The sequence below is a fragment of the Vanessa cardui genome, chromosome 13 (assembly GCF_905220365.1).
Source record: "Vanessa cardui chromosome 13, ilVanCard2.1, whole genome shotgun sequence".
Classification (NCBI taxonomy): domain Eukaryota; kingdom Metazoa; phylum Arthropoda; class Insecta; order Lepidoptera; family Nymphalidae; genus Vanessa; species Vanessa cardui.
In genome coordinates, this window is record NC_061135.1 from 861,436 (window position 1) to 983,331 (window position 121,896).

General features: G+C 35.1%; 8 protein-coding genes across 9 annotated transcripts; 2 read left to right on the plus strand and 6 right to left on the minus strand.

Moving 5' to 3' along the window:
* Positions 1 to 34,706: 34,706 nt before the first annotated feature.
* On the minus strand, positions 34,707 to 36,524 carry LOC124534651. Its single transcript, XM_047110611.1, has 3 exons — positions 36,354 to 36,524; positions 35,903 to 36,282; positions 34,707 to 35,024 (listed from the first exon to the last, which is right to left on the minus strand). Exons 1-3 carry the CDS (start codon positions 36,382 to 36,384, stop codon positions 34,785 to 34,787), a joined length of 651 nt encoding a protein of 216 aa, XP_046966567.1. The 5' UTR covers positions 36,385 to 36,524; the 3' UTR covers positions 34,707 to 34,784.
* Positions 36,525 to 36,712: 188 nt separating this feature from the next.
* LOC124534848 (cytochrome b-c1 complex subunit 2, mitochondrial-like) lies at positions 36,713 to 41,972 on the minus strand. The gene is made up of 8 exons (XM_047110874.1): positions 41,676 to 41,972; positions 41,342 to 41,571; positions 40,762 to 41,050; positions 40,434 to 40,561; positions 40,050 to 40,222; positions 39,611 to 39,730; positions 37,345 to 37,512; positions 36,713 to 36,820 (listed from the first exon to the last, which is right to left on the minus strand). Exons 1-8 carry the CDS (start codon positions 41,868 to 41,870, stop codon positions 36,747 to 36,749), a joined length of 1,377 nt encoding a protein of 458 aa, XP_046966830.1. The 5' UTR covers positions 41,871 to 41,972; the 3' UTR covers positions 36,713 to 36,746.
* A 33-nt stretch (positions 41,973 to 42,005) lies between these two features.
* Positions 42,006 to 44,170, minus strand: LOC124534847 (leukocyte elastase inhibitor-like). Its single transcript, XM_047110873.1, has 2 exons — positions 43,163 to 44,170; positions 42,006 to 43,128 (listed from the first exon to the last, which is right to left on the minus strand). Exons 1-2 carry the CDS (start codon positions 43,178 to 43,180, stop codon positions 42,547 to 42,549), a joined length of 600 nt encoding a protein of 199 aa, XP_046966829.1. The 5' UTR covers positions 43,181 to 44,170; the 3' UTR covers positions 42,006 to 42,546.
* A 468-nt stretch (positions 44,171 to 44,638) lies between these two features.
* LOC124534845 (serine protease inhibitor 77Ba-like) lies at positions 44,639 to 46,191 on the minus strand. Its single transcript, XM_047110872.1, has one exon. It carries the CDS (start codon positions 46,110 to 46,112, stop codon positions 44,949 to 44,951), a length of 1,164 nt encoding a protein of 387 aa, XP_046966828.1. The 5' UTR covers positions 46,113 to 46,191; the 3' UTR covers positions 44,639 to 44,948.
* A 5,857-nt stretch (positions 46,192 to 52,048) lies between these two features.
* LOC124534685 (kynureninase-like) lies at positions 52,049 to 53,461 on the plus strand. The gene has a single exon (XM_047110665.1). It carries the CDS (start codon positions 52,155 to 52,157, stop codon positions 53,436 to 53,438), a length of 1,284 nt encoding a protein of 427 aa, XP_046966621.1. The 5' UTR covers positions 52,049 to 52,154; the 3' UTR covers positions 53,439 to 53,461.
* Positions 53,462 to 54,503: 1,042 nt separating this feature from the next.
* Positions 54,504 to 103,895, minus strand: LOC124534883 (ATP-dependent Clp protease ATP-binding subunit clpX-like, mitochondrial). Of its 2 annotated transcripts, none has more exons than XM_047110924.1 (12): positions 103,432 to 103,895; positions 80,070 to 80,201; positions 75,723 to 75,930; positions 64,698 to 64,876; positions 62,133 to 62,270; positions 61,807 to 61,951; positions 61,530 to 61,621; positions 61,018 to 61,367; positions 60,509 to 60,601; positions 60,260 to 60,388; positions 59,724 to 59,873; positions 54,504 to 55,537 (listed from the first exon to the last, which is right to left on the minus strand). In XM_047110924.1, the coding sequence occupies exons 1-12, from the start codon at positions 103,502 to 103,504 to the stop codon at positions 55,487 to 55,489; spliced, it is 1,740 nt and encodes a 579-aa protein (XP_046966880.1). In that variant the 5' UTR covers positions 103,505 to 103,895; the 3' UTR covers positions 54,504 to 55,486. The 2 variants fall into 2 exon arrangements, with proteins under 2 accessions (XP_046966880.1, XP_046966881.1); XM_047110925.1 differs by having other exon boundaries at positions 59,708 to 59,873.
* Positions 76,426 to 79,353, minus strand: LOC124534885 (protein ALP1-like). Its single transcript, XM_047110926.1, has 2 exons — positions 78,849 to 79,353; positions 76,426 to 77,926 (listed from the first exon to the last, which is right to left on the minus strand). The coding sequence occupies exons 1-2, from the start codon at positions 79,142 to 79,144 to the stop codon at positions 77,041 to 77,043; spliced, it is 1,182 nt and encodes a 393-aa protein (XP_046966882.1). The 5' UTR covers positions 79,145 to 79,353; the 3' UTR covers positions 76,426 to 77,040.
* Positions 103,896 to 104,196: 301 nt separating the features above from the next.
* LOC124534745 (sorting nexin-27) lies at positions 104,197 to 121,647 on the plus strand. Its single transcript, XM_047110745.1, has 8 exons — positions 104,197 to 104,519; positions 110,532 to 110,634; positions 112,651 to 112,924; positions 113,319 to 113,416; positions 113,621 to 113,867; positions 117,627 to 117,790; positions 118,307 to 118,669; positions 119,673 to 121,647. The coding sequence occupies exons 1-8, from the start codon at positions 104,251 to 104,253 to the stop codon at positions 119,739 to 119,741; spliced, it is 1,587 nt and encodes a 528-aa protein (XP_046966701.1). The 5' UTR covers positions 104,197 to 104,250; the 3' UTR covers positions 119,742 to 121,647.
* Positions 121,648 to 121,896: the final 249 nt, after the last annotated feature.

Here is a 121,896-nt window from a genome sequence, read left to right on the forward strand (position 1 = left end):
TTTCCTTAGCCCAACAATGGGAAATTTATAGACACAGTTACTCACGTTGATATAAAAGAACAATTATTTTCAAATTAGATTTCTTGGTTCCTAAAAAAAAATTACAGGCAAAATTATATTGATGAATTAGTAAAATCTATGTAATTAAAACAACACATAATATCAATCAATAAACAAATTTTTCATTAGCTTTTATACCGCTACTCACAGAAGAAAGAATAAAATTCATTGTTTATATCTTTAAAAAGTATTGTCACCGTATTTCTGGTAGAAGATGTGCCGCATGCTACGAACGAACCGCTTATAATTAAAATGTAAATAGTATTGAGAATGAAATTGGCTGGGACGGTTCGTGTATTGATTTTACTTCATTTTGAAACCTTCGGTAAATTCAATTAAGGACAATTAATACTGCTAAGTCAATTTGTAATTGTATAATTGTTATAATTTCGTTAATTTTGCACGATTCCAAATTATTTAAACAGTCAAGACTCCAATCATTTGAAAAGTATTGATAGTCGAATTACGTGAAACATTAAGAACATAGGTGATGACGATAAGGTAGAAAGTAACTCCCTGACAATGTTAGCCTAAACCCTTTTCTCCCTGTAAGGAGAAGTATTGTATTTAATTTCGCTGCTTTGCTCCTGGATACACGCGTGGGAGAATTTTATTTTTATTTTTTTGAGCCAAGATGACCCATTGGTTATAACGCGTGCAACTTAACCGATGATTGCAAGTTCAAACCGAATCAAGCACCACTGAATATTCATCTCATGTTCGACGGTGAAGGAAAACATCGTGAGAAAACCTGCATGTGTCTAATACGGCGTGGCAGAATATATTCCTAAACTTCTCCTTAAAGAGGAGAAGGCCTTAGCCCAGCAGTGGGAAATTTACAGGGTGTTGTTGTTGTTGTTTACACATTTTTTGAGCCTACACTGCAAATGCTGGCTGATCCCTACTGGATAGATCAAAGTAATGAACTACAGTTAGTACACGTTAAAAAGGTCTACAAATAGTCTGTGATGTCTGTCTCTTAGGGTCAAGCCACAAAAACCATTTTTATCTTTTAGTTTTTACTTAGGAATAATGGGTTATTTACGAAGCAATTTTAAGCAACACACCATTAATCCTTATGTAATCAAGTACGTTAAACACATTTTGCATTTCATGTACGGCGCATTACGGTATGTAATTTAAATTAATAGTTTTGAAGATATTATAGTTTTAAAATGCAGTCATAGCGGCATGTATTGTCTAATGACAAAAATAGTACAGTAAACGACAATTTTTATTAATATGAAATAGTAATACACTAATGTCAATAAAATTTAATAATTAATTGGACCAAATTACTTCAAACATAACTTAGTTTTTTATTAATTTATACTAAAAATAGCTATCATGAGTGTGCCTTAGAAGAAATACAGACATACATATGATAGCGAGGACTTTTTGTGCTGCTCTTAAAAAGGCTTAGTACATTGTATTAATATACATCAGGATACCTTACAGTTTTGACAATATTAGCCATATAGGTATACGAAAACAGTTTTCTGAATAAAACAATATTTTTCTCGAATAAAGAATTATCAGGAATAAGATCTAAAAAATCAGTGGTACCATCTCCTCCTCGAAGAGCGCCATCAGATCGCTTGTTCATAGAACCGTCGTAGTTTAGACATTTGAACACAATGTATTTTTAGTATATATTATTACAAACCTTGCTTGTAGAACGCTTTCTAAGCGACTTCAAATAAAATATTAATTTTAAAAAATAACACCAACTTCAAAGTGATCACTAAAAAGTAATAGAATAATTTGATTTAAACACGTATTATTGAAATCGGCCGATCGTTTTTAAATATTTCTACGTTTTTTTTTTCACTCAATATATTTTATTTTACTCTTTTTAGTGTTTTTTTTTTTCTCAATATAGAAATTAAAAGTTCTTATGTAACAAATGGTTATTTGTTGATTTTTTCAAAAAGCGCTGAACCAATTCAATAAATCTTATATGTGACCACTTCTGTAGCAAAAGAAATGTATAGTGAACCTGTACTTCTCTACATACCTATCTATCATACGATACACACAGAATCAGAAACACTTTACTAATAACGTAAGTAATGTTTTAACAACATGTAAGCAACGTACATTGTTATATATACGAATGTAACATTATACAAGATTCGGCTTTGAATGCCGAAATTAATAATTGAAACCGAACACCGTCTACATCCTCCTGCTATGAAATCGACCTTTCCGAACCGTCGGAGCTGAAACACCGATTGAATTCAGTTCAGCAATACGTCTAAGAATTTAGCCCGAAGGTGGACACCGGAACGTTGCTTGATTTTACATATTAAACATCGAAACTTACATGCATAGAGTTTTAATTATAAATTCAAATGAGGTACGTTTTTGAAATTTCTCATGAGACAGATACAACGATCTTTTCTATACATGTAATAAAAGTGTTTTGTAAAAAAACATACACACTACTTATATCAAAATAACATATCTTACAATTTGTCTGTCTGTTCTAATCTCTGGCGAATCTCTAGAACGGCTGAACCGATTTTGACGGGACTTTCACTGGCACTTGGGTACCTCCTACCAACGACTCAACATCACAAAAGCTGCCTTATATACAATGAAAAAGTTATAGTAAAAATCTACGAAGAGAATAATAACTTTTTTGTTAAATTAACGAAGTCGCAGCACAGCTAGTTTTTTAAAATGATCTTTTATAAAAATACAGATTCTCTTACATAGTATGAGAAAGGGCAAGTATTATGATCGCATGATACGACTTGGTTGACTTTTTCTGTGCCTCTATTAACGAACATCCAAATATTTGATTCCAAATAAGAAACTAAAAAAATATTCTTTATTCGAATACATTCATGAAACCACTTTGATTCTTTTGAATTTTCATGTTTTATTTTTAAATGCAATATCAGCATGAATTATTTTATAATAATAGTGTTACATTAAAAATTATTTACATAATTTTAACTTTTTTTTATAATTATATAAAACGTCAAAAAAGTGTCAATTCGCTAAATTCCGTGCCATTGACCCATTTCCCACTTAATTTATGTCGGTGTTGCTAGTATAACGCTTCAACTTGGCATTTTCTAAAATTTTAATTAATAAAATAAATTACATTTATTTTAAAGGTGCATTAAAACAATTATTAAAATAAGATTTTAATCATCTAATTCGTTTGCTGAATTTGATTAGAGGTCATTTCACATCGTTTCAGATTAATTTAATAGCTGTCTTCCAGTTTAAAGGTTAGTTCTTCGATGTAGGTGTCGGAGTCTAGTTATAATAAATTTACTTTGCCTCATATTTGGCTTTTCTTAATTTTAATAATTATTCCAAAATTATTTCCCTGATTTAATTATGGATATAGTTCCTTTTCCATTAAGGGTGTTTTGGTGGTGATACTGGTCACACTCGCTAACCTTTCAAAGGTTCGTGAACTTTCGATTTCGTTCTTTTTGAATTTTGAAACTATCGGCTTCACACCGAATTCAAACTTCTAATTCGATATACTGAATATATCGAATTTATATTAACAATGAAGTTTTGAAGTTTGACAGAACTATATATCATGTTTACCGACTCGTAACAAATTTGGCCCTTTGAAATGGTTCTCCGGAGTTGAGATCGTCAATTTGTGTAAGCAGGACTTTGAACCTCCAGAAGGAGGTTTTTTTTTTAATCGGATTTACCCACCACGTGGACTTCTTGAATGGAAATATTAAGAGTGAACAGCTCCAGGTTCCTGGTTGAGTGTGCCCAGATAGCGGCTGGTGCAACTCCAAGGACTGCAGGCCTGTTCCCTAAGCCGTTGTCGGTATCCACGTGTAGCTGGAAACTTTGGTGATGTACCCCCTTTCAATTATATTTTAAATTGCGTTTACACCGGCCTGGCGAACGGTGTAATCCTTCAAACCACATCAACTAATTTAATCGTCAGTGGCGCCTAATTTTCAACCTTATATTGAATTGCATTGAATTACATTGAATTTTCAAGCTTGCCTTTTATCCCAAGTGACCCACGCTGAGTCTAGCTGGCATAATTTTATATAATAGTCATTATAAGAAGTAACATAAGTAACTAGTAAATTAAGTAATTGGTTGTTTATAATACTATGTTACTGTGCATTAAAAATTTTATAATCTAATATTGTTTCTTTACACCCAACCACCAGAAAGGTAACAGTGGCACCACAACGGTAGGGGCGTGACTTGGGATAGTCAGTATGTCTGTATTTGCTATATTGAAATAAGGCGTTTGAAAATCAATGTTTAATATTGTTATTGTATAAAAACTATTATAAAGATTTAACAAGTACTATTTTAATAATTATGTCCTTTATTATGTGTTTCAAATTAACTTTACAACATTTCATATTGCATTGGTAGTAAATTTTAAGTAAATTATCATACCGTGATATTACTTTAATTATATAATAATTATTACTTTAAAAGGATTAATTTAAATTATTGATGCAATTATATTTTAAACAGGTTTAGTATTAAGTGACTTACATATTATATTGTGAAGCCAGCTCGACTTAACTATTTATTATCAGCATTTAATATGACAATTAATTTTACTTGCACTTTGGACTTTTGCACATTTAGTTTTATTTGAACTTTGATTTAAATTTATTTGTTTTTGAACCTTATTCATATTGTTTGTGTGGTTCTTTAGTATTACAACTTTTAGGGTTCTGCAAATTTTTATATTGGTTCAATACAATTTTTTTTACTGAACTTTTTTTTTTCAAATAGTTTTTTAATTTTGTTTTATATCTATATAAAACCAGTTTTCACATTCATAGCTTACACTTAGAATATTTTTTTTGGGAAATATTTTTTTTTTACATCATGGAAAGGCCTATAGCTTATCACTTACTTAGGAAGGATGAACTTATTTATGAAGTTGAGATAAGGGATGCTAAACCTAAAGGTTCAGTTGAAGAGTTGAGGATTCAGATTCGGGACTTAGTGAATTCAATTCCTGCTGATGAGATTTTAGAAACATCTTTGGATCCAGCCAGCGAGTTTGAAATTATTGATTCTAAACTGGATGAAGTCTTACTCACCTTGTCATCTAAGCCTCAATTTAAAAGTTTTAACCGGTTAAGAGCTATAGCACATCACCTTTTCCATCGATTTAGTAGGATTGTAGTGGATGTTAATATATTTTATAAAAAGGAAGAATTGAATGTGAAGCTTACGGATTGTCTTTCGAAAGTGGATAGTTTGTTTCAATCTTTTAGGAAAACTTTTGATGAAGCTGCTAACGATCACTCTACTGATCATTCACCTGCTTTGATTAATCCTTTGCCTATTTCTAATATTTCTTGTTCGTCTGATAAGTCTATTACTCGTTTAAATTTAAAATTTAATAGTAAATCTTTTAAAGTCGGGATGATTCGCGGCAAGAGTAAACCTGGTTTGTTTTGTTTTCGTTGTAGGGTTAAGGGACATGATTTGAGTACTTGTAAGTCTAAGGATATAGTCTGTTTTAGTTGTGGTACTAAGGGCATCACCGTTAAGTCCTGTCTTAATTGTAAATCAGCTGATCCTTAAAACGGATAAGCCTTCCGTCAAGTCGTTCCGCTAACTTTGATCCTGACGATTGGCGGAAGTATTTAAAACGAATCTCACTTTTCTTTACTCATAGTGTAGCGGCTATGCAGCGTCCTCCGGATGACATTCGTCCTTATTTGTCGGTTTCTATTTTTGATGAACAGTTTTGTGGTTTATTAGATTCCGGTTCATCTATATCTATATTAGGGTCAAATTTAGGTCAATATTTTGTCGGTCAGGGTGTTCAGATGTATGACACATCTGATATTTCTTATATAGCTACGGCTAATGATGCACGATCCCGTGTGTCAGGTTATTTATTTTTACCGATTACGCTGTAGTCTAAGACTAAAGTAATCAAATTTTATGTTGTCCCTAGTGTGACAACACCCTTAATTTTTGGGGTTAATTTTTGGCGTAGGTTTGGTTTAGCACCAAACTTATTTTTTGATGTAAGCTTTGATTCATCCGAAACGAATGTAGTTTCGGGAGTGAAGTTCTTACATCCCCTTGAGGATTTATCTTCTTCGCAAAGCGTAATTGCGAAGGAGGTGATTGGTTAGTTTGAGGAGGTTTCCTTCGAAAGGAAGGGCTTAGGTCGAACGGATGTTATAACACATTCGATCGATACGGGTGATACGGCACCCATCAAGCAACGTTATTATTGCTTGTCTCCCGAACGTCCGGACAGCAGAGAGGAGAGGGGTGTGAAACATCAGTCCTGACAGTTGGTTTATTAAGGTATGATAATGTCGTTAGGTATTGCAAAGTGTGAACGTCCGGACAGCAGAGAGGAGAGGGGAGTAACATCAGTCCTGACAGTAGGTTTATTAAGGTATGATAGTGTCGTTAGGTATTGCAAAGTGTGAACGTCCGGACAGCAGAGAGGAGAGGTATGAAACATCAGTCCTGACAGTTGGTTTATTATGGTATGGATAGCAGTGTCTTTAGGTTTCGTTTGTGTTCGTTAGGCATCCTTTTATCCCTTTTCCTCATCCTATTATCCTTATGGAGCGGTTGGTAACTCCTTAAATAAGCCTTAATACTCAGAGCGGATTGTAACTCTGTAAAAATAAGCCTTACGACTCAGAGCGGATTGTAACTCTGTAAAAATAAGCCTTACGACTCAGAGCGGATTGTAACTCTGTAAAAATAAGCCTTAAAACTATTCCTTCACGTTTGGTGACCGTCCAGTATCAACTTGGTGATAGTGTTGTATCTGTTTGGCATCCTTTTATTCCTTTTCCTCACCCTAAAATCCTTATGGAGCGGTCGGTAACTCCTTAAATAAGCCTTAATACTCAGAGCGGATTGTAACTCTGTAAAAATAAGCCTTACGACTCAGAGCGGTTTGTGACTCTGTAAAAATAAGCCTTAATACTATTCCTTGACATTTTGTCACCTTCCAGTGTCCACTTCTGTGTTGGCGTGGTATCTGTTTGGTTTCCTAATATTCCTTTCCCATCCCATATTACCTAACAAGTGTTGTTGTTCGTCTGGTCAGTAGAGTCTTATGTGTGAGTACCATCAGTCCTGACGGTTGGTTTTATTAAGGTTTGTTATGTCTGTTGGTTTGTATATTTTTTTTGTATAGTGTGTTAAGGGTAAGACTGTTAACTTCTCGTGGGTTCGAATAGTTAATTAGTTATATTGTTTTCGCGAATTTTGGTGTCGTGATACTATTTTATAGAGGTTAATTATATTCTCTATTTAGTGGCATAGACTACTAGTAAATTTTTTTAAGATGCTTATGAGAAGCATTATTTTTATATTATCTGTGTTAGGGCAGATATTAGTTTAGTTCATGCGTCTGGTTATGCATGCAGCGAAGCTTTTGTTGAGCTTAACCTTTGGTAGAGTTTGTCCTGCACATATCGTGGGCGCTCGGTTTGTTTTATTTGGTTGTAGCCAAATAAATGAGTTGTGGTGAGTAGTAGTTTTCTTAAGTTGGATTTACCACTTTTTTTTGTCATTTTATATTTCACATTTGAAATATTATTTCAATTAATTATTTGTGTTGTTTGAGGTTCTGAGCTGGAGGGCCAGCTCGAATTTTTCTCGTTTACCCTCGCAAAATTCTTCCGGGAGGGGAGGTACTGTTACATTAAAAATTATTTACATAATTTTAACTTTTTTTTATAATTATATAAAACGTCAAAAAAGTGTCAATTCGCTAAATTCCGTGCCATTGACCCATTTCCCACTTAATTTATGTCGGTGTTGCTAGTATAACGCTTCAACTTGGCATTTTCTAAAATTTTAATTAATAAAATAAATTACATTTATTTTAAAGGTGCATTAAAACAATTATTAAAATAAGATTTTAATCATCTAATTCGTTTGCTGAATTTGATTAGAGGTCATTTCACATCGTTTCAGATTAATTTAATAGCTGTCTTCCAGTTTAAAGGTTAGTTCTTCGATGTAGGTGTCGGAGTCTAGTTATAATAAATTTACTTTGCCTCATATTTGGCTTTTCTTAATTTTAATAATTATTCCAAAATTATTTCCCTGATTTAATTATGGATATAGTTCCTTTTCCATTAAGGGTGTTTTGGTGGTGATACTGGTCACACTCGCTAACCTTTCAAAGGTTCGTGAACTTTCGATTTCGTTCTTTTTGAATTTTGAAACTATCGGCTTCACACCGAATTCAAACTTCTAATTCGATATACTGAATATATCGAATTTATATTAACAATGAAGTTTTGAAGTTTGACAGAACTATATATCATGTTTACCGACTCGTAACAAATTTGGCCCTTTGAAATGGTTCTCCGGAGTTGAGATCGTCAATTTGTGTAAGCAGGACTTTGAACCTCCAGAAGGAGGTTTTTTTTTTAATCGGATTTACCCACCACGTGGACTTCTTGAATGGAAATATTAAGAGTGAACAGCTCCAGGTTCCTGGTTGAGTGTGCCCAGATAGCGGCTGGTGCAACTCCAAGGACTGCAGGCCTGTTCCCTAAGCCGTTGTCGGTATCCACGTGTAGCTGGAAACTTTGGTGATGTACCCCCTTTCAATTATATTTTAAATTGCGTTTACACCGGCCTGGCGAACGGTGTAATCCTTCAAACCACATCAACTAATTTAATCGTCAGTGGCGCCTAATTTTCAACCTTATATTGAATTGCATTGAATTACATTGAATTTTCAAGCTTGCCTTTTATCCCAAGTGACCCACGCTGAGTCTAGCTGGCATAATTTTATATAATAGTCATTATAAGGCGATAAGGCCGCCTGTTGCACCTCATGCAACTTTTATGTAACTAAAATGTTATTTTTTAGTTGTAAGATTGGGTGCAATAAAGAATAAATAAATAAATAAATAAATAAATAAGAAGTAACATAAGTAACTAGTAAATTAAGTAATTGGTTGTTTATAATACTATGTTACTGTGCATTAAAAATTTTATAATCTAATATTGTTTCTTTACACCCAACCACCAGAAAGGTAACAATAGTTAAAATCAAGCAATCTGCCTAGATCGCATATATACCTATTTACCTATATTCATATCCGTCAAGATTCTCTTTATGTTTTCCACAGACTGCACAAAGAGTGACGGTAAACTTCGTGAAGGATTAACTTGACTACTTCCTATAAGGACTTGTGTCTTCCATATATCCTCATATGGAAAAACTTAGCAGTAGTACAACGATCTGCATTTTCCTAAGATTCTCAACAAACTGTTTATTAAATAATCTATCTAGTCGCTCTTTCACGCACAAACCAATAAACCGTATTTGATGAAAATTTGGTACGAAGTAAACTTGAACTCCAAGAAAGGGCATACTTTTTGCATAACACATGACAATCCACACCTTAAAACGCAAGCGAAGCCGCGGGCGACTACTAGTATTTTTTTTTTTTTTGTTTTTTTTTTTAAATAAATATTGGACAACATCACATACATTAAACTCTGACCCCAATGTAAGTAGCTATAGCACTTGTGTTATGGAAAATCAGAAGTAACGAAGGTACCACAAAAACCCAAACCCAAGACAACATAGAAAACTAATGAATTTTCTACATCGACTCGGCCGGGACTCGAACCCGGGACCTCGGAGTAGCGTATCCATGAAAACCGGTGTTCACACCACTCGACCACGGAGGTCGTCAAATTATAATTCTATGGATTATTTTATTCTCGCATCCCCCTCAGTCGGTTGATTTCTAGAAAATTCTCATTTGATGTTAATTCAACACGAGATCATTCAAGTTAGTAAATGTCATAGTTCTAGAAAGTTCCAACCGTCGAAATCCCTAATCCACCGAAACATCTTGGAAGTTGTCTACAAAATTCGAAATATATGTCTGTAGCATATTGTACATAATCGGCGAATTTTAGGTTTATAGGTCATTTGTATGAGATCTATAAGTACTAACAATGTAATATTTTAAAACTGTTACATATATAAGAAAACAACTTAATATCATAACAAATATCATGTTAAATGTTTGTTTAATTATTTTTATATTATAATTATAATAATTTGAGCACATATGGCCCAGTGGGTGGAGATGGTCCATTGAGCAGAGATGGCCCAGTGGTTAGAACAAGTGCGTCTAAACCGATCATTGCGGGTTTAAACCCAGGCAATTAGCGCTGAATATTCATGTGCTTAATATGTGTTTATAATTCAGCTCGCGCTCGACGGTGAAGAAAAACATCGTGAGAAAAACCTGCATGTGTCTCATATCATAGAAATTCAGCCACATGTGTATTCCACCAATACGCATTGGAAGAGCGTGTTGGAATATGTTCCAAAACCTTCCCTTCAAAGAGAGATCCTTAGCCCAGCAGTAGGAAAGTACAAGTACAACTTTGCGTAAGCCTGAAGAAGCATGAAGATACCTAGTAATAATTGTGCTCTTTAATTTAATTTCTCTACATGCTTTCTGAGACAAGTTGTGACTCTTAAACCCCGAGATTCTGTTGTTAATATAAATAAAAATTCAATTCTAACAATGTTACATACAACGAAATGATGACCTCCTTTTTTTAAGTTAGTTAAAAAACCTCAAAGAGGCATTAGAAAAAACCAATAAAGTCTGATCTCCCAATCAATCACAATCAAAAATCAAAATAAACCTTATTCAAGTAGGCTATTACAAGAACTTTTGAATCGTCATTTAATAATGAAGTGTAGCTACCACCGGTTCTGAAAGTATATTCTACCGAAAAAAACCGGCAATAAACTCAGTAGTTACGTCAACATTTAAAAAATTCAGTAATGTTAGTTAAATACAATTTGTATATATGTAGTGTATCCTGAAAGTGAACAGATACTACTATTATAGGTATATACTACAACAGTACTTCTGCTCTTCAAGATTATTAGAGTCAAATTAATGCAGTAATTAAATACACATAGTATATTATTCTAAGACCTAATCTCTTTGGACAAAGCGTTATCTCGCCAGTAATTCCAGTCCGAATTCGCATGATTGAAATGTTAATTGTTCAATTGAATTATTAAATACACGTTTAAGACCGAAACAGACTGATATAACATACATATCGATTCTAATTATGTTTTTTTTTATTGAACAATATTTAGATTAAGATTTTATAAACTATTTAATTATTCATCTCTTTATTTCTATTTACTTATATACTTTAAAGTTAAGTGTCTGTATAACACATTGATATCACATGCACAGTGAAAGCAACTTCAACAATCGGGTGTTTACGGCACTTTTTGTTTATCTGAAGTATACTCGTTACGTAACGCGTTACGGCGCCGATCAGCTTCTCTCTCACTTACGTATGCCACAACAGCCTGTAAATGTCTCACTGCTGGGATAAGGCCTCCTCTCCCTTTGATGAGAAGGTATGAAACGTATTCCACCACACTGTTCTTATGCGAATTAGCGGAATAATAATGGCGATATAAATTCGAATAATCGCGAATAGGCGAAATTAGATACATGAAGGTTTCCCCACACTGTTTTCCTCCAACGCGGAGACGCATTATAAACACAAATTAAGCACATGAATATTTACTTGTGTTATGTAAAATCAGAAGTAACGACGATACTACAAATACAAAGACCCAAGACGACATAGAAAACTGTTGACCTTTTTTACATCGACTCGGCCGGGAATCGATCCCAGGAAAACGGAGAGGAGAACCCATGTAAACCGGCGTACACACTACTCAACCATGGAGGTCGTCTATGTTACGAAGTATCTAAATAAAGTGGAAAATAAACGCGCCATAGTCTTAAGACAGAAGAATTACATAATACATATTAAATTACCCTTAAGAGGCTGAATAACTAATAGGAGAGGTGAGGGGGTAAATGGAGGTCAACGATGTAACGAAGAAAAACTGCTTGCTCATATCATTAGTAAATCACAGTGTACGGAAGGTGCGGGGTGTGGTGCTAGTGTGTACTGGTACTTATTTTAAAGCTAGTGCTCAGTGGAAGGGACTTGTACATCCTAATTGAAAATTGTAGGTTTTAATGCAGTAAACATTCATTTTTCATGCTAAGAAATGGGTGACATAACGGTAACTGATCACCACTACCCATACGCAATGCTTATGTAAGAATAATTAATCAGAAATGATTAATATTTTTTATCATTATTCCGCTACCAACCTTGAAAATTAAGATGTTATACTCTTGGCCCTGAAGGTAGTGTGGTGGTGCCGGAGGCTCACTTTGTAACGGTAGTATGTGCATCCCGTGATACCTCCCCAACGGATTGGGTACCGCTGGTTTTTAATGGATATTCCAATGCCCTCAGCGCTGGCGAATACTCTGATTCCAATGTAAGTAGGTAAAGCACTTGTGTTATGGAAAATCAGAAGTAGCGATGGTACCACAAACACCCAGACCCAAGACAACATAGAAAACAAATGATAATATACATCGACTCAGCCGGGAATCGAACCCAGGACCTCGGAGTGGCGTACCCATGAAAACCAGCCTACACAACACTCGACCACGGAGGTCGTCAATAAAGTGAATTTAGAACTTTTCATGAATTATTTTTCATTCGATGTTCTTTGAAATTTGAACATACAAAAATATCACGTAGATGTTTTTTTGAATCTACTCTTAAATCGCTGGCACTGTGACCACGAGCGATGAACCATCCGAGATATTCATTACTCAAGGAACACATTGTGATAATTCTAGATTATGTGTACACAAGATATGCATGAGAAAACCAAACGTAAAACCTCTTAAGATAAACAAAAATGCAGTTCAAATAAAATAAACAAACCTGAAGTCTATCGAATTTATGATCCTTCTAATTGGCTGTTCTCAAGGGAGGCCAAACTGCTGCACTTGACATAATATAGTAAACCTATGTATATCCTCACTCACATAGGTTTATCGGCGAATGAGTTAGAAATGTTCAACTATAACGGGAACATTTCAAGTGCACCGTAGAGGACCATGGGATTTTTATGCCTTACCTATACAATAGTGTGTAGTGACTATATGTGACGGAGAAACCCTAGAACTATTAACTGGCCTGACTTGGGATTCGAGCAGGACTTACAGCACAGGACAGGACGTACAGCATTTCTATTTGACTCATTTCGGTTCATTGGTTTGGTCGTGAAAGAGCAACACACAGACAAATAGAGTTACTTTCACGTTTATAATATTAGTAAGTATAGACATAGATAAAGAAGCCAGCAGATCAATCAATCATTTAGCGATATTAACAAATGAGTGAGCCAAAAATCCTCAAAATGTACTAAAGTAGAAATTTTACAATCTTCTCTCGACTAATAGTTATTGACGTAAGTCTTGATACGTAGTTTATTATTTCATTCCATTTCGCGGCTCCAATCTCATGAAATTCAATGTCCGTGTTCCCGAGGCGAGGGCCATCCGATCTGTGATGTGGCCAGTGACTCCACGAGACGTTAAAGTGATACCAAGTGGAATGAGACACGTAACTACATTTGAAATTACACTTTGTATAGTTATTTATTTTACACTAGTTGCCTACTGCGGTTTCGCTCGAGTTTTAGCGGTTGAGTCGAGGTGGCCCAGTGGTTAGAACGTGTGCATATTAACCGATGATTGCGGGTTCAAACCCAGGCAAGCACCGCTGATTCATGTGCTTAATTTGTATTTATAATTCATGTCGTGCTCAGCGGTGAAGGAAAACATCGTGAGGAAACCTGCATGTGACAAATTTCTTAGAAATTCTGCCACATGTTCATTTCACCAACTCGCATTGGAACAGCGTTGTGGAATGTGTTCCAAACCTTCTTCTCAAAGGGAGAGGAGGCCTTTAGCCCAGCAGTGGGAATTTACAGGCTGTTCTTGTTGTTGTTGTTGTTGTTAGGGGTTGGTTGTGATGTGTCGGGCAAAAAAGTAGCCTTAATCCTTTCTTGGAGTTGAAGTTTGCTTCACACCAAATTTCATCAAATTCAGTTCATTGGTTTAGTCGTGAAAGAGCAACAGACAACCAGAGTTACTTTCACATTTATAAAATTGTTATAGAAGTATAGATTAGAAATAGAGATATCAATCAAAAGAAAAATGTTGAAAAGAATAACTAATAAGTTTCTTGCCGGTTCTCCTCGGGAGACTCTAGATTAAACTTAGAAACATGTTGAAATAGAGTAACTGCTGAAATTATCGCCGATTCTTTTCGGTAGAATTTACATTCCCAGCAGGTAACTTCACTTAATATAGTTTTTAAATTATGATACCAAAGAGCTTGTAAAAGCCTACTCCAATAAAGTGCAGCAAGGAATTTGATTATTTAACAAAATTTCGTATATATGTATGTCATATGTATTATATATTTCCGATATCATGTTTAGTGATTTTCAAAATATATATTTCGATATTCTCAAAAATCACCTGATGGCGCTCAATCCAGCTGGTTAGCAAATGTGGACTGTACCTACCTAATATTTAATTTAACATTTTTAACTATGCCGTTTCGTAAATTCAAATCATTTGTAAAAAAAAACGTTGCTGAAAAAGGTATATTATTCAGTACAAGATTTTATAGATGAATGCTTAATGATGATGATGTGCTTGTAAAACCCTACTTGAATAAAGTTTATTTTGATTTGATTTGATTTGATAATCCATTATCCATTTATTTCCCACAGCGTCTAATCCATAAAATTTTTACGAATACAATTTCGAAAAGCTATACTACCATCATCCTATTGACCCAGAATAAATGACTTTTGTGAGCATTTAAATACAATGATTGTGTCAAAACGCTTCCTCATTTCGCATGGCACTCGGCCCACGTACGCCCACAGCTTTTTTCCTGATAACGTAGTTAATCCATTTGACCGATCTCCGGCGTACATATTACCGATCTGTATTATCCAAACCGTCCTCTCAGCATCCTTTCATTACTTAAATGCAAATTACAACAAAGAATTTGGTAATCACAAGATGAAAACAATTACTGATAGAATTAATAATAGTTCTTGTGTGTGACAGATTAATAAAGAAATTATTAAATAATCAGTAAAGTAAAGTAACAGCCTGTACATTTCCCACTGTTGAGATAAGGCCTCCTCTTCCATTAAGGAGAGGGTTTGGAACATATTCCACCGCGCTGTTCCAATGCGGGTTGGTGGAATGCACATGTGGCAGAATTTCGATGAAATTAGACACATGCCGGTCTCCTCACGATGTTTTCCTTCACCGCCGAGCACGAGATGAATTATAAATACAAATTAAGCACATATATATAGTGGTGCTTGGCTGGGTTTGAACCCGCAATCATCGTTTAAGACGAATGCATTCTAACCACCCATCTCATCTCTTAATTAGATGACTATAAAAAATGCTTAAATTATTTTTGAATATAATTTATATTAAATTAAACGGTACTTTGACTCTTCTGTTTATTGTTGTGTATCACGTGATTTGTAGTGACACTTATATAATTGACTAGCGACCCAGGCTTCGCACGTGTGCAATGCTGATACTAAATATACTACAGATTTTTTCATATTACTTTACTATATTGTCCATGTATTATATACACAAAATGTGGAAGGGATTTAGATTAGAAAGCCACGAAATTCGTATTTTGGGAGGTTGGGGGGGAGGGGGGTATGGTGGAGAACCCCCCTGTACCACTCCCCCCCCTCGGAAACACATAGTTTTTGAGACATGATTTTTTTTAAATCTTGGATTTCTAACCTAAAAATGTATGAAAAATATAGAGCCATTTGAACTATAGTACTTTGGTAAAAAATTAGAAATCTGGCTTTCGAACGTCTCCAGCGCTGCGGGAAGTGCAGTCCCTTCGCCCTTGCGTAACAGACTGCAGCCACTTCATACTCGCCTACGCAGCTTCGGCTTTTTGGTCGCCTGCGGCGACCAGCCTCAGCCGCTTCGGCTCGCATGGTGCCTGCAGTCTGTTACGGCGGGCGGGGGCTGCTCTCCCTCCGCGCCTCCGGACTTTTATATACACTCTAGGGGTAGGGCATACTAGTATCATGCAGGGTCGGGGTTGACTAAGTATGAAATAAAATGGCGGTCACCGATGGTCACCTGTAAAAACGTCAAAATTATTGTATTTTTAATTATTAATTTCGATCAAACTACGTGATTCTGAAACCTAATATTTTGTGGAAATACTTAAATAAATATAATCTTTCGAACAGTAAACATTTGAAACAGAAATTCGTGGATTTCTAACCTTGTTACCCATAAAAACGTCAAAATTGTTAGTAAATTATTGTATTTTTAATTATTAATTTCGATCAAACTATGTGTTTCCGAAACCTAATATTTTGTGGAAATACTTAAATAAATATAATCTTTCGAACAGTAAACATTTGAAACAGAAATTCGTGGCTTTCTAATCTAAATGTGAGCCCAAAATGTTCCTCTCGGATCACACTCTTTATTTAAAAAAAACCGCATGAAAATTCGTTGCATAATTTTCAAAATATAAGCATACATAGGGACATACAGCGGTAAGCGACTTTTATACTATGTAATGATGATGATGGAAGCTCCTTTTGTACTTTTTTCCAGGGCGTGGTGTTACCATTTTAGTTCTGATATAACTTTGTGATAAAGAATAATTGTTATTGCTTGTTAAATTATTGATAATACATGAATTATTTTTTGCCAATTATCAAGATACGAAGATAGTATTAAGGTAATTAGTATTAATATTAATTAATATAATATAACGATTACTAGCTATTATAATGGTTACATAAATATTAATTGTGCTTCATATAATCTGTTATTGTCTTATAATCATTAAATATTGTAATGTAATAAAGAAATAGAGTATCTTTAAATTCTTTAATGTAATATATTAAGTAACGATAAACAAATCTAAAAAGTAAGCGTGTATACGGACGACACACCCATAAGATACTAAATAGTGGTGACAAAATAGCGCATCATGCAGTTTACGACGTCTTACTCCCAATACGTATGTTTTCCATAAACAAAAATAAATAAATATTAGACACCATCACATACTCTGATCCCAATGTAAGTAGCTTAAGCACTTGTGCTATGGAAAATCAGAACGATGGTACCACAAACACCCAGACCCAAGACAACATAGAAAACTAATGAACTTTTTCTACATCTCTGGCTGGGAATCGAACGCGGGACTTAGGAGTAACGTAACCATGAAAAGTGTACACACGACCAAGGAGGTCGTAGAAAAAAAATATATTTTTGAATTTCGAACGAGAGAGCAGATTATCATAATAGCTAGCAGCGAAGCTGAGCGAGGCAGAGACGAGAGTTACGTGTGCAAACGTAGACCGCGCGTCCGACCAGCGTTGCAAAATATAAAGGTTACCTACCTGATTTGCCGCCAATGCGAGTTTCGTCTTTAGATTTCCACTACGTACGTGTCGTTCCGGTTGCCTTTACTACGTGTTCCTGGAATATCAGTCGGGAGGGAACAAAGGAAGCGAATATAAGAAAATGTATTCCGGTTTATTGTGATTTTGTACAATATTTTGGTACAAAGTAGCGGATTTTGACCAGAGTTCTCGACCGGACTATATTATATACATATATCTAACAGGTGTTATCATAAAAAAATCTCTCAAATACTATCGTGCTACATATAAAAGATATTCGTTTTTTTATAAATACAAAGCTTTATACGTAATCATTTTGGCACTTGTTCCCTCGTTCAACTACTTTTATGATTACAAAATGAAATATATAAAATTAAAATAAAATTATTTTTTTATGAAATTTATATAAATTTTAAATACTTTATTGGCTAACAAAATATAATTGCACAAAGCAACAAAATAAATTAAATATTATTAAAATTAAATACTAAAAAGTAACACAAAGAAAATCAATTGTAGTACAATAACATTTATAAAATAAATTTATTTGATTGCAAACATAAGAATCACTTCTGCGTGATTATGATGAAAAAAAAACTATTATAAAGGAACGATTTTATTCAACTAAGAACACGATTATCTTAAGCAAAGATTACGGATACAAGTCGCCATAGCCCATCACTGAGACATTTACTGCTGTTATTTTAAAGAATTTCAACACTATCCCGATCGACTAATTTATGAATTTCGTTCGACTTTTCAAACATAGTAGGGGTCATGATATAACAAGAACTCTCGTTGGATTCGTACATATATCGTTCTTCTTCGTAACTAGTTATATGCTGTTTATTCCACCGCACAAGCCGTTTTATAGATTATCCCGTTACAATAAAGACTATAATTGCGTGTCGGAAAATAGTTCGCTTACGATTGAAGCAAATATTGTTATAAAAACCACCGTTTCTATCTCAAGATCGCGTGATTCGAACAATATTGCGCAACTCGTCTTGTTATGATCTTGACTACCATTGAATATGTATTTATTAGTAGGTAATTACTTAATCGGTGTAGTACCTAGTTTATAAGACCTGGTCACACGTGGTCGAGTAATGTGTCAACCGGTTTTCATGGGTCTTCCACTCCGAGCTCTCGGGTTCAATTCCTCAGCTGGCTCAGTCGAACTAGAGAAAAATCATTAATTTTCTATGTTGTCTTGAATGGGTGTATGTGGTACCGTAGTTACTTCTGATTTTCCATCCCACAACTGCTTTAGCTACTTACATTGGGATCAGAGTAATGTATTCACATACATACATATACTATCTATCTATTTTTCTATTTTTAAAAATAGACCAAACTTTACTACTTCATGTTAATGTTTTACTAAACACTTTTGTAACGTATTTAAAAAATTGTAACTTACTTATTGTCACTTTGGCTTAGCTCGTATTTTAGGGGTCATCAGGTTTTCCGCATAAAAAAGCGTATGTCCTTCCATAGAGTTTAAACTTGCTTCATAAAAAAATCATCAAAATCAGTACAGCGAATTAGCCGCGAAAGAGCAACAGACAAAAAGCTCCTTTCCAATTTACAATTTTGATATAATTGAGACTCTTTACAAATAAATCCAGTTTTTTATATAATACTTTTGCTGACTCTACTCACCACTATATTGATATGGAAAAAAATATAAGGATATAGTATATTGAGAACTGAAACCAATTTCGAGGAACAAGCCAATATTAATGAGAGCTCTGATATTAATATGACAAACTATGGGTATTTCTATTTCTGGCAAAGTCATCAAAGCTACTGCGGAATTTGTATAACAAAGAGTAAATAATGGATTGGATACTGTTTACTTTCTAGAGACCTTCAAGGGTGCTTACCTGCCTGATGTCGACTGCTTAACTTTCTTGCTGCACAAATTTGAAAGATCAGTGGTGACCAATTGAATCTGACTTATTTTTCCGCCTGCCAATGAATTACCAATGTTATGAAATACATATATATTTATCCTAGAGTCTAATTCTTTACAACAACAAACAACAGCAGCCTGAAAATTTCCCACTACTGGGCTAAGGTCTTCTCTACTTTTGCGAAGGTTTGGAACATATTCAACCATACTGCTCCAATACAGGTTAGTGGAATACATATGTGGCAGAATTTCTATGAAACTAGACACATGCAGATTTCCTCACAATGTTTTTCTTCAACGCCGAGCTCGAGAAGGATTACAAACACAAATTAAGCACATGAACATTCAGTGGTGCTGGCCTGGGTTTGAATCCGTTATCAACGGATAAGATGCACGCTTTCTAACCTCTAGGCCATCTCAGCTCGGCCAATTATTTACATAATTATATAGATATGTATGTAAGATATAGTCTTTGAAATGAATTTGAATCAGACCAGTACAATTCACAGATCAGAGATCAAAAATCGAATACAACTGTCTATTTTAGATTCTGCAAAGCAACAATTCAACCCAACTTTAGCATCCACCTACTGCGAAACTTGAAAAATAGCTGTCAATTCAATTCGAGTTTCATCGTAGAATAGGCTATTGATATTATTGGAGATTCCAACAATAGCAACGCTTTAATCCAGGCTTTTAGAGATTAAACCTTCTTGACCCAGAGCACAAAAGATTCCATTTATCACATGGTTCGTTTAAGAATAGAAATATTTTAGAAACGACCCACATACTTCTTGTTGTTTGGTATTGGAAATGATGCAATTATTTACATATTGCAGGAATTTATATAACTAATTGTTCAAATTAGTCGAACTTAACTCAGCAATATGAGTGATATATGTTTTAAAAGTTAAACGCAATATACGATTTATGTTACAGCTTATATATTGCGTCATATTTACACACTAAGACTACAATTTTCAGAAGTGTTATAAAAAGTCCGATTACTTTTTACGTTTTTGCGTACATATTATCAAAAATAAATTGGGAAGCGACAGTCATTATTTTAATTTCTTTAAATTTACGTCTATAGATTACACGAATAGCCCTCTTATACAATAGAAAAATTGTATTAATATCACCTGCATTACCCCAGAGTGGAATATCATAAGACATTATATTGTGGAAATAACTAAAATACAGGCGGGCCGTACCTACGTCAGTCAAGAGTCTAATTTTTTTGCCGCATTGGCTAGAGAGCTGAGTTTATTCGCCGATCTATTTATATAGGATGCCTTATGGAGCTCAGAGTCTATAGTACTATCAAGGAACTCTGTTGTTTCTATAATACGTATAAACGCCGATACCCAAAAATATATACATTATGTCATCAAATCCTTGGAGACTATATAAAATTGATCCCAGATATTATCACCACGGTCGTTAACTATAAGGAAGAAATAAAGTGTGGTCTCCCATTTAGCTCCGTAGAGGTCAAATTGTAATGGTTCCCTGTTTCAACTATATGAAGCACAGATAAACCTCGACCTCCACATTTTAGGGGTGACGAAAACAGCAATAAGTTTTTTAATAACCGATGACCCAGGCTCGATCACATAAATATTAAGCGAAGATTGTGTGTTGAAACCTAAGCACCATTGAATTTTCATGAATTTTCAATTACTTTTTCGTTAGTTGTGAACATTTCTCTTTCATTTTTGGAGCAGTAAGGACTTGGCTACAACGTTCATCCTGCCGTATTATATCTATAATGCTGTTAAATGACGCCCGAACGCTTTTCCAAATTTTATGGCATATTAATAAGAAAAAGAATCTCTATTGACATATATTCGCGGTTTTATGATATCTTGATTGGTTTTGAATATAATTTAATGAAATCATCAAAAAGTTACATAGATTTTTTGCCCATAACTCTCAATTTAATTTAGGTAGATAACGGCATGATAGGTATACCACGGCAGCATTAATAATGATTTGGTACTGGCCGATTTTCACAAAGTATACACGCAATTATTTGACAAATATGTTCAAAAACACAGGTGCGCTCTCATAATCCGATGAGGCGGCAATTCTGACACGACTTTTAAAATACTTCAAACGCTGGACTACCGGCTTAACGTATTTTATTAATGACGGCATACTTCCGAGTTTCAGAATCCATGCTGATAATGAAAAACCCAATAGCCCAGCTAGGATCTGCGACCTCATGATCTTATCTAGAACATGGCGCATTGGAGCAAAATAAATGAAGTACTTAAAAATATAACTATCTAAAAGTGCTATAATATGTTTTGCAGTTGTTGGTTAGGTTAGTTGCGAGCCGAGATGGTCCAGTTAACCACTGGACCATCTCGGCTCACAACGCGCGTGCATCTTAACAGATGATTGCGGGTTCAAACCCAAGCAGGGACCACTGAACATCCATGTGCTATTTTGCCTTTCTAATGCGGCGGTGAAAGAAAACCTCTTAAGGAAGCCTGCGTGTGCCTAATTTCATAGAAATTTTGCCACATTTGTATTCCCCTAACCCACATTGGAACAGCGTGGTGGAATATGTCCCAAACCTTCTCCTCAAAGGGAGAGGAGGCCTCAGTCCAGCAGTGAGAAATTGACAGGCTGTTGTTATTGTGTAATTTTTGGTGATTAGAAGCTTTTGAGGTTGACCACAGATCTTCAGAATTATCGCATCGTAAGTAAACTGCCAATTTAATCTGCTCAACGGGTATAAACAGATCTCAAGGTGGCAGTAATAGCACAAGAAAATCCTTACATAATTGAAAGCACGTAACCTTAAAATGACTTGTAAATCGTAAACACGCTCCATCAAATTTGGGATAAAGTGTGAAAATAAGGATAGAAGTATTAAAAGGTTCGCTGTTTACGCAATGCGTCCTACGAATTGATTATACGATGGCTTATCGGGCTTTATAACTCGTCGCACTTAGATAAGGGAATTGTAGAAATGATATACTGATAGCTACACTTGTATACAGTAGGCGACATTTCTCGCTAGTTCTTCATAGCAAAATCTAAACTAGCCTGTTACATCAAATTTAATCCCGTAACATGACGATTCATAAGCGTTTAAACCGTTGTTACTGATGTCTATTATTTTAAATTTGTTGTGAAGGAAACTTGAACTTCAAGGAAGGACGTAGGCGTTTTTTGCGAAACCATGACATGACAACCAACCTCCTAAACAGGAGCGGGAGACAGCTAGTATATAATATAAAAATAGATAGGCCTTTGTGAAAGCCCGTCTAGTTAGATACTACCCACTTATCATATATTCTATCGGCTAACAGTGATATACTTAGTATTGTTGTGTGATTACAGGCTCAAGACAACATCTTAGTTGCCAAGATTGTTGAGGCATTGAGGGCTGGTTAAAATTGACAGTGCAAATGTCTATAGGCATTGGTGATCGCTTATCGAGTGTCACATTTACCAATATACCAAATGTGGCAACATATTTAAATAAATCGAATGAATAAATGATATTTCATTGGGCACGTTTGTCTGTCTTGTAATTATGTTTGTTTTGAATAAGATTCGTATTTGGTACAGGTATCAAGTCCTTGTAGATGTTTGTAGCACTTCCAGCGCCCTATTCTGAGGCGACAACCGTAAAAATTGGGGACGAATTTTTTACGAAGGGTAGAAATACATAAACACAAATGTATATTAACAGATTGGAGTTTTAGGGCGTGTTACCTCGTAACCGGCTATTCGCTTTTATCGTTGACACGGAGTCTGCGCTTGCTATTAAATAATACACGAATTTCCACCCAAGTTAATTATTAACTGAATATTTTAAAGTCATTTCATTTGTCATTTAAATAATAATTTAAACACGTGTTGTTTTATATTCATACAGTTGAGACGTTATTTAGTTAAGTTTTATTAGAATAATGAATTACACCGTGCTCTGCTTATAATAAAACTACAAGGAGGTATTATATATTAATGAGCAAGTAACGAATGGCCCTGTGCTTCGAATGCGTAATCTAAACTGAAGATTGCAGGTTCATATCCGAGTAAGTCATGAGCTCAATTTGGGTTTATAACGCATTTTGTGAGAAAAAAAAGGGAGGTAACTTGCATATTTGTTGCATATATTGTATATACCAATGTGCATTGGTCAGCGTGCTAAGAATGAACTTCGAAACTTATACACAAAAGGAGAGTTCTTATTCCAGAATTGCAATGTTTTCAGACTTTTACTTTTTGAACCACACTAAATAACTAATTATTTAATGTATCCTACAAACATACAATCGTGTAATGCAACAATCGGCCCTCAAAAATGGTTGTAGATCCACGCCTGATAGACCAAAACAAAATAAAGAATAACACAGAACAAAGCCAATATAAGTTGCCGGCCATAAAGCAACATAATTTGAAGTACACTCGTTAAAGTGAGGAGCGGTGGACCAACTTATTTATTAAAGGCAAATCATATCCTCAGATCTTAAAAGAAAATTTTCATTATAAAGAACTTTTTTATGTGCGCCATCGCTTAAGCGTTTCGGGTTTTCCCTGAGTTTTCGTCCATAAATCGTCCGTTAAGGACTGCGGTTATTTATTTTTTGCTTCGAACTTTGTACTATAGAATTATGGTAAAAATTACCAAGTGCTGTAAAACGCTATTAAACTTTACCGAGACTCAACATTGCGGGAAAGTTGTGATGCGGGACTCGTCTAGACATCAATATTATGAGGAATTACTTGTATGTATTTAATATTAAGTAATGCTATTAACATACTAACTTCAGGTCCTGGCTTCGCATGTGTAGAATAAGAATCTACTTGAAATGTTTTTATAGCAATGTATATAACGCTATTGGTTTACGGGGGCGACCCTTAAAGTATCCACTCGGGATATATTTCCAAAATCTTAAAAAACAATAAGACATTAAGAGATTTATTTATACTTTGTAGCACAACATCATTTAATTGGACAAGAGGTAGGCTTAACAGTACTGCATTTTTCCTAGCCAACTTATTTATTTGCTATACGACGTGTATATTAAGGGTTACGAATTGGAACGGGAATAAGTACGTAAGTAAAAAAATTTAAGAATGCATTTTTGGTAAATGGTCACCACCCACATACATTAACTATTAATTAATGAGCCAGTAATATAAGGAACTAACTCCTAATATGTTATGTCCCTTGTAATTATAATTACACTGTCTTACACCCCTTTACATGTGCCTGAATTTCATCCTCGCGATGAATATAATGGCATATAATTTACTGTTTATAATTTCATTCCATTAAAATAAAATAGTAATCTTGGTACTATAGTTCGTGACTTATAAAATATCCAGAGTTAAAGGTCTCGATCTAGTCTCTAATCGGAGAAAATAAACATTTGCAGTTCGCTCAATTAGACGAGAACGTTTATTTGACTTCGCTGATTGGTCAATACTTACTTTCTGTTTATGTTGTACGTTGAGTATAAATGTTTTTAAAATGAAACTTCTTTGGGTTGTAAGGGTCTTATTGCATATTTAGACTTTCTTTACCTCTCTATCTGTGTATTCTACATAACCATAAATCAGCCACACCACCACAGATTCTCTAAGTATTCCTCTAAAAGAGGAATTTGAACAAGTCCAAATTCCATCTTTAGTACAAGTAAGAATACTTTAAATTTTCATATATTGATTATACGAATGTTCCGAGAAACTGTTCGTTGTTGTTATTAAGACTGGTTTTTGAATTTCATCAACACCGCACCACCTTCGGACATCTCGTCTCGAAGTTTCACCCACACCACCCTGATGTCCGAAAATCCATAAGAGCGCAACCAGCTTTCGTAAGCGGTTTTATCGAACCGATACGACTTGAGAACCTTCAAGAAAAGGGCGTACTCCTTAAAGGCCGGCAACGCACCTGCAAGCCCCCCGGATTTTCATGGGCGGTGGTAGTCATTTTCCATCAGGTGAGCCTCCCGCTCGTTTTCCACCTATACCATAAAAAACATTGGAGATTCCAATTGCTTTAACTGTAACAGCTAATTTTTAATCTGTTTTGATGGGAAATCTATTAGTTCGCCTTGGAGTTAAAATCTACTCGATGTCCTGACAGCAAACGACTTTACGATCTCTTACGTCATCTACGACACGCTTATATGGGGCGCGTATAATATATTTTCTTTGCTATTTATATAACACGTCAGAAAATATTAGACACAAAATATTTTAGTTATAAATATATACCAAACTTTGCCGCTTGATATGGTTTATTTACTTAACATTGATATAACGTATTTAAACATAAATATATAGTATAATACTAATAAAAATATATATATATATATATATTTTGTATCTATTCGGATGTTTCACATTCGCAGGGCAATACGTAATAGTCACATGTTTCGAGCATAATTAAAATTCGGAACAAACACTGGCATACTCGTAAAATGACGATACAAAGGTTTAATTTGAATAATAAATAAGAAACATGCCCATACGTAGACGCGAGATCTTAGTTTTTCTCTAACAACTGGAACTCCAGCTCTTAACAACATAATTACTAGAATAGGAACACAAAGGAACAATGGCTTGCACAAAGAACCATTCTCGGAGTCTGGTGATAGCATCTCGCGTACAAAAACTAAGTCAAATCTTATGTACTTACTTGAATATTTCTGTCTCGCGTTGACAAGTCTTGGAGGTATTTTTATTTGACTAATTTATTTCTTGATATTTTTAAGGACGTCTCTTTATTTTTAAATGTGTCGTAATATTTCTAATATGCATGTTCGAAATTCATCATCATTGAAAAATTTCAACAACGGTTTTGTCATATTAATAGCATTGATTTGCATAACAACAACTTGTAAATTCCCACTGCTGGGCTAAAGGCCTCCTCTCCCTTTGAGGAGAAGGTTTGGAACATATTCCACCACGCTGTTCCAATGCGGGTTGGTGGAATACACATGTGGCAGAATTTCTATGAAATTTGTCACATGCAGGTTTCCTCAAGATGTTTTCCTTCACCACTGAGCACGAGATGAATTATAAAGACAAATTAAGCACATGAATCAGCATTGATTTTGCATAAGTTTTCAATCAATTCAATCTCTCGCATAAGTTTTTTTTCGAAAGCGCCTGGAACAAGTTTTGTCCCCTATTCGAGCCAAGTTTTGTGGACTGGAAAATGGGCATATGAACCACCAAACTTGGAAAATAAGCTGTCACTTAAGCCTGTAATTCCATTGGGTAACTCATCCTTCAAGTCGGAACACACTAAGCATTGCTGCTTGGCGATGGAATATCTGATAGTTGGTGACACCTACCCAAACGGGATTTTCACAAATCCCAACTACCGAGAATTAAACATATAACCTTGTCATATTAATAGTATTTATACAATTTTAAGTTGAATTCATGAATAGAGGATTAAAATAAAACCTGTAATGTAAGCACTTACTATAATTGCAGAAATGTAGTCGCAGATAGAATGTTCGTAACTTTAATTTTGTACGCTATTAAATACGTTAATTGCATTTTGTACGAAATGCAATAAAATACTTTGTAGCTTTATTAATGATGAAATATCGAGGGGACAACATTTTAATGTTGGTATATATTTGACAATATTTTTTAATTAAAAAACCAGACACCGAATAAATTAACAACAGATCCTGCCACACAATATTGACAATTTTTGTGATAGTTTCACATAAATTCATGAACCATAAGATCGTATTGGAAGACTTTCTAAATAATCATTCGGTCAAATTTATATATCTTGCAAGCGAGGTATGATTCTCTTATGGATTTCATTACAAGTTATAGAACATATAATATATGAACTTCTCTGTAAGATTTCAAACTCTGAGTTTCTTTTAGTGGTGCTTGTCGATAAATATAATTAAAAAATAGTCTAATATTACAATTTTTTACATGTACACCCACTGCTGTAACAAGTGATGTACTAAATAAACGTTTTATTTTCTGTATTTAATTATTATATGTCATTAATAACTTATTATATTTGCTTTTTTGAATTGATACTATTATCAATTTTCATGCCTGTCAGAATTATAAAGGTAGTTATTTTATAATTAATTATGTTTACTGTAAGAACTACTTCTGTGTCTAATTATTTAATACTGAAGAAGCCTTAAGTCATAATTCTCATATACAAAATATAATATACGTATTAATGACTAAACAAGGTATCCGGCATAGATTTTACTCAGACGTAGTCTTCTGGTGTACTGTCTTATAATATAGAAAAAATATATTAGGTTGGGGAAAAAGTCTTTTCGCATATAGTATGTATGAACTTGTAATAAAATCTCTTTGGCTATACCATTTGTATCTGGCTGGTTTTAGAAAAAGCTGGTATCATTAAAAAGTTTTAATTTTAAAGAAGGCACTTCCAAATTCAAATTAGGAATTTGTGTGATTTTCATTTGTTTTTGTTGTTGTTAAAATGAGTGAATCTAAAGAAGAAATTCGATACATTTTAAAATTTTACTATAAAAAAGGTAAAAATGCAACTCAAGCCGCGAAAAAAAATTGTGATGTTTATGGATCTAATGCAGTATCTGTGAGAATAGCGCAAGTTTGGTTTAAGCGTTTTCAAGCCGGAAATTTTGATATCAAAGATGCATCTCGCTCTGGTCGCCCTGTTACGGACAAAATTGATGCCATTTTTGAAAAAGTGGAGCATGATCGGCATACGAGTAGTTACGATGTAGCTGAAGAACTGGCAATTGACCACAAAACGGTTTTGACTCATTTGAATAAAGCTGGGTACACAAAAAAGCTCGATATATGGGTGCCTCATGAACTCACTGAAAGAAACCTAATGAACCGTGTACTCATTTGTGATTCTTTATTACGACGTAATGAAACCGAACCATTTTTGAAGAAGCTGATAACTGGTGATGAAAAGTGGATCACATACGACAAGAACGTGCGAAAAAGATCGTGGTCAAAGGCCGGTCAAGCTTCACAGACTGTGGCAAAACCCGGATTAACTCGCAACAAGGTAATGCTGTGTGTATGGTGGGATTGGAAGGGCATCATTCATTATGAGCTGTTACCGCCCGGCAGGACCATCGATTTAGAACTGTATTGCGAACAATTCATGAGATTGAAGCAAGAAATTGAGAGAAAGCGGCCAGAATTGATCAACAGAAGGGGTGTGGTTTTTCACCATGACAACGCTAGACCTCACACATCTTTAGCCACTCAACAAAAATTACAAGAGTTTGGCTGGGAGGTATTAATGCATCCGCCGTATAGTCCTGACCTTGCACATTCAGATTTTCATCTGTTTCGGTCTCTGCAGAATTCCTTAGGCAGTGTCAGGTTAACATCACGAGAGGACTGGCAAAACCACTTGTCGCAGTTTTTCGATCAGAAGCCCCAAAATTTTTACAGCAATGGGATCATGTCACTATCAACAAGATGGCAAAAAGTTATGGAACAAAATGGCACCTACATACTTTAGTCAAATGTAAATAAACTATAAAAAAAACTTTTTGAATTTTCATATAAAATACGAAGAAACTTTTTCCCCAACCTATTATTATGATTCATAATTAAAGAAATAGGTAGGTATAGACAATTTAATGTTTTTTAATTGGTTTGACATATTCTAAGCGTGACTAGGAAAACGAGAATTGCACGAAAAAAAATCGTTGGCAAAAATTAACTACAAATAATATAAAAAGCAATTAAAAAAAATCCAAAAATACAAATTAGAGGATGTTAATCAGAACAATCTTCTACCCTGACAAAGATAATTCTTAAAGCATCAAAGACAGATGTTATAAAAACGAAAAGCAAACATCTCAGGCGGCCATTAATCTGTGTCAACAAGACGTCGAATCAGTAATTAAGAAGTTTATCATAAAGCAAAAAATTAAGCAACGCGAGCGTTCGACCCAAATATACTTGAGGTGCCAGTGCTAGCGATTAATAAGAAATAAAATAGAGCCATTATATTATGCTATGCTTAGTGAAAGCTATGTCTCGACATAAGTTTTGGAACTATCTACTAAAACCGCATTTTCCCATCACTGACACATACGACTATCTACTTTTGTCACTAGTTAATGAAAGAGAAACAGTTACTGCAACCGGAATAACGAAAAACAAACAGATAGATACATAAATAGACCACAAGTAGTACATACATACATCCAAAGATTTTAATCCGATAGGTCAATAGATATTCTAGAAAATAATCACTAAATTTTTTATTGGTACGGCCCGGCCTCGAATTCGGAGGCTTTACAAACTAGCCGCTAAACGAAGGAGAGCACTAATGCTCAAAAAGGATAGAAGTTATAGTAAATTTTTATACATCAGCTTTGTACTCGACCTTGTGACATTTAAAAATTGAAATATTAATATACAGAAAATGAACATCCATAGTTGATGTTGTATCTGATTACAGAATCATATACTTATAACAATTCAGAAAATATAACTAATGAGAAGAACAACTAAAAAAGAAGAAATGACAATTAATTTAATAAATAAGTTAATAATCGTGCTAATCGATGTATGTCAATTTTAAGGAACACTACCTACGGTAACCTACTGTGCAGGAAAGAATATCGTGCATAAGTATGCAATAGCAAACTCTTAATATAAAATATCGCTACTCGCTAACACTAAGACCACCCGCTGTCCTGATATTATTTTAATTTGCGTTCCTTCCCGTCTGTGATGAATACGGCAAAACAAAATTTTGAGATTGCCTACTTAACTCTGCATTGCAGATTTCGCTATAAGAATAACAAAAGAAATTCAGCTCAAACGATTTGCCAGCTTTTTATACTTGAGAAAAATTTTCGTTCTCTTACTATTTCATTTGGTTTTGCGCTTGTAGCGAAGTAAATGTTTTGAAATAAATTAAAACATTTTTGATTGTTTAAGAAAACGTATTTCATTATCGGTGGACAAACTCATAGATTATTTTATTGTAATGATATCCTTTGTATTGTAATTGTATATTTTAAAAAAGTGTGAATCTTGAATTCGTTTGTTACTAAAGAATTAATAAAATTTAAGAATTTCATTACCTACACCTACACCAGTAAAATAGTGTAAAAAAACATGTCTGTAAAAAAATCTGTGCACTATGATAATAAATCGAGTTGGTCGAGTCGAGATGGCCCAGTGGTTAGAACGCGTGCATCTCAACCGATGATTGCGGGTTCAAACCCAGGCAAGCACCGCTGTTTCATGTGCTTAATTTATCTTTATAATTCATCTCGTGCTCTGCGGTGAAGGAAAACATAGTGAGGAAACCTGCATGTGACAAATTTCATAGAAATTCTGCCACATGTGTATTCCACCAACTCGCATTGGAACAGCTTGGTGGAATATGTTCCAATCCTTCTCCTCAAAGGGAGAGGAGGCGTTTAGCCCAGCAGTGGGAATTTATAAGCTGTTGTTGTTGTTGATAATAAATAGCGACGAAGTAAATAGTGCCCCCGCTCCACATATTCTAGGGAGAAGCGTGCGGCAACGGAGAGGGGTTAGAGAACGTCATGTCGTTTGGAGTCACGGAAACTTTACAAATGTGTTTCGCATCAATAAATAAAATAGCCTTTAATGGCTAAAAACTGAACCATGTTTGAAAAGTATTGTTGGTAAGGAAGGACAAAGGCCTTTTTCTAACTTTACCCACGATCACTCTGTTTATCAAATGCTGTATCACGAGGAAGAGCGAAAAGTAGTATGTTTTAATTTTAATATTGTATTATTTTTTTTTTTTAGCCTTAATACCTTCTGCTCGTGCAAGTACATCGACGGTGGGTAACCAACGTGCAACTGTGGAATTTGGAGAAGCAGAGTATCCCAATGTTGCCACTAAGTCGGTGTCTATGTCTTTGGTGGAATTTTTTTTCAACAGAGGTTGATGTCAGCTCTGATTTCTATTTTTGTAATTTTGATTTATGTCTTCGACAGTTCGTATTTAAATGAATGTACCTACCGTAAATCGTAGACTATTTATATGTTATTTCATGTTAATCTAGTGGTTGAATGAATAAGCGAAAATGACTTTATTTTAATTGTTTTGTGCACTCGAAATAAGCAATTATCACCACTCGTATAGTAAGATTACAACAACAAATGCAACAATAACAGCCTATAAATTTCCCACAGCTGGGCTAAAGCCTCCTCTCCCTTTGAGGAGTAGGCAACACATTCTACCACGCTGCTCCAATGCGGGTTGGTAGAATACAGATGTGGCAGATTTCTTATAAAATTAGACACATGCGGGTTTCCTCACGATGTTTTCTTTCACCGCCGAGCACACATAAATATTCAGTGGTGCTTGCCTGGGTTAAACCCGCAAGCTACTGAACACTTTTTAAAGATTTTATAATTGTTATTATTTTCCATCTCGTTACTTACTATAAAATGCATTTTCTTCTTAGCCCAACAGATGTCGTTTCTCAGTGTGATTTCAGATATTAGCCTTTCTACCTTTTTCAACCGACTTCAAAAAGTAGGAGGTTATCAATTCGTCTGTATTTTTTTATGTTTGTTACCTCATAACTTTTCACTGGGTGGACCGATTTTGATAAATTTTTTTTTGTTTGAAAGGTAGTGCTTCCCGTGGGGTCCCATTTTTTTTATTTTTTTTCCGATTATGGTATCCATGTGAAAACGACATAAGTCTTAAATTTGCATTATGTATATGCGCGACAAATAGGTGAATAACTGAAAATCACGTTAACCAATTTTGCTAATTCTTTTTTTATTATAAAATATATACTTCAAGGGTAATTTGGTGAAAGTTTGGTAAGGTTCTGAGCACAGGATCCATGACAAAGTAACGGAACGGAAGGGAACGGAACAATTCTGAGGAGCACGTTAGCGATACTCGGTCGAATCTTTTATTTATAGGTTATTTGGATATTTGAGTCACCTTCCGTAATGTGGTTATGTTTATGTAATTATCATAGTCGAATATTATAATCAACTAGCTACCCAGCCCGGCTTCGCACGGGTGCAATACTGATACTAAATATACTACAGAATTTGTTTATATACGACATCACATCGCAAACTTCTAAAATTATCAGTGTTTCTTTACTATATTGTTCATGTTTTATATACACAAACCTTCCCCTTGAATCACACTATCTTTTAAAAAAAACCGCATCAAAATCCGTTGCGTAGATTTAAAGATATAGGGACAGAGAAAGTGACTTTGTTTTATACTATGTAGTGATGGTACTCCTAAACGGCTTACAGTTAGGGTGCGTTTTGGGGCAGAATTTCTTACTGTCTTTAATCAAATTTTATGCATATGATGTGATGCCATATAATGTACGACATATATTAGCTCTTTTGCAAAGTTTTTTTACCGATGTCGATTACAGCTCTTTCGATAGTACCTTGTAGTTTATGCCGCATGGCGTATTAAAGCCGCATTTTCGAAAGTCTATTTTTGCTTTATTCGAAAGTTTATTTTGAAATTGTCCCCGAAGTAGTTTCTGATTAATATAAACGACACGCTTAATCTATCCATATTAAGAAAAAATAGTTAGTCTACATCAGCTTCACTTAAAATCAAAAAATAAATAAAATTTTAACAAAAAGAAAAACCGACTTCAAACAAAACACTATCTTAATGAATATGTACTAAAAATATTAGACTATTTAAAAGTCGATTTATGATTATATAATGTTGTTATAATTATTGCTATATTTGGAGTCGGTGTCAGCCAAGAAAACCCTATAGTATATCTATCAAAAAATCAAGAAAATACTTTAACAAATATGTTTTTTACAAATTACCTTTTATACAATAATATACTGGATCAATCAAGGGACTCGTATCGCTTCTCTCTTTTGATTGTTGGGGCAAGGGCACCGTGGCTGACACCGGCTCCAAATATAACAATAATTATAACTACGTTATATAATCGTAAATCGACTTTTAAGTAGTCTAATATTTTTCATTTCATTTTACTTAGGAGGACTCTAAAAATATGTTCAATACGCAATTATTTTAATTACTTTTTAGTACATATTCATTAAGATAGTGTTTTGTTTGAAGTCGGTTTTTCTTTTTGTTCAAATTTTATTTATATTTATTCTTCAGTAAACATATTTCGCACTTAGTAGGTATTTTACGACTATGATCTATCCTAATTTAATAGTTTTTAGTTCAGTAATATGTAAGTAAAAACAATAGTAATTCAGAATAAATATTATGTATCGCTTAAAGCGCATTACACAATGTAAAAAAAAAGATATTAGAGATAAGGAATAAGGAACAAGAAATAAGGAATAGCGGAATACAGCGATGGCATCAAGCAGTAGCTGCCGTTAATCAATTCATAATTCAAAAATAAGGAATAATAAATAAAAAAAAAGAATAAAATTTCGGTCGCGGTGGAAATTTGTTTCTTATTTCCTATAGCCAGTCAATCGCAAGGCATTTTTTCAACGAAGTGTCGTAAAACTAACAGCAGCACGTAACTAGTAGCAGGTAGGTATTCAAGCGCTGTGATTGGTTGATAAATGTAGCCTATCGCCTATTGTGTTTTTGTTGCTGTGCTATTCCTTATTCCTTTTTCCTTTTTCCTTATTCCTTATTCCTTATCTCTTATACCTTATTTTTTTCATTGTGTAATGGGCTTAATATTGTATTTGTAGCAGTATGTTTATGGACATGACAGAAGGCAAGAATGTGGTATATAATTATATTATCTATATTGAATCTGTAATGAAACTGTTTAAAGGGATCTTAATTACATATACAGAATCATTATATACATTTATACTATATTCTTGTATTATTAAATAAGCCTTTATCATTTTCCCAGTATTCTTTTTTCATAATTATGATTTAGAAATCATCATTGCTTATAGTGGAAGGGTTTGGCGAATGTTACAATCACATGCTTGTGTGTTGATAAATGAAAAAGATTTTTTTTTTTATATTTTGCAAAAACTAAAGTTGTCAATCTAGATGAAAGTAATTTAAATAAACAGGACAATAACCTCAGAACCCTATCCTACCCAAGTACTCAAGATAAACTTAAACTGTTCCTGTCTTAATTTTAACTATTTTATCTAAAATAACTAATTAAGGAAACACAAATACAATTGTATAAAACTCCCATTAAGGTTAAGACAAGAACACAAAAGATAGTTTAAATATTTTTTATACAACTATATATGTAGAGAGAAAGAGAAGAAAATGTCATCTGGAGAATAGCAGTACTTGCTTATGTGATGATTTCTGCCAGTTCACAGTGTTACCTTAAAGACTGCAAGCTCTATAAAAGAACTTTGCTCCAAAAATATACTATGAAAACTCAAAAACAATTTGAAAAACAAAATTTATTCATCTACATCATAATTCCTTACAAATATTCTAATAAAACACGATTTAAAGCAAAATTAAGCTTTGTACACGTCACTGTGTTTATAGTTAATTTTCTTATCAATCCCCAGAAGCTGTCTGATGATGAAGTCCGGGAGACGTTTGTGTCGCCAGCGAGTTGGCAACGGAGTGTGGTTGGCTTTCTCTAACTTACTGGCTAAATACTGCTCAGCGGAGAATGCGTTCGCCTGCTTTATCATAGCCAGCAGTTCGTTTTGAAATATCTTCTCTTTCTTGATACGACGGTTCTTTTTCACCTGAAAGTTCACATATTTGACGACATTATTAATATAAATGTTGGACAACATCACATACATTACTCTGATTCCAATCTTAACGACCTCCGTAGTTGAGTAGTGTGTACACCGGTTTATGGGTACGCCACTCTGAAGTCCCGGGTTCGATTCCTGGCCGATTCTATGTAGAAAATTTATTAATTTTCTATGTTATCTTGGGTCTGGGTGTTTGTGGTACCATTGTTACTTCTGATTTTCCATAACACAAGTGCTTTAGCTACTTATATTGGGATCAGAGTAATGTATGTGATGTTGTTCCATATTTATTTATTATTATTATTTATTAATGTATATGTAATACTTATTATTATTATTTATAAATGTATGTATTATTATTATTTATTTATGTATACGTAAAAAGTGAGTGGAACCTTTCAGATAAGCCTTGATAAAGTACTACCACCTAGTAAACCTACAATAAATGTGGTTTTGTTGAGTACTATCTTCATAAGTTATAAAATTTATGACAAATCAATCATATAGGCCGATAGCTGAGATGGCCTAGTGGTTAGAACTCGTGCATTTTAACCTATGATTGCGAGTTCAAATCCAGGCAAGCACCACTATATAAGTGCTTAATTTGTGATTATAATTCATCTCGTGCTTGGGGGTGAAGGAAAACATCGTGAGGAAACACATGCATGTGTCTAATTTCATCAAAATTCTGCCACATGTGCATTCCACCAACCTGTATTGGAACAGGGTGGTGGAATATGTTCCAACCCCTCTTAATGCTAGAGAAGGCCTTATCCCAGCAGTGGGAAATTTACAGGCTGTTACAATCATATATTACTATTGTAAGCCTCTTTACTCATATTAATAGACAATATACTACACACCCTGGCCCAACGATGCCTCATCCTCTTCCATAGCTTCCTTCTCTGGTGCTTCTTCATCTTTTTCCTCCGAATAACAATTAAACGAACTGCTAACTTCTCTTCTTGATGTATAGCTGGCAGTGCAATTTCATCTTTTCTCCAGTTAGTGTCGATTATAGGTAGAATAGATCGGGGATTTACTATTGGTATGTAGGATAATGGATCTTGCTGCTTTCTAGACTGTGTAGGCTTGTCCTTAATGTCGAAAATGATGCTATGTGGGGTGAAATTTATAGTTTTTGCTTTGGATATTAAATCCAACTTTGTCGTAGACACGGTTGGCGCTGGTCTGCATTCTTTCAACGTGTTCAGAGCTGTCTTCAAGTTTATCAACCGTAAATCTGTAACGTAATTAAAAATCCCGATAAATTAAATAAAATAAAAAGAGCACCATACCTTCAAAGTTACGTACATTTTACGGAATTTTGAATCGAGTTCATCATATTTTAATTCTTTGTTAAATTCTATGTTTATAAATACATTATTTTAGCAATCCATTAATCTATATTTATTATAAACGTTAAATCTAATTTATTTTCAAGATAACCTCAACTTCAATATAGTATAAGGTGACATTGACGATTTAGATTAGACAGCTTAATTTTTTTTATTTAGCCTCTGTGGAAGCCTTGGTATTACAACATACAGCCTAATTAAAAATTGACTAAATGAGAATCACAGAATATCATGCGATAATCATTTTTTTTTTTGAGGTTAAGAAATAATAGTCTACGATTAGAACAATACTCTATTTATTTTAAACAGCAAAAACATTAATGAAATATGATAAACCCATTTTCAAACTTTATCGTTTAAAAATTTCTTGGTCAGTTGGAACAACACCAAGGTCACCCACTATTGCGACTGCCATTTCATCACCTGAAAAAATAGTTATTCTTAATTTTATCGTATCTATTATTATTTTGTTAATCTTATTTGTATAATGCATTTTAATATTATAAATACGCAAGTTTGAATAGATGAATGGATGTTTGTTCTTTAAACTGATTATGAACAAATCAACTGACATATTGCTCATTTTGGGCTAGAATAGCATATGCATATAGATTACTTTTTCTGCCATTAATATATCTAACAACCGCATAGTTGAACAGTTAAGACTTTTAAATATAATAAACTGAAGTACATATACCTATGACTTATTTTTTTATACTTAAAATTTAATAAAATTATGAGATGACTTATTTCGACAGTTGGACAGTGCTTGCTCAGTGGTATATCAAAAAATCACGACCAGACCAACGCCTTCTGAATGAAGTTCAACCTTAATACATTGTATCAATTGAGTATGTGTGAGAAGACAACCCTTACCTTGTTTTTTGGTACGACTAAACATACATATTTATTTTCTAGTAAAATAGCCCTGTCTAAAATATACTAACACTTCGCCGACAAACATGTTGCCGTAGCTTTAATTTCGTCAAGACTAATCGCTTCAATCATACTGAAAGAAGTATCTACACTATCTATCTGAACGTTGTTGGCTAACTGTAAAGCAAGACTTTCTGAAACCTTCACACAGTCCTCTTCGTGAAGCGCAAGGCTTAGTTCTGAAAAAGTAAAATATAAATCTTATTAATATAATGAATGTAAAAGTTTATGTACACGTAAGGATATTTATAGCAATATCAAGTATAAGTCGTGACTAGTAGGTGACGGCCGTCGAATTTTGTAATAGATATACATATAAAAATGTTATGAGGACTCATAATGAGAGATCAACAAGTCTTGCAAATTAAATCGTCCAATCTCCAACATCGCTTATTAGCACAGTCAACGAAGGCAAAATTTCACGAAATAAAAATAATAAATACAGTACATATTATTTTTATTTTACCTTTTTTTTATACTTTATTGACCAACAACATAAGTTGAGACAAAAGGCGGACTTAATGCCTCAAGGCATTCTCTACCAGTCAACCTTTAGGCCAAACAGAAAGTCATGAAGACGGTAACAATAAATACCTTCGTTACCTGGGCTATATAGTAACGATTCATAACTTAATTTAAAGCATCTTACATATCCTTAATATATCATCTGTTGTTGCGACATTGTAAAACGTATGTACTTAATTACAGATATAATTTTCATTGTCCTATTTTTACTAAGAATATTCTCAGTATAATGAATTTTGATATGTGCGAGTAAGATCCAAACATAATTACAAGATTCACGTATCAAATAGTATTAACTATTTATCAGTATAATGTTTATATTTAGGTTTACAACTTATAACCTTGCGAAGAAAAAAACAGCTGATGAACTGTTTTCGTTTAGAATACGTTTTAAGTATCATAATAAGTCAGTACAATATTAAACAGCAAGAGATGAACACAACGGTCCTATTATTTTTATTTTTTTCCGTCTCATTGTGTTATGCGGAACCAGAGTTTAGCTCGCGACCCACGAACGTCAGCTTACTTCTAATACAGTTAGCTTATCAAGAGGAGAAAGGTCCAGTGGTTCTAGCACCGTTTGGAATATGGAACTTGATGGCAGGTATTTCATTCGGTGCCAGTGGTTTCACAAAGAAGCAAATCGACAAAGCCTTTAAAATATCAACGGATCAAGAAAAGTTCAACAAACAATACAAAAACTTAACAAATACACTATTCCCTGTCAATACCAGTGAAGTGAAAACTTGGAACGAAAATTACATCTTTGTCGACAAAGAAATTCGAATAAACACCGATTTTATCGAAATGCTAATGAATGATTACTTTGCAATATTCACGTCTATCGACTTTCATGATCAAACCAACGCTGCTCGCCAAGCAAGTCAAATAGTCAAAACCAACTTTCCTGATTCTGATAATGTCTTTAGTTACGATGATTTCAAAGATTCCTCATTTATTTCGAGCAACGTCCTATGGTTCGAAGGCTATTGGTCATCACTCTTTAATGTATCACATACCAAATTAAAGTTGGTAAAGTCATTCGATGGCCGAACGGGTAGCGTGAACATGATGCAGATGAAAGCGAAAGTGCGGTCTGGTCACATGGAAGCGATGAGGGCCACCGTGACTGAACTACCATATGGAAATGACGGGAAGTACTGTATGCTGCTGTTATTTCCCGATCCAGAAGTTAGTATAGAAGACGTTTACAGTAACTTCAACAGAGTTACATTGAGGGATATATTTGCTAAGCTGCAGAGCGATGAAGACGAGTTTGGCTTAAAAGAAGTCGAGGTCAAGTTACCGCGATTCGGAAAAAGATCGAAACTCCAATTACGTACTCCGCTTAATCGTATGGGTATTTACGAAGCATTTGATCGAGAATACGCTCGATTTAGTCACATAGCTGAAGATCCTTATTACATTGAGTCAATTGAACATAACGTAGTAGTTATGGTAGCAGAAATGGGGACCATTGCGTATGCGACTACGCCAGGTATGAACAGAGCTTATACTTCTTTCAGGGAAAATAAAGTATTGCCACCCTTTACTTTCTTTATCGTTGAAAAACCTACTACTACTGTAATTTTCGGAGGAATTTTCTAGTATAACCTGTCAATAAATAAACTATGCTTACGTTATTTCACTTTATTTTTTCCCATCACTAATTAGTCATTCGAAAGAAAAGTATAATAATAGGCATAAAATTAAATATATCTGTATGACTGATTTACTATTATTAAAACTTACGCAATCTCTTCTTTCCATCTTGGATCTGTGTATAATTTAAATCACCCACGTTCGCAAGAAACTCCGAAACAGCGAGTGCATTCCTGTTGGCTGTGGCTGATTTAGTTTTTGCTACAATACCTAATAAAAATATTAGTTTCGAAATAGATTAACTGCTTTTAAATTAGGTTCACAGACAAATGTAGGATGAAATAAATAAGCTGAAGAGAAAGCGAACGAGTTGCGGACAAAATATCAGATCGATACGTTGTTGGTTTTTTTCGTTCACTGACTTTTTTCTAAATCAAATTCGAAATCCAAACTTTAATATTGTATTGACTTAAATATTGAGTGGAGTTCGACCGGATTTATTGACAGTTCCGAGTCTGAATAGTCTACCTTAAACTTACGACTCCTTTGTTGTAACAAATATGTTCAATCAGATTCTTGTAAAATTTACCGAATATTCCACTATCTGCATATGCAACGTTGAATGCTCTAAAGTTGGTGTAAACATCATCCCCAGTCATTAAGCCGAGTGGTGGTTGGGGGACTCGATTCAGATCGTACTGCCCCTGCTGCATGTTGTCCACACCGCAAGCTGCCGCCACGATTGCGTGTTTGAATAGATTGCTTAAAACGTTAAAAAAAATTTTTGGCAACACCAATTTTAGCACGAAAATTTATTATTCTAAACATTCAACTTTGAGCAATGTAAGCTAAACCAGTGTATTCTGCTTAAAGTAAATTTCTACTTATATAGTCAGTGAATGGTATCTAAAAAAACCTGTCTCATAAATGTACTGTATTATGGTAATAGCTAAAAGGTCTTCATGATATTTACTTCAAATCATCAGTTCCACAACTTGGTACGGCTACCGCTATCCACGTGTCACTGCCAGAACCCAGGTCATAATACTCAAAGCCTCCACGAGGTTTCGACGGAGGACATTCTTTTAATTTTGGTCTTTCCTAAAAGTGTCTTTGATTAATTTCAGCGCGTCATCTATATTGTTCAACGATAAAACAAATGACTTAACCGTTCATAATTTATAAAATTAAAAACAAAGGATTAATTAATATTTTACAAAAAACCATTTGATAGTTTTCGTCACTTACTGCGAAGTTTTGTCTATTGTATACAATAGGTAATAGTATGAAATAAATCATACCCTTCTGGTATTGATCTGTTCCGCTAGCTTCATAGTTTCCTCAAAAGGCACTCCAACACTCGCGACACAACAATTACTGGATTTAAAGTTACACATTACGTAATCATTCAATATTTTTCCAGACATTTCGTCAATTCTCTCGTCCTCGCAGAAAACTGAGTTCGTATTTGGACCAGCCCAGAGCGCTTTTTGAACCAAATCTAGAAGTCGTTGTTCTGGATTTATTCTAGCAAGATCGTCCCTCACTAATGATTTCCGATCAGATATTTCCCAGTCATGATAACAACATCTGTTAAGAGGAATATTTGTCAAAATAAAACTATAATTGAAACTATAGTGGATAAAATAATCAAATTTGTATAATAGTGAATTAGGGCATTGTGCAAACCCAGCTGGTGGGTGCGACGGAGACAAAACATCGTTTAAGTCGTTTATGAGGTTAGTATCTCATTGGCAATGAATCTCAATCAAGTTAAAGACTAACAATGAAAAAACCGTCCTATCTCTTTCAAGTAAATTAGATTAATATACAATGTTTAAAACTAATAGGATAACTTGTGACAAAAAAAATGTTAGTAACCTCACGGCAGTATCCAGAAGATAAAATTTTAGTTCTGAAAAATACAATAGCGGACATTGTAATGTATATGAAATAGATTGTCTGTCAGAAGAACAAGTCAAGTAGGCGCCATGTTGTTGTAGAACTCGTAGCTTAGAGAAGGCAGTGAAACCACATCCGGATCCTGATGAGGCTGCGCGAAGGAAATGTGTAGCGCCAAGGAAGTTGGAGGTCTCGTATCGAGAACCAGCCTAAAGAATTGCTCAGTTAGTACTTTTTCTAAAATCTGATAAAGAAAATTATCGTTCCAAGTAAATTAATTTATTGGTCTAGTTTTCAAAAAAGGCATTGTAACCTGGAACATTATAGTACACGCTGTCATCATCGCTCCGGAAGTGTTTGCAGCGACAATTTTTATACCGTTTAACATTTCTGATCTTTGTACTTCCATCGGCCCATAACTCCATTTATGCCCGCAGACCGATCGGTCATGCTTGCTTGTTGATAGCCTCTTTACATGGATTGAAAATACTGAGAGTAATTTCTTCATGGCATACAAATTCAATAGCTTATTTCAATATTAGTAATGCTATTCCTTAATATATTCATATTTTTAAATTAATGTCAATCTTGTCATGAAATGTCAAATCATATTGACGGAACTCGAGTTAGATTCAAAACTATTAATTGTTTAGTCTGTGGTTATATATTCATTCAAAGACAAAATGTAACGTAAGTTTTTTACAAAATTAACGTATTATTATAAGTCAATTGCTATAATTAAATGTGGGTCACTCATCGCATCTGACATTTGCGATAGGAGACTGATCTCCTATGTCTGTGTTGTTTAAATAAGTAGTTGTTTTAGCATTTAATTCAACACTGTGAAATTATAAGTATGTGACAAAATTTGAATCACCCGTGTCACTCAGAGTTCTTATGAGCACGATCGGGTCGGATAATGAATTAAATTTACGAATTATATCTGTATATAGTTGTGCTGTCACAACTCTATATATCATAGAGTTTTCGTATACCTTATATAATGTAATTTTTAAAGATTTCAAGTAATATAAAGACGTGTTTACTTCACTATTTCAAATAAATTGTCGAAAAATGATGTTGTTGTTGAAAAATTTTTCGTAGGTACCCTAGTACTTACGAAAAATTTTTCGTTACATACTTAAATCGCCAGGTTTACTAATATCCTTTATTTACAATGATTACTAAAATATTCCTCCAAAAATTACAGTAGCAGTAGGCTTTTCAATGATAAAGAAAGTAAAGGGTGGCATGACCTTATTTTCGATTATATTACTGTAAGCTCTGTTCATACCCGGCGTAGTCGCATACGCTATGGTGCCCATTTCCGCTACCCGAACTACAACATTATGTTCAACTGATTCAATGTAATAAGGATCTTCAACTATGTGACTAAATCTAGCGTATTCTCGATCAAATGCTTCGAAAATACCCATACGATTAAGTGGAATACGTAATTGGAGTTTAGATATTTTTGAGAATCGCGGTAACTTGACCTCGACTTCTTTTAAGCCAAACTCGTCTTCATCGCTTTGCAGCTTAGCAAATATATCCCTCAATGTAACTCTGTTGAAGTTACTGTAAACGTCTTCTATACTGACTTCTGGATCGGGAAATAACAGCAGCATACAGTACTTCCCGTCATTTCCATATGGTAGTTCAGTCACGGTGGCCCTCATCGCTTCCATGTGACCAGACCGCACTTTCGCTTTCATCTGCATCATGTTTACAATACCCCTTCTTCCATTGAAAGAGTTTACCAATTCCAATTTGGTATGTGATACATTAAAGAGTGATGACCAATAGCCTTCGAACCATAGGACGTTGCTCAAAATAAATGAGGAATCTTTGAAATCATCGGAACTAAAGACATTATCAGAATCAGGAAAGTTGGTTTTGACTATTTGACTTGCTTGGCGAGCAGCGTTGGTTTGATCATGAAAGTCGATAGACGTGATTATTGCAAAGTAATCATTCATTAGCATTTCGATAAAATCGGTGTTTATACGAATTCCTTTGTCGACAAAGATGTAATTTTCGTTCCAAGCTTTCACTTCACTGGTATTGACAGGGAATAGTGTATTTGTTAAGTTTTTGTATTGTTTGTTGAACTTTTCTTGATCCGTTGATATTTTAAAGGCTTTGTCGATTTGCTTCTTTGTGAAACCACTGGCACCGAATGAAATACCTGCCATCAAGTTCCATATTCCAAACGGTGCTAGAACCACTGGACCTTTCTCCTCTTGATAAGCTAACTGTATTAGAAGTAAGCTGACGTTCGTGGGTCGCGAGCTAAACTCTGGTTCCGCATAACACAATGAGACGGAAAAGAATAAAAATAATAGGACTGTTGTGTTCATCTCTTGCTATTTAATATTGTACTGACTTATTATGATACTTAAAACGTATTATATACGAAAACAGCTCAACTGCTGTCTTTTTCTTATTCGCAAGGTTATAAGTTGTAAACGAATATAAACATTATAGTGATAAATAATTAATACCATTTGATAAATTAATTCATTAAATATAAATCTCGTAATAGCACTCCAGCTGACCCGCACATATCAAAAGTCATGTCACTGGGAATGCCCTCAATAAATATACGAAGATTCATATTATAATTGTCATTTTAAAAGAAAGAGCAGCTAAAACATTATATTTAAGATGGCATGCATAAAGTTTTCAACCGGCTTCAAACAGAAGCCCTAGTCCCTTGAATGACCCAGTATGTTACTGTTGGGTTTTCTTGGCTGACACCGACTCCAAATATAGCATTAATTATAACTTCATTATATAATCGTAAATCGACTTTTAAGTAGTCTAATATTTTTCATCATTTTACTTAGGAGGACTCTAAAAATATGTTGAATACGCAATTATTTTTATTACTTTTTAGTGCATATTTATTTGTTTCAAATAGTGTTTTGTTTTAAGTCGGTTTTTCTTTTTGTTGAAATTTTTATTTATGTAAACATAGCAGTGTTAAAGATTATAGGATAAGAATTGATGCATAATTATTATTGGTTAGGAAATGCTAATACCATTTTTTCCAACATTATTTCGTGTATCCATTTTTCTATTTTTTATTTGTAAAGAATTAAAGTCTTAATGTAAATAATACTTTTATATAATTTACTTGGTTGGAGATGTGTGATTGCTTACTTTACAATACTTAAAAACAAAACAAAATTTTGATAATTTTATACTAAAATAATTCTTTTAGGAACCTTAATTCGTTCTGATAATAAATTATATAGCTGTGATATTCTGGAAAACTGTAAAATAATTCGAAATTAAATGTCAGCTTCTTTAAAATAATGTATAACAGTCAGATATGAGTCAGGTAACGACTAATTCAGATTAAAATTACACTTGGTTCTTGCAAATAATAGCTTTATCGATATTGGTATTATATATACATATATTGAAAAACACCCGCGTGGCCCATTGTCAAATTCACATGTTCCATTATTTTTTTCTGTTCCAATTCTGGTTTGGAACTATTTATCAACAAGATTTTTACAATAAATAATCTATTCGATTGTACGTTTTATGTAGGGCTTGTGATCGTTTTATCCATAAACTAGAATATACCACCAAATATTACAGTTGCTGTTGACTTTTCTATTATAAAAAAAGAAAACGGTGGCATCACGTCATTTTCCTGGACAGTGGGAAGCTTCGCAATTATACCCGGCGTTGTTCCATACGCTACGGTCCCTGATTCCGTTACAGAAACTATGACATTATGTTCAACCGTTTCAATGTAAATAGGCTCGTTTGATATCCTGCCAAACGCGGCATTATTCGGTTCAAATGCATCATATATGCCCATATCGTTGAATGGTTTGTGCAATTGTAATTTTGATCTTTTGACAAAATGCGGTAGCTTTACGTCAACATCTTTTAATCCGAATTCGTCTTCGTCTCTCTGGAGTTTGTTAAATATATCCCTGAATGTAACTCTTTCGAAATTTCTGTACATATCTTTTATACTGACATTCGCGTCAGGAAACAATAGTAGCATACAATATTTCCCGTCGTTTCCATATGGCAACTCCGTAATGGTAGCCTTCATCGATTCCATGTGGCTGGAACGCACTTTCGCACTCATATGCATCATATCTACTCTACCACGTTTACCATCGAAAGAATTTACCAATTCCGATTTTGTATTTGACTTATTAAAGGGTGTTGACCAGTAACCTTTAAAGAAAACAACATTGGCCATAACGATAGTGGAATCTTTAAAATCATCTGAATGAAATATATATGATTTTTGTTTACTTGTATTTCTAAGTATTGAATTCGCACGATCCGCTGATAATATCGGGTCTTGAAAGTCGAAAGTCAAAAATACAGAATTGTAATCATCCGTTAATATTTCCCTGAAATCTGGATATATGAGAATGTTCTTATCCACAAAGAAGTAATTTCTATTCGAAACTTCAACACCTGTGATGTTTCCTTGGAACAGCACGTCCGTTAAGTTTTTGTATTGGTCGCTGAACTTCTTTCTATCTGTGAGTAATAGAAAAGATCTGAAGATTTCTCTTTTCGTGTCTCCATGTGCACCGAACGACACAGCTGCCATCATGCTCCATAGACCGAAAGGTGCTAAAACAATTGGACCCTTCGACGCTTCGTTCGTGAAATGAAGTAGAAGAAGGCTGACATTTGTAGGTCGGGAGCTAAACTCTGCAGCGTTACACGATGTGATCACAAAAACAATAAACAAAATCCACATTATAACTTCGTTTACGTCTTGATGTAATCCGTTTATAATTAGCACTGGCTCGGACTAAAGTTCAAGCCATCGTACAAAACAGGTTATCTTTTATTCTCAATGTTATAAATAAATAATAATAATAAAAAAGTTGATGCCATTCTCATAAAATTCAGTATCGATGTACCAAATATTAAGTTATTATATTCAAATATTTAAATCAAAGGTTTTTGACAAAATCATTAATTAAATGCATAAGGAAAAATTAGTATATTCCTTGGAATTTCCAAACATTTACGGTTCGATATATTCAAATATTTTTCCTCAAAGAATGCGGTATTATGAGTGTATCAATTAACTATATTTATTTGTTTGTGCGTGTGGTATAATTAAAGCCTTCATTCCTAAAATTGATTGATTTGATTATTTCTGACTCTGTAAAATAAAAATTTTAACAAAAAGAAAAACCGACTTCAAACCAAACACTATTTTAAAACAAATGAATATGCACGAAAAAGTAATAAAAATAATTGCGTATTCAACATATTTTTTAGAGTCTTCCTAAGTTAAATGACATGAAAAATATTAGACTAATTAAAAGTCGATTAACGATTATATCATGTAGTTATAGTTATTGGTATATTTGGAGCCGGTGTCAGCCAATAAAACCCTACATAACCCTACGTATATCTATCAAAAAACAATACCTATAACCCTTGAAGTATGTATTTTATAATAAAAAAAGAATTATCAAAATTGGTTAACGTGATTTTCAGTTATTCACCTATTTGTCGCGCATATACATACTGCAAATTTAAGACTTATGTCGTTTTCACATGGATACCATCATCGGAAAAAAAAAATAAAAAAAATGGGACCCTACGGGAAGCACTACCTTCCAAACAAAAAAAAATTATCAAAATCGGTCCACCCAGTGAAAAGTTATGAGGTAACAAACATAAAAAAAAAAAACAAAATACAGACGAATTGATAACCTCCTCCTTTTGGAAGTCGGTTGAAAATCAATATGTTCTGCATGTCACTTTCACGTTTTCAAAACAAACCATATAAGTTTAAATCTTGCAATGATTTTATATAAACAATTAAATGCCCTGCAAAACAACAATATAACCAATTGATAAAAACAATGAATGACCATACAAAACAGCAACAAAACAAAATATTACAGTGTTGCCTAAGAACACCAAGCTAAAATCGTTGACTATTTATAAGTCTTGCGTTTTAATACCATAGAACTGATGGAGGCTACTGTGAGAGAATTACCATATGAAAATGAATAAAGTATTGTATGCTGCTGTTATTTCCCGATCCAGAAGTCAGTATAGAAGACGTTACAGTAACCTCAACAGAGTTACATTCGCTTATTTATAATATATTTAAAAAATATATTAAGGTAGGCTCATAAATGATTTCTTTTTGCTATAAAATATAAGTTTTATTTTTTACTTTTAACACTTTTATCTTTCAGTAATACAGATCACTTCAACTAAAAATAATATTTTTAATATTCGATGCTGTCTAAGTAAATATAATCAGCATTATCAATTTCATTGAAGGTAGAATATAGTCAGAAAATGTCAAGTATTGCACTAACTAAATCACTTTTATTTGTCAATTTGTAATAAGCATACCCATGCTTATTACAAATTATTTCGAATGCTTTTACGTTGTAGACCTGTGTAAGGTACCTAATTCCACCCTATACTTTCTTTATTATTAAAAAGCTTTCATCCAAAATTGAAATTGCAGTTTCAATTTTGGATGAAAATTTTAGTACCTACACACTGCAAAAAAGAGATGTATAGTTTATTTATAATCTCAGAACTCGAGATAAAAAAAATAGATAAGGCACATTACTCAATATGAGATTATTGGGTCGGTTCTTTTCTATAGAATCTACGTTCTGCACCAGTAGCTTTAATATTAATTCAACACTATAATAGTAAGATTTAAAAGTGTTTTTATGAATTTAAAACAAGAATATTTTTAATTGAAATAAATAAAGTATTATTATATCTGGTTATTTTATTATACCTCCTATTCCTGATAGTCTTTATACTACTTGAAAGCATACAAGTATCATAGTTCGCAAATTTAATTTGTTATCTGACCCATGCTAACACTAACTTTTTTAAACTTTTGTTTAAGTATTGTATTATGGTATTACTTAAACAAAGCCTATATTAAAAGCAAAATAGCAAATTAAAATGGGATAAAATTTAATTTAAAACTCAACAGCGAGGTAATCTGATGGAAAGTGACTCATTGACATCGACGGTACACAGGGCTTGCTTTTAAGGAATAAGTAGGCTCTTTTCTAGAAAGTTCCCAAGTCGTATCAGTCGATATGTAAGGATTAATTTTCTGCTTCTATGTATTTCAAGTGCAGAATTTTAGGCTCGGTTTAAAGTCCTTAAGGATCGCACGTGTAATATTAGCTTAAATGCAGCGACTATAACTTTGCTGAATGAGAAGCTGTAGATATAGACTTACTAACATAACCTATTTGGAGTCCGAGTCCGCTGTATTGGACATAAAGAAATTACGAGCATATATAATTAAAGAATAATTTTGAGACGACAAAATCGTGTGATCTGTCAGTAAAAATAAAATCAAGAATTTTAGTTAAAACGTTAAAACGTATTTTGTTTTGAAAACTTAATTTATTTCCGTATGGCGATGATAACGATGTTTACATATATTTAACGACTTAATCCCGACAGTATCTTTAACAGCGAGAATATAATCTCTAAGGACGTGACGTCAGTTATGACAGCCAAGGTTACAGGGTGTACTGGAACTGGACAGCTATGATGAAATGGTCAAAATCAAAACATTTAAAACTTAAAAGGTTATCTAATAAAACAACAAATTTATTTGTTGTTTTTGTTGTTGATCGAACTCTTGTTTTTGTGGGAATTGATCAACAATTTACTATGCGTATTTCTTTATAAATTAAATTAATTAAAATAATGTAAAGTAAAAATATAAAGGTATCTAATTCTGCTATTCTTTTAATAATTTAGGAAAATAGTTTATGAAGGAGAATATAACGCATACATAATCATGTTCAAAAGATTAAAAATATTAAACCGAAATATATTATAATGTTCGTAAGATATTAAGTATAAATAACACATAGTTCCAGCAATAATAGGGTTTATAATTATAATAATAGGGTTAATAGAACCTTTGTTAATTAGCTAAATATTAGAGAAGAATCTGATGAATCCAAATCCAAATTCTCTTCTTAATTACTGCTTAATTTTCAATATTCAGTGTTACATACATTTAAATTTATGTAACACTGAATATTGAAAATTGATTTCAGAAATATCAAAAATAACTTCAGATCATAGCAATAAGATAATCAGAAGGCAAGGGCTGTTTCAATATAATAGTTTGTAATAAGAGAGCGCTATCTTTCTCATCCAATCAAACCGGATTTCAAAAAAAAAAAAATATTTGTTCAAGTAAAAGGCTCATAAAAGCGCTTATGAACCAGTCTTGAATTAAATATAAAGCTAATAGCCCTCCATTAACCGATTTAGTAAACATGGGTAATTCCGTTTTTGAATCATTACTTTTTATTATTTAAACTCAGATACAGCTTCGATAGATTTAATACATTGTGTGAAATGAATTTAATATAAAAAAGCACGTACTGAATTCGATTTTATATCGATTATGTTAGATATTTGGTTTTATTGTTTATGAAAAATTTACTTTTCAATCGTTAAATCAATCAATCAATCAATTCGGATTATGAGGAACGGGAATATAGTGCATTGGTATTTGCACCCCACTTATGCACTCGCAAAAGTTTTTTGTTTATTAAATACATATGAAAATAAGTTCTACACATAATTTGTATCTAAAGTATATCCGCTGACGCTTAGATTATATGTATATAAGCGTCAGTGGTCTTGCGTTGTACTTTCCAGATTTTTAAAGCCCATAAATTTTTTTGCTAATGACAGTCATTACTATTTATTTTGCATCAGTTTTAAGTATTATTTATCTAGCATTGCATTGCGTTAGCATGCTTCTTAATATAACTCAAATCAATTATTTAATTGACTCAGGTACTACTAATGAATTTAACTTTTAAAAATATAAAATTCAAAGATTTTAATAGTGATTACAAACTGAAAGTTACTTGCTGTAACTTAATATATATAAATCAACTAACAATTATTATATTGATACAGAAGATTAAACACAAGCAGGCCAATTATAAGCCATTTATCACGATTAGGAGGGATAGGAGGCCCGGATATAAATACAATATGTAAATAATATTTAGTAATTTATTAATTATAACTAACTAATGTTCAGTTGCGAAAAACAAAACGTATCTCTTGGTCAAATTAATATTTCCTTTAAAAATTATTATATTATTAGTATATTTAGGATTACCTAAGTAGACGAGTAGCTAACAGCCTGAAATGATAGCGAAATATAAAACTACATCATTACTGGAGAGTCGGAAAAAAAATATTACTCTAAATATTTTTATTTGACTTTAATTTTCCCAATCTATAATTGAAAAGAAAAATAAGTAAATTAATCATCCTTTCGAACCCCCATGGAAATGGAGACCTGGGCCAATTGTGTTTGTAAAGACGTTACTGGACACAAAAACATTATTAACGGTCAATTAAGGACCCCACATGCGATGAAACCAGTGAAAATTCGTCGAAGCGCTCTGAAGCAGCCTATCACTTTTATGACTTAATCGCGCTATTAAGACACTAGCTTATTTTCACGGAGACATTCTCGTAGCTAGGGTGACTATTGTGTTCATTTTTTTAGGATTTTCATGATTAATTTCCTGTTGGGAAAATTAAACTTTTTTTTATGGAGTAGGTTTGCGGACGAGCATATGGGCCACCTGATGGTAAGTGGTCTCCATCACCCATAGGCAATGACGCTGAAAGAAATATTAACTATTGCTTACATCATCAATGCGCCACCAACCTTGGGAACTAAGATGCTATGTCCCTTGTGCCTGTAGTTACACTGGCTCACTCACCCTTCAAACCGGAACACAACAATACTGAGTACGGTTGTTTGGTGGTAGAATAACTGATGAGTGGGTGGCACCTAATCAGACGGGCTTGCACAAAGCCAACCAATTAACTGATGAAATCTTTATTGACGGGATTTATATATATATATATATATATATATATATATATATATTATAATTGAAATTCGAAAGTTGCTTTCTTCAATCAGAACATGTCATATTTCAGTATTAACTACTTTAAGGTACAGATTTTAACTATGATACACATGAAAATGTTTCTGATAAAAAAATTCAGTAATAGAACGGATTTTTATTGCCTGGTCGGTATGAATGAAATATTTAGGTTTGCGTCGGGAAGGATTATAAGTGTGATCCACATAGAACACATAGACGTGTCTGTGTTATCGCACATTAAAATTTTACTTTGTAAATATAATTAAACATTAAATAATAATTTTACCCCATCCTTAATTTTTATTTATTTTTATATATAATTTTTAAAGAAATATTACTTTTAAAACTTAGTTAAACTTCATAAACTCAATTTGTCGCAGATTTATTAACGCAGTATTTATACAATTGTTCCTGCGAAGTCAGTAATCTTTGAACCAAACACTCATGTGATGTGTGTAGGTGATCCTATTGACTAGCGTCTTCACCACCGCTGTTAACGTCACTTATTATAATTTTGTAAAATAACTAGAAAATAACCTGTAAAACTTATTTGGATTTTGATAGATAAATATTTACATCAAAAATCAAGTATCATTATTTGTAGCAGGACTGTCCTGTTTAACATAATATTGTGGTTACTTGCGGAAAAAAATTGCAGCGAAGTCAACAACGCAATTACAAATAAACATTAATAATATCTAACGTTATAAACACCATTCTATATAAAAACACCGACAACACTCACTTTAATTTACGGACGACACCAAATCGTACCAAATCGTATCGATACGATATAGTCTAAATAATCATCAAGAGTAAAGAAGAAGTTCGCCATAATGATGGAGAAGCAATTTCAAGATGGAAACAACTATCCCTTATTCTTAGACAACAACGATAGTCTAGGGCATTTTCGACAACGTTTTTACTTGAAGAAGGACAGCATTTACATGTGTGGTAACTCGTTAGGACTAGCGACAAAAGACGCTGAAGAATCTATACTAAATGTTATAGACAAATGGAAAGAAGAAGCTATAAAAATATGGAACGTGGAAGACAACAAATACCACCTTTATTCAATCCATTTAGCTAATTTAATGGCAGAGATAGTGGGCGTTGACGGTGACGAAGTAGTCGTTACTGCTTGCACCACTGTTAACATACACCAAGCTGTTAGCACTTTTTATAAACCAACAAAAGATAAATACAAAATACTTGTAGACGATATCAATTTTCCTACCGATCGATACGCCATTGAAAGCCAAGTCAGACTAAAGGGATACGAAACAAAAGACGCGGTTAAAATTGTCAAATGCAAAGGGAAATTTATCGATGAGGATGATATTATCGAAGCAATGACTCCAGATGTCGCATTGGTCTTATTGCCGACGGTATATTACAGATCAGCGCAAATTTTAGACATGAGAAAGATAACCGAAGCGGCGAAGGAGAGGAATATTATCATAGGATGGGATTTAAGCCACGCCGTTGGTGCTGTCGATGTTAACTTAAAATCATTGGACATAGATTTTGCTGTTTGGTGCACGTATAAGTATTTAAACGGCGGTCCAGGTTCTACGGCAAGCTTATACATAAACAGAAAACACTTCGATCAGATCCCAGGTCTGGCTGGTTGGCACGGGAACAAGGCAGAAACCCAATTCAAATTACTCCAACAATTCGACCACCGGCGAGACGCTACCGGTTGGCAAATTGGAACACCGCACCTTTTTTCGATGGCAGGACTCGAGGGCTCCTTGAAGTTGTTCAAAGAAGCTGGACTGAAGAACATTAGGAAGAAATCTCTCCACATCACGGCGTACTTAATGTTCCTAGTAGACACTAAGTTATCAGGTTACGGATTTACCATTGGTAACCCGAGGGACGATGAGAAGAGAGGGGGACACGTGTGTTTAGAACATGACGAGGGCTACAGGATTTCATTGGCGTTAAAGGCTCGAGGCGTCATTCCAGATTTCAGAGATCCAAATGCCATCCGTCTGACTCCCGCCGCTTTGTACACGAGTTACGAAGAGGTCTATAGAATGGTTGAAATCTTGCTGGACATCGTTAGAAGCGAGTCTTATAAGGAATTTAGTGACGCAAGAATTATGGTTGTTTAAACTAATATTACATTTTAATTTTATACATTTAGTGTTAAGATTTGAATAATTTAATATATGATGTTTTCCCAACAGAAGCATTATTTATTTAAAATGTCTACCTGAAGTAATGCGCTAATAACATAAAAAAAAAAGAAATCATTACCATTAATATTAGTTCCCGTTTGTTACGGCTAATGGCCAGAAGAATGACAGATTAATCTAAGATATAATAATCTATAAAATAACTAAGTTTAAACTCAAATTAAATACCACGTTTTAGTTTTGCTTACAATATATAGTACAGTAATTTAGGTAATTAATAAATACTATATTAACAATTAATATCAGCAATGACGATCAAATTTGTAAAGTTATAAAACTAAATAGTCAAATTTTCCGAACGTCACCACATCAAGCTATCCGAATCCGATTGGTTTTAGAAAAATTAACTTTTGGCGGGACGCAGAGTGAAATACGGCCAAACGTCATTCTCATACTGTTTTTAATATTATTCTTTGGCCAGAAATTAAAAAAGTATTGTGTTATTAATTAATATATTCTTGTAATAAACTTATTAAAATTAAGTTCGTTTTGTTAATATAATAATTGTCGCGAAAGCCGTGTGAAACGATACTATATTATAGTGAAACGCTGTACGTGCGAGTGTGGAAAGAGAGGTCTGTTTTTAATTTTTATATGTATTCTTTCTTATAATCTAAAGGGACGGCAATCCAATGTGACGGAAAATCCTAGTCCTCGATAGTTTGTGGGATTTGGAATATATCCTATCCAACATAGATAGCTTTATATTGTAATTTGTAACATAGATATTTTAAATATTTTTGTTTAAACTTTATCGTGCTGTAATATCGATTTGGGACAACGTCATGTAATGATATGTATACATTTATGCATTATAAATAAAAAAATCTTCTCTTTCATCGGATTCTAGGTTCTTTTTCGAAGCACAAAATTGCATCATAGCCATATTTGAACTATCAACTTTATAAAGAACCAAATAACTTTATATAGGTCTGCATTATTTAGGTTAGCCACTAGACTAGTGGAATAATCAAACAACAATTCCGTTCTTTTCTTTATATTTTATCTCGAAAATAGGCTTAGACTATTTTAATTGTAGCTGCGATGTGATTACTTTTTTAAATAATTTACGCACCATGTATCGTAACTTGAAATTTCTGAAATTTCATTTTATTTTTCATAATCACGTCACAACTTAACAATATTTAAATAGAAAATAATTAAAATAAAATTAAAAAAAAAAACAAATGTCAAAATATAATTTCTCTCACAGTGTTTCCAAACAGTATTATTACTATATATTTCGGTACTTAACTTATATGGGCATAGAAAAAAAAAACCTAATCTATGGAACCTTATCTATTTTATCTAGATTTTTCTATTAATTATTATTTACAGTAATTTACATCACAAGAGCAATGTTGTACGGTGGCTGACAATACAACATGTTTCCTTATTAAATTTACTTTTTGTATTTTTACACAAAACTCGAAATTTAGCCCTAAAGGAACTATAAATAAAGATCATTTTTATAAAACATAAAATATTAGAATTAGAGAAAACTTGTTTTAAAACAAATACAATATTAAATATTTGTAATTTTAAAACATTTTAGTCGTTAAAATTGTTTTTGTATTAACGAAAATTTTAAGTCTTTTCTGTTTTTATGTTGGAACAAGTATCTTCAAATATCTAAACTCAAATTGATTATTTGGCGCTAAAAAAACCTAAGCTATAAAACAAATCAAGAATATCTCCATCAACACAAATGTAAACTTCAAATATAAAATTACTGGTTTTAAATGCTGAAACTAGCCTTTGTATGGATAATTTTTAAATATCAATTAAAGTTAAAAATGTTAAACAAATCAAAAAGCTGGATAATTATTTATCAATAATCTTTTTTTTTTGTATGTTCTTGATTTTTTTATTTTTTTTTTATCTATGGAAACTTCAGTTGTCTATACATTTGTTTCTATGCAGTTTCTAGTCATAGTCTGTCGTCATGACCACCATACTCGTCCTCACAGCGCACACTGAGTGACAGACGGTTCGGGTTCTGTCGCCTTTAGTTCCTGTAAAAGAATAACACATGCACTTATTATATCAGAATGAAACAATCACTTACGGGTCAGAATGTAAAAGTTCAATTCGGACTAATGGCAGGATGAATAAAATTAGTAACTTTTATCCTGATGTCTCTGGTCGAAATCAAAAATAGATTTACTTTAGCAGTAAGATAATAAGTTAAGTTGAAAAGTTTTGTATCATAATAAGAGATACATCAATCAAGCACAACACAGCAAATTACACGAAATATATTAATTCCAAGGCTTGTTTTTCTTTATTCGTCCTGCCCATATTTGAATTTAAAGTCTATTTCAATAGTAGACTTTTGATTTAAATTTTTTTTTAATATTTGAAGATAATTCTTGTTCATATTCTAATTCTATATGTGACGTATGAAAACTTATGCAAACGAAACACATTATATTTCATGTAAAGCATATGAAACTAACCACTGCAATAGAACTAAAAAAATGTTGTAGATTTTCATGTATAGTTTAAATTAGTAATAAAAAATCGTTTAAAACTTATTTTTATGAATTGAAATCATAATAAGCGCTGACGAAATAAGGGCCAACACGCTGATTCTAAGATGTAAGCTGATATATAATTTTTTATTTTATGTAATGATTTAATGATTCTAATATATTTAAAATCAACCTGCTAGTTGAAACGATGTAATAACACTAACGCAAATTTAAATAGTACATCCATTTTTTGATCGTGGCCACATCGCAGCTTTAACGCATTCTTCCTGGAAGAAAAATAATAAAAAAAAAATTTACTTCCAGTACTATTGATTATAATTCACACGTTAATAATAAATCCTTTTATGATCAGGACTATCCTAACAAGTTCTGCAAACGTAAATGTGACGTTTGTTAATTATAATTTCATATCTGCCCTCTGCCCTCCCCCTCAAAGCCAAATACGTAGATGTATATGCCGGGTGTGTATTTGTGTGTGTTGAGTGGATAAAAGCATATGTGTTGCAGGTGCTATCAGTTGATGACGCGCACCGAGGGCCAGTGGGGGGGGGGGTCCCTACGTACAGTTGGTGACGCGCACCGAGGGCCAGTGGGGGCGCGTGTGTCCCTACGTACAGTTGGTGACGCGCACCGAGGGCCAGTGGGGGCGCGTGTGTCCCTACGTACAGTTGGTGACGCGCACCGAGGGCCAGTGGGGGCGCGCGTGTCCCTACGTACAGTTGGTGACGCGCACCGAGGGCCAGTGGTGCAGGTCGCGCGTGTCCCTACGTACAGTAGGTGACGCGCACCGAGGGCCAGTGGGGGCGCGTGTGTCCCTACGTACAGTTGGTGACGCGCACCGAGGGCCAGTGGGGGCGCGTGTGTCCCTACGTACAGTTGGTGACGCGCACCGAGGGCCAGTGGGGGCGCGTGTGTCCCTACGTACAGTTGGTGACGCGCACCGAGGGCCAGTGGGGGCGCGCGTGTCCCTACGTACAGTTGGTGACGCGCACCGAGGGCCAGTGGTGCAGGTCGCGCGTGTCCCTACGTACAGTTGGTGACGCGCACCGAGGGCCAGTGGTGCAGGTCGCGCGTGTCCCTACGTACAGTTGGTGACGCGCACCGAGGGCCAGTGGTGCAGGTCGCGCGTGTCCCTACGTACAGTTGGTGACGCGCACCGAGGGCCAGTGGTGCAGGTCGCGCGTGTCCCTACGTACAGTTGGTGACGCGCACCGAGGGCCAGTGGGGGGGCGCGTGTCCCTACGTACAGTTGGTGACGCGCACCGAGGGCCAGTGGGGGGGGCGCGTGTCCCTACGTACAGTTGGTGACGCGCACCGAGGGCCAGTGGGGGCGCGTGTGTCCCTACGTACAGTTGGTGACGCGCACCGAGGGCCAGTGGGGGCGCGTGTGTCCCTACGTACAGTTGGTGACGCGCACCGAGGGCCAGTGGGGGCGCGCGTGTCCCTACGTACAGTTGGTGACGCGCACCGAGGGCCAGTGGTGCAGGTCGCGCGTGTCACTACGTACAGTTGGTGACGCGCACCGAGGGCCAGTGGTGCAGGTCGCGCGTGTCCCTACGTACAGTTGGTGACGCGCACCGAGGGCCAGTGGTGCAGGTCGCGCGTGTCCCTACGTACAGTTGGTGACGCGCACCGAGGGCCAGTGGTGCAGGTCGCGCGTGTCCCTACGTACAGTTGGTGACGCGCACCGAGGGCCAGTGGGGGGGCGCGTGTCCCTACGTACAGTTGGTGACGCGCACCGAGGGCCAGTGGGGGGGCGCGTGTCCCTACGTACAGTTGGTGACGCGCACCGAGGGCCAGTGGGGGGGCGTGTGTCCCTACGTACAGTTGGTGACGCGCACCGAGGGCCAGTGGGGGCGCGCGTGTCCCTACGTACAGTTGGTGACGCGCACCGAGGGCCAGTGGGGGCGCGCGTGTCCCTACGTACAGTTGGTGACGCGCACCGAGGGCCAGTGGTGCAGGTCGCGCGTGTCCCTACGTACAGTTGGTGACGCGCACCGAGGGCCAGTGGTGCAGGTCGCGCGTGTCCCTACGTACAGTTGGTGACGCGCACCGAGGGCCAGTGGTGCAGGTCGCGCGTGTCCCTACGTACAGTTGGTGACGCGCACCGAGGGCCAGTGGTGCAGGTCGCGCGTGTCCCTACGTACAGTTGGTGACGCGCACCGAGGGCCAGTGGTGCAGGTCGCGCGTGTCCCTACGTACAGTTGGTGACGCGCACCGAGGGCCAGTGGTGCAGGTCGCGCGTGTCCCTACGTACAGTTGGTGACGCGCACCGAGGGCCAGTGGTGCAGGTCGCGCGTGTCCCTACGTACAGTTGGTGACGCGCACCGAGGGCCAGTGGGGGGGCGCGTGTCCCTACGTACAGTTGGTGACGCGCACCGAGGGCCAGTGGGGGGGCGCGTGTCCCTACGTACAGTTGGTGACGCGCACCGAGGGCCAGTGGGGGGGCGCGTGTCCCTACGTACAGTTGGTGACGCGCACCGAGGGCCAGTGGGGGGGCGCGTGTCCCTACGTACAGTTGGTGACGCGCACCGAGGGCCAGTGGGGGCGCGCGTGTCCCTACGTACAGTTGGTGACGCGCACCGAGGGCCAGTGGTGCAGGTCGCGCGTGTCCCTACGTACAGTTGGTGACGCGCACCGAGGGCCAGTGGTGCAGGTCGCGCGTGTCCCTACGTACAGTTGGTGACGCGCACCGAGGGCCAGTGGTGCAGGTCGCGCGTGTCCCTACGTACAGTTGGTGACGCGCACCGAGGGCCAGTGGTGCAGGTCGCGCGTGTCCCTACGTACAGTTGGTGACGCGCACCGAGGGCCAGTGGTGCAGGTCGCGCGTGTCCCTACGTACAGTTGGTGACGCGCACCGAGGGCCAGTGGTGCAGGTCGCGCGTGTCCCTACGTACAGTTGGTGACGCGCACCGAGGGCCAGTGGGGGCGTGTGTGTCCCTACGTACAGTTGGTGACGCGCACCGAGGGCCAGTGGGGGGGCGCGTGTCCCTACGTACAGTTGGTGACGCGCACCGAGGGCCAGTGGTGCAGGTCGCGCGTGTCCCTACGTACAGTTGGTGACGCGCACCGAGGGCCAGTGGTGCAGGTCGCGCGTGTCCCTACGTACAGTTGGTGACGCGCACCGAGGGCCAGTGGGGGCGTGTGTGTCCCTACGTACAGTTGGTGACGCGCACCGAGGGCCAGTGGGGGGGCGCGTGTCCCTACGTACAGTTGGTGACGCGCACCGAGGGCCAGTGGTGCAGGTCGCGCGTGTCCCTACGTACAGTTGGTGACGCGCACCGAGGGCCAGTGGTGCAGGTCGCGCGTGTCCCTACGTACAGTTGGTGACGCGCACCGAGGGCCAGTGGGGGCGTGTGTGTCCCTACGTACAGTTGGTGACGCGCACCGAGGGCCAGTGGGGGGGCGCGTGTCCCTACGTACAGTTGGTGACGCGCACCGAGGGCCAGTGGTGCAGGTCGCGCGTGTCCCTACGTACAGTTGGTGACGCGCACCGAGGGCCAGTGGTGCAGGTCGCGCGTGTCCCTACGTACAGTTGGTGACGCGCACCGAGGGCCAGTGGTGCAGGTCGCGCGTGTCCCTACGTACAGTTGGTGACGCGCACCGAGGGCCAGTGGGGGCGTGTGTGTCCCTACGTACAGTTGGTGACGCGCACCGAGGGCCAGTGGGGGGGCGCGTGTCCCTACGTACAGTTGGTGACGCGCACCGAGGGCCAGTGGTGCAGGTCGCGCTCCCGCTGCGCGTGCCGCCTCCGCAGCTGCGGCGGCTCGCTGCGGGACACGCAGCCCTCGTGTATGTGCACGCACGTGATGTCGGAGCCCGGGATCTCGAACATTACTTCCAAGAGAAGGTTTTCCTGCAGATAACGAAATAGGAATTGTTAATAGCTGGTACTGGTAGTGAGAATGAGATAAATTACTGAACATTATTGTAAAGCAGTGGCGTAGCTAGGTGAGGAAGGGCCCCGGTGCATAGAAAAAGAATCGAAACCTCGCCCCCTCTTTCCCAGCCCTCCTTATCTGATAATTACCCTTTAAAATTTTAGATACCAAATAAGAAATCTAGTGCGCAGTGTCGTGATTTTTTAGCGGCAGAAGCTTAAGGTTTAGCTTAGAAGGCCCCCTGACAGAAGGGCCCTGGTGCACTGCACCACCTGGTCCTACGATAGCTACGCCACTGTTGCAACGTACCCAGCCGAGTAGAAATTATTATAAAGGATGCGACGAAAATAATTATTCTTACCATAATGGCTCTGAGTCCTCTCGCTCCGGTCTTGCGCTCCATCGCGAGCGAGGCGACGGCTTGCAGTGCCTCATCACTAAACGAAAGCTCGCACTTGTCCATCGCAAACAACAGCTTATACTGCGCCACCTGCGACCATTGCAATAAAAATATATGTAAATAAGGCAAGAACTTTTTTGTTTAACGATTTAATAATATTACAACTGCTTGTTTGGTTTTCATATTTTCGAGGCGATCCTCGATACTCACAATAGCATTCTTGGGTTCGGTCAGTATCCTCACGAGCAAATCCTGGTTGAGACTGTGGAAGGGCACCAACACCGGGAACCTGCCGACGAATTCCTGAGGGCAAAGAGCAACGGCATATGTAACGAGTCGCGGCCACGCCTAGGCGGGGTAGGCGCAGGGTTGCCAGATTGGGCGATTTATCGCCATTTGGGCTACCTCGCCGACGAAACGGCGATATAAAAATATGAAAAATCGCTTGTCGCCCAAATGGGCTACATGAGATTTTATTTTGACGATTTTGGGCTACTCCAGCTTTCTCAACATTTTCATTAGTCATAGGGATATTTATGCGTGAACATCTCCAAATTTTAACAAAATCCGATCGAATTCACGTCGATTTTGGGCTACTCTGCATTATCGTATGAGGCAGCGATTTTGGGCTCCTCCCCACCCTGGGTTCTGGCGACTACCAAACGCAGACGTCTGGCAACCCTGGGTAGGCGGGGTGAGGGGCGGGGGCGGTCACTCACGGGGATCATGCCGAAGTCGATGAGGTCCCGCGCCTGCACCGCGCGCAGCCAGTGGTCGCGCTCGTCGGCCTCGGCGCGCGCGCTGTCGAGCGGCGACGCGTCGGCGGCTGCGGCAGCCAGCGCCGCGCGACGCCCAGACTTGGGGTCCCAGGCGCCGAACCCGAGGTACTTCTCGTTGTTGCGGCGCTGTATCAGCCGGTCGAGCCCGTTGTAGGCGCCGCTGGCCACGAACAGGATGTTGGTTGTGTCCACTTGTACCGCGTCGCCGCGCAGCTTGCGAGAGTTCCGCTCGGGCACCGACACCACGGCGCCCTCGAGCATCTTCAGCATCCCCTGCTGGACGCCCTCGCCTGGAAAACATTAAACACGCGTCGAATGTGAATATTTGTTCTTTATCCTGCTCGAAGGACCAAAATTAATACGGTTATTTGAATTTGTTTCAAAATGTAGTTCGAAGCTTAAGCAACTTGCTCACAAAAAAATTAAGTAATAAATAAAAAAGTAATATTAACCTCCCACATCACGGAGCTGATGTATGCCGGGTACGGCACCAATTTTATCCACTTCGTCAAGAAAAACGATGCCCGTTTGAGCGCGTTCGACACTGTAATTTCAATAATTAGTCATTTATTATAAGGACAAAACATTAAAACAAAATAATTAATATATGATAGTATGGTCGATATATATATGATAGATAGTTAGATTTGAGTATAATATGAGGTGGCGAATTGGGTACAATACGATGATAATATTAAACGCATATAATACGAAGGGAATTAAACGCACTTGAAGTTAGCGTCTTGCAACAGTTTCGCGATGACGCTTTCGATATCTTCACCTACGTAGCCAGCCTGCGTCAGTGTCGTGCAATCGCAGATAGCGAAGGGTACGTCAAGACATTGCGCTATAGTTTGTGCGAGCAACGTTTTACCTACGAAAATATAATTTATTAATATTAAGACAAAACTAAGACTGTAAAATTATCCTAATTCTGAACAAACACTTTCCTATTATAAGAATAAAATATTTGTTTATAAATTCATAAATGTTTTGGGCATATAACGAATGCACCCAAAATTTGTCCAAAACGTTAAATTGTATAATCGTCTCACCGCTTCCAGTTGGTCCAAGCAAAAGTACATTGCTCTTATCCAATCTCAATTCGTGGTTATTTCTCTCCAGCACCTCTGTGCCCCCACCTCCTCCCCCTCCTCCGGTAGCCCCGCTGTTGTGACTCAAGTGTAGAAGATCTAGACCAAATACACGTCTTATATGAATAGAAGAAAACAAACAAAATAATATATTTATGTTAGTTTGTGGATATTTTCACGAATATGAAAGAGTATAGTCTAATAATAAAACGTAGTTTTTTAGAAGATGCAGAGTTTTCTAACTCTGCAAAGAAGGATCATGCAGTTCGGAAAAGGCGTAAGCGTCGTCAATTTGAACCAGTCTACTTGGATTACAGTCAAATAGAAGAAATTGTTATTACGAAGCTGCCACCCACAGGCGACAGTAGCACTCTATTTGAGGCTGAATTTGCACCATATATAATTTTAGGTTAATGTGAAGTAGTCTCGCCCGGCTGAATACACCAAGCTTTTTACATGCCAATTTTGCTTTATCTTAAAATTTACCGCAAAACTAAACGATGCTCGAAACATCAACGCCAATTATTCCGATACTAGCTGTGGCTGCAAAAGCAATGCCCCCATGTTGTGGAGATATGACAGATAGCCTAGACAATGCGCCACATCATATCTACACGGGTTGCTTGTCCTTGTTTCGGGATTGAATTGAACAAAAATTTAGTCCTAATTTGTTATTGTTGATTTGTCTTTGTTAAACTAAATCTATACGAGGTCATATGTACGAGGGACGTTCAATGTATTCTTAGTGTTGAGGTGATAATTTAATGAAGACGGTTCCTAAATTCATGTAAACAATAGATTCACACAGAGGGTTCAAATAAAAAATTTTATTAAAGAAGAAGATGGCCAGAATGACTTATGGGTTTACTATAATCTGAATTACTGGATATAAAACGTAACACACGTTTCATTGTTGTGTTTAAAATAAATCCTTGAAGAAGAAAAATTACAACAAAAACAGTATGTTTTAGGAATTAATAAAATTAAAACCCCAAGTTTTGATGGTTGAGGTCACACAAAGAGGTTTACGCCTAGATTTCAATTTGTTTTAGATCCAACAAATAATTACAAATTTGAAGTTATAATAACTAAATAAAATCTATCATTATATCTTCTAAAAACAAATTATTTTCGTTTTATCGTGGACAAAGAGAAAAATAAATAAGAATGTAAGAATCAATTTTTATCAATAATTTTGAAATCGACAAAATATTGTCAGTGGTTTATTTTTTTAACTGCTTACAGTTTAAGAAACTGAGCTCAGTAAATGGTCAAACACTTTTTCAAACATCTTCAAACAGATTACTATCGAAAATAAATAAAAAGATCAAATCCGGTTCGCAATTTAAATACGGAGCGAGTAAAATCGTGACAGTTTCGCTTTTAAATACCAACAAATCGATTCGACACACTCTCCCAAGCGAATTGTCAGTTGTCACTACATTTTTATTGTCCCAGACGACAATACATTCTTTGACCATGAACACGTTTAATTATGAATTATATTGTAGGAATGTACCAAATCATATAAATATAAATTTCGTTTTTTTTTTTCTTCAAATTATAAACTACGAGAAAACGACCAACGTTGACGTTTTAATTTAATTATATATTTTTAAATTGTTAATATTAATAACATTTAATTTTATTATATGGAAATTTATGTTAATCATAAAAACTTTTGAATTAATCTTATAATTTAACCAACGTATTTTGTAACTGGCCATATACACATAACACACTTTTATAAAAAAAAAACTGGAAGTATTTTTTTTTTCTTTTTGTGTAAGAGTATGAAATTATCGTCATTTGTTCGGCTGAACAGAGTAAAAAAAAAACAATCATTATTTATTAATAATTTTCCTTTGTCATAACAAAAGTAACAATATAATAACAATTTAATGATCCTAAATGTCTTCCATTATATATGATTACGATACCTTACAATACTTTGCAAGTCATAGTCAAGCAAAGATATAATATACTCGTACATTACAAAGAGATTAAGTCCGCAAGGTAGGATAGGAATTCCAAAGTGTATCGTATCAATATTTAAAATGAACCCGCAGAAATTGAGTATATACTTAATATACCGCGTCTTAATATACCTATCTCGTTAAAAGTAATGGATTTTCCCGATGTACATGAAAAAAACGGTCGAGCGAATGCGTTCTTACAAACGCTTCCTTCATGGCAAGAGAATATCAATGCTTTCTATGGAAAGGCTGTATATTTTATCAAAACCAGCAATATATGTTAAGGGTAATTCATACTATATATCTTATGGAAAATCATATGGATGCGAGAAGGAAAGGTAAACTAATAAAACCTAGTTACCGACTTCGCAAAGTTAATGCATCCTTCCTGGGGCACAATATTCATTTCTATAAAAAGATTCCAGTTAGTTTAACTTGGCCTATCAAAAAATTGAAAGCTCGTCAAACTAAAAAGCGAACACAAATTGAAGCTAGATGAACCAATTTAAAGGCAGCGATCTTCAAATCGTGATAATTCAAATTAATTTACCTCTGTGTGTGTGATGTAGGGGATGGTGGGCGTCGGTTGTCGTACCATTCGTGACATTGTTGTAAATGCGCTTGTAGTGATTGTAGACGGCAACTGACAGAACTTTCTTGGCATACTCCTGTCCGACTACGTGTTTGTTGAGGTATTCGAAGATCTTCTTGGGTGGCGGTGGTGGTTTTCTGAAAAAAAAAAAAACGTTTCCATTATTTGAATGTCGTGATAGTTTAGAAAGAAATAGACAGGAGGCAATTGTTTGATTTGTTTCATGTTCTATCATCCATAAACTAATTGCAATAAACTTATGCATGCCCACAGAAGTTTATTTACAAAAATAATCAGTCTAGAGTAAACGAACGGCGTTAAATCAGAATATCATATATGGTCTTATAATTCACGTATAACAACCACATTTTATTTTTTAATCTTGAGCCATTTATTGGTTTGAGGCTGTTGACCTTTAGCTTAATCAATCCGTCTGAAAAACTATTAGATGGATATGATAATACAATGAATGTGCTAATTTTCGATTAACTTATCAGCCATTGACATATTAGAAGATAATATTGGCAATGTCAACAGCCTAAGATTTGAAGAAAAGAGTCAACGCTCTAAATACAATATCGATTTATCAGGACAATGTTTATCAATGTTATGACTTGTATTTTTATTTATACCTACATTATTGATTAGAACACGGTACGGATTCAGTAACTGGTCGTTGAAATGGTCTCTCGGCTGAACGAAGACCAAATTATTATATATTTACTTTCCTTGATTATTGCGTCCTAACCACTGGTCTATTTCGATTCATTACACAGTTATGATCTACATAATTAAAAATATATATACATATATTAGGTCCAAGCCATGTCAAAGAAGTTTCATTTGCTTAAATTAACATATCTCTCTCAATACTAAAAATTCTATAAAAATATTTCTCTAAGGACCCGTACTTTTAGCGCAATTTTAGTGGTATGAATTTGGAGCATTTAAGGGAGGATGCTTTAAAAATTGATTGGAATGATGTTGTCACTGATTGTAATATTGATAACCGAGTGGCAAATTTCAACACTCTTCTAATACAATTATATGACAAACATGCCCCTATTCGACCTGTTCGGCTTAGGCATCTTCCTGCTCCCTGGCTTACGCAGGACATTAAAACATTGCAACACAAAAAAAACATGGCTAAATCAAAATACAAGGCCGATAGTTCTGACGAAAATAGAATCAGTTATAAAAATATTCGGAACCGTTGCAACAGATTGTGTAGAGATAAACAACGACGCCACATTCATAAATCAATACTCGACGAAGAAGATACTGGCCGAGTTTGGAAATTTCTTAAATCTATTGGAGTTGGGAAAGCACGTCATAATAATCATCCTAGTAACATTGATTTGAATCAGCTTAATCAGCACTTCTCGTCTTCTTGCTCTATCGATGATGCCACGAAATTAAATACTAAAAATCAAATTCTAGCTTTACCCACTTCTAATGATCCAGCTTTCATTTTTTGTCATATCACTGATAGTGATGTTGAGAGAGGTATTGTAGAGGTGAACTCTGATGCTATCGGTACTGACTGCATTAGCCGTAAGATGATCATCCCTATCATGGACATCCTAGTTCCTATTATTAGAAGTATATTCAATTACTCCATTTCTACAGGATCATTTCCCTCTTCCTGGAAAGATGCCCAAGTTATTCCCTTACCAAAAAAATCAAATCCCTCCCGCTTTTTGATTACCGTCCTATTTCCATACTTCCTTTCCTATCTAAAGTATTTGAACGTATTGTGTATCGACAATTAAACCTTTTCCTATCTAGACAAAACCTCCTTAACCCTTTTCAATCTGGTTTCCGAAAAGGTCATAGTACGACTACTGCTTTAGTCAAAATTACCGAGGATATACGCCTTGCTATGGATAATCAACGTCTAACAGCGTTGATCTTACTAGATTTTAGCAATGCCTTTAACAATGTTGACCACGAGCTCTTACTAGCTACATTATGCTCTCTTAACATATCTCCTGAAGTGATTGACTGGTTTCAAAATTATCTTTGCGGTCGCCGGCAACGAATTCGTGTCGATGATTCCTTTTCCAATTGGTGCACGATCAAGGCCGGTGTTCCGCAAGGTGGCGTGTTGTCTCCTCTCCTTTTTTCTATTTTCATAAATTGCATTACTTCTCAATTATCTTCTCTCTATCACCTGTATGCCGACGATCTCCAAATATATAAACAGTCAAAATTAATTGATTTGCCTCAAACAATACAAACATTAAATAAAGACCTTGAATCGATTGTACTTTGGAGTAAATCACATGGACTTAGAGTTAACCCTTTAAAAACACAGGCAATTATAATCGGCAGTCAAAAACTAGTTGCCCGCATTGATTGGCCCAATTTGCCTAATATAATTGTTGATGGAACACTTGTTCCATACAGTGAAACTGTAAAAAATCTAGGTGTTGTTTTTGATAAAAATTATTATTTTTTTGTTAAAACGGTCTTTGTTAGTTAATATTTCTTGTGTTATGCAATAATTAAGGTGTTTAGAATAATGTTGACAGTGTTTTATCCTGGATTATGTCAAAAAACCGCTTTTATGGTAAGTAAACATCATAATGTAATCAGTGGTTGTAAAACTTTTTAATAAATTCCCACATATCATATTTATATTGGTGTCGAATTTGATATATACTTTTTATCGCGTTATGATTTAGTTCTTATTTCAATAAAAAAATTGTTCATGATATCTACTGTTACCTGTTATCTACTGTTGTATCCCTGCAAATGACGCGGGTCAGTTTGAAAGTAGCAAGGTATAATCAAATAAAATAAAATAGAACTTTCAATACAAATTAAAACAGAGTTTAAATTTCGCTTCATAAAATGTCCATAAAAATCCACCTTCTTTTTTTTGTTTTCTCAAATACATACTTATTAATTTCTAAAATCAATTTTTATCTCACTTGTTTCGTTCACTTTCTTATTAGTTGCTAGAAATGTTCAAAGGTCATAGGATATCGATTCGGTGCACATGTCTTGATATATAATAATAAAGAACAATTAAATAAGTAATAATTAATAAACAAATAATTAAAAAATAATCAAGCTTCTTGTAAGCTAAATAGTCCAGGAATTTTAGCACCAAAAATCGGTCCGCTCTACATAAAATCCTTCTACGTGATTTTTCGATTGGATTAGGTCGGAGAGCATGAAATTTTCTACTAATTTTATATAAAACTTTTTGTACACACTTTTTTTACTAATTTTATACAAAAATTATTGATTTACTTTACAAAAACAAATAATTTGGTTTTTATTTACTTAAATATCTCGGAAAATATCAACAATAGAAGGAAAAGTTTGGTATGAAAGAGGTGGGAAATTTTGTTTTCTACAAGAAAGATCTCTTCGGTTTTTGACGTAAAACTTACCGTTTCCGAGATATATGCAAAAAAACGTTTTCCAAGATGGCGGCTAACGCTCTCGGTTTCGGACGACAGAAACTCGATTTTATACTTGGGGGGCACCCTCCGACATAATCCAATCGAAAAATCACGTAGAAGGATTTTATGCAGAGCGGATATCTAAAATCTTGGACTAAAACTCGTTTTATTGTTTAATTACTTCAATTCTTGTAACACGAATTTGAAGTTGACATGAGTTTACATTTTTAAGGTAAATCAGCCTTATTTAGTGTTTAATTTTATATATTTGGTGTATGTATGTGGTAGTTAATGATTAATCGAACTAACATATAGGTAATTGTAATACATAATCAGTATCAGTATCAACATAACACAAAGTAAGACAATTTACTATAAACTTTGTCATTAAATAGGAATGGCAGAATTACGGCTTATATAGTTTTACTACAAAGGTACTAACTTAATTACTGATTACTATGTCCTACGTAACATGGTTGCCTGGCAGAGATCGCTGCTTAGCGATAAGGCCGCCAATTGTACATTTAGATCAAGTTTTGCAATTACTGTATAATTTATTTATTCTTTGGTGTACAATAAAGAATACTTACTGTTACTGTTACTTACTTTTAATTGACATAACAGATAATAAACGCAAAAATACTTAGTTTGCTGATTCATTAAAGTAAGGTAAATTTTAACCTACCACCGGTTCGTAACATAGACTACGACAAAGAACAGCCAAGATATTCATTCCCCAAAATCAAGTTACATTGGTAATTAAATACAATTAAATTAGCCAGTATGGAAATCAAAGAATAAAAACTTCACTTTTTTATCGTAATAAGCTCATCTGTCATCCGCCTGCTGCCTTATATGTTAATTTACATATTATTTACGATATGAGTTAAGGTTTTATGCACTAAATATTTTCGAAATAATGTGACTTGGTATGATTTATAAAAAAAAAAATCTAACTTTAACAATTTTCATATATACGTTGTTCTAATGTCCTAAGGATTTTTTTGTAAGATATTGTCATTACTAGTTCCTATAACTGGGGTCTGAACAGGAGCTGTGGTCAGGTATCCTATATCCATGAAATAAAACTAGTTATAACGGATTTGAATCGCGTATTTTTCCACCATTTTGGGATGTCAAAAATAATTAATATCATATACGCGGTTCAAATCCGTTATAACTAGTTTTATTTCAATGTGTAATAATCGCGAAAAATTAAGACAACATTATCCTATATCCTTTTCTGTATATTGTAAGCCCAGAAGACAAGTATGACAAATATCATGATGACGATAAGAGTTGACAAGAGACAGAGACAGACAAAGCGTAACAAACAAAATCACAGTCAAATTTATATTACTATTAATTTATATTAAAAGATAGAAAATAAGTTCTATTACACAAAAAAAAAAAGAAATTACCGCGAGACAATTGTAATCAAATAAAACAAGTGTATATTTATAGTATGAATAAATACATTTCGTGGAGTTAAAGACATAATTACATTACAGTTTGTTATATCGTAGTTGCATATAGTACCTTTTTCCACTTAATAAAAGTTCTTATCGGATTTTGTGGGATTCTTACCCATTACAACAAATTTAATGGTCAATCGGTCGGATCAGTGAGGCTCCAAACCGTATTACGTAATATAACGCATTCGCGGTCCTTCTGTGTTGTGCTCGAGGCACAACGGAGCTCTCTTTTCGGCAAGATGATCCTAACTCTCAAAGTACGTACGGGAGCGCAAATTTGTATATACTATTATCGTTCATTGACATCATTTTTATATTTACTTTCAAACATTTTCAGCAACAATATCGCACTCAATAGATATATTATTTATATTATCCATAAAACATTGATACGAAACACTAAAAGAACGACTATTTTAAAACCTATCTATACCGGTATCTATTGACCTCAATATTCAATTTAAACGACCTTCCCGGAATCGTTATATTGATGCCAAGGATTTAACTGATATGAATGAAAATATAGTATTTTCATGACCTAAAGTAAAATAATTGCTAAAAGCTTGTGAATGGGATAAGGCGTCATCTAATGTGAACGTTTGTAAAACTGGTTCAATTGAAGAACGAGTTACACTGCCATAAAGCACTGCACAGTTCTTGGTTAATATATCTTACACTGGTCCACTTAATTGCTTAAATCCACCTTAACAATATTTATATAGTTCCATTAACAGTTCCACGGCATGAAAAACGACATACAATTTACACCCGAAATCATAAGACATCTTCGATTTGTCAAGACATCGAACAATATCTATCATGGCAATTCTATTTCAAAGTAATTAATTTGCTATATTATGATAAAGGATATATGTAATTAATTTCGTTCATTGTCATTGGCCCTTTTATTACCAGGTCACAGATGTAACGAGTTCTCTGATAATCAGTATGCTATTTTTGGAACAAAGTTAAATGATTACGCCAAAATTATTCAAATTTCAAAACTGAACAAACGAGTTTGTTAATTGCTACCGGTTTATGAGTCATCCATAGCTTTTTCGCGTGCTTAAATATATGTATTTATAATTAAATTTATTTTATTAGGGTATTATATATAGATTGACATGTTTACTAGGCAGATGGACACCATCGCTAATAAATATTAGCTCTGTAAGAAATATGGACCAATTATTTCTTCGTCAATCAAAATCAAAATCAAAATCAAAATCAAAAGAAACTTTATTCAAGTAGGCTTTTATAAGCACTTTTGAATCGTCATTTTACAATTAAGTGAAGCTACCACCGGTTCGGAAAGTAGATTCTACCGAGAAGAACCGGCAAGAAACTCAGTAGTTACTCTTTTTTAACATTTAAAAAATACAACGTTATGTTAATTAAATACAATTATTTCAATTAATGTATCCTGCTTGGAAGTCAACAGGTATTAACTCCACGCTTTTTTATCATCTACAAAATCTTGTATCGAATAGTATGCTTTTTCTACCAATGTATTTTTAACAAACGATTTGAATTTACTAAACGGCAAAGTTAAAAATTTCTGCGGAATTTTATTATAGAAACGGATACCTTGCCCCAAGAAGGATCCATTGACTTTGCGGAGTCGGAAACTTGGCGTTATAAGTTTATCCTTACTTCTAGTGCATATACAATGATTATCACTGATTTTATCAAAGTGATCAATGTTACTGTGAATATACATGATATTGTTGTAAATATATTGCGACGCAACAGTAAGTATTCCTACTCTGTTAAAAACATCCCGAAGAGAGTCTCTAGCTCCAAGATTATAAATAAACCGAATTGCTCTCTTTTGTAAAATAAAGACAGATTCAATATCTGCAGCGTTACCCCAAAGTAATATGCCATATGACATAATACTGTGAAAATAACCAAAATAAACTAAACGAGCGGTATCAATATCAGTTAGTTGTCTAACTTTTCTAACCGCGTATGTTGCGGAGCTGAGTCTTCCTGTTAGGGATGATAAATGAGAGGTCCACTGAAGTCTGGAATCTAATTCTATTCCTAAAAACACCGTAGTATCAGCTACTTCAAGACGGTCACCATTTAAAGATATATTATAATTTTGCTTGCTAACATTAGGTAGGGTAAAAACTACACATTTTGTTTTTTGAGCATTCAAAACTAAATTATTTACTGTAAACCAATTGTGTATCTGTGATAATGCACCGTTCACATCGTCATAGTCATTTTTTTTCCTGTCAACCTTAAAAATCAGCGAAGTATCGTCAGCAAACAACACTATATCACAAATACCCTTAACATAGAAAGGAAGATCATTTATATATACTAGGAATAGAAAGGGACCCAAAATTGAACCTTGTGGAACTCCCATTTTTAACGTAGATCCAGAAGACTTTATTCCATTAATGAAAACTTGCTGGATTCTTTGACTTAAATATGAAGCGATGAGATCAAGAGCTTTACCTTTAACACCGTAATATTTGAGCTTATAAAGAAGCGTTTCGTGTTCTACACAATCGAATGCTTTAGATAAATCACAGAATACTCCAATAGCGTTCTGTGATTTCTCCCAAGCATCGTAAATATGTTTGAGAAGCGCAATTCCCGCATCAGTTGTCGAGCGACCTCTTCTAAAACCGAATTGCTCACCATGAAAAATAGCATTTGTACCGAAATGGACGAGAAGTTGATTTAAAATAATTTTTTCGAAAATTTTACTTAAAGATGGGAGTATTGAAATAGGCCTGTAATTACCGGGATCGCTTCTGTTTCCAGTTTTAAAAAGTGGTAAAACTTTACTACATTTTAACAAGTTAGGAAATGAACCCGTGTCCAAACTCTTGTTAAAAATTACTGCTATATACGGAGCAATATCGTATATGATGTTATTAAAAAATTTTACCGAAATGCCCCATATGTCGTTAGTTTTTTTAATATTTATAGTTTTAAATACTTTTATGACATCTATTGCAGAAACCGTTTCAAATGAAAAATCAATAACGCATTTAGAAACACTATTATTTAATAACCTAGCTGCATTTGATGTAGATGATTTTAAATGAAATGTTATTTTATGGGGTACTTTATCAAAAAATGATTCAAATAAATTAGCAACCTCTAATTCAGAACTCGTGTATCTACTACCTGTGTTCAATTCTATTGGTATCATTTCCTTTTTGTGTTTTCCACTAACACTACTAATAACATCCCATGTGGCTTTAATTCTATTATCAGAATTCAGGATTTTTTTCTTTAAATATAAGGACTTAGCAGAAATGCATACTGTTTTAAAAATTTTTGAATATTTAATGACGTATTCTAAAAAGGCTACGCTTCGATTCCACCGCCTCATATCATATAAGTCGTATAATTTATTTCTACTTTTATAAATACCAACAGTAGCCCAGTCACTAAACTTTAATTTTGTGTTACTATAACATGATTTCATTTTAAATATATTGTTAAATTCTTTTAGTATTACTTCAAAAAATGAATTATAAAGCTCATTTGGATCCTGTGTCGTAAGATCTAGATTAGACAATTTATACGCCACAATATCTTTAAAACAATGTAATTTGTTAGCCGTTATTGGCCTGTATGTTATTTTTTTTAAATGATTTATTTCTTTGTGTTTTAATGAAAACTTCTGACCACAATGGTCAGAAGTTAAATTATTTATAATTGATACTTCATATATTTCACAGTCACAGAACACATTATCAATACACGTAGAAGTGCCGTCGGTTATTCGCGTCGGTTCATTAACTCTATGAGTTAAATTAAATGACATAAACAAGGCAACCAACCGAACACTTAACGTAGTTTCTTTAAGTAAGTCGACGTTAAAGTCCCCACATACAATTATATATTTATTAGTTTTACATAGCTTTTTAAGAATGTCCTCCATAGTGGTTTCAAACAAATAATAATCTCCCGATGGGGGCCGGTACACGCAGACTATAATGTACTGTGGAAATTCCACGCAGAATGCGTCACCAACTCTGAGAATTAAAATGTTATTTTCCTTTACCCTCTATTTACACTGACAAAATGTGATGAGTGAGTGATACATTCCCAGTCAGACTTACACACATTCCTACCACTACTACACACTACTAAGTATATCGTTAATACTTATAGTATTCTTCACTTGGTAGTAGGGCCTTGTGCAAGCCCGTCCGGGTAGGTACCACCCACTCATCAGTTATTCTACCGCCAAATAACAGTACTCAGTATTGTTGTGTTTCAGTTTGAAGGGTGAGTGAGCCAGTGTAACTACAGACACAAGGGACATAACATCTTAGTTCCCAAGGTTGATGGCACATTGACGATGTAAGGAATAGTTAATATTTCTTACAGCGTCACTGTCTATGGGTAATGGTGACCACTTATTATCAGGTGGCCCATATGCTCGTCCGCCAATTTATACCATAAAAACAAAACAAAAACAGTGTGCAATAAACCTTATCTAATACATTACACAAACGTAATTTATAAAGACGGATACATTTGCATCTCTGCCGATTTTCTTGGCAACGGTGCAATAGAAATATTCGGTAAGAATAAACTCGAAACTCACCAAAACACGATCGTGAAATATAAGTTATACGCTATATTTACTTTTATTATGTCAGACAAGAGGCAGATAGAGCGTACGGAATATAAACAATGTATAAAAAATATAAATAATGAAGCAATAAAAGAGAATACGAGACAAAAGTGTGCGAAACGACGCATCGTTTATATAAAACGTCAATAAAATCTAATAATATTATTGGTAAAGTAATTCTAGCTATCTGTTGCATTTACGTCAAAAAAGTTCTTAACCGAATTTGTTAAAATTTGCTATGAAGCAAGTTTGAATATAGAATTTACAGAAAAAAAAGTTACAATTAAATCTATCCTTATATTTTGTTAACATTAGGATCCGAAAAGCCAAATAATCAACATTTGATAGTAAATTGATATCATTTGTCGAACTTGATAAATCTATGATATTCACTGTTGATTTGCTAAAAAATGGCGTTTTGAACTTCAACGAAGCTGTTATGCGAATGTTGGAAGTAAAATTAATGTGTACATAAGTAGTTAATATTATAAATATAGTATTAATAATAAACTCTTAGTAGCGCATATAGGGGAGTTATTAGCTAATATATTATATTATTTTTATCTTTATTCCGATTGGAATATAGCTATGCATATTTATGATCATTTTTAACGTGTAATTGTATTGTAATTGTCGAACACTTGACAAAGCGTCAAGCTCGGTGCGCCAGTTAATTCTAATTTGTTGTCTCGTTCAATTGTCTTGGTACACGTGTTTAGGTTTCACGCGCTCTATAATTAGTTACTATGTATATATTTAATTTTCTTTCTTACAATGTAACTTTCGATTCAAATGCCATTTAACAAATTAATATCTAGAATCTAAATATTCAGTTTCGATTCATTCTAAACGACTTGTAATCGGACATTTTTACTTCACTCATAACAAAATTGTGATTCTGACAAATTAACACCTGCTCCATAATTCATATATTTAGTTTTACAATTCACTTATATTTCTCATTTTAAGTGAATAGTAGTTTTTTGAGATTTAAATGTCTTAAACAGGATTAAAGAGTTGATGTGCCAGCACTTCTTAAATCTTAAATAAAGATTGTTGGTCTCGTGTTCCACGGTGAAGAAAAACATCCTTAGACTACTGTTGTTATATCTGGTGTGCGGTTGTGTACTGTGGTTTTTATATTGTATATTATATTGCGGTCGGGCGCCAGTGTCAATTGTACGACTGTAGCGCCGTATATACGAAGGGTAGTCATATATGAGCTTAAATATTTTTAGCCAATCTTGAAACATTTCTCATAGAATTGGTATCCAACATTCTACCATGTTTTCTGAATGAAAAAGACTAGAGCAACCAGTGAACGTAATTCAGCGACCATTGACATAATGACGTGTTGTGTGTTAGCCTTTAGCACACGAATGTCATGACGACTTATTTATTTTACAATAGATTTTTTCTTGAACTTTGTAATTGGGTAGTAGGAGCAGAAACTTGATGTACCAAAATATGAAAATACCTGTAAAATCCAGATTTATTCTCGGCATTGTCCTTGATACTCTTCTTGGTGTCCACCTCGCTGAGTACGACGAAGAAATGGTGACATTTGTCGCACTTGACGAATCTGGTGGAACTGACGAACGTCTCCACATGAGTGCACGGGTCTCCGCACTTCGGACATGTAAGCACGCCATTACCCCCCGACTTCTTACCGCCTGATGATGAACCTGAAACAATTAGTCAGTTATTTACTTAGGTTCACCAAAAAGGTTTTAAGTGGTAACAATTATTTATAACTAAACTCGTCATACACGACGATCATTAATATTTGCAGTGCTTCGTAAGGTAGATTATAATTCTTAAAGAACAGGTTTCAATTTTAAGTTATATATTGTAATTGGATCATAGTGTACAGAAATACACTAACTTACAAATATTGTTAATATTTAAAAGAGAAACAATTTTTATAGAAATAAAAATCCTTTCAAATTATCTCTACATTTGTATAAGTATACATTACATTCATAGCATATCAATTTCTGTTTTAATAAATTGCATATGAAGCCGGGGCGTGTCACTACTACACCAACAAATTTAGTAAAGTTTCGATGCAGTACATTTCACAAGTACATCAGTTTAAGGTATGGTTACGCCATGACCCTTGAAAATAATAGCTAGTTCCATATGGACACTGGATCTTGACCTTTAGGCTAAGAACTCACGGAGCGGTTTTCACCCGCACCCGCCGCGGGTGCGGGCCCGCAGCTTCTGTAGAATGCAGATATATGTGTAAAAAATTAAAGCACATTTCACGACGCGTTTTACGCCCGCGGTGTGCGCGGTTGTTTGCGGGTCCCGCTGCACTGGCGGTTCATCTTCTACCGGCGGGCGCGGGTCGCGGTCCCGCAGCCGCGGCGATTTGCACCCGCGCGCTCTGCGGTCGGTTGGCGGGCGACCGCGTTGGCAGCGGGGGGGAAATCGCGCCATTTTGCTGGTAGGCAGTGATAACTCCTTGTTCCGTAGTGACGCGTTCAAGCACGCACGCGCACGTTTGTCAACAAAATGGATACTGATATTGAAGTCGATCTACTAATTACTTTGGTTCAAGATAGGCCAGTTATATGGGATAAGAGCTTAGAAGAATATAAGTACAAAAACTTGACACTCAAAGCATGGGAAGAAATCTGCGGTATTTTAAATAAAGATTTTGAAAATTTGGATGAGACAAATAAAAAAAAATATGGTTAGTATTATATAAGTTTATTTTTAACCTACAATAATAATTAATAATTGAGCTGTGTAGTAGCGGGTCGTAAAAAGAATAATAATTAACGTTATTAAATTTTTGACAATTGCCAGCTTAAAGCTCCGCTGTCACTCATAAAATATTGTTGAAAAATATCTCTTATGTTGTTGGCTTGTCTTCCACTGCGTATTGATGGAGGTGTTTGTATACTCTCAAGATTATGAGTAAAATCTTCTTCTCTAATGTGATGGCCGTCTCGTTTTCGTACAAAATTGTGAAGTATGCAACATGCCTTCACAATATTAATTGATAAAGGTATTGATACATCCAATGCACGATTTAAAATTCGCCATTTGTTTGATAAAATGCCAAATGCACATTCTACGTATCTTCGTGCTCTCGATAGGCGATAATTAAATACCCTTTTTTGTACACTCAAAAATTGACCACCATAAGGTCTCATAATGTGTTGATGCAAACCAAATGCCTCATCGGCTACGAATACATACGGGACAGGTGGCAAAGTAGATCCGGGTAGTATTTTTTCATTAGGTAGTTTGATAGAATTGCTATTAAGCGCATTGCAAAAAGTAGTATTTTTAAAAATGGTTGAATCAGCATTACTTCCCGGGGCTCCAATGTCTACAAAAACGAAGCAGTAATCCGCATCAACTACGGCCATTAATACAAATGAAAAAAAATCCTTATAATTGTAGTAAATTGAAGCACTGTTATCTGGTTTAGTTATTCTTATATGTTTGCCGTCTATTGCTCCGACACAGTGGGGAAAATTTGCGTACTTGTAAAATTTTTGGCTGATTTCTTCTAAAAGTTCTGTAGTGATTACCGGAAAACATTCAGACATTAACACCTCCCATAATTTTTCACATGTCGTTCTTATAATTGCTGATATAGTTGTGTGCCCAATTCTGAATATGTAGTGCAAATCGTGCATTGAAGTCCCACTTGCTAGGTATCTGAAATAAATAAATTTACTTAATTACGTATATTTTTTTTTAGGTAACATGATTATAAAAAAATGGAAAAATATTAAAGATTGCTGGATGAAAACAAACAAAAAAGTTGAAACGGAAACAAAATCTGGATCGGGAGCTAAAAAAACTAAAAAGTACATTTATGATGATCAGTTACAGTTTTTGAAGAAAAATATACCTATTGAAAATACCTCCTCAACCTTAACGAGCGATGCTACAACTGAACAAACTACTACTACTACTAACACTACTACTACTGTTGCATCAACATCAGAAGCTTTTGCTACGCCTATCACCTCAGTATCTTCTCAAACTGGTGTTAAAAGAAAAAGAAAAGACGACGCCGACAAAGCATTAATAGAGATGTTGTCTCAACGCGAAGATAGACATTTGTCATTTTTTCGAGGAATACTGCCTTCATTGCAAAATTTTGATGAAGCAAAAACAAGACGATTTCAAATAGCAGTTCTACAAATTATTGATAATCTTGATAATAATCTTCCAGCATTTTCTTATCAATATCCACCATATAATTACAGTCAAGAAAATATCGGCAGTCAAGAAAATATCGGCTATCGTACCTATTCTACTTCTGAAAGCAATACCCAAAGTCCACAAAATATTCCATCAGTTTCTTCAGTCAATACTAATTTGTCAGATGATGTGTATTTTCAATAAAAAAAATTTTTAAATATTACCACTAGTTTCATTAACACCTGACGCAAAAAGTATATAAGTATGTTGTATCCGTTGTCTGGTATCTATAGTATAAGCCTCGTGCTTAGTTTGGGACTAGATGGCGCTGTGTAAAGATTTCCAAGAACAACATTTATGTGTGTGTGTGTGCGTGTGTGAGTGCGTATGTGCGTGCGTGCGTGCGAGTTGTTAAAAGAAACTTACATACCTTAATGTGACTGCCAACATTTCCTCTGGTGATATGGGATCTCGCATATTAGTATGTTGTTTTTGAAGAGCAGTTTCTGTTTTTTTTTTAAGTTCTAAATAACTACTTATGGACATTCGGAAATAATTAAAGAACTTCTCCTCATCCTTCTTTAACTCATTAATAAGAGTAACAAATAATCCATAACGATTTCTTTCCGCAATTAGTGGATGTATCCAGAATCTTTTAGGCCTTCTTTTTTTAATTCTTCTGTGAAGTAAATATAACGCAACAGCTCGTTTCTGGTGTGTATCCATGACGGTCTGGAACTGAACTGATCGTTTAACCGCCCGTCTTGCAACCGCCCGTCCTGCGATAATCAACCGCTACGTTTGCGGGTGATAATCGCAACCGCGGCGGCTGCGTTATCGCACAAAACTGCGGTCTCGTGAGTTTTGAAAATAAACTCCATTCCGCCACCGCGGCGGGCGCGGGCTGAAAACCGCTCCGTGAGTTCTTAGCGTTATCTGGAACAGTGATAACGACTCGCCGTCATACAGTGAGAGTTGAACAATGAAAATTCAACCTTGTACGTATACACATAAGGTTTGATTGACCTTGACATCGCGTTAAATTGTTCCATTGTCAAATGATAACATACAATGAATTGACCGATGTTCCCTTACAATTGAAATCAATTTGATCTTGAAACATGCACGCTTTCTGCTCCTAATGTATAAGAAAGTCTTTTGTAGGAATAATTATGTAGAGATCTATATCTTATTGTGTAACAAAAACGTATGAAATAAAATATTTATATTCATTTCATGCTCGGCGGTGAAGGAAAACTCGTTAGGTAATTTGCAAGTTTGGATAAAATCTGTTAAATGTGTGGACCACATTCAGCCGAATCTTCAAAAACCACGCTATCGATATGAGCAATAGCTGTATTATATTCAATAATCGAATTAAGTATACAGGTTTTATTTTTATCAAAATCGGAAACGAGGTTATCATTGTTCTGGATTTCGCCACCTTTCAGTAAACACATTAGTATTTATTGCTAGTATAAGGAAGGCACACCAACCCACATTGGAACAGCTTCGAGGAATATGTTCCAAGCCTTCTCCTCTAAGGGAGAGGAGGCCTTAGCCCAACAGTAGGAAATTTACAGGCTGTTGTTTTTGTTGATGATGATGAAGGCAATACAAACGATGCTACTTTATATGTTCTCATACGAACCGTTGCTTGCGGCGTCTTTAGCGGTGTGCGGCGGGCCGGGCGGTTGCTCAGTTGGACTCTTACAGAGCACGGCGCACGTGCTCAGTGGGCGGGTGCTTGTGCGCCGCAGGGCACGACATGTTTGAGCGCCACCTGCAAGAGGAAAAAAAACGCTATAAATCATGTAACCTATTCAACATCATAATCTTTATAATAGTTTTGGAATTATTAAAGGGGAGCACGAAATAGCCAATAAGATAGAGGTATAGGGCTGGCAACTGTTGTGCGTAAATTTTAATCTATAAAAGTAAAGGGTTCGTTAAACGTCAATTCGTTGAGGGCAACAGTACAATCACAATCACAATCTTGGTATAAATCTGTTCGCTTATGATTGTTCGGCCATCTATCTAATAAATAATAAAAGCTATGATTAATAAAAAATCTATATAATTAATTTACATTACAGTGTATACGTAGAACGTATAAATTAGTTGATATTTATGTCATTTGACAGGTTTAACTTTGAAGGTAGAAAGTTTAGGTTTACATTGAATTTGATATTGATTTTTCGTACTGTTATTAATAATTATATTTTCAGAGACTAAGCGGAAAACTTTCAAAATAGATTCCATTTAAATGCCAATTGACAATTAATAAAGTACTGGCAAGAAACCTTTTTAAGTTATTCTGAATTCGGTCCCAAAGTTTGCGGATAATTGGAAAGAACTAACTTACTAGCTAAGTTTATTAATAAGTACACCTACATGTCTTCAGAAATAGGTCAACTACCATTGGTGGATCATTTGGCTTCAGAAAAAACAACACTTAGCATACCTAATATCGTCAACAATAAGACAGAGGACATTGAACTTCTTTGTTTTCGTTTATCTTACGGTTCGTGATTTGTGACCTACTTTCTTTATTTACGATTCAGCCTTATGAAGAAACGATTGCGATGAATCCGTAATTGTTCGAATATTATTATTATTGTATTTAAATTCAAAATTCGAATCAATATTCATTTACATTTTCATTGTTTCTGAAATCGGTAAAATATTATCCGAAATAACAAATCTATAATATCTATGAAATCTACAAAGCAGAGGTTTGTTCCAGGGATGTTTTGGATTATTTCCTTGAGGTGAGAGCAAGCTGTTATTGTCATATTTCTAATAAAGAATTTATTATTATCTTAATTTGTAGCTGAAAACACAACTAAACCCATTTATATAAAACTTATACCAGAAAATAAAGGGTGTTTATCAAAAAAAAAATAGTATATACTTATATACTAAGTTCCTTGCAATTTCTTTCGCATTAAATATAGACAATTAAGATAAAAGGCGTTAATTTCATGGTTATGTATTAATATTTAAAAAAAAATTGCGGTCTAAATTTAATAAACTCTAAAACTACGGAACGGATTTTAAACAGCTTTCCCTAATTAATTACGGATAAATTCAGTGGGGTTTTTGTTAGCATGTATAGTATTCAATAAATAAATAAAATAAAATAATGGACGAAATGATCCATGAACAAAGTTTAGGTGTATAATTTGTAAACAGGCTGAAATTGTTTAATTTCTGATTTCTGATTGTTTAAGTTGTCAGAAAACAATATGCTGAACAATAGATATTTATGATATAAATGTTCTATGTATAGCCTATTCCAATGTGAGTAGGAAAAAAAAATAAACAAATCATAGATTTACGTATTTCATGCGATTTGAACTCATCTCTATTGTGCACGTGTAAGAGTTTATGATTAATGTATATTTATTTAATATACAACATTGCACTTAACCAATTAATTTTACTTTTATTTTACTCACAAAAATCCGATAACAGTTTCGTCGACATTGAAACATATTTTTTTCGCAAATCGTGAATGTAGTAGATTGATCAAGCTCTCGCCACCAATGATAAACGATATTGCATAAATTTGGTGTCAAATTTTGTTTATTTTGCGTTTTCCTGTTATGGTTGTAATCAAGTATAGATCGTTACTTTAGCACGAAGCAAGGGATAAATTTCCTTTATTTAAAACCGCCAGCGTCTGCCTTTACGGTGTTCTTTTCATGACATAATTTCAGATACCTTACTAGGTATTTAAGCTTGAATTATTTTCATATAAGGCAATGACGAGGTATAATCGAACCTTGGATTACGAAATTACACCTTGGCATATTGAGATGATTAAGAAATTTTAACTCGTTAATATGTTTTTTTACATTGTAATCAAGGTTAATTATATGTGAAATAGATTATAGTGGAATAAATTAAAAATAATTTATAACAAAACGTGCTACCCTAACTTGTATTATAAATGAGCAAGTGTTTAATTGTTTGTACAATTTACGCCTAAACTACTTAACATATTATCATTGGCATAAAGAGTCAATAACAAAGAACAATATATAGGCTAACTACCAACGTCCAACCCCCATAACACGCATGTTAATCAACTATTATAAAGATAAAGATCAAGGACTCATTTGTAAATATTTTATATAAATAAACAATGACAAAGCCGGGCGGAAACTTGAATTATTATATAATTTTCAGAGTAGAGTTTTTTTACAAGTAAATAACAAGCGTTTGAAACGATTATAATGAAGACTGGCGAAATGTTTTTCCTATACAATTTGCTTTGTCTCGTCGCTAGATGACTTTAGCACATCAGCTATTCAATTCAAACACTCGTTATGACAAATGGTAATACAAGCAGGATGCCGGGTTTTCCTAGTGGTACTAATAGTAGCGTCGATGTGAAAGTCACAGATTCAAACTTGACTCTTGGGCAATTGCCGACCCCACTCTTAATAACAGCTTCACGCTTAACTGGAGGGGAAAATTGAAGCGTTAATATTCCCTTCAAAAGAGGCATTTTTAACGCAACAGTTAATCTTAAGATTATCTAAATTTATTGATTAAATACACCGTCGGCATATTTATAAGATAAACGAAGAAAACACAACAGACGGCAAGTACAGTATACCGATGTTTAACGATATCAAAGATACGATGAATTATTATTATATTTATATTATAGGTAACCGGGCGTACAAATGGAGCAACTGACGTTCGGTCATCACAGCTCGGAGGCAATTTTACCCATTCCTTACAAAGCCAATGCACTACAAACCTTGGGAACTAAGATATTACCTCCCTTGTGCCTGTGGCCATGTTGGCTCATTCATCTATCAAATAGAATACGTAATATATGTATTATGTATATAGTACCTAAGACAGATTTTTTACTAAAATAATTCTTTAACATACAACCTCAGATACAACAGGAAATAACGTTTGTAATTATGCAGAAGAAACAATTGATTTTACATAATAAGTAACTGCACATTGCCAGTCATTGAACTATGATGCGAAATTAAATATTAGACAACATAATTACACATATTACAATTGGCCAATCAAAAAATAACAATACAGATATGCATAAAAGTATAACTGCCGAGTGAGATACTTGGCGGTTCATCTCGGTAATCGTAGCTTTCCATTTAATATGGATAATCTTGTCGAATGACGATACAATATGCTTCTTAGAGCCCACTTGAATCAAGTATATTGTGGTTTTTTGATAATTTATCAATAGAAATGAACACGATATTATTGATCTTAAATTTATTTAGGAAACGAATAATAATTGGAAGAAAGATTAAATTAAAAACAATAATGAAACTTCAACAATAATAGCTATATAAATCCATCGTTTCGTTAAGAATCCGTGGAAAAATGACATTTTCAATGATGGCGAAGTTTTTGCGAGAAGAAAAACTAAAATTGCAAGAAGCGTTATATTTATATTAACCAAGAACACTGTCGACCTGGAAATCAAACTCATAGTCAATTATAAGTAACAGTAACAAATCAGAGCATAGGAAGTACCCAATCTTCTAATCATTATTTATGTATATTGTTTCACGCATATGGCTTTAACAAAACAGTATTTTGTAAATTGAACCGATCCCCTTTTTAAAGCTAGTAAGACTTCATTGATAGAAAGCCTTTTATAAGCCTGGGGTCCCAATTTGCGTGCAAGTACAAGTACTTTAGGCGGAAATTTCTAAATTCTTAAACAAAGTAAGTTTTGTATACAATAACCGTAGTTTCTAATGCTAATTATACAAATAATTCAATTCTACTACAGGTCAAAATTTAGTGGGTCAATGTTCCTATTCAAATAAGTCCATTTGTATAAGTGATTGAGTTACACACAGAGAGAATTTTCATTGTATCGTTTCTCTGATACCTCACACACAGATGATCTTTAGTGCTTACGTTGATGACTTGTACATGAAAATTGGAATTTAAACGTTCTTAAAAAACTTCTTCGTCCCACGATCCACTTGTCTTTTAAATTCAAATGACAGATCAATTGACTTCACATTATTTTAATCAAAAAAACTAAAGGGTATCATTATCATTATTAAACAAGTCGTCAAAACAAAGTCGCTTTCTCTGTCGCTATGTCCCTTTGTAAGCTTAAATCTTTAACACTACGCAACGGATTTTGATACGGTTTTTTAATAGATACAGTGATTTGAGAGAAAGGTTTTTGAATATAATACATGAATAAGAAACACTGACTATTTTATAAATTCGTAATGTGATGTAGTAAATAAACAAATTCTGTAGCATGTTTAGTATCAGTATTGCACCCGTGCGAAGCCGGTGCGGGTTGCTAGTTAAATATAATTGAATAGCGAACTTTCACGTTACATTAAGGGCACGGGTAATCCCCATTGCGTGTACGATAAACAGTCATCGTTTCAGAGTACGAGATCTTTAATTTGACAAACGATCAAACATTAATTTTAAACGAGAGAAACTTTGTACATTACGCACTATTCTGTATAACACGTTACATCATTTGCAAATTATCTTACATAATATTATAATAAAAACAAGTATAACTGAACGTCAAACAATATTATAAATGCGAAAGTAACTGTCTGTCTGTCTGTTACGCTTTCACGGCTAAAGCACTAAATCTGAAATTTCGTACTAAGTTAATGTGAACTCTAACGAAGACTCTTTTTCACACTTCAACGGTATTAATTTGTAGATAATGGAAGAATTGATCTTCAATCTTCAATAAATATTAATATTATAAATGTGAAAGTAACTCTGTCTGTCTGTCATTCTTTCAAGACCAAACCAATGAACTGAATTTGATGAAACGTGATTTGAAGCAAATTTGAACTTGCAGGAAGGATATATGCTACGCATTTGCCTAATAACCCCCTAAAATGCGAGCGGTGCCCCGGGCAACTGGTTGTAAATAATCATTTAAAATAAAAAAAGAAGCAATTCTTAATTTGAAATCTCTAAAAAGGTCTCATACTTGTAGAACCTTCTTGAATTTTGATTGTATAAAAATTGTATGTTTGTATAGTCCTATCTAAATAAATTTTATAAACCCGTTATTGTTGTTTATGAACTCTATTATTGTAACCAACTGACAAAATAATGAACAGAGCGCTTTTAGGAGTCATTTGAAAACATGAATAGAAGCTTAACAATAAAAGAAAAAATATATATAATGAGTCTGATTCTCTACTGTGCACTCTGCTGGAGATTCTACATAATATAAGATCATAATTATTTATTCAGTGATATTTAATGTTAATCTCTTTCAACGTGAGGACGTCACGGGCTCGCTTAAGCGCATGTGGTCATAATACTTGTGATTGTGTAGAGATAACTAAAACTCGGGATTTGTGAGAATAATGGATCTTTATGATGCGTTGTATATTTGTAGTAGGTTACAAATGACGTCGTTGCAAAATATGCTGACTGTTTTGATTCGTTGTATATTTAAAGTAGGTTACAAAAATGCACTATCGCTGATGTAGGTAATCTACACGAACAACTATAAGGTCCTGACGATTTGTTGGCTCAAGCTACGTACTGAGAAATTAGCCCTCAAAGTGCTTGACTTACTTCTGTGATGGAAGATGGATAACGATAAATATATTTGCGTCGCAATATAGCCTCGCTCTGCGCGATATCCGTTGAACAGTCTACCTTAATAGTCGCCGCTTTCGCTCGAACCAGAATAAACATATAATGGGTTGGTAATGATGGCGAGCATTTAGGTAATTGTCGCTATTCTAACGTTACAGAGTTGCAGATCGTTTGCAAGCTGAGACGGCCCAGTGGTTAAAACGCGTGCATCTTAACCGATGATTGTGGGTTCTAACCCAAGCAAACACCACTGAATATTCATGTGCAAACAACAACAACAGCCTGTAAATTTTCTACTGCTGGGCTAAGGCATCCTATTCCTTTGAGGAGAATGTTACTCGTCTACGCTGTTCCAATGCGGATTGGTGGAATAAACATGTGGCAGAATTTCTACGAAATTAGACACTTGCAGGTTTCTTCACGATATTTTTGTATTATAAACTCAAATTAAGACGCTTGGTGCTTAATTTGCACATGAATATTTATTGGAGATTGCCTGGGTTTGAACCCACAATAAAATAAAAGAAAAATAATTTTATCCACTGGGCCATATCGGCTTAAACAACTATTACAAAAGGAAAATAAACTCGGAGCGTTTTAGTGAAAGCTATCTTTTGTGTATCACGACTACGTTCACACGACGCATTCTTGCCCCCGACGATTCGTACCCGAGTTATACTAAATATGTATTCGCAACATTAATTAGGTCACAACTTTTATTCACGTATGAAAGTTATACAGAACGACAGACCAGTGTACGGTGTAGAGTGTGTCTTCTAATGGTACTTCACCTTTGCCAAAAGACTTTGGTACTGTAAGACATAGAATCAACTCTAGGAAACCTATAAACGTCAGATGACATTCTGTCAGAAGTGACTCTATTCGCATTGGAGCGGTATAGTTCGAATAAGTTTCAAAACTACAAACAATTTTTTACCAAGCAGTGGAATATTTAATGTTTGCTTTCATTTACTTTTCACTGTAAATGACAAAAGATCACATGTATTTATTATGTTTATATCTACTTTGTACACCCTTAAGGTTGCCTGGAAGAGATCGCCGTGTTAGCGATAAGGCCGCCTCTTGTGCATCTTTCCAAACCGTGTCTATGTGATTTATTTACTGGTGTACAATAAAGAGTATTTTTATTTTAATCTCATGTGCTTGTCACTCACAAAAACCACATATCGACACACAGTGTTGATGTTATCGACGTAACTCTACATAGGCTTGTAAAAAAACACCTAGCACATAAAACCTTTTCGAACCGAATGAATATCATTGACATCTCATATAATTTCATGCAAATGCTCTTCGTTAACTAATTATTGACCAAAATAATTAAGAAGCCGCGTCGAAGGCGATGGTCTATTGACACACGCAATGTCTATTTGTTGGCTGTAAATATTTATATTCCCACTGAAATGTCGATCATCGGATTTGATTGTCATGTGTACATATAAATAAATCAATTTGTTTAGTTTTTTTTCTTATCACAAGACTAAACAAACGAATTTACAATTTTGTCAGGAATAGTCGTTTAATATCCTAATGTCATTAGTCTTTTACATATACATAGATATACAATATCGTTTATTTCAACTACAGGAGGAAAAAAACAATTAAATCACATTTTATATCGAATTGAATCGATATTATTGAGTGAGCTTAAATAATCATTCTGTATTGCCGAAAAAACATCAGCAAAACTGTTATCGAAGCTTTGAAAGTAAAATTAAAGTTGATATAAGTACTTTAGTTGAATAGTGTTATATTATAATTAGGTGTAGTACAAAATAGGTGAACCATTTAAAATCGCAAAAAATACGTTAATCTAACATTGTTTTTTCTTCATTCCATCTTCGATCGGAATAGCCTATAGATTGATGCTTTCAAAAGTAGATACAAATTATAAAAGACGAGTGAAACGTGATTTTCATTTTAAGGCGATAATAGAGTATCGTTATTACTTTACTCGAATAGGTTTAATAAAAAAAAATTACTGCAGAGATTCAATAAGGTATTCAATAATGTATTAAATAGGAACTTCAAAATCGAATGAAGGTTTTATTTCAGATACAAAAGACATTATAGTAATGAATTTGAATTTCGACTATGAAGATCTAGATTAGACAGACTTTTGCTAGTTCTATACTAGAATTACTTTTCTTTTTATTATGCCCATCTGAAAAACCTTATTAACTACTAATAATACTAAACTTGTATACACAAATACTAGACCTGATGGTTCAACGTGTGTCGAAGATTTTCATATTTGTTATTATAAGTTATTGCCCTTGGTTTCGATCGCGTTTTCGGTTGGACATCTGGCTCTTGTCGAAAAAGTCTCGCCATTATTTCATCAAATATGGTAAATGGTTTTGCCATGAAAGAGAAACAGACAGTCTTCTTTCGCAAATATAATTTTATAGACTTATCTATAAGAAATTTTGCTTCGTAATAATACAAACTTTAAATTAATTAATTTAAGCTATTGACGTGACAATCGTAAATTTATTTTAATTGTATTTAATATAAATACCTAACAACACACTATCAAACGCTTACAATATCTTATCTACAGGACAATACACCCAACTGTTTATCTAAGCGTATATACAAACATTTTATTCAGATCAAAATAATGGTTAAACTAATGTAGAGAAAGGCTTTTGATGTTTTAGATATCGATTATATAAATATTTTGTTAACTGTTCATGTTATTGTCATCACGACAGTACTGATTTTGGCAATGGGTTAGCCCAGGATTTGGATAAGGCTGACAGTGACGCAGACTAGTGCCTTTTTGGTAACCTTAAATCAGGGGCCTCAAGCGACGCTACGGGCTAACCTAAAAGTGACGCGATTAGCATTACGAGTGTACTCATTTTAATAATAATATTATTTATTATATATCTCTCATATAAACACATCTGTCATCATTAAAATAAATAAGGAATTTCTTATATTTGTTGTTTTGTAATTGTATATCATAAAAAATATATAATTTGAATGTGATAGAATATCACAATAAACTATTTTAGTAATTTATTTTGTTTTTAAATTTAAGTTTTAAATTATGTGACATAAATAGTCGTATCTGTTGATAATACAATCTATCAGACTACGATAGAGTCAATCTTCAGACTTAAAAGTTTAATTTTATAGATCATCAGCTGATCTTATAAGGATCTGACATAAGTTTCATTTCGACAAAGAGGGATCAAAGGTACAGACAGCAAAGTAATATAATAAAGGTTCCATTTATGCTGATTGGATCACAAAAAAAACATTACCTACTTATTTAAAAAATATGTCTCCCAATAAAAAAGGTAAGTAGGCACTTATGTATGAGCGTGATATGTTCTTCGGCGTAATTAAAACAAGTTTGTAATTACAAACAAGTTTACAAATACATACAATAAAATAATAATAATCTTATTTATAATAACATGATTATTAATATGATATACGTTGTTTCTTCTTTTTTATCGCAAACATATGTAAAAATCGCTCACTCAAAATTTGCAACGTTCACTAAATTGTAAATAGCCATTGTAAAATATGATAAGGAGTAAAGTTGTCTATTTCAACTTTCAAGCGACTAAACACTCAGTTGATGGTTTAGTGAGAGAATTCATCGTACAGTTTACACGCCACTATTTGCGCGCACCTCATTTATATCAAAGGAAGTCTAAGTTCGAAAGTTTACATTTTCGTAAACCACTTAATGGTGTACCATCATTTTCAATCTTTCTCAAACCATTTTTTCTATATCTGAAATAAACTCTTTCCTACATGTCAGGCCTGACTATGAACAAAAACGGTACATTCCATTACCTATTGGTCATAATTTAATGCACTGATAATTTTATTGTTAAATAAGCTAATTGATGCACTTTCGTAATATTTCGGACGTTGCAATTTTTTACAAATGTTTTCAAAAGTCGTCGATTATTGACTGCGTTTAGCTGATAATATTTTTTATTAATTACCTATATTATATTACTGACTAAGTATTTTATTTCGACAAAGGTGTTGCTACTATATTTTAACAATGCTTATAAAGAATCCTTAGATTTTATAATTAACCTAGTAGCCGCCGTATGTAGGTTGTCATATGTCAGGCAAAAACGTAGCCTTTGTCTTTTCTTACTAAATTTTATCAAATTTGGTTCAGCCGTTCCAGAGATTATCCGGAACATACAGACAGACAAAAATTGTAAAAAAAAATGTGTTTTTTTGGTATATGTACCGTGTATACATACATATGCATTGAGTAAAAAAGAGCTTTTTTAATATTACAAACAGACACTCCATTTTTATTATACCATATGTATAGAAGATGTATAAGTACATACACTTCATCTCACGCTTAATAACATCCGCAAATCTACATTGAAGATGCGTAAGAATAATCTTTCTTTACAGCTGAGATTCACATGTTTCAATTGCTGGGCAGTTAAAACATGTGAAACTTAAATAAGGATTGCGAGTTTAAACCCGGCGAAGCATCGCCAAATGTATGCTTAACTTTTGTTAAAAATTCGCTATAACTACATCACATTCTACAACCAGCAGCAATACTTCATATTGTTATGATCTGCTTTGTAGGGTCAGCCAGATTAACTATAAACAATATACAAAAAAAAAATACGCACGTATAACCCAACCCGAGTTGATTTATAGTGAGATAATCTCCAAACTTTCTCTTCACAGGGAGAAGAGGCTTTAGTTCAAAAGTAGCCTTACGGCTGTTACTTTACTATACTTTATTTACGTAGTTAAGAAGCCTCTACTGTGGGATTCATTTATATTTATGAGTATGTTATTTAAAGCCGAGTTTGCACTGTAAACACTGACGTGTGAGATGCATGGAGAAAACATCAGGAACTAATAGTGCACATATTTTCATACATTTAAATATCGTATTACATATTGAACGGGAAGAAAATTACTATCCACATTTAATCGAAACGAATTATATAAATAGAATAAGTCATTTATCAAATAATTATGTGTTTATGTCGCTCGTATATAGTGCAATTAAAAATAATCATGAAATAATATTGAAAAACAATAGTGCCAATTACAAGAACATAATATTTCACGAATATAATTTGATATGATAGATGAGTTTCAGAATTTGGTTTTAATATTTGTATCTCAACAGACAGGCTTGCTGCCTCGTTCTATTGGTGTTTATGTACTTGAATTTATTGTAATATCAATATTATATGCTTAAACCTATCTGGAAAGCGCTACATTTTTTATGTCAAATGTGCCATATGCTATGGTCACAACTGTCCGTAGTCATTTTAACGATTCCTTTCATCGCCAATGCTAACAACCTTGGAAATGAGATGTGATGCCCCTTATGTCACACACACATGACTGCATGTTCTGGTATAAGCTTTATGTATATTGATATCGTAGTTTTTTAGTTACTTTAATCCCAACCGACGACTACTCATATGAGAATAAATATGTATATTTACATATTCTCTTTTACTTTATCCATAGTGAAGATTGTATAACGTACGAAAAGTACGTTGTGTCGACTACCAATACATTTAAAAACGTACATTTTTCGCTGCCATAAATTGGTTTCAATTGTCAATAAGTCACATACGACCTTTTGAACTTACAGCTGCGTAATGCTTCTTTGCCTCAGGCTTACTATTATTACAAAGTAAAACATTTATCACTAAAAGTAAAAATAACAATTAATGTTAATAATAAAATTAAAGTATACTGTATTTAAGTAAACATTTCAAAAGGCGGCCTCCAGCAAGAAACGGCGAGAAACTAGAAGAGTTGCTCTTTAAGTAAATAGTTTTACCAACATTATATCAATATTCACAATTATTTTTCAATCATTCCGTTGTAGAAACTCGCTTCTAAATCCGGAAGTTTAATACATAGCAAGATTTATTGATTAATTTTGTCTTCATAAAGTTATTAAACTTATTAGATAGTAAATTGATTATATTTTATGTTATCTAATTATATATGCTTAGCCTTTTGCCCAGAAACGTTCTCTCTACCGTGTGCAAGTTATAACAAGTTTGTTTTTATTTATGGCATTAATAGTATGTGTATCAGTGTACTATTATATTGTCATATATATATTTATTTCTTAAAAATTTCAGGTAAGGATATCCTTGAACGAATATTATAACTAGTACAATAGTTTATACAGCAATTTTCTGTAGAATAAATACAATTTCAATCTCTGCAGCATTCTCCCATAAGCATAACAACATTCCATATCACATAAAATTGTGAAAATTACTGAAATAATCTGAGCTAACAGTACTGATGTGTGATGTCGATTGTTTTGATCGAAAACCTCGCTGAGTCGTTTAACACCTTTTCATTTGCAGAACACCTTGGACGCGTTACGAGAGGTGTACGGGTTCAAGTTCGTCAGCTTAGCGTGTGACGATACCGAATTTACATATCATTGAAAACATTTTAAAATATCAAAACGTCACGGTGACCGTGAATAAATGATCATAAACATGTTTTCAATACAATTTCTTGCACCCTTTTTTATGTCATATAGTTATGCAGGCTATTAAATGGGGCATCTATGTCACCACAGTCCACAGACTAGTGCTGCTGTCAGACCCTGGTATTGTCTGTATATGCAACCTTGGAAAATAATATGTTATGTTGATCATCCATCATTATTACATAGTATAAAACATGTATATGCTATGTAAGCTTTGAACGATAAAATTACGCAACGGATTTTGATGTGGTTTTTTTTTTAATTGATAAAGTGATTCGAGTGAAAGGTTTTTGTGTATATAACATAGACAAAATAGTAAATAAACACTGATAATTTTAGAAGTTTCTAATGTGATGTCATAAATAAACAAATTCTGTAGTATATTTAGTATATATATCAGTATTGCACCCGTGCAAAGCCTGGCCAGGTCGCTAGAAGGTTGTATTGCCAAAATGGGCTAACGACCTTTTAATATCTGAAGGATTCATCCAGCTGACTGGATCGGTTTTCTTTTTCTCACAATAACAGAGAACAGCCACACCATTTTATTTGAAATAGCATAACGTTGTATCTGTTAAATATTAACCCAATGCATTATGTATTTTCAATGAATAAAATCAACGTTTGAAGCAATATACAATATTGCTTCAAACGTTTATACTAAAATATATAAGACACATTAAAATGTACCGTATGAGATTATAAAAATAAAAAATAGCAATTAACCAAACCGGCTTTTCAACATTAATCAATCAGTATAATTTATTCGTAAATATAATTTATAACAGTAGCATGTTAAAAAAAATTCAAAGATTCACAATTTGAAATAAAGATTCTACTAAGAACCCAAAAAAAACAGCCAGCTACTTATTTATAATGTTATACAATCTTTTTAATATTTTGCATAATATTCAAGCAAGATTACGTAAATTATTTTAATCCTCGACATCTTCAAATTTTTCAAATTAATAAACCTTATTATTTTTTATATATAAACACTTACTTTATATAATTTATTATTAACAATAATATTTCGCGTGAACGAATAACCGCGAGATTTAATATGAACTTGACATATGTTTTAATATTATAATATATTAGTTTAATAAATAGATATATATGCGCGTTATAATAGTAATAACACGAATAACTATTAATATATTAAAATATTTACGTTTTTTCCTTTATATAACAATATTTTTCGGCATATATAACATTTTAAACACGCAAATATGTAATAAACGACCATGAGCGAGATTGAGCTCTTTAATTCGACCCAAATTGGTATTTTAAGTATTTCAAGGTATCACATTTATATACAATTTAATCAAAATAATTCAACACTAAAACCTAGTCAGTAACAAAAACGTTAAAATATTTCTTAATTGCTTTTGATTACACAATATAATGAATAAACAAAATATTGCAATTCTTAATTATACATTTCGATGTTCAATGCAGAGATGTAAAATTTTTAATTGATATGTTGCTGTTGACCCTACTGACCTTGACAGCGTCACTGGTCAACACATACGCAATACTTAAAAAGAGGGACTTTCCAAGGTTGTATCCTGCAAGTCTTCGGCTCAGGTTATTGACGGAATAGGCGTTTACAGAGGTAATGTAATTGTCACGTCCGTCACCAAAACGCTACTCCAACGCTGATTGGTAAATAACTGACAAGCTTTTAATAATTAATCAGTCCATGGACAATAAAGAAATAAGAGACAGACTCACTTTCTGCCATATCGAAAAACCAGACATTCATCTAAATTATTTTATGTTTTATTTATTCAAATTATCGATAAGGACTCACGAAGAAAGGCATTTTGAATATCGACAATGCTGTTATCGTAAATTTAAAAGAGTTTAAATAAAAAAATGTAGTTCAGTGGATTAACAATGTATTATAAAGAAAGATATGTTAATTAAGACCTATTTGTAATGTATATTTATTTCTTATTCTTGGAATAAAGATAATTATAGGCTAGACTAATATTCATCAGTCATTTAAAAAAAAATGTACATTATTTGGCACAACATAATGTTTTCGTCTAAGTTAGTGTGACACAAGTTTATTTATAGATTTTTTTACTGATGAAGACGCGCCCCACCACGTTCAAATAATAAACCTTAAAAATATAATCTAACAAGCGGCCCGCGCCCCGCCCCGGCTTCGCACAGGTGCAATACTAATACTAAATAAACTACAGTTTTTTTATTTACGACATCACATTAGAAACTTCTAATAATATCAGTGTTTTTTTACTATATTGTCTATGTACTATATACAAATACTTTACTCCGTCATAATTAAATCCGTTTCATAATTTTAAGCATCTAAGCATACATAGGGACAGACAGTGGTGAGCGACTTTATTTTATACAATTGTATGATTTATATTGTTTTGCTATCCTTACTCATAGTTGTGTCACGCACACTATAACATCTCATAAATACAAATATCACTCACACATACTAATGCACGCCAATGATATTTTGACATGGAGGGGAGCGTCTTCGTAAATTAATACATCTATAATGAAATTAAAACATCATCCAATATAGAGATAACATCCAACTATTAGAACTATTCATTATCTAATTCGAAGTTAATCATTTGTATGTCAATCTATATTAAGAATGGCTCCAATGTTCTAAGCTCAAAACTTACATTTCACAAGTGAAAGTGTTGTTACGTCAAGGCCACTTATCAGCGCTAGGCTGCCTACGGACTGAGATATAATTCCCGACAAGAGAAGGGGGTACAGTTTCTAACTTGTTACATTTGCATTAATACAGGAATTACTATTGACTTACGAAATTATGGATTAAATTATAATCGAACTATATTAAAACGGATGCTTGTATTTAGTAACAGATATCGAAACTGTTTCACTGATAATGTTGCCATATATGTATACCAGTTTACCAGTAGTCGCAGTAGTGTAAGTCGGCTTTGTTGTGTTTTTGGGATGTATGTCCTTTGAAATTAAAGCATGCTTCATACCAAATTTCATCTAATTCGTTTTCGTGCTTTGGACGTGAAAGATCAATTCTTATACAGACAGATAGAAACACTTTCTTCTTTATAATATTTGTATAGATGTACTATTTCATGGAGAAGGTTTTTACACCATCCACTTTGTTGTAATTGGCTCCTAGATGGCGCTGAAACACATCAACATAGGAAATATATTCGCAAGCAGGAAAACATCTGCCGGATTTTATTAACCTTACATAACATGCTTGCTAATATTATTAATGCGAATGTTTGGATAGGTGGCTGTTTGTTTTTAGATCGTGTCAGAACGGCTGAACGGATTACGATGAAATTTGGGCAAAAACCGATACTTTGTACACCTCCAAGATGAGTTTGACGTTGTTTTTGTAATATCTAACTGAAATATTACTATGCCAACATACATAATACTTACACCAAAAGGGAAGTGTGTAACATCGTTGAACTTCTCCACAGAGGAAGAGGAGACTTAAGGCCGTAGTGAGACATATACAGCCAGTTATAAATTAAAAATAGTGAATATTGTTAGTGATTTCATTAATAATGACGGAAGTATGTAACAGGAGGAAGCGCGCTATTTGATTTGACCAATCAGCTTGCACCATGCTATAGCTGGCCATCAGAGAATAATTCATTTTCAAGAGGATATAACTTCGATGTTGCTTATTACTTGTGGCTCTTGGGCTATTTTTTATCTTATTATATAAATAGATGTACTTCGCAGTTTCATTCACTTTTAATTTAGATCATCGAATTCACAGTCTCGTGTTATATATAAAATAATTAACACGTGTAATTGTTCGTTTTATACGCATTCATGCATCATTCATCCAATTGAATTGTAACTATGTTGTTGCCTTTGGCACTTAAATAATAATTTCTGGCATAGTAGTAGAGTCGAGATGGCCCAGTGGTTAGAACGCGTGCATCTTAACCGATGATTGCGGATTCAAACATAGGCAAGCACCGCTGATTCTTGTGCTTAATTTATTTTAATAATTCATCTCGTGCTCAGCGGTGAAGAAAAACATCGTGAGGAAATCTGCATGTGACAAATTTCATAGAAATTCTGCCTCATGTGTATTCCACCAACCCGCATTGGAACAGCGTGGTGGAATATGTTCCAAACCTTCTCCTCGAAGTGAGAGGAGGCCTTTAGCCCAGCAGTGGGAATTTACAGGCTGTTGTTGTTGTTTGTTGTATAGTACCATCAACGTGCAATCATTGACGCGTAAGACTTACAGGGTATATATGTATTTCAAAAAAAAAAAACAAAACATTCAAAATATGTCCGGCGTTGACTTGACATATGAGATTATATAATAGTTGAAATATAAATGATACATGATATGATTGAAGTCGATTTCCAAAAGTTTGCATAACCATATTATTGTTCAATGATTAATAAGTATTTTTATTAATTAATAGGCTCTAATTTTAGTACCCATTAGCAATCGTATTAATAATTAATCACGTATTTTTTACACGAAACGCAAATTCACAGTACAAAAAAAGATCATGTAATGTTTAAAAAAGTACGTAAACATTAACTATCAGATAAGACATACATTTTTTACTAATATTACTACAACTACTAATAAATATTAATTTCAATATCTTGATAATTGCAATTAACAAAATTAATGATTTCCTTATAAAGTAAAAATTCAATACTACCAAAAATATACTGAGGATTGTATAAATTTCGTTTGCAAGTACATATATGACAGTTTCTCTTATCATAACAGTATCTACTACTGAGTGACGAATCAAATTATCTCGAATCATCATAACTCACAACGTAACAACAACACTTTAGTAGAAATCCACTTGATTGGATTGCGGCACACTGAACCATCCACTTCCGAGTTACGTATCTCAGTACCCGTATCCATGGGTGATGGAGATCATATGCTCGAAAAACAGTCACAAATCTTGATGAGAACATACAAGGCAAAAAGAATATAACTGAATTTCAATTTAAATACTTATAAATATACTCGTAAGCTGTTAAGGAAAACGTCGTGAGCAACATGCTTGTGTCCGATCAAATTCTGTCGCACGAATATTTCCCTAATCGCTTTGGATCGGCGTGATGTATTACCAAATAAAACATTCTTTATTCGAATGGGATTATAAAATCGATTTTGAATCAACATGTTACGGTGTTGAATGATTTATATAGTTACCATCGAAAAGAATAAAGAAAAGAAGCACGAAACTCAGTAGTACATTCTCACAGTTTTAATTTAAGTCTATATCCTTTCCTTAAACAGAAGATGCCTTTGCCCCACAGTTATCCAGCACTATTGCACCTATATACACAAATCTCAGAAACTGTACCTACACACTTGTTTGGCACCAGCGAAGATGTGCCGATGTTTAGTAAAAATAAAAAATGCCAAAGTGTATAAAAGTAAATTGTAAAAAGGCACGGGCAACTGTGAGCCCGTGGATGTTGTGAATTAAATAAAAAAAAACTTGTTTGACCGGTAAGTTGATTATGGGATGTAGCCATCCGCTACGAACGAATTAATTGTAACTCTACCCCTAAGAGGTACCCTCTAACACCGTAATACCGTCGGTTAAGTTAGTACATTATATACTCGCAACAATTACATAACAAATAAAATACACGCTTGGAAGATTTTAAAATCGTGATAGTTTTCCATTTTAGAAAGGCGTTAATGTCACTAAAATTACTCGAGAGTAAGTGGATAATTTTTTAAAATCGAAATTCCGTAAGAACAAAAACCCAACCGCGACTTTCGGAAACGGTGAAAATGTTGGTGGTCATTATAGATACATTTCATAGTTATTTATGTTTTAAGACCCACTTGGACAAGAGAAGTAACAAACGAACATTGTCATATTTTTATATGACTACAATATCATTTTAATGAGGATAATAATGTATACATTTATTTTCATAGCAATTGTTGGCGACGTATTAAATTTTGACCAATTCATACAGAACCAATGCGCCACCAACATTGGAAAGTTGGAATGCTTTGTCTCTCGCTTAGTTACACGGGAGACTATATTAGCACAATTTCATATTGTGAACCAACATGCAAATCTAGGACGACCCTTTAATCCAACTGCGTTGTTAAAATAGTGCGACCATTTAGTCCAAGTCCGTTCAGCTGTTAAAAATCTATTTAAGTAATAAAATGCAAACATTATCGTTTACAATACGACTATTGAGTAGGGTTGCCTAATGTGTAATTGTTACAACGCAAAAGTACAATAAATCAGTTTCGGTCAACAGTTTCGCTTCCATATAAGGGAAAATAAAAAAATACAACATAGATTCCTTAACAAAAGAGGCATACCATTTTGGCGACTTTATTGTTACATAGCGATCTCTTCTAGGCAACCAACGGCGTAGGTTAAGAAAGCTCATAGAGTGTGAGGTGGTGCTGTAATACTACTTGACTTTATGTTATTTTCTGTTTCCATGAGAATATGTTAGCAAAATTTCATGCTGGCATTAGTACTTATAATATTAGTTAGGATATACTTTTAGGAATCAGTAACAAAATGAAGTGGCTTGTGACACCCGGTTGTATCAAAGTTGCTTTTGATATATATTATGTATTAACTGAACACAATAAAATTAATTAACAATGTTTGAGAACAATAACAATGACAAAAATTGCATTAAAAACAGTGTGAATAAAATATATAACAAATTTCAATAATGTTATATACAATCGTATACAATAGAAAGGGATAGAGTATTAACACTTGTTCTGACGTAAAGATTCCTGCCAGTACACACAAGTGTAATCCTCGTAAAAGAACTTCATTCCAAAAAACATCATTTAAGTCTTAATTCTGATCAAATAAAACAAACAAAATATTATACACAATCGTATAATAAATACTAAATATAGAATGAGATTTTCGTGAAGCTATTAACCTTACGATTTAATTATAGTTAATAATGACTGCTGGCAACCCTATCCGAGCGAGATTATTTTATATGACACATTTGATAACATCAACTAGCAAAGCGAGGCACGGTCTGACATCGTGCCCGAGACTTTCGTCGTTTGGACTGTAAACGAATACAGAGGTAACTAACGTGTTTGTATGTGACATTTTATATGTTTTATTTATAGGTGACGCTTATCGGTCATTGATAAACGAATAATTATATATTGATTAATTAGTTTTTTCAGACGGTTCTTAAACCGAACCGAAGAGTCTATAGAACAATAGTTTAGGAGCTGCTTTTATTAATTCGTATGTCTGATCCTGATACCTTGTGTTTTGGCCCCTTGTTGTACCAGCAAAAGGAAAATTAGTAATTAGTACTTTTGGGGTATTTTTATTACTAAAATAAAAAGTAATCGTAAACTAATTGAAATGCTGTCGATGATAATTACAGACTAAAGTCAAGGCGAGTTATGGTAACAAGGACTTCTGTAAGCTTCCCGAGGAGGTGGTTCTGTACTCTGCCCTACTGAGTTAAATACTCAGCTTCCTAACCGATGACATCCTCAAGACCAATAGGTTGATTAACTATCAATAGTTTGATACTTTGAATTTCCATTTTCCGTTCTATAAGATAACTACAGACGAAATCTTCCAAAGGTATACACTGATTTGATGAATGAAATAAATGATCACACCAGATCCTTTCCAAAAAATATTCTACAGACAAACAAGCTCGATTTATACCTAATGTTATAACTTATACGAATACATAGATAAATAATAGTCATTAATAATATTCGTTATAAAACTATTTATAATTTAATCGCAAAAAGAGCGCTGACCGACTGCCATGACACTTGCAAAAGGGCATACAACTTTGTACTTAAAACAAGTACAAGTCCAGTAAGTTAAAAATAATACGAGATCAATTCTCATCAGGCAACGCTCGCAAATCGGACACGTATCTCTGTCATTCTAACATTAAAATAAGAAAATAACAGCCAGTAAATGTCCAACCAGGCGTGGTTAAGACTCATCTTATTCCACCACGCTGATCCAGTGTTTATTCGATTCATACAGGTATCCCGCCGCCGAGCACGACAAAAAACATTATAAACAAACAATTAGCGTATGAAAATTCAGATGTGCTTACACGATTTGTACCGACATTGTATTTACACAAAAATTGTTAACGAATTAATAAAGTCACGCCAATTCCATTGTCGAGACAAATGTTGTTTATTTGTCTTTTATTTTTCACGCTATACACGAATCGAACACACGCTATAATCGCTATATGTATTTATTTTATATATAATCAATCAATATATTTAGATTTGTTAAGTTCACTGGCGGATCATAAATTTAGATAAGATGAATATCGAAACGAGAAGTGGAAACGAGGTCCCGTTCAGGATATCTTGGCAACGAACGTGACGACCAACACTCTCCTTCATTCCAGAAGGCTTTGCAATATACAAGTAGTTGAGGCTTGTGTAAAAATAATTACGATGGTATTACATTAGGAAATTTGACGACTGTATCCTATTTGTAAGCGCCATCTCCATTCTGTCAATGACCTGAGCCGAACATTTGAAGGATACAATCATCTCAATTCTCACCTACACATATGTGTTAACCAGTAACATTATCAAGGTCAGTAGGGTCAGCAGTAACATATTTATTAAAAACTAACCTTATACATCAAAATTTTAACATCAAAATGTCTGCAAAAAAGCTGTAATTTATTTATTCATGTACATAATATGAATTAATTATACTATGCGAGAAAAAATAATTAAGTAATTTCTTATTTTTATGTTTCTGTTATATTACATAAATTAAAGTCATAGATGTTTATTCGTCTTAAATTTAAATAATTTCAATGTTTTCATTTAATATCAAAAATATATAACTAGAAAAAAATAGATTTCATATAGACATATTTTTAAAGCTTTTAAATGGATTTTTGAGTAATCATTTAGTACATTCATCCTTATCAAAAAATATTCTATAAATACAGTTTGTCTTGAACTTGGAACAAATATAAACACTGAATCAATTGTTTGAACTGTTTATTTCACTTTATCAGTATTCTTGTTACTGCCAAAAACAAGTACTATCTACTATAGAGGCACAAAGGAGATAACATCTTGATCAATCTAAATTTCACCTGCCTTGTGTTTATAATTCATTCCATCGCTACAAAGAAAAACTTTATAAGAATGTTTTTATTACAGTGCATGCTGAGTTAGCCTATATTTGTAATGTACTTTGTAGCTACATATTCTATATTGTAAAACTTTTACTGTTAAAATATTTTCGATCATTGTACATGATGTTGGCTTCCTATGAAATAAATAAATAAGAAGCTGGCATATGACACATGACATTTTATCATATTGGAATGTGTTCTTGATCTTGCACAGCTGATTAACTGGCTGTTTGTTTACATTAGTTTATAAGGTTTTTACAAAATGGTTTTACGAAATCAACATAAGCAATTTATAAAAGTTGATGGTATTTAATTGCCTTAAGGCTCAGAACATGGCAGCATATACTGTTTAGGATTGAGGATTATATTGTTAAAACAACAAATGTACAATGATATAATCTTAGTAATATCTTATTAGGGAGACCATCAGAATGTAATCTACCAAAAAGAACCATCATGAAACTACAATTGTATGAGAGTATAGATGGACCGATGTATAAATTCAACATTATGATCCCACTATCAGAAGTAAAACCAGTGACAAGCTATAAACAGTGTTCTGGTGGTTTCCTAGATCTAACATCTAAGATTTATGTTTACTTCTGAGGCATGTCACACATGGTCCAAAACTTAACAATCATGGACGAGATGGCCCCGGTTTTTCCAGGCCCCGTGTCCTTGATTAAACTGTCCATGACAGAATCATGGAAAGTAAATCATATCAATCAATATTACTAATTAAGCAAATCTTGCTTTAACAAATTTTGTTAAAAATTTGTTAAACTAGAAAGTAAGATAAGTGTTTTATTTTTCAATGAAACAAGTGACTGTGCATTTTTTACTTCAAGAGAGTTTCAAACTCTTTAGATTCAATACGTAAAACATGACAGTAATGGTGTTTTATAACTATTTGTATTTCTAAATGAAATGCAATAGAGATGATTCAATTAAAATACAATTATAAAAATTAAACATTACGCATTTCTAAATTTTATTATTTCATAAGATTTCTGTAAATAAGAATTACAAAGATTAAAAATAAATTTTCTAAATATAAATTTTTATATAACTAATTACTTATCATGAGTCTTTTATATTATGTAGGTAAAGAAACTTACGAGACATTATGAACTATTCTATTTAACTACAGTGAATTTTCATCTTTGCAAGTAATTCCCTACTAATTGAAAGCTAATATATCTTTAATATGCTATTGGCTTAAGATAGTGTGTGCTCAGCTTTACACAGAGTATAGTTCAATTCATAGTATATAACCTAACATTAGTTATATTTGCCGATGATCAGAAACAATACTTCATAACCTTTGTTTAATAAATTTATATCAATCTCTTAATAAATTATCTGTTAAAAAAATATACGGCGTTATGTATTATGTTATTATATGCATAAATAAATATTTCATTTACATAAAAAACCTTCCTTAATCAATGTCAAGCAGACATTGATTATACAATTTTCATGTTAATGACCTTGTGCTGTGAAGAACCTTTACGTGATAATTGAAGATTATTGCTCTAAAAATACAAAAAAAAAATCATCTCCAATATAAAGCGTAATTCGATTTATGACGTTTGTTATCAAACACGTTCAATACGCTTATTGACGTACGAAACTGCGACGCAAACCACTGGAACACGGCCAGTTCTTATAGAAAACAAAGAATAATATTACTCACCTGATGTCAACTGTGAATTTCTCCTAACAGCGATTCTCCCCACAGACACGAAGCTTAACCGAACACTACTCATTATCAGATTTATTACTATTCAAAGTCACTTAATCACATCAGCGATGCACTCGACATATACGTTATACGAGCGAAATAGAAATGCTACCACTTTTAGCCGTAATCTCTAGTTAGCAAAATTGTATTTGTTTGTCAGTGAGAGAGAGGTCTATTCTGTCATGACGCAACACTTTTAGTCAACATCAACATCGATACGGTTGTAAAAGATTAATCAAAATATTAAACGCGCTGTAGGCACTAAAACTGCACTTTACTATGTTTGTGAAATGAATATAGCAATAACAATTTTATTTTTTGGATATTTGAGCGGCCATACTGATATTCACAGCTGATTTTGATGTGTGAAGTTGCAATTTAATTGGTACCACGTTGTTTCGAAACATGTGCCATCTACCATCTAAATGTTTTCTTATATAGGTACTGCTTTACCCACAGCCTTTTTGGTTTTCAACCTACATGCGATAGAGGGCGTAACTAGCAACGATAAAATTTAACCTCTATACCAGAGACTCAAAACTACTCAAAAATTAATAAATAATATTATTTTAATCATGAAAATAAAAAATCGAGAATAATTTTATTTCATATAAGACGTTTATAATAACAATCAGTTTATTTTGCTAAATATAAATATTACTTAATTGTGAATTATTCGAACACTTACAATACTCTGTCAGTTTATTTATCCACTTAGTGTCATTCAACGACAGCAATTTCCTATGTCATCTGTGTTCAAAATTGTCCAAAATGGCTGAGACAGAAACCGATAATAACAGTATTGTTCGGCCCGATAAAAATAATAAGGGCACTGTGACAAATAATGGCCCTCGTCGCGTTACCATTTACAAAACTGACACCGGTTTTGGTTTTAATGTTCGCGGTCAGGTTTCCGAGGGCGGCCAGTTAAGATCGATCAATGGTGAATTATATGCTCCTTTGCAGCACGTCAGTGCTGTTCTGGAACAGGGTGCAGCAGAGCAAGCTGGTATCAGAAAAGGGGACAGAATCCTAGAAGTGTAAGTTATAAGATTTCTATTCTACTTATATACATTCATTAGTTTTATAGTTTCCATATTGGTATTTACTAGCCATCTATAGGTTTTCCCATAATTGTTCGCTTTTCTTAGCGTAGTAACTGGCTCATTTGCTTTTTATTATTTTTAATTAGAACAATCATTTCAAGTTCTTTTTTGTTACTTAGATAATGATTTACATGGATCTATGAGTCACAAAACCTGTTTTACGAAATATATTCAGTAACTTAGTTGTGTAAACTACAATTGTTTAGCTGGGTGTAATATAAACATTATGTTTACCAAGAATTTTGAATCAAATGAGGTTCAGTGTTCATTATTGTATATTTAACTCATAGATAATTGCTAAATTACATTTTAAAGAGATCTTAATTATAGCTAAGAAAATGTTTTTTCTAACTAAAAATTTTGCACCAGATGAATGATTTATATGAACATCTGAGATTTAAAATGAATTGTTTAAACACTTATTTATATTACTACCTTTTCATTGGTTATATTATTATATCTATAATATAACCAAGCCTCAGTTTATACTTGGAGATTTAAATCTACAATTAAAACAAAAATAAAGCTCATTAAAAATAAAGAAAAAGCATGCCATATGAATAAATAAAGATAGGTGTGTTTCATATTACATCCATTTAAATCATTAAAGGGAAATATTTTATTTTTAATATCCTTGAAATATTAAATAGTGTTCAAGTAACAGCCCTTAAATTTTTAATTATAAGGCGTAAGCATGCTTTGTCTTGTTTAATTATTAAATATAATAATGTAATAATTATACACAGAATATATAATATCAAATAATTTAAAGAAAAGCAGTTAGCCTATACTAAATGCATTGACATTTGACATTATCTATAAATTATTATGACTGGTTTATTTTAAAGTGAATATTTGTATGATGAGAGATGATAATGCTTACAAAAATGTTCCCAAAACTATTCTGTTGTTGAATAATTTATGCAAGCATATCATTTTGAAAAAAGATCACTTGATTTACTCTGTGTTTACTACTTGTACACACAGATTATCTCCAGAAATAAAGCTGAAAAAAAGATTATTTATTCATATATTTAAAAAAAAAAAGTTTATAAAATAAAAATCTGTTATGTGACTATATTTAACATGATAAAAGTTTATGCTAATTCTCAGCAAGAGGTATTATGATAATAAACATTCAAGCATACCTTACTGCCTGCCTTACGAGCATGTTTAAAACATCATTTTACATGATTTAATTTTATATAAATGTATCATCAGTTCAAAAAGTAAATTTCACTCAAAGAGTCTTTATACCAGACGATTGAAAACAAATAACACCCACTCATTGTAAAGAGGCACATTTGTTGTGAAATCAATGCTATACTTGTATAAATATAATACAATAATGTCATGAAACTGCTTTTATACACCTACATGATATATAAAAATGAATTCACGAATATCAATGTATTATGAAATATATACATAGCTATATAAAACTAAATCCAATGGTTATACTAAGGCTTCGTCGAAATTTACATATATGTATGTATAATGAATAGTTTCATCTGTGTGAAATTTATAGATCTATTTGCTACATGAACATAAGAGTTGAACTTTATATAAAAATTGAATAAAAGACAATTTTTCTATGATTAATATTACTTTCAATACATTGTAAATAGCTCTTAAAATATGAGTATCAATATAGACACTCTGTGACTTTGAGTATAGAGCAGTATTTTAGGTTGCAAATAATGTACAGAAGTTGTAGTGAAAGTAGGCTGTATGTTATAATAGCATTACATTGTCTAATACTTCTCAGACTCACCAACGCTTAAAACGCTGGGAAAAATACATGACAGCAAAAAATCCTATACATAATATAATGTGTGTATTTCAAGGTTCTCTGATTATGATAATGTATTTCATATGTCTGTTTTAAAATTATGAATAATTGATAGTTTTTATTTAAAGTATGTTCGTGGTTCTGCATTTTAATTTATTTATTTCTTATTATTTAAAAACTTAATTATTAAAAGGAAATCAAAGGTCATTTTCATAATTAGATAGTCAATGAGAAATAAGCACATATTTTTACCAATAATAATATATGATAACAAAGTAATATAACAGATTAATTTCCAACATTATTGGCTGGCTTGCATGGAAGATACATTTCATATATATATTTGATTTTAATACTGGATAGTAGACCTGGTAAGTTGTACTCACTGCCTAAGAATTAATGACAATTTCTTAAATTGCCAATGTGCCTTTAATCTTGATAACTCTTAGTTACCAAGAGATTATGTCCCTATACCGAGATGTTATGTCCATTGTGCCTGTAGTGATATTAATATTGCTGTCTAAAGGTGGTAAAGTGTGCAATGAGAGGTAGTGAGCTTACTCAAAGCCCTATCACCAAGTACACATACAATCTAATTCAATTTAACATAGTATATCATATCTACAAGGCTAAGTGTGTTTAAAGTAAAATAATAATTCTAATATTTAATGTCAACTTTGCTAGTACAGCTAATAATGTTAATAATCGTGTTTCGTTCAACATTACACGCATTCCAGTAACCTAGTTGTTTGTTATCTTACAAGAAATTTTCTATTCTCGTTACAGACTCCAAATTGGACACTAATAATTAAAATCAATTAAAAGATCATATAGAGATTAATTAATTTCATATTGTTTAACTCTTTATTTGTTAATTAGGAATATTTATATTTGAAATGTTTATTTGAAAATGTTTGCGATTGTGAGATATTCAAACGTACATAAAAAGATAATGATATGACAAGAGATCAATTACTTTGATCTGTATTTATTGACTGTAGACGTGTTTTCGTGTGTTCGTCTGTGCGCTTGAATGTGTGAATCTATTTTTCAGAGTTGTTATGGAGCTCCTTAACTGGTTAAAAAAAATGTTTATTATAATTTTAGTTTTTGCACGATAGCAATTTGTTATTTTTTTTTTGTAAGATTATGACTGAGACTAGATGCTAGCTTATAGATAAATTCAAATTTAGATACATATATATATATATATATATATATATATATATATATATATATATATATATATGTACTTTTTTTTTTCAAAAATGAATGGCGTGCTCTATTACATCGATATGACATTCGGTGATAGTTTTTTGTTATAGATACATGATGCGGATTCTCTAACCACTTTTAAAATTTTACAGTTATGTGATAGCTCTATTACATTGTGAATTCAATATTCTATAACTGTTTTCCCATCATACTGTCTCTTGACCGATCGAAACAATAGTGTGAAACTTCCGCGATATTGAATTTATTATTAACGGCTATAAGATAAGAATCAATAATAAAATACTACTTCGAAAATGTTTAGTATGCGAACACTTTTTAGACATACATTCATTTAATTTTATCTCGTAAGAAAAAGTAGAAAAAATCGTTCGTAAATGTCATTGCACAATTGTTACAATTGTTATTTATTAATTAATTATTAAAAAAAAAATGGGTTGAATACATAATCCGTAATGATAATATATCAATGTGGGCCAACGTCGCAGTTATGGAACATAATTAATGTTTAATTACTCACATGTTGCTAATTAACTAATTATTTTCATTAGTTATTTGGTTTGTGACCATTTGCAAGCGTTCATATCGAAATATCAGTAGGAGTTTAGCTCGATAGTTATTTCTCTCGTTCTCACATTGTGGATTCGATATTCGTAAGAAGTAGACAGTATCGTTTGATTGATCACCCCCTGATTAATAAGCTCTATGTATTTCACGCAATATATTAAAGTGATTTGACTACATAGTTTTAGTAGACTTTGTGATTTGTTTCTGTAACGATGGCGTATTGGATTTTGTTAAGAAATATGTTCTTTTGTAGGAGTGTTTTGTTTTTGTATTTCGTGTAAATGGTTCCTCGTGTGCTCAAAGAACTCGTACAATATGTCAGTGCGTAGGGGTGGTGTGGGGGAATTCCGTTACTGTTATTACTACTGCGATAATACCGGATTCGAGATATATGATCTGGAATCGCAATCGAACATAACTCATATTGTTAGGTAATGCATTTTATTATTATTATATGTCAATGAATTTTCGAGTCGAGATGGCCCAGTGGTTAGAACGCGTGCATCTTAACCGATGATTGCGGATCAAACCAAGGCAAGCACCGCTGATTCATGTGCTTAATTTGTCTTTATAATTCATCTCGTGCTCGGCGGTGAAGGAAAACATCGTGTGGAAACCTGCATGTGACAAATTTCATAGAAATTCTGCCACATGTGTGTTCCACCAACCCGCATTGGAACAGCGTAGTGGAATATGTTGCATGCCTTCTCCTCAAAGGGAGACGAGGCCTTTAGCCCAGCAGTGGGAATTTACAGGTTGTTGTTTTGTAATGAATTTTGATTTAATATTAGACCAATTGTCATCTTTGTCGTCGTCCGCGTTTTAAGGGCTGGTCGTCATGCATTAAGAAGTCTACCTTGTCCTTTCTTGGGGTTGAGCTTGTTTGATACCAAATTTATAAAATTCTGGCTCTTAAAGAGACACAGAGAGAGTTGCTTTGGCGTTTATAATATTAGTATAGATTTTTTTTCTTTTTATAGTTTGGCTTGGCAGACGTGCATATGGGCCACCTGATGGTAAGTGGTCACTATCACCCATAGACAATGACGCTGTAAGAAATATTAACTATTCTTTACACCGTCAATGTGCCACCAACTATGGGAACTAAGATTTTATGTCCCTTGTGCCTGTAGTTACGCTGGTTCACTCGCCCTTCAAACTGGAACACAACAATACTGAGTACTGTTATTTGGCGGTAGAATAACTGGTGAGTGGGTGGTACCTACCCAGACAGGGCTTGCACAAAGCCCTCCACCAAGTATGATTATAGTATCTCATTTGTAGACGAAAAAAACTAAATGAAATTATTATGTAGTAAGTAGCAGCATTGTTAATGTCGCATTACCGCGATAAGCCTCTAGCTACGCTGCTCTTAATATATGTGAAGTATTTTCATTCGATATATTTAATTTTCACGATCTGTCCCCGCGACGTTGTACGCGTTTGAATTTAAAAAAAAAAAAATTGCCTAAGTTACTCCTTGTTATATCATTTATCTGCCAGTGAAAGTCCCGTCAAAATCGGTTCACCCGTTCCAGAGATAAGCCGGAACAAACAGACGGACTGACAGAAAATGTTGTTTTGGTGTACCGCGTATACATAAATATGCATCGAGTAAAAAGGGCTATTTTAATATTACAGACTCCAATTCTATTATATGCATAAATAAAGATGTTTTCACTTACGAATACAGAATAAATATAGATGCAAAGGAAGCATATGTACCTTATGCCATGCTTCGACTGGTGAGATTAGGGCTCATACTAGGCGATCTCAACAATCGACTCTGCGATCCCACTGACATCAAAAATTCAAATAATGCACTACACTGTCCATTACATATTAGGCTATTTGACAATGCGAAAAATAAATTGTGAATTATTGTAATCACTGTATATTATGAGTTTAAAAATGTTTATTTACTAACGAAACTTTAAAATAATACTTAATTTATTCAAAAATCAAAAAATAAAAATGCATTTTTTCAAACGTTTGTCACGTCACACAAAACGCTCCTGATTCGCCGGGCTTATGATGAAGTCACTTTCTTGTAAAACTTGCTTTTCTACTAAATGTACCACAGATTAAAATACAGCAAAGTGACGTCACCGACTACCGACCGTTATTTAAATATGGAATTTTTAATATGATATTTTTCGGCAAATATGAACTAGAATTAAAGAAATCAACTTTTACTGGGTTCCTTCATCTCTAGTAAATAATATAAAATGGATTTTAAAAACCAGTCAAGTAGCCTATTATATGTGATTTAAATGATTATTACTTCCTAATCGTATATTTAATTATAACAAATATTAGAGTATTATTTATTTTGATGTGCATTTTGTTTCCAGCAATGGGGTGAACGTTGAAGGCGCGACCCACAAGCAAGTGGTCGATCTCATCAAGTCAGGGGGCGACTGTCTCACACTTACCGTAATATCTGTCACACCTAAGGTATGTCTATTAGATAGGTAGATAGAACTGGCACACTGGCACAACATAAATCTAAGAATTAATGACTTAAATCATTATCATTAATTAGTATAAAACAAAGTCGCTTACCGCTGTCTGTCCCAATGCATGCTTAGATCATTGAAATTAATAGATAGAGTGATTCGAGAGGAAGGTTTTTGTATATAATATATGGACGATATAGTAAAGAAACGCTGATAGTTTTAGATGTTTCTAATGTGATGTCTTAAATAAACAAATTCTGTAGTATATTTAGTATCAGTATTGCACCCGTGCGAAGCTGGGGTGGGTTGCTAGTTGTTTTTGAAAATTTGTCGTAAATGGCTTTTGATTGATGATTATTTTCTTATAAATAAACAAAATACAATAAATATGTAACAGAAAGTGTTACGCGATATTGATGCAAATATTTATAACATTTAAAGTATAAAAGCATCAAAATTGGTAAGGGTAGGCATTTATATGGCAAATTCTTTTAAATATTAAAATTATCAAGTTGTTTTTTCTAGTCTAAATATACTTATTTAAAGGCGAGCTTCTCCGCCATAAATTATTATCAAAAGATTGTAATTTATTTTTCGCTATCCTTATTCAACTTAAGTCTTCTCACAAAAGACATCGCTTACTAAGACAATAGGAGTGTCAATCTTACTAATGCACAGCGAGTATTAAACGTGACGGCGCCCTCGTGTGTGAACAAATCTATAACGACTGTGTTGAATACAAGGTAATCCAATCACCTGCCACGGATTTAACGCCTGAGTTAGTTTTAAGCCTAAGGAGAAGTATTGAGCTGACAACGTGTTTCATTTAAATGTACTCACTGTTGTGCTGCTATTATACAGCTGCACAGTTTTCTCTTGTAAAGTAAATTATACTCTTCCATTACGGAGAGGGCTTGGAACATATTCCACTATGCTGTTCCAATGCGGGTTGCTGGAATGCACATGTGGCAGAATTTCGATAAAATTAGACACATGCAGGTTTCACGATTTCCTTCACCGCCGAGCACGAGATTAATTATAAACACAAATAAGCATTGGACACTCTTGTTGACGTGATAATATAAGGCTGTTATACACTCTACTTATAGAGGGAAATAAGTTAAATATCTGCAGCTGAAATTGCACACCCAACACCAAGTCTATTGCTAAGAAACCAACATTTGCTGGTTTAAACCAAGTTCACGGAGATACCACTGATTTTTCAAGTTTCTATACTTAATCTTTTGCTTGGCGTTATAGGATAACGATATGTATCCGTCAATCCGCATTAAAGCGGCGTTGTGGAATCAGATTCTAATCTTCTCAAGAGCAAAAAGAGGCTTTAGTTCAGCATCGGGATATGTAATGATTGTTTTAAGGACTTTACTTTTTTAAGTCTTGCCTTACGTAGTGGATGGATAGTAAGCATATATTACATGCATATATATTTGTAATTAACTAACATAACTGTATTTTTTAAATGTTGAAAGAAAATAGGAGTGCACTTCCGAAAACCCTCTACCTCCGATGATTAAGCATATAGAAAGAAAGAAAGACCGGAAATATCAGAGATATAGAAAATAAAATAAAATATACTTTTATAAAATTTGATATCTAAAAAATTGCTTTGAATCGCCAAAAATCCTTCGGGGAATCGTCTCAAAATACCAAAAACAAGGACTGTGCAAAATTACAACTAAATCGGAGGTGGGGGTTTTCGGTAGTTTATCCGAAAAGAGTAACTACTGAGTTTCTTACCGGCTCTTCCCGGTTAAATCTTTTTTCCGAACCGGTGGTAGTTATTAAATGACGATTTAAAGGTACTTGTATAAGCCTACTTGAATAAAGTATATTTTGATTTGATTTGAATCCGCATTAAAGCGGCGTTGTAGAATTAGTTCCTAATCTACTCCTCAAACGGAGAGGAGACCTCATATTACTTCAGCATCAGGATATTTTAAGGACTATATTTTTAAGTCTTGCCTTACTTAGTGGATGTAATTCAATTATTTAGGAGGCAGAACGGTTAGAGCCTGGAGACGATGGAACTGCTCCAGTTGGCGTTATAGGGGGAGCGGCAAATTCACGGGCGACCGTCTACCAACGGTACGACTACACAGACAAGCGGTCGTTACCCGTTTCTATACCGGATTACCGGATCGTGATGGAGCGTAACACGGGACGGTCGTACGTGGCCTTCAATGTCCACATGGCTGGGCGGCACTTGTGCAGCCGGCGCTATAGGGAGTTCGCAGCTCTGCATCAACTCCTGAGGAAAGAATTTCTCGGTAAGTTGGCATTATAATGCTTTAGTTATTCTTAGTTTCTCATGGCACTGCCGTGCTGTAACAGTAATGCAGCGAACTGACTGATCGAATTTCACTTTAAATGCCATATAATAATATAATTCTCTATCGACATATATTTCTATGTATTGATTTGTTTTGAATGTAATTTTATGGTCTTATCATCGATATAGTAAAATTTACATTTTACTGCGTTTTTCCTCATAGCTCATAATAGAGTTTTACGAGGGCAGATCAGACCCCGATTGAATCCAAAATATGTCCAATGTTGTACAAAATCCAAGGGGTGAACTGTCAAACTGTCAACAAATCTTGGACTCTGCCGAGTTCTTATGCAGTTTGAAGAATTGTTGTCAGAATTGAAATCCTATTTCAGGTTTTAATTTTCCAAAGTTACCCGGGAAGTGGCCGTTTACATTAAGCGAACAACAATTGGACGCAAGGAGGAGAGGTCTCGAACAGTATTTAGAAAAGGTACTCATTCCACATATTTCACTCGTGAATAATTTACATGGAATTATATTGGCTATCGGATTTTGATGAAAAGCAGCTGCAATACTTTCAGCAATTGACACATATCAATACAAGTTCAGTAGGTTATGGTTTATCGTGATATTAATGGTTCTGTATAATATTCCATTGGAAGAATTGACCGATAAATCCATTATCATGTTCCAGGTATGCGCAGTACGCGTGATTGCTGAATCTGATGCTGTACAAGAATTCCTTACAGATTCAGACGATTCCTCGAATCCATCACCAGTAGACTTAAAAGTTCTACTTCCAGATAAAGAAGTAGTCACGGTTTCAGTATTAAAGTCAACCAATGCTGATGATGTTTATCGGGCCGTCTGTGAAAAGATCGGCCTCTCGAAGGCCGTGCAAAAGTATTTCTATCTGTTTGAAATTGTCGAGTATAATTTTGGTAAGTGGATTTATTTTTTTTTTTTTTTTTTTTTTTTTTTTTTGGGATAGGTGGCAAACGAGCAGGAGGCTCACCTGATGGAAAGTGACTACCACCGCCCATGGACATCTGCAACACCAGGGGGCTTGCAGGTGCGTTGCCGGCCTTTGAGAAAGGAGTAGGCTCTTTTCTTGAAGGTTCCCATGTCGTATCGGTTCGGAAAAACCGCCGGCGACAGCTGGTTCCACAGAGTGGTTGTGCGAGGCAGAAAATGTCTAAGAAATCGCGCTGTTGTGGATTTTCGGACATCAAGATGGTGCGGGTGAAACTTAGAATTTTGACGAGATGTCCGAAGGTGAAATTCAGCAGCCGGGATTAATCCGAACAATTCCTCGGAACATTCCCCGTGAAAAATTCGGTAGAAGATGCAGAGTGATCCAACATCTCTACGCAAAGCCAAAGGATCAAGGAGATCGGAAAGGGCTTGATCGTCGATAATTCGAGCCGCTCTACGTTGGATGCGGTCAAATGGAAGGAGCTGGTACTGGGGAGCACCCGCCCAGAGGTGAGAGCAGTACTCCATGTGAGGCCGAATTTGCGCCTTGTAAAGTTTTAGGCGATGGGCCGACGTGAAGTACTGTCTCGCCTTGCTGAGCACACCGAGCTTCTTTGAAGCCAATTTGGCTTTGCCTTCCAATTGACCGCGGAACTGAACGAGGCTCGAAATATCAACGCCAAGTATTCCGATACTACCTGTAGCGGCTATCGGGATGTTCTCAAATCGTGGAGATACGACAAATGGTGTTTTTTTAGCGGTTAACGCGCAAACTTGCGTCTTTTTGGGGTTGAAATGGACTAAATTTAGCCGGCCCCAGTTCGAGACTTCGTTTAACGAAGACTCGATTTCAGACACAAGTTTGTTCCGGTTTTCTTCGACGTTTTCCCGAGAAATATTAGCGCGGCCGGTGTATAAGGTGTCAACGGTACTGTCGTCTGCATAGCAATGAATGTTCCCGATTTGCAACAAATCATTGATATGCAGAAGAAACAGAGTGGGTGATAGGACGCAGCCTTGTGGAACACCAGCATTGACGAATTTTAAGTCAGAGCATGCACCGTCGACAACGACCTTGATGCTCCGATCTGCCAAAAAGCTGGTAATCCAATTGCATAATTTCCCGGGAAGCCCATAAGAAGGAAGCTTCGAAAGAAGCGCTTTGTGCCATACGCGATCGAAGGCCTTCGCTATGTCCAAGCTGGCTGCTAATGCCTCCCCCTTGCTCTCAACTGCTTCAGCCCACCTGTGAGTAAGGTAAACTAGAAGATCACCGGCTGAGCGACCCCGACGGAAACCGTACTGGCGGTCACTAATCAGCTGATTCTCCTCTAGGTACCGCAGGAGCTGGCAGTTAATAAGGGACTCCATTATCTTGGAGAGCAAGGAGGTGATGGCTATAGGCCTATAATTGGACGGATCTGAGCGGTTGCCTTTTTTAGGGATCGGATGCACCAAAGCAGTCTTCCAGGAGTTCGGGACGACGCCTAATGCGTAGGATTGCCGGAAAAGACGCGTTAAGACCGGTGCCAACTCGGGAGCACATGTCCGTAGCACGATTGGAGGGATGCCATCGGGTCCACTCGACTTGTGAATGTCCAAGGAAAGAAGTGCTTTCCGAACTGCACTTTGCCGAAATTTAACCTCCGGCATCGTCGTATCACATCGCGGGATTGATGGAGGTAACTTTCCTTGGTCATCCAGAGTCGAGTTCGACGCGAAGAGAGACCCTAAAAGATCGGCCTTCTCCTTCGCGGTATGGGCCAATGACTCACCGTCCCTGTGCAAAGACGGAAAAGAAGGCTGACAGAAATTCCCTAGGACAGCCTTAGCGAGAGACCAGAACGCACGTGTTCCTGATGGGAAGCGCACCAGTCTCTCGCCAATTCTGCCAATGTACTTCGACTTCGCCTCAGCTATCACGTTTTTGAAGGACCTGGAGGCAGAGTTATATTCCTTTCTGAATGTGCTGGTGTTTGTATCACGAGACGCCGATGCGTTAGCACAGTCTTGGTAGCGTTCCCATTTTCGGCGTGAAGCCGTCTTACAGAGGCGACCAAACCAGGGCTGGGACTTGCCACCAATGGGCACCGCAGAATATGGAATGAAAAGTTCCATACCCTGAAGCACCACATCGGCGACAGAGTCAGCAACAACGCTCGGATCATCCATCGAGAAACAAACTCGCCCCCATGGGTAAGATGCAAAGAAGGACCGCATCCCATCCCAATCTGCTGACTTGTAGTGCCACACGCGACGACAGCCCGCGAAACGAGGTCGTGAGTACCGTGCAACTGGCACTGTACTCCGGACGAGACAGTGGTCCGACGAGCCCAGAGGGGGATCGACGACAATCTTATAGCCGTCCGGATGCGAAGTCAGCAGAAGGTCCAACAGGGTAGGTGTATGATCCTCCACGTCCGGTATTCGCGTTGGCGAGGTGACCAGTTGTGTCAAATCATAAGCCAAAGCGAAGTCGAGAACAGATCTACCCGCATGATCAGTGGTGCGTGATCCAAGCCACTCTGTATGATGAGCATTGAAATCGCCCAGAATAATGATCTCTGCGGATGGAGTCTGCTGCAGCACGGAATCTGTAGCCAATTGGACGTGCTCAACCAGTCGGTCGGTTTCGGCATTACCGCTATGGGACCTATAAAGGCACGCGTAGATTCGCGGATGGTCGTCGCAGTCTACGCGCAGCCAGATAATTGATAGGTCCTGCCCTTCAAGGCTGCCGAGGCGTCGAGAGCAGATATCATCTCTGACGTAAACGCACACCCCAGCTCGTGGCACAAAAGTATGCTCCAATTTGTACCCGGGGTAAGAGAGAAAAGACGTATCGGCAGGAGAAGATATCTGGGTCTCGGTAAGAAAGAGCAAGGCCGGCTACGCCGTCTCAAGGTGAAAGTGAACGGCATTCAAGTTGGAGTTGAGTCCCCTTATGTTGCAGAAGTCCACAGCGAGTGTGGTAGGGGTTGCCTTATGATGCCTGCTCCGCTTGCCCCGAACAGTGGCGAGCGCAAAATTGCCCCCCCCAGAATTCGGAGGGCAGCCTGGGCATCCCTGCTCAGGCGGTGTACGTCCTGAGCATGGATGCCCAGAGAGGGATTCTCCATCGCAGTCGCTGATGGTACCCTCCTGGGGTAATGTCACCAAATTCTGCACAACCATGTTTTGGGGGGAGAGGGATCGGGCCTCCGGAACTCTCACTTACCGGACGAAACGCGGTAGCATAGCTACCACTTCACGCCGATTTTAAGTGAGAGAGTGGTACTTCCCCGGGCGTGCCGGCCCATTCGACTGCAACCGAGAGGTATGCAGTGTGGCACTACCACTTAAAATTCATTGAAATGTCTAAAAAAATTGTTATAATAAATTTTCTTTTCAAGTAGAAAAACAGAAAAAAATAGGCAGAATTGGCATTTGATGTAATTGGTATTGAATGAATGAATTCTGACGATCGTTTGAGACTGCCCATAGTTTCAAAGATAAAAAGTTATACAATTAGATGATGATTTTTATTTGTCTGATTTTTGATTTACTTGCGGCTTTAACAGTCAATAACAACCGCTTAAAGCCAAATCAGGACCCAAAAATTCAGAGCATTACTGCTTAGTCATAGAGCACTATTCATTGAATTGTATTGGGAGCCTCCTGACAGTTTTGGTGTAAAGACTGTAAGGTGAGAAATTTAAGAGTGATATAGATCTTTTGTATTTCAGAACGTAAGCTGCAACCAAACGAATGCCCCCACTCCCTGTACATCCAGAACTACTCGACAGCGTCCAGCAGCTGTTTGTCGATACGCAAGTGGCTTTTCAACCCCGAGAGGGAGATATCGGTCGTGAAGGAAGACGAGAAAGCTGCCGCTTTCATATTCTGGCAGGTAATGTTATCCACTGTAATGATGAATTTGTTATATTTTTTTCACTAAAAATATTTTCCGTAAATGACTGTTCTTGGGTCCTCATCAGTGCCAGGAGAATGATATCTGAATGACCCCGTCTTTTTTCAGCCCAAATTGTACTACTTATTATTTATTTATTTATTTAATGCTCTATTGTACAATACAAAAGTATTACTTACGTTCATTTCTGTTGAGCATTATACTATTATTGAATAAATTCGGCTAAATTGCGGTTTAATCAAAGTATCTCCCCCCCCCCCCTTGTCAGGCCGTGTATTTCAGCTCGAAATGTACTACTTGTGTTCATTTCTGTCGAGCATTATACTATTATTGAATAAATTCGGTTAAATTGCGATTTAATCAAAGTATAACACCCCCCCCCCCCTTGTCAGGCCGTGTATTTCATACTTGCGTTCATTTCTGTCGAGCATTATTGAATAAATTCGGCCAAATTGCGGTTTAATGTATGACGACCCCCCCCCCCCCGTTTCTCAGGCCGTGGAGGACGTGAACCGCGGCGTGTGCGTGGCGGGCGCGCGGCTGTACCAGCTGAAGGCGCTGCAGGACGTGCGGCGCGCCGGCGACTACCTGGCGCTGGCGCGCACGCTGCCCGGCTACGGACACGTGGCCTTCCCGCCCGCGCGCACCGACTGCGCCGCCGCGCCCGCGCTCGCGCTCACGCTGGGCTGGGCCGGCCTCACGCTCGCGCCCTGGAGCGACGCCGGCGCCGGGCCCGACGTGCGCGTGCCCTGGCGCGACGTGCGCGAGTGGCGCGCCGACGACGCCGCCGCCGCCGCGCGCCTGCTCTACCGCCCGCGCGACCGCCCGCCGCGCGCGCTCGCGCTGCACACGCCCTACGTGAGTACACGCCGACGCACGCGCCGACACACGCGCCGACACACACGCCGACACACGCGCCGACACACCCGCCGACACACACGCCGACACACCCGCCTCGCGCGCCCTACGTGAGTACACGCCGACACACCCGCCGCACACGCCGACACACCCGCCGCGCACGCCCTACGTGAGTACACGCCGACACACGCGCCGACACACGCGCCGACACACGCGCCGACACACGCGCCGACACACGCGCCGACACACACGCCGACACACCCGCCGACACAGGCGCCGACACACGCGCCGTCACACACGTCGACACACCCGCCGCACACGCCCGACGTGAGTACACGCCGACACACCCGCCGCACACGCCCTACGTGAGTACACGCTGACACACACGCCGCACACGCCCTACGTGAGTACACGCTGACACACACGCCGCACACGCCCGACGTGAGTACACGCCGACACACGCGACACACCCGCCGCACATGCCCTACGTGAGTACACGCTGACACACACGCCGCACACGCCCGACGTGAGTACACGCTGACACACGCGACACACCCGCCGCACACGCCCTACGTGAGTACCGCGCACCCGCCAACACACACGCCGACACACACGCTGCACTCGCCGACACACACGCCGTCACTCGCCGCTGTACCCGCCGCGCGCCTGCTGATCTGCCCGCGTGAACGCTCGCCGCTCGCGCTCACGCTGCACACGTTGTTACTCACCGACACACGCCGTCACACTCGACCAGTGTGATTATCGTGATTAACTACACACGCCGACATCTACTACATCCTCACACAAACATGCACGCTCCTACTAATAACCACCATCGCTGTGCCATTTTTTTTAATCCTCTCGTTCCCCTGATGACTTCCAGGAGTGGCACCGACCAAAATATTAAACTATTTTTAAAGAGGTCACCTCGGTACTTTTTTCATTGATTTCAGAATTACCTCTTTTAAAATAAACCATAAACTTTTCTTTCGTTTCATTCCAGTATCAGTTTCTGTGCAACTGTATGGATCGAATAGCGGAGGAAGCGAGCTGGGTCGACACCGGCGAATAAAACGTCGCACCGGCCAGAATCTTCTAGAACGTAAGATATCAACGGTATTACGCCAATGAGCACCGCCATTTTGACGAGATTGATTTTACTCATTCAACGAAATGTTGCTGGTTTAAAAAATAAATATATATACTATTCAAAATGGCGACGTTAATCCTATCTAGTTTACGTATCATATTAATGTGATTTGTTTTTAAGTGATTATTTAAAATTGGTAATAATTTAGACGATGTATGTTAAGGGTTGCCATTTCAGAGGGGAAATACTGTGATAGGTTTGATTTGTCGGGTGGGATTTGGATTGTTCAGATTTGTATCCCGAGGCTTGAGGATTGAAATTGATTTATTCGATTGTTTTTTAAACCTTAAATTAATATTATAAGTCAAAGGAATGTACCGGCTCTCATGCTACGTTTATTACGTACTTACAAATTTTTATACATAATCAAATATTATTAGTGGAATTTGTAATCTTTTTCATATAAGTTAATGTAATACTTATGTACAGCGTCCTATCAGCTGAATTCGTTTTTTTTATTTATAATGTGTTTAGGGCGATTTTATAATTTAATTGGGAACAAGGATAATTTTGTACGAATTATTTAAAAGAAATTCAGCACTTGGACAGTTCTTGCGTTCAGTGAACGATTTTTATCGATAACCGTATTTAGGTATACATAAATTCTTAAGTGCACTAATTACACTTATTAGCGAATATTGCATCGCTAATAGCAAAAAAATTAACGCGTATTTTAGTGATATTCGACGCGTGGATTTAGCTTAATGATATATAAATATTTACAGTTGAATTTTTAAAAAAATATTAAAATAATTTTTTCATTGCGAGAAACTTAAAGTTTTGATTTTAAGTAAAATTTTAAAGGATATTTCGTTCCTCTAAAGCAGAGGTCTTCAAACTAAAGCCTGGGGGAAATATACTCACAGCGACTCATGTCATAAAGCCGAATGGATCCAGTATCAACAAAAAACCTATAGTGTTTTGATATCATGACTTACCTCAGTCTTTAGGAGGAGTCAGGCGGTCCCAAAATCTCAACTTGTCTACAAATGGGTGGTATTGAAATATCAACATGAGTTGGTGACAATATTTCCTGTAATTACTTAAGAACTATTATTTTGTACAAATGTTGGTGAATATCAGAACAATTGCAAGTTGCAAACGCAAAAATTACCAACTATTATTATGCTGGTAATTTTAAAGGTTATAAAGTTTGGAGACCTCTGATACAATATAAAAAACAGCTTGTATATATCTATCGGATAAGAGATAAAATCAGAGGTTTAGACCTATGGTATAAAACCTTACCCAAAATAAAAACGACATTTACTAATTTTCTCTAATACAATCCCATCTACATATATTTATAATCTCTGAACACTTGGTCATTACTATGAATTGAATTTCCAAGCCTAAAATAATTACGGAATTCATTTAATGTAGAATTATTCTAACTTATATTAAAAACATTTATCGATACTGGATACTAGCTTTTATTAATTATTCTTAAAATAAATAATGTACATCGTTTATTTTAACCAAAATGTGTGCATATTCATTGTTGAAGTTTTATCTTATTTTTTCTTCAATAATATAATGTACACTTTTTGGTTTAAAACTATTTGATATATTTAAAAAAAAAATTAAAACTGAATATTAATTGTAATTAATGAAATGTATTTAAAATAACCTTTGTTAGATTTTTTAAACAATTTTAAAAGATTTAAGATATCAAAAGGAGATAATTATTTCATTCATCTATTACCAAATAACATTTAGTATATTAGGTTGTACTTTCATGTCACCAGTACTAAGCACTATGTGTTGAATTTGTAACTGGTTTAAACTAGTTTCAAATTACAAATGTAATGAAGGAAAGTGAATAAAATAATAGAAAATTGTCGCCATTAAAATTCTTGAAAATTAAATAATTTCGTATGATGTATATTCAATACATTATTTCAAGTATTTAAGTAAATTAATCTTTATTTAAAATTAAAGTCTGGTCACTGCATAGTTCCCTGTATGTAAGTGCTAATCTCAGAAGGTACATTGAGGATTCTTATTGTTTTCAATAGACTGATTGACTCATGAAGATCTAACTACACTGTAATCTAAATTAATTTAATTAATGATT

Coding starts and splice junctions, on each gene's coding strand:
- LOC124534651 (XM_047110611.1), bottom strand. CDS start 36,384: ATGATGAACTCGATTCAAAATTCCGTAAAAT. Junction 36,283..36,353: donor GATTCAAAATTCCGTAAAAT/GTACGTAACTTT, acceptor ATTACGTTACAG/ATTTACGGTTGATAAACTTG. Junction 35,025..35,902: donor TGAGGCATCGTTGGGCCAGG/GTGTGTAGTATA, acceptor GTGAACTTTCAG/GTGAAAAAGAACCGTCGTAT.
- LOC124534848 (XM_047110874.1), bottom strand. CDS start 41,870: ATGAAGAAATTACTCTCAGTATTTTCAATCCATGTAAAGAGGCTATCA. Junction 40,223..40,433: donor TGTGGAACTGATGATTTGAA/GTAAATATCATG, acceptor TAACGTTTTAAG/CAATCTATTCAAACACGCAA. Junction 39,731..40,049: donor TGCAGATAGTGGAATATTCG/GTAAATTTTACA, acceptor TATTTTTATTAG/GTATTGTAGCAAAAACTAAA.
- LOC124534845 (XM_047110872.1), bottom strand. CDS start 46,112: ATGTGGATTTTGTTTATTGTTTTTGTGATCACATCGTGTAACGCTGCA.
- LOC124534685 (XM_047110665.1), top strand. CDS start 52,155: ATGATGGAGAAGCAATTTCAAGATGGAAACAACTATCCCTTATTCTTA.
- LOC124534885 (XM_047110926.1), bottom strand. CDS start 79,144: ATGGATACACACCAGAAACGAGCTGTTGCGTTATATTTACTTCACAGA. Junction 77,927..78,848: donor ATGTTGGCAGTCACATTAAG/GTATGTAAGTTT, acceptor TATTTATTTCAG/ATACCTAGCAAGTGGGACTT.
- LOC124534883 (XM_047110924.1), bottom strand. CDS start 103,504: ATGAGTAGTGTTCGGTTAAGCTTCGTGTCTGTGGGGAGAATCGCTGTT. Junction 60,389..60,508: donor CCGAACCCAAGAATGCTATT/GTGAGTATCGAG, acceptor CAATGGTCGCAG/GTGGCGCAGTATAAGCTGTT. Junction 55,538..59,723: donor ACCTGCACCACTGGCCCTCG/GTGCGCGTCACC, acceptor ATTCTTTTACAG/GAACTAAAGGCGACAGAACC.
- LOC124534745 (XM_047110745.1), top strand. CDS start 104,251: ATGGCTGAGACAGAAACCGATAATAACAGTATTGTTCGGCCCGATAAA. Junction 104,520..110,531: donor GGGGACAGAATCCTAGAAGT/GTAAGTTATAAG, acceptor TTTTGTTTCCAG/CAATGGGGTGAACGTTGAAG. Junction 113,417..113,620: donor TCGAACAGTATTTAGAAAAG/GTACTCATTCCA, acceptor ATCATGTTCCAG/GTATGCGCAGTACGCGTGAT.